At 29.2% G+C, this 144,179-nt stretch overlaps 10 protein-coding genes across 15 annotated transcripts; 4 read left to right on the forward strand and 6 right to left on the reverse strand.

Annotated features, from left to right (window-relative positions):
- Positions 1-1,387: 1,387 nt before the first annotated feature.
- On the reverse strand, positions 1,388-25,678 carry LOC128394937 (xaa-Pro aminopeptidase 1-like). The gene is made up of 8 exons (XM_053355319.1): positions 24,620-25,678; positions 8,777-9,521; positions 8,554-8,707; positions 8,318-8,449; positions 6,972-7,081; positions 6,359-6,893; positions 5,649-5,747; positions 1,388-2,801 (listed from the first exon to the last, which is right to left on the reverse strand). The coding sequence occupies exons 1-8, from the start codon at positions 25,482-25,484 to the stop codon at positions 2,682-2,684; spliced, it is 2,760 nt and encodes a 919-aa protein (XP_053211294.1). The 5' UTR covers positions 25,485-25,678; the 3' UTR covers positions 1,388-2,681.
- A 1,740-nt stretch (positions 25,679-27,418) lies between these two features.
- LOC128395175 (U2 small nuclear ribonucleoprotein A'-like) lies at positions 27,419-28,437 on the forward strand. Its single transcript, XM_053355583.1, has one exon. It carries the CDS (start codon positions 27,494-27,496, stop codon positions 28,322-28,324), a length of 831 nt encoding a protein of 276 aa, XP_053211558.1. The 5' UTR covers positions 27,419-27,493; the 3' UTR covers positions 28,325-28,437.
- A 186-nt stretch (positions 28,438-28,623) lies between these two features.
- Positions 28,624-31,871, reverse strand: LOC128394994 (F-box/LRR-repeat protein 7-like). Its single transcript, XM_053355381.1, has 7 exons — positions 31,238-31,871; positions 31,030-31,122; positions 30,519-30,629; positions 30,340-30,437; positions 29,884-30,054; positions 29,659-29,812; positions 28,624-29,575 (listed from the first exon to the last, which is right to left on the reverse strand). Exons 1-7 carry the CDS (start codon positions 31,869-31,871, stop codon positions 28,878-28,880), a joined length of 1,959 nt encoding a protein of 652 aa, XP_053211356.1. The 3' UTR covers positions 28,624-28,877.
- Positions 31,783-33,544, forward strand: LOC128395130 (uncharacterized). 2 transcript variants are annotated; one of them, XM_053355534.1, is made up of 2 exons: positions 31,783-31,920; positions 32,266-33,544. In XM_053355534.1, exon 2 carries the CDS (start codon positions 32,316-32,318, stop codon positions 33,351-33,353), a length of 1,038 nt encoding a protein of 345 aa, XP_053211509.1. In that variant the 5' UTR covers positions 31,783-31,920; positions 32,266-32,315; the 3' UTR covers positions 33,354-33,544. The 2 variants fall into 2 exon arrangements, with proteins under 2 accessions (XP_053211509.1, XP_053211516.1); XM_053355541.1 differs by having other exon boundaries at positions 31,795-31,920; positions 32,389-33,538.
- Positions 33,545-34,129: 585 nt separating this feature from the next.
- Positions 34,130-72,117, reverse strand: LOC128394863 (bromodomain-containing protein DDB_G0280777-like). The gene is made up of 5 exons (XM_053355236.1): positions 71,381-72,117; positions 70,204-70,687; positions 69,285-69,629; positions 68,691-69,140; positions 34,130-38,427 (listed from the first exon to the last, which is right to left on the reverse strand). Exons 1-5 carry the CDS (start codon positions 71,744-71,746, stop codon positions 34,397-34,399), a joined length of 5,676 nt encoding a protein of 1,891 aa, XP_053211211.1. The 5' UTR covers positions 71,747-72,117; the 3' UTR covers positions 34,130-34,396.
- A 14,791-nt stretch (positions 72,118-86,908) lies between these two features.
- Positions 86,909-89,729, reverse strand: LOC128395015 (protein Fe65 homolog). Of its 3 annotated transcripts, none has more exons than XM_053355421.1 (4): positions 89,513-89,729; positions 89,180-89,343; positions 88,695-89,057; positions 86,909-88,625 (listed from the first exon to the last, which is right to left on the reverse strand). In XM_053355421.1, the coding sequence occupies exons 3-4, from the start codon at positions 88,991-88,993 to the stop codon at positions 87,200-87,202; spliced, it is 1,725 nt and encodes a 574-aa protein (XP_053211396.1). In that variant the 5' UTR covers positions 88,994-89,057; positions 89,180-89,343; positions 89,513-89,729; the 3' UTR covers positions 86,909-87,199. The 3 variants fall into 3 exon arrangements, with proteins under 3 accessions (XP_053211396.1, XP_053211379.1, XP_053211387.1); XM_053355404.1 differs by having other exon boundaries at positions 88,695-89,099; XM_053355412.1 differs by having other exon boundaries at positions 88,695-89,343.
- Positions 89,730-91,083: 1,354 nt separating this feature from the next.
- Positions 91,084-128,429, forward strand: LOC128394927 (putative uncharacterized protein DDB_G0289263). Its single transcript, XM_053355308.1, has 8 exons — positions 91,084-91,622; positions 91,706-91,751; positions 121,362-121,592; positions 122,531-122,740; positions 123,552-123,671; positions 124,143-124,765; positions 124,843-124,929; positions 126,327-128,429. The coding sequence occupies exons 1-8, from the start codon at positions 91,569-91,571 to the stop codon at positions 128,151-128,153; spliced, it is 3,198 nt and encodes a 1,065-aa protein (XP_053211283.1). The 5' UTR covers positions 91,084-91,568; the 3' UTR covers positions 128,154-128,429.
- A 2,655-nt stretch (positions 128,430-131,084) lies between these two features.
- On the reverse strand, positions 131,085-137,281 carry LOC128394874 (nucleoprotein TPR-like). Of its 3 annotated transcripts, XM_053355264.1 has the most exons (5): positions 137,102-137,281; positions 136,590-136,900; positions 133,541-136,408; positions 132,419-133,399; positions 131,085-132,322 (listed from the first exon to the last, which is right to left on the reverse strand). In XM_053355264.1, exons 2-5 carry the CDS (start codon positions 136,888-136,890, stop codon positions 131,931-131,933), a joined length of 4,542 nt encoding a protein of 1,513 aa, XP_053211239.1. In that variant the 5' UTR covers positions 136,891-136,900; positions 137,102-137,281; the 3' UTR covers positions 131,085-131,930. The 3 variants fall into 3 exon arrangements, with proteins under 3 accessions (XP_053211239.1, XP_053211222.1, XP_053211231.1); XM_053355247.1 differs by having other exon boundaries at positions 132,419-136,408; XM_053355256.1 differs by having other exon boundaries at positions 132,419-136,408; positions 137,076-137,281.
- Positions 137,282-137,456: 175 nt separating this feature from the next.
- LOC128395316 (transcriptional adapter 2-beta-like) lies at positions 137,457-140,390 on the forward strand. Its single transcript, XM_053355731.1, has 3 exons — positions 137,457-137,820; positions 138,094-139,051; positions 139,186-140,390. Exons 1-3 carry the CDS (start codon positions 137,801-137,803, stop codon positions 139,729-139,731), a joined length of 1,524 nt encoding a protein of 507 aa, XP_053211706.1. The 5' UTR covers positions 137,457-137,800; the 3' UTR covers positions 139,732-140,390.
- A 237-nt stretch (positions 140,391-140,627) lies between these two features.
- LOC128395327 (FAS-associated factor 2-like) lies at positions 140,628-142,229 on the reverse strand. The gene is made up of 2 exons (XM_053355742.1): positions 142,039-142,229; positions 140,628-141,411 (listed from the first exon to the last, which is right to left on the reverse strand). Exons 1-2 carry the CDS (start codon positions 142,133-142,135, stop codon positions 140,783-140,785), a joined length of 726 nt encoding a protein of 241 aa, XP_053211717.1. The 5' UTR covers positions 142,136-142,229; the 3' UTR covers positions 140,628-140,782.
- Between the last annotated feature and the right edge of the window lie 1,950 nt (positions 142,230-144,179).

Here is a 144,179-nt window from a genome sequence, read left to right on the forward strand (position 1 = left end):
CAATCAAAGTAACAAGAATATCGAGAGTTAATTGTAACTTTGATTCATCGAAATTGTGGAAAATCATTATTAGAGCAACAAAAAGTTCCCTGTTAATCTCAAATCAACCGAATCTTCATCATGGGAATCAGAACTTTTTCCTCTCTCGTGGGCTGATCCGGAAATTTATCTTCCACCCTCTTTGTTTCAGTGTCTCTCTTTTCCTTGTGGGTGGATATTCACAATGGGTGACAAGTTCCTATCAGATTATTATTAGAACTTTTCTAAAAGTTAGAACTTTTTGGAAACAAACTCGACATTACGAGTGAAGAGAAAACAAACTTTCCTTTTTATCTTTTCTCAAATCTACTATCACATTTGTATCTCATTCTGCTACTGGTTAACTACAATTAGACTGTCAAAAAAGTTTTCGATTCTTCTTAAACAATTAACCAACAATCAAAGGTAATTTTCGTAAACAATTAACTAATATTAAAGTCTAATTGATTGTTGATGTTGTTTTCATCGCGATAAATACAAATATAAACAATATCATATGATTCCAATGGGAAGAAAGTGATTTGCTTGTTTGGTTTGATTACTTGATGACTTTTTTGATTACCGTTTTGATTGTTGATTATTTTACTCTGCCGGGTAGTTGATTTTAATTTCTTGGAAACTGATCAATAATATCAACTGTTATAACAATCAACAAACTGTAGCAATTAATTGTTCAACTTTAAAACAAACAGAAAACTTATTCAGTCTTTGGTGAAGGTGAAATGATTGTACTTTTTGTTTTCTTGGAATCGAGTCAGAATGTTAATCATCTCATGATGATCAACATGATAACTTTCATTCTTGTCTTTTACTACCACTGTCACTACCTAACCTACACTAGAACCAACACCACCACCATCACCACCACCTCCATCATCATGTTCATGATTCTTATGATGAAATTACCAGTCAAGAATTTAAAGATTGATTTAATTGGATCAACTTTTCAAGAATTAAAATAAATCCTAATAAGTTGAACACAGAAAATTATAAATAGTTGGGTAACAATTTGATTTTCATTTTCTTACCCAAAACTAATTACAATTAATCACTGTCACAATGAAAATACACACAAACATATAGTAGGAAACAGTTAGCTAATAGTAAATTGTTTATTGTTGTTAAATGAGAAAAAGTAATCAACAAGAAATCATTTGAAAATGATTAAGAAATTAAATAAACTATTAAAAAAAACCAGAAAATCTTATAATATTATATTATATGATAAGAGCAGAGGGAAAAGTTAATCAAACAACAACAATTAACGATTTAACTACAATCAGGGCTGCAATTAACAAGTTCTAATTGTAGAATCAATATGCTAATTAGATAGACAATTGATTAATAGTTAATTGTGACACTAAATTGAGAATAATTTAATCATAAATAGTGAAAATAATGAACCAGGTAAAAGTTGTTTTCTCATAGACAAGATAGTTAAGCCTTGCGGATGGCAAAGGGTTAATAGTCTGTGGGGTAAAAGTGGGAGTGCGATGATAAACAGAGACAGAGATGATGATGATGATGATGATAAAGAAGATGATGATGAGTAAACTGATTGCCCTTGATGATAGAGTTAATCACGAGACGAATCATCTCTACCTGAGATGATGATCCAGAGTCTCCAAAGGAAGAGAGATGAAATTAACAAGTTTCATCTTATTCCAAGGGCATCAGATGATAAAGATGAAGAAGATGATGAAGATGATGATGATGATCGTTAATCTTCCCTATAGGTTAGACATTGTCACCTGTAGGTATGAGTTGAAATGATATAAAAGCAACTGGTTACACGGGAATCCGCCTCAGGGCAAACTCTACGTTCCTATTTCAACTTAACCCTTTTTTATTATTATTATTTTTGCTTATTCACCACTGAGAAAACATTAGTCATTTTAATTTACCTTTGAAACTTAAATTGTTTTAATTAACTGAATAGTTTTAGATTAATTTCTGATTAGTTTAACCTGTTGTTTACCTTTGAAATTGCTCTTGAAACAATTTAAACATCACACTTGATTAGTTAATTGTTGTAATCAATTGTTGATTCATTTAGTTGATTGTACTTTTTAAATTGATTCAATTTTTCACATCAATTTGGTTAACAATTTGGTTGATTACAAGAGATTAAGGATTTACAATAAACAAAAAAGTTGAAAACAATTAAAACAAAATCAATACAATTAGTTGACTGATCAATATAATATGTAGACAATCAATTTTAATTGTTATCACTTGATTATTATTATAGTTGTAAGTTTAATTGTAATCAAATTTTACTGATGGGAAAAAGCCTTTGGGAAAAACTTTACAATTAAAGGTGATTAATTGTAAGGTGGAAAAGTTAATTGTAAAAATATTTTCTTGATTAAATAGTAGTTGATATGAAATTAAAGGCAAACAATACAAGAAAGTTTGATTACTAAAATTATCTGTAACAATTAACTAATTGTTTACAGGATAAAAAAAGCATTTACAAAAAAAAAGTTAATCATCTTAAGTGATAGTTTAGGCTTGACATTAATTAGTTAATTATATATTGGGAAGAAAAATGTTATTAATGATAACAAACTTTACATAGAAATGAAATATTTTCAATTAGTTAATTGTGCAGGGAAATTAAACTAATCAAACAATTTAAATTATCCCAAAGGTTGAGTTTCCTTCATTAGCCAACAATAGGCATTGGTTTTTCCTTGTTCCTTCAATGCTTTTCCAATCACATCTCGACATGTAGCATGGTAATTGTCCAACCATTCAATCTGAAACAATTAAGAACAACAATTAATCAATATATCAATGAATTAAAATCAATAATTAAGAATATAGATCAATTTAAATTTGATAAACAAGAATTGCCCTTTGAAATATTTAATACAAAAAGTGTATGATTATTAAATTGCTAATCGATATCAATAGTTAATCGGTTAATTGTGATCAATTAAATATTAGGTAACGAATTGAGATTAGCTGAATTTTGTTTTTCGCTATCATTAATTGTTAATCAATGTGTAAGAAAAAAAACAGTAGCTAAGTTAATTGTGAGAAATTAAGGAACAAGATTAAATCTCTATTATCAATACAATTTATCTTTCCATTGAGTTTGTTGCCAAAATATATTTAAAAAAAAGGTTGATGATGATGGTGGTGATCATCATCATCTTAATAACTAACAGTTAAATTAAAAAAGATACAGTTAAATAATCAGTTAATTGCCTTGTAGGCATTAAATGGCAACTCGATAGTCTAATCAACTCTTAAGGGTGAAAAAGTAAATTGTAATCACAAATATTAAATAGTATTCACATAATAAGTGCTCAAATTGAAGGGTGGAGATGATTCAGTTTTAAGTAATTGATCAAGATTCAATTGATTCAAATAACGGTTCACATCATGAGAGAGAGAGAGAGAGAGAGAGAGAGAGAGAGAGAGAGAGAGAGAGATAATTAGTGATGAACGAGATGAGGATGATAATAGCCAAATATCTATACCTTTGATTTCTTCATCTTCTTCCTTATTTGATTAGGTAAACTACATTATCTTCATTCTGAATAGATCCATGTCAACTTTTATCATCCTTATCATCATTTTGTTTCAAAGTGCCTGAGGCAAATTGCCCAATCGCCCTTAGGTTATGAGCTTCACAAAAGATTAGTTCAATTTGTTTTCATTTCTCTTCATCATCAATAAGTTTTTTTTATTTGATTTCTTTTTCTTCTTCATCTCCATCATTCTCATCCTCATCATCATCAATATCACCACACTATCATCATCAATGTATAAATAATATACCTTGAAGGAGAGCGAGAGAGAAAGAGTGAGAGAGAGATGCTGATAATCAGGTAAGAATCGGAAAAGTAATCAAAAAAATTGTTCGTATCAATAGTTAACACTATTTTTTTTGTTGCAATTATTTTAATAAATTATCATCAAGATAATATATCATTAAAAATTATTGGTGTAATATTATCATGAAAGCAACAAAGTTAACTGAGTTAATTTTGTTTAATTGAAAGTAATTTGATTAACCGGAAACATTAATTAAAACTTTTTACCAAATGATTATAATTGCAAAAAAAACAGAGACTTAATTAATTGCTTCAACTGTTGGAATTGTAAATGATTAACTGGTTGTGCTCAGTGTTGATTTTAATATATCAATCTAATAAGGACAATCAATATGATATACTTTCTTAATTGCAATTTAGCTCATTTAGTTAATCAATTAACCAAATCGCAAAATTTGCGGAAGTTTTTTTTCACAACAATTTTCAACTCATTAATTTAACTAAAACTTACATTAAAGTAAATCAAATTAAATTGCAACATTATCAATATTATTATCATCATCATCATAATCATCATTTCAACAATCAACATGAAATTGACACAATTGATGATAATCATGATTAATATCAAAACTCAATATTGCTAATTAATAATTAAACTTATCAACATGAATAAAATTATTCAAGTTTCAATCAATCAACAAATATAAAATAGGCATTAAATTGATGAGATTATATTTAAAATCAAGGTAATTAAATCAAGGTTAATTGTGTTAATCAACCCTCATCATGATGAAAACAAAATTTATATTATGAACAAAAAAAAACAGGTAAATAAAATTAAATGATTGATGATTGATTAAGTTGATTGTTATCATTGATTTACAATCAATTTAATATCAAAGATGAATTTTAAAAAAAAAAGTTAAATCAAATTGTCAGGGAGAGGATTTGATTTAGATTAACAAATTGTCTCTCCATGTAATATACACTTTTTCATGATCAAACTGAATTAAACATTTGAAAGGAGAGATATAATTAATTACAATATTAAATTAGATTAAAATTTAAAGTCTGACAAACAAAGTTGTGATACTAATCAATTGAGATCAATGATCTAACCAAATTAACTAAATTAATAATATTATCATTTACAAATAGGTATTCCAAAGAGGATCATTTTTAAATCATCAACCCTAATCAACTAATTATTATGATTAAATAATCTTGATTAAGATGATTAACTTTCCTATTAGATTCCTATTGACTTTACGATCTTTACTTTTGGAACCAGTTTTCATGATAAACTTTTCAACCCTTTTAAAGTTGATTATCATCACAACTTATTAAATTGTATTTTATAGCAATTAAATAGTTTGTGATTAAAGGGAGATGCTCTCTATTGCTTTAAGCATGTTAATCATCATAATTAACATCATCTAACAATTTAATTTCATCCGTTGATTTGTTTGATATGTTAACAAACATTGGTAGTAACCCTTTTCCCTAACAATTTAATTTTCATCATTATCACAATCATAATCATGATAAAGGTGATAAATGTATATAAATAGTAAATAGTAAACAATTAATAGTTTAATTAGTTTAATTAGTTTACCCTTTCAATTTTTAATTGTTGATATTTCAACAGTTTGAATAACATTATTGGAAAAGATTAGTTTTTTATCATCATTATCATTATTATTGTCATGATTAACTTAATCAAAGTTGATTCCTTTTTTTGGACAATTTAATTAGCAAATGTTAATTGTTGCCAATATTGAAATTTATATGATAATCAATTTAAATTGTCTCTCTTACCTCTTCAATTGATAATAATGATGGTTCCAATAGTTTAGTTTGTATTGGTACCAATGTTATCGTCTCGAAGCCAAGATAACCTGAATCCTTGAAATTGTGCTGATTGTTGATAACAATTAGAAAACATGAAAGAAAGTAAATTAAGTAATTAATTAATAATAGTTGATTAAATTGATTACACTTTGGCTGATTATTAAGGGTGAAAAAGGTAATATTTTTGCTTTGATTACTAAATTATAATAATAATAAAAAAGTTCAACTAATCATGAAAATGATATTAGTTAATTGAAGATTGATTTTGTTGTAAATTGAATAAATTGATTGAGTGAAGTTAAGACAAATTGTGTATTTTTCTCAATAAAGTAATTATGATTAACAATTTAATGAGACAATTAACGGAGGCAACGCTATTAAAAACGTTTAATTGGCAGTAATTATGTTTTCTCAAACAAACCAGAATCAATAATGTTAATGGTAACAACATAATACAAATTAGTTAATCATTATTGAAACTAAATTAGCTTCACAAATATTATTAATTACAACCCGTTAAATGTATTCAAAAGGTAAATAAAAAAAGTAAACGAAACGTTGAACCTGAACAGTAACAAAATCGAGCTACTGAAAACTTTGATAATCTGATCATGTGTTTGATTGGAACCGAGGAAATGGATTAAGGGATTAAAGGATTAAGAGAGATAAACACTTACCTCAAGATCAACTTTTTTAATCAACACTAGACTTTCAATTCTGATTCCAAATTTACCATCCTCATAGTAACCTGGTTCGTTGGATAATATCATTCCCTCCTTGAGACCGGGATCATTGGGATTAGGTCGGAATGAGATTCCACATGGACCTTCATGGACATTCAGATAAGACCCGACTCCATGACCAGTTCCATGGAGATAATCTAAGCCAACTTCCCATAGATGACGACGGGCAAAAGAGTCCAAACGATTACCCTTAATACCAACGGGAAAATGAGCCTTAGCAAGGTCAATGTGACCTTTTAAAACTCGAGTAAAACATTCCCGTTCGTGAGATGTTGGCTGTCCAAAGTGTAAAGTTCGAGTTACATCGGTGGTTCCATCACGAAATTGAGCACCAGAGTCACACAGGTACATCTCATTGACGGACAATGGGCGAGCGGTTTCCAGTTCCGGTTTGTAATGAATAATGGCAGCATTTGGTCCAGAAGCAGATATCGTTTCGAAAGATGGACCAATATAATCTTCTTGAGTTCTAACAAATGGACAAAAAACCAAAAGGAAACAATAAATTAATGAGTCAATTAATTGTCCATCAATCAAATTAATTTACCTTCTAAACGATTCCAATTTATTTGCCACTTTCACCTCATCCAGTTCACCTTTGACAATTTCATCCTCTAACCAGGCAAATAATTCACATAAAGCGACAGCATCTTTAACCTAAACAAGCCAACAATTAATCAAATTGATTGCGAAAAACAAAAATTACTAACAATTAAGCTAATTGTCCAGTAGAAACGTAAACAAAAATCGTTCAACAACCACAAATCATATGACAACTTGATGGTCAACTTGATACAAATTAACTTGGTTAGAAAACAACTAAATTTGATCAACATTAAATCAAAGTAGTGAGAATACTCAACCCGCAACTAAATGATTAAAAAAACAAAATTAATCACTAAATTAATCAGATTAATGGTTAATTTTTAAAGCCTACAGCTTAATAAATGTTAATCTTCATAATATAAAACAACATTTTCCTTCATAAATTAAATGAAGCAGAAAAAAAAAGATGATTTAACTTTTACCTTTTCTTTTTTTACAATTAAAAACTTTATCCAAACTAATTAACTAACTAACTGTTTTCCAATAGGACACAACAAAGTTTCAACGTTTTGTTGGTTTAATTATCAATTAAATACTATAATCATTAATAAAGGAAAATTATGATTTAACCTTGTATCAAAATCGTAATCAAGGGTAAACACAATTAACGAAAAGTTAATCAGGTTAACCAACAACAGTATCTTCACAATTAATATCCCAACTTAATTTTTGATCAAAATTATTTTTCAACAATTTAATAGCTTAAATTGATTTATGATCAGTGTTAATTAGTAGGATTATAATAGTTAAGGTGTTGGAAAAAAATCGAAATCGAAATCGAAAGTTTTTCTAACGAAATCGTTACGTTCAACAGCTAATCGTTAGTGTTAATTGTGGACATGATTGTAAGTTGACATTCGTCATGTTGATCATCATCATCTTGAATATTTAATTGGTTATCTTATTTGATTTAAGGTGATTAAGATACTATAAGGGTAATGCTGGAAAGTGCGTAGGAGAAATTAAATCAAATCAAATTAAGGACAATTTGTTGTTTGACTTATTGGTCGATCACTGAATTAGTTTGATTGTAGTTAATGATTAGATTAGTGTGTTGGTTAATTGTGACAAAAATGAAAAAGGTTTAATTGTTGCTTCTAGGCAGCTAAATCACGGAAAAGTCATTTAGATGTAAAAATATAGTTAATTGTTAAGGATTAAAGATTAAATTTTATGTCAACTTGTCATTGATGAATTGATAACAACAACATGATTTAGTTGATGGTTGATTGTGCTGGTTGAAAGTTGATTATGTTACGTTTACTCACAATTTAATTAATTACTTACATGTGCTCTCTTCATACATTCAATTTCAACCTTATTCTTAATTGCTTTGCTTAATACAACTGGATTAAGTGAATCAATTCGACGAGATTCGGGAATTGAACTGACTAGTGCGTAATTTGAACTGGAACTGATCTGTGGAATCGAAGACAAAGAAAAAAAAAATAATAACATTAATCGATATCGATAAACTTTTTGTTTCATTTCTAATTCTGTTTGAAACAATTAACGTTAATTACCCAAATTTTGGACGTTGTATCTTGGGTAACAAGCCATTTAAGGAAATCATTGATTAATTTGTATTCTCTTAATTCAATTTTAGGTTTGGTAGTAGCTTCGAGATTTAAATGTTTCCGACATTGAGAGTCCAATTTTGATTCGTCGACAAAAAAACTATAAGAAACACATACAAACGGATTAATTGATTAGTTCATTTATTAATTGTTTCTTAAGATTACTTACTGAATAGTGTCCATTGTAATTACAATGTAGGCGAAAAAAACTGGATTAAAAGTGATATCGGACCCACGAAGGTTAAGTAACCAGGCCACTTCATCTAGAGCCGTGATTACCAAGGCATTGGCGTCTTTTTTGATCATCTCTTTGCGAACCTCTTCAACCTTTTCTTGCCACGATTTACCCGCTAATGAGGTTGGATAAGGTTCAATTGGATTAGAGGGTGGACTTGGTCGATCTTCCCAGATTAGGTTAATTGGATTAGAGGTGACCGGGATTAAATGGTTATTCGATTGGGACAAAGTTTTTGCTAGATTATTCCATTCAGTGGAAGAAGCCAAAAAGGGATCACAACCAATTCTACTTCCGGTGATTAGAACTTTATTAATCCATTCACCTGGACTTGGTGTTCCAGGTAATCCGTCTTTCATTAGAACCCATCCAGGGAAAAGTTGCTTCTCGGCTTGTAGATAGTATCGTCCATCAGTCCAAAGAGCTGCATCATCGAGGGTTATCACGGTAGTTGACCAAGAACCCGTGAAACCGGAAATGAATGAGATACGATCATCACAATCAGCAATATATTCACTTCGATGGGCATCACCTGAAGATAAAATGAAAGCTGATAATGGCCCATCGGAGATACTTGAACTTTTCAGAAGACTTCGAACTCTTTTCAAAAGTTGACCAGAATTACGCATTGACATATTTAAAGGTTGATCTTCACTGGAATCGCTATAATAATTAGAAGCTGCAAAAAGAAAACAACAATTAGTGGAACAATCAGACAACAATTAAGGACAAGATAAAGGATTAGAAAAAAATGTTAATCTCATCAAAAGTTGCAATATTTTCGGCATCATTATGATTAGCCAAAAATTAGGGATTAACCCTTTATATTTGATAGGTTTTTGCACAATTAGCTGATTAACAATCAAGCTTTAATCAATGTATGTTTTAATTGGACGTTGATGATAAGTCAATCATCTTGATTATCTGTGTGGCCCAACAGGTAAATCAATTAATCAGGTGGAAAATTACTAACTAGTTAAAAAAGGGTTTTTGATGATAATGATAATGAGAATGATGATGGAGATGAAGATGAGGATGAGGATGAGGATGAGAAGATAAAAAAAAGATGAAGAAAATTAAGAAAAAATTAATTTTGCTCAGAATAAAAATTCCCTTCAGATGATATTCTTGATGATCAATGAATTAGTTAATTTAATCATAATGTGTGTGGTCAAATAGCCAAGTTAATGACTTTTAATTGTGCCCATTGATTATATGGGGAGACAATTAGATTATTATGATACTGATTGATCAATATTTGGAATCAATCAATCAGAAAAACAGTCAAATGCTTAATGAAAGTTCAATATTCATATTTGATTGCTAAGATAATAAGAAACACGAGACGAAATGATTAGCCTAATTGTTGAGAAAACTGATCAGTTGAGAGATTGAAAAACGTGTACAAAGTAAAGGCATTAAAAGAAACAAAAAACACTAAATGATTAATTGTTCACCAAGGTGATTGTTTATTTAATTACAATTAAACAACAATCAAGTAAATGAAGGAAATTGTTGTATCAAGAAAAAAAAGGTAAATTGACCAATTAGTTAATTAATCAGAAGTTGGTTTAATTACCATTAGGGAGGAGAGATGATTTTTAATCATGATAGAGGAACCAAAAACAATTCACTAATCACTATCATCATCATCTTCATGATCAGTAACAATTAAATTGAACAACAACAATTTAGTCAACGGTAAGAGAAACAAAAAAAGTTTCTAAACCAAACCTTCAGCCCAATGTTACACCTTAGATTCAGATACACTAAAGGTGTGTTAAAAGTCATTTTTCATCCTCATCCTCATCATCTTTATCTTCATTATCATCTTCATCCTGACCATCATCATCATCATCATCATCATCGTCGTATCATGATGAGGATCATAACTATCGTCATAATCATTGAGAGTTTCAAGATTTTTACTCCGAAATCATGAATAATCTGAATGAGATTTTTTCTTATTCTCAACTTAACATCTACTAAATCAACTAATCATTTTACAATCAATCGATCATCATTTTGATTAAATTACTACAATTACTAAATATTATCCAATCAACAGCTAATCCTCAACATAATCAATTGGCTAATAATTTAAGTTAATTTTATCAAGAAAACAAAACAAAAATATAATTACATTGAAGCAAATACACATAATTAAACATTCAATCACTCAGTTAGTTATGCGATATGATTATGACTTAATTTTTTTTGATACTACATTAACAATCAGACAGTTATTTAAAACAATTAAACGTAACTCTTGATTAACGGTAGATGACCCAATCTTTTAGATAATCAATTCAAACTGAATTGAGATTAAAGTTAATCACTTTTGTTAACAATTATCATCTTGAGGAAGGTAATAGAAAGGGAGGAAGAGGAAAGATGAAGAAGATGACAACTAAAGATGATGATGAAGATTAGTAAACGGTAGTAGTTGTAATAAATAGTTAATCAAAAAACGAACAGAAATTAAAGTAAATTTAATAAATTACTTTCAAGAGAGAAAAAATTTCGCATGTTAATTTCAATTGCTTATCAGTTAATCAACTTAATCCCATCAAGAAAAGATGAGAGAGAGAGAGAGAGAGAGAGAGAGAGAGAGAGAGAGAGAGAGAGATGATCAAGTATATTATCTAAATCTTATCATCACGATTGGGAAACAATTTAATCCAATCTTCGTACTGATTAATATACAAGTTGTTATTTTTACACAATCACCTAAACTAATATCATCTTGTTATCATTAAGACTGTTAAATTGTTTGATGAACAATTTAAAAGTTCAAATGGACAACAAATCAAATAGAAACAAATAAGGTTAACAATTAATTGTTATTAGAATCAGTTAATTATCAAAAGCCTTAAGGTTTAATTCAACAATTAATTTCATCAATAATCAAGGGATGGAAACAATTAAACAACTTAAATTGCAATCAAAGTGATTACTTAAAATATGAGCCTGATTTTCAGAGTGAAACTCATGATAATCCTTAATGAGAATTGGCATAAATCAGTTGAGCCCAAATGATTAAGAAAAAAAAATCAAAATCCAATCTCCATTAGATTAACCTATCAAATCCTTAGACTTAAATTGAATTTGATTATGAGGGATGAGAAAATGATAATCATGGTCATCTCTCTCTCTCACCAGGGATTCTTAACACGATTCTGAGGATTTCTGAGTAAAATGAACTGAAGATGAAGCCATCAACATACAAGACGAAAAAAACTCAAAAAAACAACAAAAAGTTTGACGAAAAATGAAAAAGTTTTTTATCTTCTTTTTTTACTTCGAACACAAATTTCAAGGTAAACCACTCAAAGATTGTTGATAACTTTCAGTGATTTAGTTTTAATCCATCATCAACATGAATGAGAAAAAAATATCAACAATCAACAACAAGAATCATCATCAACAGGTAAATGATTTAAATCAACAAGAAAGAAAAAATAACTTTCACTTTTAATCGTTAACTTTTATTACTGTTGGTTGTACGCAATTTAACTGTTTTAATTTGTTTCATTCTGCCAACAATTAACCACATATCACGATATTTAATAATTCTCATCACCAGCAAATTGATACATTGATTGAACAATTAAAATCATTGTTACAATTACAGTTACAATTTACTAAATAATCATCACTAATCATCATAAACTAATTGCTTATGAAATTTAAATATTGAAAAAAAAACAAAATTACTGTTTAATATTGTAAATACAATATTGTAAGTTAATTGCTGCTACTTAATTGTAATTTACAAATCAACAAATTAAGTTAATTTTATTCAATAAAATGAAACGATAAACAAAACAATTAGTAACAAAGTATCAACGGTAACATTGATAATTAATGATCATGATGAATGTGAAATTATTTAACAGAAAAACTAATCAAAGTTGATTATCGATTCAAATTGTTAGGAATTAAAAAGTTAATCATACATATAAATAAACACTACAAAACATTAGGTAACCCTAAAGCAATTTAATTATCATTTCTAATCATTAACCTGATCTATATGCAATTAACCAATTGTAAACAATTAACTGACCAGAAAAACAAATCTAAAACCATTGACCATCAACAAGAAAGCAACAACAAGATCACTAATCATGATTGCAATTTAAATTTATAGGTTTGCAATTAACCTTAACGGTAACAACAATCAGCCAACTAATTAACCATGTTTATCAACTGATTATCATGGAAAAATGATCAAAATTGATTAATTAACAATCAAACACACACACACACACACATACAAACATTAATTATTAATTGATCAACATTCATCTCGGGCAATGTTAACATCATGTTAATAACTCTGGTCAGTTAAAAAGTTAACGGTGAGAAAGAGGTCAATCAAATGAGGATAAAGATGAAAATGCTGATGAAATTGTCTAAAATGGCCTCTCATCATCATTCTCATCTTCATCTTCATCCTCAGAATCTGCGATTCAGTAGTAACAATTTAAATTTCGCAGCGAATATACTAAAAAAAAGGATAAAGATTAAGAGTGAGAACGAAGTTTTTTAAACTGAGACGTTGTTATGAATTGATTATTAACCAATTTACAATTAAACTGCTCACGGTTAAAATAGTTAGTTAACTGCTCGTTAACGCCCTCAGGCCAATTAAGTTGATATCGTGATAATAATCAAATAATTTTCCCTACAATCTGAATAAAAAAACGTTCAATATAATAATCAACCTCCAATTGAATAATATGTATAATATTTAATCATCATCAACAATTTACTGGTAACTTGCATTTTCATGATAATATTGAGATTCAGATGATTTTAATTCATAACAAAATTAAACAAATTGTCATGTGAGATTATAATTTTTGCATCAACAATCAACAAATCAACAGCAACAAATTGTTATAACCATTAAATTTACTCAATTTAAAAAGGATCATCCAATTTATCAGTTAATCAAAATGAGTTTTTTTGCTTTCATTTCAATTCTTGATTCTCTCACTTAATTGTTGATAATTGTATCTTTATCAACTAATCAGTGGTGATTATGATTATCATAATTATCAAATGGTGTTTGATTAAAGTGTTAATTTTAATCATAAGTATGATGGGAATCCGTTGATTGTACCGTTTTTTTTTGATACAATTAAAAGTTGATTGTTGATGGTTATCATTAACGATTAATTGATTAACCTTTTCTATCAAGCAATTAAGAAAAAAAAATATTAATCGTTGATTCATTTGTCCAGTTAAAAGTTTGTGATTAGGTTAATTTAGTTAACGATTTACAAGATTTTTTTCTTATCAAACTAATTGACAATCGCAACTGATTAACTTAATCATGATTAGTAATTAATTTGTGAAATTTTTTGATTAATCTCCTTGGGCCATTCAATTGTAATTGTGTCTTGATTTTTAAGTAAATCTAATAGCAATTAAAGTCAATCATTTATTGTTCATTTCTATAAACACTTAAATGTTCAGTAATTAATTAATTAGTGTAGTAGTTATATAATTGATTAGTTGAGATGAAAATTATATTCTTAATTACTAAGTTGAACAATTAAGGATATTGATTATCAAAAATTGTTTACACTCAAATTTGATCAACAAGCTTTGATATTAAACAATTAAATTGTTTGATATCAGGTTAATTTACAATTTAAATGTTAATCTTTTACAATCAGCTAACAATTTAGCCAACATCATCAATCAAATAGTAATAAACTCCAACAATTAACTAAATAATATTAATAAGATAACTTGAAGCAATAAATAGTTAATTGTTGATCAAGTTAAAAGCAAACTTGAAATAATTAACAATTAGGAAACAATTAAAGGTATAACAATATAACAAAATACTATCTGATAATCAGATTCAAACTTGAATCAAGATTAACAATAAATAACAATTAATAAATTGTAAACATGGGAAATCATTAATCACTAATGATTATCAAGGTAAATAAAAATCAAATCAAAATCAGAAACAAAGTGCTAACTATTAATCAATTGCAACTTTAATTCAAATGATGATGAATTAAATTGTGAGTGATGAAAGAGAGAGAGAGAGAGAGAGATCATCATCTTCATCCTCATCAATGTCATCATCAATGTTACCCGATTGTAATTGTGATATTTAAATGCTGTTAACAACATGATTTAACTGCTGAGTTTATATTACAATTAACATTCAGAATGATGATCAATTAGAGGGGGAGAGAGTTAAATTTACATGTTATAAAACCATCACCATAACTGTTAATGATGATTAAATTGCTATAACTGAATCAAATCTTATTATTCAGATTACACAGTTAACAGCAATTAAATTAAATTAGATTGCTCAAATATAAAACTGGGCGTTTATCAATCACAATTATAACTTAATTGTAACGGTATTAAAAATTAATCAAGTTCACCAATCAAACCTTTTTTTTCAACAACTTGACCATAACCAAAGTGACCACAATTAAGCCAACTTTATGGTTAACATGTAACTGATTCAAGGCTAATTATTGATTCTTTTCACGTTATAATTAACTCATTGCATGTTAACAATAATCATACATATGCAAAAAAGGGTTAATTAAAATATTATCAAGTCAAATTAGCTCATCGATTTTTTTTCTTTTCGAGTTTTAAAAAGTTCTAACTGAAATTTGAAAAGTTTTCCCTCCAATGATAAATGAATTTAACTCACGATCAGTAAATCATATCATCAATATTATTAACATACTCAAGTTAATTACAATACAAGAAAGGAGCAATTAGACAGATTAACAGAAAACAAAATAAAGAATCAAATTAATGGTTCTTGGTGTAAATTGATTTTGATTAATTAACTATAATTGTGAGTGGGTTGATTATTAGACAAACTGATTAATTCACCAGAACGAAATCAAAAAAATAAGTTAATATATAAATTGATTAATTAATTGTTAACGACAGACTAATAAAAGGTAAATAGCAAAAACAAAACAGTAGCAGAATCAAATGTTTTTTTAATCAACTAACAACAATTAACTTTACTTAATCAAGAAAACAACAACAACAACAACAACAACAATCAAGTTAATCATGATAATAGTGAAATATAATAACAAGTAAAAATGAACAGCATGAAACAATTAACAAGATTACAATCAATTGTTATATAATTTTAGATTAATTATAAATTATGTTAATCAACTAATTATTATTATAACAATTAAGGTGAATTATAGAGATAAACAAATTGAAATTAATCATTTAATGTAATATTTGAAAATCAAGTTAATCATAAATTGTTGAGCAAATGATAAACTAATGATAATAAAGGTTAAATGTTCTCGCGGGTAAATAGTTAATTTTAATTGATCAAAATCAATTTTTCTTCTTCTTCATGATTTAATACTGATTAATGTTAATCATTATCATCATCATTCTGAGGGCTAATCATCATTATTATCATCATGAAACAACATGATTATCAATTGAATATTGGACAAGAAATTTGAGAGAAGTAAAAAAATGGACTAATAATAATGTTAATTTGATTCTGATATAAAGATATAAATATAAATATAATTAAGTTGATCAAGATTGAAATTCAACTGATATCATATTGAGATGATGATAACGGGATGAGGATGAGGACATGAAGAGTGAGATTAATTGAAAGGAGTTAATTGTAAATTAGGTCAATCAACAACAAGTAATAGTTGTTGTCGTTAATAGTAAATAATAATAATAATAATGATACAACCTGATGGTCATAAAAGTTGATATATATATAAATATTATCGCAACAATTTAACTTGATTGTTACAGAAATAATCAACTCGCCCAAAGTTTTAAATCAAAGTAAATTCAACTGAATCAAACTTGTAGCATTTACTTTAGTTTTTCATGATTAGTTCTGGTCAGAAAATCAGTTGAAAAGCAAAGGAAAAGTCAACATGATAATAATTCTGAAACTGATCAAGATCATTTTTCATTTACTTTCTTATCGTTTAAAAAGACATTAAAAAAAAGAGATGATGATGAAAAAGAAAGAGGAAGATAATGTTTCCATCATCATCATCATCATCATCGCCATCAAATTCAAGTCAATTGTGGACTTAACTATAAGCAATTAGGTTTGCATGGGTATGAAACTATTGCTACTGTTGATTGTTGATTAATTTTCATTTTTGTTAATTTTGTTTTCCTTTCAGGATAAGAAATGGTAAAACAAATCAGTTACTACTCTCAGTTTAATTATCTTGATTGTGATTGTGATGAATTAATGGTGATCATCATCATGATAGTGATTAATGGTTAGTGATGAATTAATTGTGATCAAGAGTTGAAACGTTGCAAAGTTAATTGTAAAATCTAAAAGGGAATCAATTTAAACGAAGAAAAAAAAAGTTTATTTTCCTCTTTGATGATATATATAACCTGTTCACAGATTGTTTCTCTTGATTGTTGTTGATTAACATAATCAACTGATTGTTGTTTAGCTTGTTAACAAATTGTGTCTTTGATTGTGTTCACAATTCATTAACCATTGTTAACAATTTAACCAACCCTTTTTTTGTTGTTGTTGTATATTTGAGTGTACTCATAATCATTTGTCATTTACTATTGAGGCATTTGTTTTTTTTATTAATTAATCATTGATACAATTTAAAAGTTTCAACAATTAGCTGACCATTGATTATGATTACAATCAGGTAAAAGGTAAATAACATTTTCTTAAAAGGTTAATTGTTGAGTTAAGGTGTGAACCTAAATGTAAAACAATCAACAACAAAATATACATAAAGTTAGTAAAAAAAAATCAACACAATTAATCAGATTGATTAGATGATTAAACTTGATCATCAAGGTGACTCTCATCATAATCATCATCAACAATTAAGGCTAGTTTAACGTTATTGGTTCAACAATATTGATTGTTAAATGTTAATCAGTTGATTGAATTGATAATAATCATTGGAAAGGGTTAAATGATTAAATAATGGTGATTAATAAAGGCGTTGGTTAAAGGTTGATTGTATATATTGATTACAATTAACATTTAACAACTATTTAATAACTTCATTAAAACACCATTAACAACAATTAACAAATTTTTCATCAACAAAACTATTTTCAATTAAATTAAATATACTATTTGTGTCTCTCTATGAAACAATTAACCTCAACAATTAACAAAGTTTTGGGCTTGATTGGGTTGATTGAGTTCATCATCCTGATCCATTAATATTAAATGTGATTGATTGAAAATTAAACATCATCAACAATTAACTATTTATCTTTTTTTTTGCTTAGATTTTGATTGATTAGCAATCAATACCGTTTCATTATGATTAGTATAACATGTAACTACTTAATTGTAACTACTTGATACTTTGTTTATGAATTTTAAATTTAATTGTAAAATTAAATTACATCAATCAAACCCGGAACCCAAAAAAAAAATTAACTAAACACAAGAAAATGATTAACTTAATGATGATTAGTATCAACATTGATTTTACTTAATCACAATTATTATTTGTTGATTATTATTAATTTTCAATCCATCATAATGATCGTGATGAAAAGGTTAATCATCATCAACGTTTAATTTGATTGTTGGCTATCAACGTCTAAAACAATCAATCAATTGATGATTAAAATTGAAAGCGAATCAATTTTAATCCAATTTAACTTTTATCCAACAATAGGTAATAATTTAAATCAAGGTAGATCAACATTTTGAAATTTAAATTGTTGATTCAGGAAAATCACAATTTAATTGTAATCATAATTTTATGATATATACAATCAACCAATCAGAAAGTTGATCTCTTAATTATTAATTATTGTAATTGAGACAAAATATTATTATTCAATTAAGCCCAGAAAACATGATTAATTCTGATGGTTGTTGATTATTTATTGTTTTAATTTGATAATTTAATAAATGAATCAACAACAATTAACGTTTACTTTTTGACCCTTTCAATTTTGATATATTGTGATCACCTCTCACTTGATTATGAAACAAAAAATTTAGATATAATTAAGTTAATTGTTGGATAAAATAAATCAAAAAACAAAGGATTGTAACGATAATCATTGATCAAGAAGGTTAATTAAACATGGAGGGAAACAATTAGTTTGATTAATTGTTAATTATCTGTAAACTATTATTACTTAAGGTGTTAATAAGGAATCACAAGAAACAAACAAATTGTTCAAACAAGTCAACAATTAAGGAAAGAAAATTAAAGTTGATTAACTTAATCACATCAATGATTAGATTGAAAAAAAAGCAACAATCAAAATTTAAATAAAATAGCAATAAGTTTGTTCAGTAATAACTAATAACTACAAGAAGAAAACAAAAAATATTCAACAATTAAGCAGCAATTAACCTCAAGTGTTGGTGATTAATTTAATTTAATGTTGATTAAGGTTTGATCAACAATTTTCAATCAATAATTAAACTTGAGAGAGACATTAACTGATCATCAACAAAGATAATCAAAAATATTGATTAACCAATAAGGTTTGAAATTATTTTATTAATCAATTGATAAATTGTTACCATTAGATGTTCTCAATATTATCTATAAATTAGTTGATTAATTGATTAATTAAAGTGCAAAACGACTGACCAGTTAACACACAGTAACAATTAGTTTTGATTGCTGTTCAACTGGTTTAAGATCAAATTGTAAACTATCACAACAAGTAAATTTGGAGCAATTAAGTTAAACGCAGCTGAAAATAATCAACAATTTATGTTAATTATATTTAATCATGGACAGTTTTAAGCTGATTAATCAATTCATTCAAGATGTTTTAACTTTGATTAACTTAATTGTAGCTAGTAAATCAAATTAACCAATACAAGTTCATATAGACATCAAAATGAAAATTAAATATTAATTTTTTCAAGCAAAAGTGGCAACAATTAAAATAAATTGCCAATGGTGATTAAATTGTTGTTGTTGTTCAAATAAAAAGGATAACAACATCTCATAAATGATAATCATAGTTAACTAATTAGATTTGATTAGGAAATGTGATCAAGGAGTAATAATAATGAAACAAAAAGGTAAGAAAAAAAAGATGAAATCAACCCTGAGGGCAATTTAACAGCAATATCATGGTTATCATGAAAATTGTTTGAATTAAATTAATTGTTGAAACACAAAGTGAAAAGCATCATCACCATTATCATCATCATCATCATCATAATAATCATTACAACACAATTCATGATAATCATGTAAAGTAATTAGATTGTGAGATAATCATTTGGGCAAATTAAAACACAAAGATGATCAACAGTTAGCAATCAAATCATTAATTGTAATTGATGATCACAACAAACAAACAAAAAAAAGATCCAACAACAATTAAATCAACTAATTTTCAACCTCATGGTTACATACATTAGATATAAACTTTTTCATGATCACACTCACCAATATGAATAGAAAGGTATAAGAAATGATAATTATTGATGAAAAATAATACTGGAAACATTTAATTCATTAATTATATGAATTAACAATAATATTAATGATGATTACAGGTAATCAAAGGGATATGAAAAGGTAAGAAATTGAAATAGGATAAAAATAGTAAACAACAAGCATTGAGGCCCAAACATGATTTAAAGTAACATTTACTCAGATCATCATTGGGATGATGATCATGATGATGATCATCATATAGTTAGTAAGGGGGAGCTTAAAAGAAAGAGAAAGTGAGAGATGACAAGATGATGATGAAGGAAAGGGTTGAATGGACGATGGATGAGAAGATGAATTTATTTTCTGAGGCCAATTTTAAGGCTATAAATCAAGGTAAGAATCGTTTCTTTTTGCCTTCATGATTACACAAATATGAGTTTGTCTTTTTGGTTTTTTTTTTCTTCTTCGATGATGATAATTATTCATCCTTCATTCTGAGCATCCTCATCATCTTTCCACCATTTTAATTGGCTTCAAATCAAGTTGATTCTATGATTGTATTTGTGTCCTTTTCTAATCCAGATCAACATTTGCCTGTTGATCATGATGGTGATCAGTTGATTTCCTATGTTGATTGTTACCTTTTTTCAAAGTGATTTGATTTGTAAACTATTTCAATGATAAATTGTAAACAACTCAAGTCATAAGATTATCATGAGTTATAATTAAATCACAAGTAAATAAAAGTGACCATGAAAATCATTCACGATTAACGGTAATCAACAATATCATCATTATCGTCAAGATTATCCCCTTTTACACCTTAAATGATAAACTAGTTTTATTTCTGCAACAATTTACAAAACCATCACTAATTGTAAAATTATGAATATAAATCAACGAGCCAAGAATTAAATTAAACACGAAAATGATTAATCTATTTAATTGTTACCTATTGTTGCAAAGTTGAGGATGAAAAACAAATTGTTCAACTAAATCAATTAATCAAAATTGATCTGCATGATAATTGCAATTGAAACGCATCTAATTGTGAAGAGGAAAATTGAGAATTAAATTAATCATCATAATCTCAGTTGGAAACGTATTATTTTAAATTGTCCAAGACAAATCAATTTGACCTAAAATATAAACAAAACTGACCAAACAATCAACAACTAGAATATTGAAAACAATTAACTGGATAATAACTAAATCAGTTAATTGTTTTAAATATAGAAAATAAAACAACCGAAAAGTTAACCAAGTTAACCATTAAAATCGACTAATGATTAAGACTCAAAGGGATAAATGATGATATTTAATAGCTTCTGAATTTACAACAGATGATAATTAACATCAATGTTGATGATGATGATAAACAGCATCCTCATCATCATCATCATGTCTAAACATCAACAAATGTGACCAGAATACTTTATATACGAAATATATATGAAGATAAATGGCCAAGCCCAATAATTTATATTAAATGGATGAAAAAAAAAAGATAGATGATGAAGATTCTGATGAATATAATGATGATAATGATGATGAAAAAAAGATATTCACCTTTAGGCTATAATAACATATCGAAAAGGTGATTGTGAAGGTTAACCTTTTCTTTTTGTCTTCTTTTTTTCTTCATCCTCTGAATTTATTCAGTGTTCATGGAGGAGAAAAATAAACCTTTATAGTAGATTGTAATTCAAAGTTAATTGTTTACAATTTACGATTAAATAAAACAAACAAAGTTGATTAATGAGAGACAATTTAATCTCGATTATAAGTATGTATCTCAATCTACAACATAGACACAATTAAGACACTGATTAGTTACAATTTAGCTTGTAACTAAATTGAAATTTGGATTTATTGATTGTTAATTATTTCTCTCTCTCTTGCTTGATTAACTTTGTTATAACTAATATATTTAACTAAATCCAATCAGATAGTAATTAAAATGAGAAAAATTGATCGTAATTAAAGTTTGATAACTAATATTTTATATACAGAAAAACAAACTTTAATTGCGATAGTTAAATTAATTGATTAAACCGATAATCAAACAAGATAATGTAACAATTGTTTTTGGGTAAATAATAATTAAACGTTTAAACGTAAAAGTTAAATCACAATTAGCTAATTATTTAACTAATCCAAAAGTATGTTAAACAATTTAAAAAAAAAGTAAAAAACTTTTCATTTTCATTCATTTTAATTATAAGTTTTAGGAAAAATCAAAAATCGCAATGATTAGATGATGATGATAATGATTAAAATGATGATCAGAATCTTAATTGCCCAGAGGAAAAGATTATTAGATCTAAAGGGTTGATAATCATCATCATCATCATCATCATGGTAATCAACATGATAGAAAAAAAAACTCAAATTTCCCCAAAAATGATATAACTTTTTTGTTTCTTCAAAAACTGAGAATCAGATAAAGTTAAAGAATTGTGAAAAAGTTGACAGATAGAATTAAATTGATTAGTTAATCAACTTGTTTTTACTTTTGAAACACCAAAAATCAACTATCGATGATTAATATCCAATAAATAATAATAATCAACTTTTAATTGATTATTGTTGTTTAATCAGTTGATTGGTTTCAATTGGAAATGATGAAAAAAAAACAGAAGAAAAAAAATATTATTATTAAGAAACAAATAGTAACAGTAATACCTTGATCAGAGGTGATAAGTTCAAGGTAATCATGATGATAATTGATAATATCAAGATAATCATGATAATAGCTAATACTTAGTACTATTATTTTTCCATCCTCATCCTCATCCTCATCTTCGTCTTCATCATCTTTAAGAAGAAAAGATAATATTCATGTTAACTTTTTCTCTTCTTTTTTTCTTTTTCTTCTTCCTAACATTTTAAAGATGAATTCGTTGGAATCTAATTGGCAAGTCTAATGAATATAAAGCGTGAGAAAGTGCTAACGATTATCATCATCATCATCATCTTCTTCTTCTTCTTCTTCATCATCTTACTCTCCATCATCATCTCTACCTCAATGATAATAACCCTTTATTCAGGTAACAAGGTGGAGAAAAAAGTTCCTATAACTTTCAATGATTAGTTTTCTTGTTATTTTCACAGCAAAATGCAAAGAGACTGAATCACTTTTAATTAACTCACAATTAATCAATTAACCTGATATATATTATTGTTGATGTTTTAAAATTGATTAAGGTGAGAGCACAAGAATTAAACTGAAATTAACGTTCATTAACATGATTAAAAAGCTTTGATGATAAAAATAAAACTCCATGGAAACTAAAAATTATGGATAGGGAATAATCATTATCACAATTAAATTTAATCACAATAATATTAAACAATGTGGATGCAAAAAAATTATGTAGCCCCAGGTAACGGATATGACAAGAGAGACAGGTAATGATTAGTATTTTCATTTCACAATTAAAGCCAATGGATTTAATTACTTGAACCCTTTTTCTATATATTTAAAGTAAGAAAAAGTTGATCACAATTAACTTTATAAATATTATCAACATTTTCTAATCAAGTTCAAGGTGAGTTCTCAAAAGATAATATGATGAAAAATAAATTACAATTAATACCTTGCAATTCTGTTTAAATTGTCCATCAGCTGATCACAATTTAATCACAATTTAATCACAATTATTAGTTGATTTGTATGTGAATTTGTGTGTGAGTGTTTACATGTGAGCGGGTGTTATGATAAAATCAGTAGTTAATATGATTAGTTTTTGGTAGGAAGTTGATTAATTAAATTAGATTAATCCAGGTAGGAGAGTTTCAATGTTTTATGAGAAAATTGGATTAAGATAATCAACAATAAATTGAGAAAAAAAGTTGAGGTAAATTTCAGAATGATTTAGATTGTTAATTAGTTAGAGAAGAAGAAAAAAACTTTTTAAATCAAAACTTTTTTCTTGGTCAAGATGGTCAAAGATACTAAAGATTAGATAAACTAAATTATATAAAATGGATCAAATGAGTTAATTCAATTCAATTCAATTAGTTTAATCTGTAATCAAGACTAAAGAATAAAAAATTGAGCTAACAATTTATTAATCAAGTCACAGGAAAATAGAGAGAGAGAGAGCAGATTAAGCAAATTGTTATGAGATTAAAATGAAATAGTCAACATGGATTAAGTTAATAACCATTTGAATTTAAGATTGTCGAAAGGGATTAATTAATTATATGAGGATTAGATTGTTATCATTTATATATCAGTTTCCCTTGGAAAATAATTAGTTGATATTTAGATGAAATGACGAGAAAGAGAGAGAAAAGAAAACAAGAGCAAAACGAAAAGTATTCAAACCTTCATTGTTGAACATGTTACGACAAAGTGACCTCTCTAAATTTTCAATGGACGGACAAGCAAAATTATTGGCCATTGAGGCGGCAAATGAGGCGATTTGATGATTCCCGCTGGCAAAGGCAATGTATTTAAGTGTCTCTTGCATGAGAGTTGGAAATGAAACAGCGGCGGTTGCAGCTGCAGCGGTTTGAGCATTGAGAACCTCTTGGATGGTCAATCCAGTTGGTACTCTTGGGGCAATGATTGGTGACATTTCTGATAAAAGTGGACCGGTCAGTGTATTTGAAGATGGTGGTGATAATCCAGCTGATGAAGATGATCCTGAGGTGTGATGAGTTGAAAGTGATAAAGGTTGATCTTTACTATTACCAGAATGATTTAGATTAATTGAATTACTATTATTGTTATTTGATTGGTTTGAATTATTATTGTTATGATGGTGAAGATGATGATGACGATTGGTATTATGATGATGATGAGAATGATGTTGATTATGATGATGGTGATGATGATTATTGGTATTCTCTCTTTCCCTACTATTTGTCTCTCTTCCATGTGAATTGTACAAATTGATCGCCGATGATGAGGCTGTTGTTGTCCCTCCGGTTCCCGTTGATCCACCATTACGAAGTAAACCCGTTGAACCAGATAATCCACCGATTCCCGCTTCGGCTGGATGGTTGTGTTTATTGTTCGCTTTTTTAACACGATTGTTAACCGTTACAGCTCGACCTGGACACTGGCGATCACGGGAACATCGCCAGTAAACTGTACCATCTTTACCATCACGAACTTTATTATATCGATGGCCTTCAAAGACAAGAGCGATTCCACCTCGTTGAGTAGCAACATATTGACACTCCATTGTAATATTTATAGTAATAAGTTAATCTTTTTTTGCTTCTTCTTTGATTAATTAATTTGTTAATTGTTGTCAATTTTTAACGACAAAACAAATCAACACAAACACACACTAACGAAACAATTAAAACTCCCGTTTTGATAGAGTTTGATATTCAAACAATAATAATAACAAAACAATCTGATTCTGGGATTTAATTGATCCACAGAGTTAATTTAGAAGAAAACAAAAAGAAAAAAGTTTTCACCAAAAAAAAAACAATCAACAAATTAACTATAATTAAACAGTTAATTAGTTTTTAAACCATTAAAAGAAAAAAATAAAATCAATATTGCAAATTAATCAACAACAAGGTAACACAAAATCAAAGGTAAATCCAATAAACATGATGATTAGTTGAAATAAGTAAAAAAACAAAATCAAATGATTCTTACGAAAAACAAAATTAAACTGATTAATCAACTTTAAATTAAAGTTGAAATTTCACTTTTGTTTTTGATTCAATTCCTCAATCGTAATAATAATAATAATAATTTAACTATAATTAATATAATGAGAGATGAGGATGAAGATGAAGATGGTGATGAAGAACGTGTTATTGATGAGGATGATAATTGATTGTATCATTTAAATTTGCAAGGGGGAAGAGGATGAGGAAGATGATGTATAATTGATGAGAAAGGATTACACTTGAAATGATTGTAACAACAACAACAAACTGGACAATGGTCACTTTTTTTTCAACAAAAAAAGAGTAAATAAAAAACAAAAGGTAATGAAAAGAAAAATAAAATCACCAATATGATATTAGGGTTTTTCTTAAGGAGTTAAACACATAATTGGCTCGCTAAAGTGTATAAATGTGTATTTATCTGTATTATCATCAATGTTAGTAGAGTGAGAGAGAAGGAGAAGGAGAGAGAGAGAGAAGAGGATGAAGAAACGAGAGAGAAAAGGAGAGAGGGAGAGGGAGATGATTTTGTGCCTCCGGGTAAAATTAAAAAAACGAACCAGGCCCAATAAACAACCCTCTCTTTTTTACTGTCTCTCTTTTTTTCACCTTTCTTTTTAGTCTCTCTCTCATCATCATCATCCCATCTCTCTCACTCTACCTCTCTCTCTATATATATATCTATCTCTTTCTCTCCAAACTTATCATCTTCATTAACCAATAAAAAGCAAAAATTATCAACCGGACAATTTTTTTTTCAACTGAAAAAAAAGTCAAATATCAATCGCCCTCTTTTGATGAGTATGAGTAACACTTTTTGTCATTTAAATTACAATAAACAATTAAACATATTCACCTGAAACAATAAATTCAAATTGTATCCACAGATTAATCCAAATTAAGCCTTAGGCCAAAGAAAAAGAGATAGAAATCCAAACGAATCGTCAAGGGGAAAAAAAGGTAAACCAAATGTTGACCAAAAGAAAAAAGAAACGGTAAATATTACACAAGGTAAATGTTAATTATTCTTTTACAAGAGAACAATTAACAATAGTAATCAACTCGATTGATTTTCAATAAACACAATTAACGAAACAAAGTCAATTAATAATCAACAACAGATCAACTTACCAATAGATTTGTAATCAAAGTGAGAGAATTAAATGATCAACGGGAATTTCACCTATTCGGTTTCCGCTTTCGAGATTAGAAAATTCGGTAATCACCAAGTCTTCATCCGAATCCAATAATTTCCATAGAGTCTAGTGGATAGAAAATACCAGATAGAAAGATTCGAATATCGACTAGTCCCTAGCGCCATCTAACGTTTTAGAAGAAAACGATACATATGAACAATTTTCGATTAAGAGAAATTTTTTTTTCTCTTTTTTGAATTTTCCGCCTTTTTTTCTTCTCCCATTGGTCAACATGTGTTTCTTTTCATTATTTGTAACCGATTTTTTTTTGTTTCTTTCATCTTCTTCTATAAACAATTTGATCTGTCAAATTAAATTTACTTTTGTTTTCTAATTTTTGATTATATTTTATGTGACAAACAGAGATGAAGTTAACTGTAGATATTGTTGCCAATGCTCGTCAGTATATTAATCCAGCGACTAAGGATCGAGAATTGGATCTTCGTGATTATAAGATCAGTGTGATTGAAAATCTCGGCGCTTGTTTGGATCAATTTGATTGTATCGATTTCACTGATAATAACATAAGACGATTAGATGGTTTTCCCCTTTTATTACGATTGAAGAAAATTTTAATCAGCAACAATAGGATTAATCGTATCGCTAATGATTTGGATTCCTGTTTACCCAATCTTGAATGGTTAATATTAACCAATAATTCACTTGGTGAACTTGGTGATATTGATGGATTATCTTGTCTACCTAAATTAGAATGTCTTTGTTTACTTAATAATCCATTGACAACCAAAAAATATTATCGACAATATGTTATCCATAAGCTGCCCAAATTAAAGATACTCGATTTTTGTAAAATTAAACGAAAGGAACGTGAAGAATCAGCTAGTTTGTTTAAAGGTGGAAAAGGTAAACAATTGGCAAGAGAAATTGGAATCAAATCGAAAACATTTATCACTTCTAATTCAAATTCTACAACCTCATCAACCATCACCACCAACAATAATAACAACATTGAGACCAACAGATCGACGACAAATCAACATGGTAAACCGATTCATACTCCAGCCGATGTGGAAGCAATTAAAGCCGCGATTGCCAAAGCCAAGACACTGGAAGAAATTGAAAGACTTAATCAACTATTGAAAGCGGGTTATATTCCTGGTAGAGCTTTGACCTCTGGTGATGTTACTATGACCTCTGAATCTGAGAAAGATTCTGATGATCATGATGCTAATTGAATTTTTTGTTCTGAAAAAAATCAAACTTTTTCCAATTCCAATCAATCAACTTTTGTAATACTATTTAAAACTTCAAGATTGTGTAACAATACAAAACCCAATTACAAAGTTAATTGTCCTCTCTCTCTCTGTTTCTAGTCGTGATCGGTTGTTAATCATTTACAAGCTACAATTTAAAATGAACATTGATCATGGTAAAAGTTTGTATTGAAAAGAGACCAACTATTGATTCATTTTCAACAACAAAAAAAATCGATCAACAGATCAACTCTTTCAAACAAGATTATTGTGAATCACAATTAGCTAATAAAGGAGATAATTTTTATTTAAATTGTTATTTTTGAATAGAAAATTAGAAAGAGATCAATTGATTTAAATTGTTTACGAAAGTAGAAACAGAGATCATGATTTAGAGTTGATTGTGTTCGATGAGCTTAATTAATGTACAGAAGAAAAGTAAAAAACTATAAATTGTGATTTTCGATGACAATTAAAACTCTGAAATTGTGAAAACGAAATGGTGACGGTGAAAAAAAGTCGATTGTCAATTGATTTATGTGAGTTCTTCTTCCTCGAAATCGAGATCACCATCAGCGATAAAATCATCTTCGTCCGAGTAATTGTGATAATCAGCATAAGGAAAATCATGATCATAATCCTCGAGTTCATCAAATTCTGGTTCATAATCAGGATAATCAGCATATTCTTCATCGGAACCCCAAATGTCCTTTGATTCATATCGTCGAACATCATCTTTGTCCTTGAACTCGCTGATTCGGATTCGACAATTGTTATAGCAAATGATTAACTTTTTATTAACCAATCCTTGAGTAATTAATTCGTAAGCATTGGATAGTGTTTTCAAACTGATTCCAAGACAAGAATTGACTCCGAGTAATTCAAGATTAGGTGATTGTGATAATAGATGAGCAACACCTTCATCGGTAATTAAACTTCCCGAGACTGTTAATGATTCTAGATTTTTAAAAGCAACGAATGATTTAATTGTTGCATCGCCAAATTTAAAACCTTCAAGATTGATTAACTTTAAATTTGGACATTGTTCCGGTAGACTAGTAACGGAAGCATCGGTAACATTATCGTTACCAAACAAGGTCAATTCCCGTAAGAGAGGTAAATTTGAGAAGATGAATTGAAAATTTTCATCATTTAAATCGGAAAGTTCTGGACGGAAGATCAGTTTCTCGAGTTTGGTTAATTGGGCAAGATGATTACATCCAATTAGGAAGGCTGGTGAAGAGAAAGATAGCAAATCAGATTAATCAAACTATTCAACGTTCTTGAATCGAGTTTAAATTTATAGATCGACTTACGATCAAGAGCCGTTTGATCTACTTCGAGGCGCTCAAGATTACAAAAAATTCGGCAAATATCAGATAATCCATCGTTGGTCATCGGTGGTGCTAAAAGTACCTTCAATGTTTTAGCACAGTGTTGAGCTAATCTTGAGTAACTTGCATTTAGAACCTAAAATTGAGAAGACAATTAAAGTTAATCGAATATTAAACATTTTTGAAGAGTTAAATTGTTATACTTACTGGTGAACAATTAGTTACATCAAGATACGAAAGATTGTTTAATAAATAGAAACAACGACCAGTAACCAATTCACAATTAGATAAAATGATTTTCTCCAAATCAGGTCGTAAATGAAAAAGTCCCCAAAGTCCTTTTTCCGTAACATTTTCACATTTACCGAAATCGATAAACTAATAATCAGTATATTTAATGAGAACGGGATGAGAAAAGAAAATTAAATCAATTCTAGTACAACAAAGTGATTGAATTTGCAACCAGTAATTGAATCATTAACACAGTTAAATATTAGTATGATCATTGAGAGATTAAGTTAACCCAAAGGGTATGATAATACCCTCTTCTAACTTAAACGATGGTATCTCTTGGTGCTAAATGGTCCTCTGATTATCATTATCTGCGCGAATGATTTAATTAGGTGATTGCAAACTCGAAATCTTTGGCTGTATAATAATTACCTTTAAATTTGGACAGAATTTTCCAATTGTGGTGACACTGTATTTGTTTAGAGCGGTATCACGAATGACTAGCTTTTCGAGGAGAGGACAACATCTCCCTGGAATAAAAAAGTGATCACAAGTCGGAAGAATATTAGTTAATTGAAAGTGTCGGTTTGAGAGAGAGAAAAGTTAATTACCAATTATATCGCAAGTTTTATCATCGAAAGTGGTTGCCGTTTGATAGAAATCAAGAGTTTTAAGGCCTGGACATTTCTTGAGAACTTTGAATAAAATATTAGAATCAAGAGCTGCGATTAGGGAGAAAAAAAATATTGACAACAATTAGCAAAACAAATAGAGAGAAAAAGTAAATCAAGATTAAGTAATCTAGCTGTTAAAATTATCACTAATTATCTCCTTTGACCAATCAGTGAATATGGTCAAGCGTTTAGTCATCAGAAAAATGTAAACAAATGAGTCAATTAGATTGATCTTATTTTAAAACTAATCTGTTGATGACATTTTTCAACTCAACACAAATTTAAAAGCTTAATAACTGATGTTGATTTCTCAACAGTAAAAGTCGATGGTCAGTTAGCTTTATCAAGCATAATTAGATGACTGACCAAACGGATAACTAATTTAAAGGGTATTACACTGAACAGGATGTTAACATGGAAGCTCAGTTGAATATAATTCAATTCATACTTTGACCTTGCCAAAGACAAAACGATTCCCTGAAGCTTAACCTTGTTGTTCCAGCCCAAGTTGTTTCCATTAACCGAGCAAACCGAGAATTAACTGTAATGAGAGAAAATTAGAATTGGACAATTGAATTGGATTAGAGAGAGAGAGAGAGAGAGAGAGATAGTGATTAGATTTTCGCAAGGATATTATTGTGTTTAGTGCTAATTACCCATCGAGAAGAGGAACCTTTCTTTCACTGGAAAATGGTCGAAAATAACCAAAAGTGTCACATCATCTAAATCGTTAATTGTCAGTTTACTCAATTTCTCTTCTGGATTATTGGCGGGAGATTCACTTGGATTTTCAACTGGTTCTTTTGGTTCATCTTCCTCTTTCTTTGCTTCTTCATCTTCTGGTTCATCACATGTTTCCTTTAATGGGCTGGAGAGTAGCTCATCTTTCTGTTGTCTAACCGCCTCTCTTTCTATAGCTAATTCTTTCAATTCATTTTTAATCAATTCCATTGTCTTCTGGGTTGCTGGATAAACTACAACAGTCTTATTGACTCCAGTGACATATAACTCTTTTGGAGTGAGAGCAAGAACCCTCTCTGCATCTTCAAGTTTTTTAAAGGTCACAAAACCATAACCTTTGGCAGCATTTCGTATATGATCCCAGGCAACATCGAAAAATTCAACTGCTCCAAATTGATTGAAAAATTTGGTATAATATCTGATCAGAACTTCTTTACGTCTCTTATAACCAAGATTACGGACAAATAAACGTCTTGGATTCGGATGTAAAAGTGAAGGTGATGATGGTCCTGCTGATTGTGATGATTGTGAAGGTTTTGATTGGTCCATAATCTAAAATATAGCAAACGAAACAAACAAACAAACAAACAGACAAAAGGTTAGTCTAATTTGAAAACAAAAAGAATAGAAAAAAAAACAAATCTAAAAAGAGAACAAAATTGAGAAAAAGAAAATTCTACCCAATAGATTTTCAATCCAAAGGTAAATTCTTTTAAATAATCATTTAGATTGACAAACAATTCATAAAGAAGTTGATTCTTACCTTAATTAATCAAAAGGTTAAACAAAAGAAACAATTAAATCATCAGTCGACAATTAAACCGTTGAAATGAAAAAAATCAAATTGAGATTTTTACTCTTCGGGGTTTGTTCATAAATCTACATTTTGATTGTCTCAAACTCTTGAGAAAAAAAGTTAATCTTAATTTTTATCTTTTCTTAGGAGATTTAAGTTAATTTTTTAATCACGATAATTGTTGAAATTGTTTATCGATGATTACAAATAACTATTTCTTTCTTCTGATTGTTGTTAAACTTTTTATACGATTAACTGATTGTACTAAAGTCTCACCTTTGTTGGACCTTTGTGACGATGGTATGATCGATACGGCGGTTCGGACAATCGATGGGCGAATTTATATTTTCAAGGGAGAAAATTATTTCAATTGGTCATCTGATCTGTCGAAACCTTTACTGCCTGATAGACCGTTGGCTGATTGGAACAATTTAATCACTGGAATTCATGCAAGTTTAACGATTACCGATCAATCTAACCGATTATTTGGAAATACTTTTTTCTTCAAGGAAAACCGTTGGTTCCAATTTTCTAATCAACAATTTATTCGAACTAATTTAACCAGCTATTGGATTGTTGATCCAATTCATGCCAAGTATATTCTTCCAATGTACAATGAATCGATATTTGGATTTTTCTCCCTAATTTCTCCTCGACTTGTAGTTCGAACCATTTTCGAATGGTACAATTTTCATTCTCCATTTAATCCACGTTCCATTCCCTCAGGTTTCCTGGTTTCAGATTATTTTACCATCGATTTACTCTCAGTTCGAGCGATCGTCGATTTTCCCGATGATCGTTGGTTAGTCTTTTTCGACGATGAAACGAACGGGTACTTTTGTATTCTCAACTTTCCCGGTGATCTTTGTAACGAAATGTTCATCTGGAATACTGATATTTGTCCCGATCTGTTGAATCAATTCATCGAAGATTCAATTTTCCTTTTAGCAATTGAGAAAATACCCTTCGGGTTGGACAGATTTTTCCTCATTATCTCAGCAATTCTAATAACCGTTCTAATCATCCAGGTCATTCTAATCATTGGCCTGATCGCGATAATCGATGATTTCCTAGCGATTAAAAATCGAGTGAAAATTTTCCGCTTTCTTTTAGATCTACAAAAACAGCCCAATTTACCTTATATTTCCTTCGGTCGTTATTTACTTCGAACCGCTGAAATGACCTTTAGCCTAAACGAAAACGAAGAGAGAGAAAAACAGGCTCGATCAAATTAATTCAAATTTCGAAAAGTTTTTCAAATCACCCGCCGAACCTTCGTAGTCATGGTAACAACGATTCCAAATTCAATTCAACTTTTTTTTTAATTTTCTTTCGTTCTCATTTAATTGTAATCACAATTAAACTTTTCGTTCTTTATCATCATCATTATTATTACCAATTAAATGTTTCTTTTAAACTGATTAAGTGATTAAAGTTAATTGACTTTTCCCTTCCTGTTTATCAACAAAAATGAGAGAAAAAAAAATCCAACCGATTGATGAAATTAACAAACTTTCACAATTAATTAACTTTTCATTGGTTAAATCAACCTGATTCAAATGATTAAAGTTAATACTCATTAAAAATGGTTAAATGGTGTCAATGTCAAATTGTAATTAACATATAACAAAAAATATTACTAAACCAATTGATTAGTTGATTGATTGTTTAACCGAAACAAAAAAGTTTCTGTCATTGAGAAAAATGAAAATAATTACAATTAATTACCAACCTTGATTGTGAATTATTAACAAAAATTAAAACCATTAACTGTCAATATTAATCATACTAATCAAACTATGAGAAATTAAATAGATTACAATCTAATTGTAATGGTCAATTAAACAATTAAAAGTTAATATGTCAACTTAATAAGGAAAAATTTCCTCAATCACTAATTGTGACCATTAGAAGATAATTATTTTGATAACAATTAAGATAAACTGCCAATATATTATATTAACAATAGAACAATTAGTAAATTGTTTGAATTAGCAGAAAAACTTAACGATTAATTTTTTTTCTCAAAAAATTATCTTCTTTTTATTAAGTTTTTTTTTTCATCATTTGCTCGTAAAGGCAGCAATTAACAATACAGAACAATGAATTACAGTTATTACATTCACTATAATTATGATTAGTTAATTATTATTTTTTTTGCTTTTTCTTTAAATATAATTAAGATAATGTGGTGAAGATGATGAAGAATTAGAATGAGAAATGATGATGATTTTATAATGATGATGACTGATTTTTTCTTTAATTTTCTTGATTAGTATCATTCAAAGGTTCGCGATTCAAACCAGCCTCTCCATCGGGCATCATTTTCAGCGGCAGCGGCTGCAGCAGCAGCGGAGAACCTTTCATCTCCACCACCACCAGGATTACCTCCAAGTAGATCAAGGGGTAAGAACCCTTGACCAGCAAAAGCAGTAGGATTAAAAAAATGACCGGAAGCAAGAGCGGCAGCAGCAGCAGCAACAGCAGAGTTAACATTGTTTGCGGCGGCATTATTATTATTATTATTGTTATTGGGATTTGGCGTTGAAATTCCGGATGGATGGTGCATTGGCTGTGTACCACCTCCACCTCCAGTAGCTCCATGGGGTGAAAATGTATTTAAAAATGGCAGGAAAGAGGGTAAAGTTGGATTGTACTCTGAGATTGAAGGTGATGAGGATGGAACGGTTAACCGGTGGGCCGCCGACATGTTCATCATTGGATGGAAACCAGTTGGATAGCCAAGAACCGCTGCAGCAGCGGCGGCTGATGACATTTGGCTCATTTGTTTAGCGAAATTGGGATGAAGTCGTTCCATCTCACGTAGAGCAATTTCTTGAGCAATTGTTTGCTGAGCGAGAGCAAAATTTTCCGGTGTAACCATTGCACGTAATTGATTAAGAGTATTAGCTGATTGTAATTTTGATTGAATATCATGATTATCTGATGATAATAAAGGAATGCTTGTCATTTGATGAGGTAATTGTTGTTGCTGGTGGTTATGTTGTTGTTGTTGTTGATGATGGTGGGATGAGGGAGGTTGTTGTGATTGATGTTGACGGCGTTGGTGGTGTGAATGATGTTGTTGCTGTTGTTGTTGTTGTTGTTGCTGTTGATGGTGATGATGTAGTTGTTGTTGTTGTTGTTGGTTGGATAAACCATTAGCCAAATCATTAAGGTGTGTTTGCATTAATAATTGTTGCTGTTGATTGAGATCTTTAAGACCAAATCCAAGATGATTGACCGACGACAAATGATTTAATTTACTTTCTTTTACTTTCAAGGCATTTGGAGATGGACTTGGTTTGACCATTTGAGATCGATTTGATGAACAATTGGAAATATTTTGTTGATGTTGTTGTTTATTGGTTGAGATTGATGATGAAGAGGAATGAGGATGCTTAGTTATTGGTGCAACAGCGGCAGCGGCAACTGTGGGTACAGATAACGGTGTTGAGGAAGGTGGTAAGATACCAATTAAACCAGGGACAGGTATTGGTGATGAGACAGGTAATGGTGACTGATTAATATGATGACGTGAGGGTGGAGGAGGTTGTTGTTGATTTTGTTGATGATGATGATTTTGATTGTTACCAGATTTTGATGAATTGTTTTTAACTCTTTCATTAATATTTGCATTACTCTTTGGCACTTTTGTGATTGGAACTGAATCAACGTCAATTTGTTTAGGACGAGAAGATTGTTGGTTTGCTTGATTATGATGATGATGATTAGGTGATGGACGATGATTAGCATTATTATTATTATTATCAATTTTATTAGTTAATTGTGGTATCGAAGGTAAATTATTATTATTATTATTATTATTACCAGAGGAACAAGTTTTAGATAAAGTTGAACTTTCTTTGACTCGTATTTTTGAACTTAAATCAAGAATTGTCGACGGTGGGCAATTATCATCACCTTCATTTACTTTCACAAGAGCGGGTACTTTTCCCTTTGGTGTAATAACCTTTTTCTGTTCACAATTAAGCTCAATGAGAAGCTTTTTATAAGTTAAATCCAATGGAAGGGAATCAGGTGAGTCTTCATTCAAAGAGGGACCAAGTTTACGCTTCAAAGATGCTGATGATGGAGATGATGAGGATGAAAAATTACTGTTGTTTTTAGTAAAATTATTATTTTTACTATTAACTGGTAATGATGATGTTGATGGTGATGAACCAGTGGTGAATGGTTGTGAATACCATGTGGGTGAAAGTGTTAAAAAAGTTGCAGCGTGAGCCGTGGGGGGAAGTGATATCTTCTTAAGCAACGAGTTATCCTTTACTAATCCATCAATTGGATTATCCTTATAAGTGGGTACAACTTTGACACAAGGTTTTAAAGGTGTCTTCTGGATTACACTGGGTCGACCTGAGGATGGTAATAATGTTGATGAACCAGTTGATGAAGATGAAGATGAAGAAGATGATGATGATGATGATCGTGAGTTAATATTTTGAAAAATTGTTGCATTATTTTTAACATGATGAGATTTTTTAACTCCACCACCGCCACAATTTACACCTCCAGTTGTAACATTTGATTGAACAATGTTGACATTTGTTTCATCCATCAGCTGATTAACAGTTAATTGGTTATCAATGTTATTAATTGTTGGCTCAAGTTTCATCTCTCTGGATAAATGAACTTGCTGTTGTTGTTTAGCCACATCCATTGCCGATATTAATGTTGATATTGATGATAAAGGTGAGGCAACAATATTTTTATTATTGTTGTTAATTTGATTATCTCCATCATTTGGATTACCTTTAATTGTTGCTATTTTATCAGATTTAGATAAATTTGAGCTAATGTTATCACAATTTTTACTTGCAACCGTTAAATTGGCAATTTTATCATATTCATCACGTGTTGACATTATTTTCAACCAATCAATAGATTCATTTAAATCTTTACCATTGAAAGGTTTAATTTCATCTTTAAATGGTACAATTAATTTATCAACAGTTGACTGATCACTTTTATCATGTTTCACCAAGTTAATTAACGATTCTTTATCATTATCATCATCAGTTGACTTGACGATTGTCGATAAATCATCTTCCTTATTATTGATCATTTCTTTCATTGATAAATTAACATTTTCATCACTTTTTTCATCTTCTTTTTTATTATCATCTTCCATTTCCATGGATTCACTTTTTGGTAACAATATTGTGCTCGGTGAAGGCGATGGCGGTGATGTCGTTGTCGTTGTCGTTGTTGTTGTTGTGGTTGTTGATGATGAACCTTTGATGGTCACTCCTCCTTCGGACATGATTTCCTCTTCATTACGTATCTTTGGGTCACCGGTTGACAATCCATCAATTTTAACAACAAATTTACGCTCTGATTGTGACCTTTTAACATTCGATGAATTAAGATTATTCTCAACGCTTGGACTCCGTGATTTACATTTAGAATTTGAACTCTTTCCTTTTCTTCTCTTTCTTTTTCGTCTTCTTCCACCTTCTCCTCTATCATCTGCCTCATTATCACAAGCTTCATCTTCTTCTGTCATTGAATCACTTTGATTGTCTTTACTTTTATTTGTACCATCATTATCACCACCATCATCATCATCATTGTTTTCAGCACCATTATTATCATGACTCTTTGAAGATGATGAAGACAAAGAGTGACTCTCTTCATCTCCACCAGCACCAAGTTTACTTGAACGCTCCTTAACTGATGATCGACTATTATTAGTATTATTTTTAGTACTATTTTCAATATCACCTTCACCCTCTTCCTTAATTGTATCATCTTCTTGTGACATTGGTGAATAACATTCATCATCATCGGTAGCGGTTGATGAAGCATTAGAACCATAAGCTGACCCACCAGCGGTAACTGACGATGAATTATTATTACCAACACCACCACCAGTTGATGATGAAATTGAGGCGACACCTTTTAAACGTTTAGATTGTCGTACACCTTGACGGCGGTGAGAACCTCGATGAGATCGACGTTCGGTTGAGTTGACACTTCCAACCGATTGATAATCGTCATCACCTCCTCCTCCTCCTCCTTTGGTAGCTGGTGATCCACCAGGAAGTATTGGAGATATTGATCTACCTCGAGTTGATCTTCTGGTCACTACAAGTCCTCTTGCCTCAGCTAAATGATTCTCAAAGGGTAATAATAACCTTTCAAAATGTCGCCGTGTACAAGTTGCCGCACTGGTACTTCGAGGATCACCACCAAGTTCATCATAAACTTTTTTCCATTCCTTATTCTGAGTAATCTTCTCATAACCACCCAATTTCTGGGTAAAGGTAAAAAGGTAAAATAGGTCAACTGAGAAAGAGAAAGAAAAAAAAACAGAAAAAAAATTAATATAAACATAAAGAATAGGAAATAATAAACAACTTGATTATCTTGATTACGATTCTAATCAACAATAGTAATCGTATTTAATAAAGAAGAGAGAGAGAGAGAGAATGAGAAAAAGAAAACAAAAATAAACATATTCATCATTATCATCATCATGATCATGGTGATAATCAATTGAAACGTATTATGCAAATTAACCTTTCTCACAAGTGATAAAATCAACCGAGGAAAGGAAAAAGTTTCAACAATTATATTTATATATCGATAACTTGATCGTAACAAATAAATTCAATTGTATTGCAATTAACCTTTTTATCCACTTTATTTAATCATCTCTTTAATCACTTTATCATTCACCATCATCCTCATCATCATCATCAGTCAAAATGAAAAGTAAGTTTAATCTCAGGCTTCACCAACTATCATCATCTTTTTAAACATTGTTACTAAAAAAAATCAATGGAGAGTAGAAAAAGTTTCACAACAATCAACCATTGAATTAAATTCTGTAAATTATCTGATCCAATTCCAGGGGATCAATTGAAATGCTAATCAAGAGAAGATGAAGAAGAGGAAAAGGAGCAAAATTTACTAGACTTCAGATCAATAGACTTTTCTTTTGAGTATGAACAACAAAGCGAAAAAGGGAAATAACTATTTGGGTGAAGACAAAAAATCAATAACAATTTATCAAATTCATGTCTTGATATGTGATCATCATCATGAATGAAATGAATGAAATGAATTATAATTTTAAAATTTTTTCTTTCACAAATATACTAGCATATACACTTTAACATGATTCGCAATTCAGACCAGAGTTTTATTCATATTTGTTTTCTGGGTTAAATCATCTTCTTTTCCTTATTTATCTCTCAATGTTTATTGCTCAGTAACAATCTTCCAATTTTATCCTCAACTCACTGAGAAAACAGAGAGAGCGAGTGAGAGAGAGAGAGAGAGAGAGTCAATGTAATATATAACACATAAGGGAGAGATGATGAACATGATGATGATGATGATGATGATGATGATGATGATGATGATGAGAAATAAGAGACAAGTAAGATGATGATAGAGAAAAAAAGGAGAAAAATAAAGTTATATTTAAAGGCGTGTTATCTTCATGATGATCATGTTGTTGTTACTCTTGTTGATAGATGGATCGATATTTACTGAAAATTTATCTTCGGTGAAAAATTTTCTTCATTTACTTTCTTTTCTTCTCTTTCTCATCATCATCATCTTTATGTAACTTCTTATCATCTTAATACATTTGATGCCCTTGATAAGATATAAGAGATTGCCTTTATTATTATTATTCTGACTTCATGGTGATAACTGAACAAAATTCAATCTCTGACCTACAAAAACGAGGCGATCAACTTTATCTTCACCATAATATGTATCTTTAACTTACTAAAATCATCAATCCGAAGCTCATTCAATTTTCATCCTTTACACTATGTTTACCTTTAACTGCTCTCTCATCTTCATCCTCTCTCTCTCTCTCTCTCTCTCTCTCTCTTCCTTGTCTTCACGCAGCTCAAATTCATTTTCATCCTTTTTTCCTGCAAATTGACTTTGACAAGCAAAGGTATTGAAAGCAATCACAATTAAATTTTACAATAAACTTTGCCCTCAATTGACCAACATCATCCCCTCCCTTAAACTTATCTTCCTCCTTTCTTATTATAAAGTATCTTCATCAATTACCTTTTCTTTTCTTACTTTTTTTTGTTTTTCTTTTCTCTTCATTGAAATTTTCATCTACTCCCTTAGTCTCTCTCCTTCTTCTTCTTCTCTCTCATCCACACTTACATAAACACTTATTTGCTCCCTTAAGGCCCCAGAAATATATTATTATTGATAACTCAAAGGTTTTATCGATCATCATCATAAACTCAACATCATCATCACTATGTAATCATCTTCCTGATGAAAAACCATTTCCATCCATATTCAATACAACTAAATAATAACAAACTACCATGAAAATTATATCAGCCTCACATCATGAAAGGTGATTATGTAAAGGTAACAAACAAAAATATGATATCAACTTAATATCATCACCTAGTTGTTAAATTGACCATTATCACCATAATCACATAAATAAGATGATAATATCCTTAAATAATTGATAAAAAGAGTCAAACCTTTTAATGAATATCCCTGAACTTTTTTGTCTTCATGTCAATAAAATGTTATCAAAAAAAACCATGATAACGGATAATAACAACTCAAAATACTGGAATACGACAAAGTAAATATTGTAAATATCCTGCAACAATTAGTAAATTTGACTATCATCAAAAGTTAATTGTAATTAGTGAAACCAAAGAGAGAGAGAGAGAGAGAAATAAAGCAAGATAAAAGTGAGAAAGTGAGATTGTTTACTCTGAAAGGAAAATCATTCGCATCCTCATCCTCATGTAAAAGGAACCTGTGGAAATGAATTTGCTAATAAATTGAAACAAAAACTTTCCACAGGGAGAGAATGGAGAAAGAGAAAGAGTCACAAGAAGGAAACAGAAAAATTAGACAGAGGGAGAGAGAGAAAGTGAGATAATTATGAAGAGAAGACATGAGATGAAGATAGATAATGATGATGATGATTTAAAATGATGATAAAATAACAGTGATCTGGCAGTCCGTTGATGCAAAACGGAAGGAAGTTTAATTGCTAGTAACAAATACAATGAGATGCATGGATCAACATCTAACAAGATACTATATGTTCACTCAAGCCCGAGGCCCACATTATCATCCCTTTATCATCCCTCATCATCTTCCCATAGTCTTTCAATAATCTCCTCCTATTTTACCCCTAATAGAAAACCCCACATCATCTCTCTCTCTCTCACTCTTCATCTTCATCTGCTTCTATCCCACCCCACCCCACGCATTCTCTATCGCTCAATCTTCACCTTTCTTCATTTAATCTTTACACATTGTAATCCATGTCCTTAAATACGATTTACTCCTTATATTTGTTACACATTTTCATCATTTCCTTTTCCCCCCAGTTGAATATTGATTTGTTTCATAATCATCATCCTCATCCCACACATTCACAATTGCATTTTCTTTTTCCTCATTTTCAGACTGGAAAGATGATGATAGTGATCCCATGGTCAGTTTATTGATTGACCAGAAATAAATCAGCGAGATAAAAAAAAAGTGAACTACAAAATGTGATTAACCTCAAAACTACTTAATCCAACAGTTAACACACTTGATCAAATATTAGATCTCATTAATTTGACATCAACACAACAAAAACAACAAACCCTCCCAATTCATTAGCATTATCAATATCATTTCATTATTAAAATCAAGTTAATCCAATAAAAAATTATATCGAAAATATTATTAGATCAACAAGCAATCAACAGAGAGATTAATATAAAACGTAATTAAATCAGTAAACTTTAAAGAGATTTAATCAACAGTAACATGTGAAAATAGAAACATAATATTAACTTCAAGTCAATAGAGGAAAACGTCATTTAGAAACAAAACTCACTCACTTACTCTCTCTCTCACATCATCAAATCTTGTTCACACAATTGAAACAACTTCTTTATCTTCCACCTCTCATCATTATCTTCTTATACTCTTGCTCAGAGAGAGAGAGAGAGAGAGAGAGAGAGAGAGAGAGAGAGAGAGAATCAAATAATACACATCATGAATAAACAGAATGAACCATCATCCTTACCACCCAATTCCACCCACTACCCACCCAAGAAATCTCGGATTGCTCTTTTTTCGTAAGATTTTTCTCCCTCTAAATATAATTTTCCTCTTTTCCATCATCATCTTCATCCATTCTTATTCCTTATTATCATCATCATCATAACAAACCCCCTGATGTCTAAAATCAATTGAGATTCAGTTAGATTGAAGACTGAGAACTGATCCTTTACACGCAATCAAATATAATCATAATAATACAATACTAAAAACCAATATAATTGGTTGACAGTTATATCTACTATCGGTTATCATCATCATCATCATGATAAGTAATGAAATAATAAATGAATGAAAGTTTATTTTTTTTCCTGATCAATGTTCACTTTCACTTAAAGACACCATTTAAATCACGCAACCTGAAATTTAAGGTTAATCAAGAAATGATCATCAACAGAGTAGATATAAATTCATATGCAACACACACAATTTAAAGGAGAAAAGATTTAATCAATAACTAAATTAACCTGTTCTCTTTTTCAAGAACCTAATCAATGTATACAGATAATGATCCATAAAAATTACAGTTAATTATTATTAATTTTTTTTTATATTGTGGTAACATGTTAATCATAAAGATCATGATAGTTAACAAGTAATCAAAGTTTATCAAGATAATTTCCTGGTTGATAGATTAACAAAACAAAACAAAAAGCAAAACCAGAATTTACAATTATTATTATTAACCAAGTTAACCAATCAATCAATTTACCTTTCACATGATAATAATTGTATTTACATCAAATTGAATTACATGATGATGATGATAAACAAATTCAACTCAATCTCTTAATTTTAATGTTCAAAGGTAAATGTTAATCATCATTCATGTAGCTGATTAATCAATGTAAACATGATAATATTATCAAGTATCATAATAATAACGGTACATTGATCTGGTCAAAACATAAATGGGAAGAAGACAAATTATCATCATCATTATTATTAACTATCATCAAAAATCATAATATAATAATCTTAATTAGTGTAATCATCATCTTCAGGTATCATTATCGTGATAATTGATCAGGATGATGACAAAGTTGAAACAATAGGAAATTGCAACTGATTACATGGAAATTAGGACATAATCAAGGGTGGGAAGAAATTAGGGAGCAAATGATTATTGATTATAAATCAATAAATGTAATCATGATAATATATTTTTTTGTCTATCCGATTGTAGGAAAACAATTTAATAACTAAATTAACTTGTATCTAATTGCTAATAACAGTCAACGGTAAGTGTATTTAGTATAAAGAAATTCGGATAATTAACTTTCATATATGAGAGAGAGAGAGAGAGAGAGAGAAAATTATATACACAATCATTGATACTCACTAATCATCATAATGATGTTAATGATGAAGACAAAATTATTAATTACAAGGGATGAATATATAAAATATAAGCAGTTGCAATTTAATCACGAAGAAAATTAAAAGCAACAATCAAAAATCATTATCATAATCATCTGAAAACTACTTTCATTGCAAAAATAGTAATCAACAATCAGGTAAAGAGAGAGAGAGAGAGATGAAGATAAAAAGAGATGAGGACGGAGACGCAATAAGAAAACAGAGTAACTAAAGATAATATAACTTGGCCAAAGTATTTGAACATAATTCAGTTGATATTGTTGTTGATGATGAGGAAGATGATGGTATTGTATTTGCATCATTTAACCGTAAATTAAAGTTTAAATTGCATCATCCAGATCATCACCAGATGATGATGATGATGATGATGAGGAGGACTTGACTTGGTTAGGTAATAATAATCTGTGAGTGAGTGTAACATTGGTGAGGGATGGATTAAGTGGCAAAAATAGATGATGAGGATGAAAAGGGAGAGACAGAGGAGAAAAAGAAAGAGAAAGAGAAACAAAAAGTAAGGAAGATAAATAATAGAAAGTAAATTGAAGACAAGTGATTGCAATTGATTGTGTGTATGTTTCCAAGCAAATTGGTTGAAACAAGTAATCATGATAACAATTAGATGACTTATTGACTTTAATTTGAAAATGGGAGACACAATGGTTAAGATGATTATCATCATTATCCATAATTAACTGTTAATTAATCAAATATGATGATATAATTAATCAATAGGAAGGAAAAGAAAAATTTAAAGAAAACAATTGAAGGTGAAAAGTTGATAATCATAAGCAATTGTTGATTGATTGTTTCTAATCAATCAAATCAATACACAATAAATAACAATTATTTGCTCATTGATTAAATAAAAGATTAACTCAAGATGTTTAAGTTAATTCAGTTAATTAATCATTTTTCAATCAATTCGTTCATTCAAGGTTATTATAAAAATCTTATCAATTAATTTAACAATGAACCAAGTTATTAATAATTATTCAAACTTTCATAATTAATGTTGTAGAAAAACAATTTAATCAAATTGTTCAATACTCATAATAACAGCAAGATGATTAAGCTTATTACAATAATAAACTACCATCATCATCATCATCAGATTATCATGATTATTGAAAAGTTGATTATCATCAAACATAATCAACAATAGTTAATTGTTGTTTTTGTAGGTTAACAGTTACAATTTGTACCAATTTATTTTAACTATTTAACCAATTGCATGTTTTTCAATTTTACACAATCAAAAAGAGGTGACAATTAAGATATTATTAATTATATGCAATTAGCTAAATAGTTAAATATATAATTTCTAATGAGGATACAAGAGTCAAATGATTGGGGTAAAAATAGTTCATTGCCAAAATCAACTAGCAAATCACCAAGTCAACCAACCAACTAACAAATCATTATAAACAACATCATCATCATTATCATGATGATAATTAACAGTAAATAACAAAATAACAGTAATGCCATTGGAAACTCAATAATCATTGATCAAGAAGCAGAAGAAAAAAAATGAAAATTGTTTGAAAATCATCAAAACACATATAAGATTAACATAGGGAAAAACAAAATAAACACTCAAAGAGGAAAACAGAGGATGAAAAATGAAAGAGAGAGAGAGAGAGCTCATGGGGTGAGAAGATGAAGATGAACAGTGGATGATGATGATGATGAGGAGAAGGAGGAGGAGGAGGAGACGGAAACAAGATGAGAAAGGAAAAAAATCTAACTAAAAATGAAAAGTGAAAAGAAAACAAGAAAAAAGAATCAACAAAATATAAGGAAAAAACTAAAACAGGAAATGTTGATTATCATTAGAAACTTATTTAAATTATAGTAATTAATTGATTTGTCAGTGAATTTAGAGATTAAGGTTAATTAATTGTAAATGATTCAATAATTTACTAGGAAATTCATAGAAAGAGAGAGAGAGAGAGAGAGAGAGAGAAAATATTGAAATAATGAAGTATATTGACCATAATTCACTATTATTATTATGATTAAGTCCTGGAAAGTTGAGCCTCGTCATGGACGATGATGAAATTATAGATTAATAGTGAGTAACGAACTGAATTTATACAGAAATTATAAAGAAAATGAGGACAAATCGATCATGGTGATCAATGAGAATCGATTGGGAAAAAAGAAAGAGAAAAAAATAAGAGGAAAATTGGAAATGATGATAATGATGATGAGAAGGACGATAAAGCCTGGAGGACTCAAATTTCCATGATATCAAAAAGCGTTAGCAATCAATTTCAAGGTTCATCTAACTCACGCATTACAATTCACCAAACAATTCATTCAGGTATCTCTTTATCTCTTCTCACTCTTTCTTCAATTTCTCCCCTGTGTTTCAAAAATAATCATCATCGTCATCTTTATCATCAATTCATTGCCATTTTATTGTAACTCCGTTATATACATTGGCCATTTAAACAGAGTAGGCCATTTAATATAACAATAACAATAACATCAGCAAGTGAAAAAAATAATAACAATAATGAAATATATCAAAAGGTAGAAAGAGGAAAAGAAAGAGGATAAAGGGAGGGAAGAGTGAGAAATTAGTAAACCTGAAAATCATCATCATCATCATCATCAACATCATGATAATCAGACAACAATTTCAATTGAATAATATTTTTTTCATCTTCCTTTACGATTCTGGTGAAAATTTTTCCAACCTCATCAAATGAACAAAATGAAAGAGGAGAAAAGATGAAAATTAAGTGATGATGATAAGAAAGAGACTGGGATGATAATGATGATGATAATGAGGGGGGAAAAGAAATGATTATTAAAAAAACTATGATTAAGTAGCAAATACTATTAATACATATTATCTGAATTAACGATGAATATGTTACACACTTAAAACCATTATCACTGAATTTGTGTTGAAATTATAATCATTTTTTGTTTCATCTTCATAAACATCATGAAGAAAAAATTTTTTTATTTCACCATGAAAATGAAGTGATGAGAAACAGAAAAACAATATAATCAACCAACAATAAATGATAATCACTGAGTATGAACAATTTAAATGGTTTTCCATCAACAAATTAATAATAAATAATCAACATCCTAAATGATTATCATTAATATATTTATATTTATAACAATTGACACAATCTCATTAGCTTTTTATATTATTGTTTATCAAACTGAATCAATTGTTGTTGTTGTTTTTTTTTATAATCATCAACATTATTATTAATTATAATCAATGATTAACCATAAAAATACAAAATAATTATATTCAAAAACAATCAATTTAATAGCGTAAAGATTAAATTACTTGTTATAATCATATTGGGTTGTGTATATATAAAGGTAATCATATTAAAGTTAAAAACTTTTGCAACCTAATCATTAACAACAATTACAATTGCAATGCAATCATAATCGACTATAATTGATGACAATCAAGAAATAATAATAATAAAAGACTAAATTACAATCAAACAATCAACAATATGAAGGTTATAATTTAAATTGTTCATTATTTTAATCAATAACAAAACAAATGTCAATGATAAACATTTCAAATTTACTTAATAACAACAACACCAATTGAATTAATGATAAACTATTAAAAATTATTAATGATAATAAGGAAATGTAACAATTAAAGTGAAAATCAGGAAGAGTTAATAATGAAGCTTATGATCACAATCAGTGATAATTAGCAAGTGATTAGTGGATTAGTTAATCACTAAATCAAGATAATCAAGTACTGGTAATTGAAGATTAAATCGTTAAAAAAGTGATGAAAACCTAAATTCAACCCAAAAGTTGATCATCTTTTTCCGGTTCCTTTACACTTGAAAGAAATAGTAACCATTGAGAGAGAGAGAAAGGAATGAAAAAATGATTACATTGAAAAGATTACCTTTCATGAGATGAATTGAATATTATCATCATGGTGTTTTTTTTCTCGAAAATAAACATGAGAAAAAAAAGAAAGAAACAAAGAAAGAGGAAGAAAAGTTATCATTATCATGAGCATGATTGGTGAATCTTTTTCCTCTCTCTTTACCTTCACACACACTCGAGCTCATGGAGACATTATCATTCTCACTGAGTATCATCAAAAGTTCAGTCTTATTATCAAGGTTATTTTATTACATTATCATCTTCATCATCCACTCAATAACAATAATACAATTTACTTATTAAATGTAATCATTATCATCATTTTTGGGAGGAGCAGGAGGAATATCATCAAATTTTCAGTCCGAAAATTTCTGTGAATTTATTTCACAACAACAGTTAATACATAAGTTGATGAATTACAGTCAACAAGGAAATAATGATCAGGATGATGATGATGATGAGAGAGAATGACAAGCGCATCCATCAAGATTTAATTTAAATCAGAATCTAAATTATCATTAGATTCAACATGATATTCACAATACTTTCAAGCTTTATAAGGATTCATGGGTTTTAATTGAATCTCCGAGTTAATCTGAACTTTTTTTTCTCAACTGAAAATCACATTAACAAAATGGATTAAATTTGATATAAAAAATGATAATAATAAAACCATTTAAACCATAGCGGAGAGTCAAGGAGGATGATGATGATGATGATGAGAAGGAGGATAAGAGAAAGTGCAAGAGTGAGATACACATAATGAGAGAGAAAGAGAGTGGATAGTGTAAGGGGATAATGATGATAAAAAGGGATAATCGGTAAAGGCCAAAATCAACTGAATGTAAGAAGAATAAGAAAAAAAAAATCAACTATTCACCACCATCAGTGACATGGTTTGTTTGCATCTCTCCTCATCCTCATCCTCATCCACAGCATTTATCAACTCTCATCATCTTGCTCTTCCTTTTCATCTTCATCCTTATCCTGGCTACACTCTTAGCCATTTCCACTTTTTCTCTAGAGGTTTTTTTCTTCATCTTCTTTGAACAAGAATATATAACAGAGCGATTATACTGAAGGATGAAAAGGAAGATAAAGATGATAATAATAACGAGAGATGAATACATCTTCGATGATGCTCTCGCTCACTCCAATACATGGAGAAAGAGTTCGAGGGAGGGCAGGAGAGAGAGAGAGAGAGAGAGAGAGAGAGAGAGAAAAGTGGGAGGAAGATTGAGAGACAACAACAACATCATGTAACACTGGGTGTAAATGATGATGGATGAGGAGGACGTAATAATGGCCTTAAAATCTGCGGAAATGTTCAGCAAAATCAAACTCATTTTGCAATAAATTCCTGAGAGAAGATGATAAGCAAGATAAAGATGATGAGAAGATGAAAAAAGTAAGAAGATGATGAGCTTAACATATATAATCAAAAAATAAAGAGAGAGGGTGAGGGAGAAACAAAATAAAACCTCTTCCCTAAAAATGATCATCTCATCAAAATGATAATATAATAATAAAATAACTTTTTGATGATGATATAAATACACATATCATCATATTATAATAATCATCATGGTTTGTGATTTTTCATCATTCATATCATCATCATCCTATTATAATAAACCACCACCAAAGATTGTAAAATGCAAATAAACTTAATCTACTAATACTGATCATATCAAATTATCAAACAGAAAATTATCAATAACAATTAATTTTTCTCAATGATAATTGATCATCTTCATATTCATCACAATAATCAATTGAAAAAAAGAGATGACCAAACAAAGTGACCCCATTAATGTTTAACTCTCATTATCATCATCATCATCATCCCATCAGTTGATGATGATAATGAAGGCATAACAACAAAATCCACAAAATCTTAAGCCATTAATGACCAACCAACCAACAATTTCTCTCTCTTTATTAATCAACATCATCTTCTAATCATTATTATCATCATCTTGTTATAACATCATCAGAAGCAAGTGAAACATTAAAAAAAAGTAAAGTTATAAGATGATGAGAGTGAGCAAGGAAAAAGAATCAAGTTTGAGGTTAAATTTACTCTAGTTAATCTTGTTTAATTTCGAGTCAATTACTCACATTCTTAACAACCTAATATACTTAAATGGTTCTAATGATAATATATATAAAATAAATAATCATCATGATATTATATATCATGAGAGAGAGAGAGACTGGATATATTTTAGTGAGTACCTTAGGTGGATGTTGTTTCAAGCATCAACATGATAATATTAACATCAATAGTAATAGTAACACATATGATACAGTCAAGTAAATTTCACCATATTCCTGTTGTTGTTGATGTTTCATTTTTCATTCCCCATTAAACTCAGCAAGGAAGCTTATATAATTTGCTTTAAATGTAAAAAAAACTCATTGAATATTGTGAGATTGTATTTACTTGTGATGATGATGATGAAGAAAAGATTTACAAACCAAACTGAATAATAGATTGAGAGACAAAAAAAGTATACACAAAACCATTGGAAACCGGTTGGATAGTGAGTAAGAAATTGATGAATATCATCCAACTTAACACAGTTTGACCAATTCAACCTTTTTAAATGTCCAATCATCATAATCATCATGGTCAATATTGCCATCTCTCTCTCTCTCTCTCCCTTCTCCCTCTCTGTCTTCATTTCTCTCTTTCTTTTTATCTCCTTTGCATGTTTTTATCATCATAGTGAAACCTTATAACAAAAATGGTGAAAAAGTAACACAAGATGATGAAGAAAATAATATTACATTGGCGGATAAAATGGACAGCTAGAGAGAGAAAGAGGATAAAGGTCAGTTATATAGACGAACTCCTTGACCATTGGGATGCGTGTAAAGATTAAAATTATACTCGAGGCCAAAATTGGGCGAGCAAAAAAAAAGGCTAAGCAAGAATGTTGCTAACTAATAGTTAAAGAGCTCTCATTGTCCAGTTTAAGCCAAAATAACAGGACTTTGTTTGATAATTGATAGTAAATGGATTAGGGATAAGGATTTTTACCTCAGAAAAGTAATAAACAACACCAACCGAGAAGACGAGTATAGATTAAGACTGAGAACTTTTTTTTTCTTTAGTTGGATTTAACTGATTGTAATCAGGTTTTACTTATAATCAAGATGATAATCATCATGATATGTTATCAAAGTGATTATATTGAAAGAAAAGTTGATTATCACAATTTACAATCAACTCCTTTATTCAGTTACCAGTAAAAAAAAAGTCACTATGATTATCAAGGGTTACATGTAATGATAATTAAGCTTGAAATAAGTTGAATACAGAAAAATGATTAGTAATATTAATAGCTGTTACTTAGATAAAAACAGTGATATTAATCATCATCATCCTCATCACCCTGATTCTCATCATGAATAAACTCATCATCATGAAATTAAAAGCAAAAATATGAAAACCTCATAAATAATAAATAAATAATATCAAAGATAATATCAATGAGAATGTAAATATTGAGCATGTAATCAGTCAATTGTGAATTACAAGTTGAAAAAAAACAACTAGAGGGAGTAACAATTTCATTCAGTCAAGATTATCATCATCATGGTGATGATCATGATGAAAAAAAAATGCAATGATGATAAAAGATTCATAGATGACATTATATGAGTAACATTAATTGACGTGTTTTAATTTGATGATAATTTTAAATGTTAATGACAATCATCATGATAATAATATCATTAGTATTGGTTGTATATATTTACTTTGAGAGAAGGAAAAAAAAAGTAAAAATTGAGAAACTATTTCTTAAATTTTCTGGTGATGGTTTCATGGTCCATCCCTTGAAATCCCGTCACCATTATATCATCCCCATGATTATCATCATTATCATTATCAACAAAAAACAACAAGCAAACCAAGATTGTTATGTCTGTAGACAACAAACATTTTAACCCGGATGTACAATAATTATCATCAAGAGTGAGTATATTTGAGAGAGAGAGAGAGAGAGAGAGAGAGAGAGGGTAAGAGATGATAATAAATGAATTAAAGTGAGAAAGATGATCTTTTGATTGAAACCAGAAGCGTTTAGTGATTCAGCATTAGTTTTTAACATCATCAACTGTTCACAAGATTATTTTTTCTCAACCGTAGCTAAATAATCAAGCAACCAACAAGTAAATAAGCAACAATTAACCCACTCTTCCCAACACATATACACACACTCACACACACCTTTCTCAGTATCTCAATCACCATGTGATTCCAACATCGATCTCATCGCGAAAATGTCAACATTTAAAAGACAATAGGATGAAAAGAAATCAATTTCATGAGCAAGCTAACAATCATGCTCATTAGTAGCAATTAATTATTAATGCAAATCAAATTGTAATCAACCCCAACACATACATAACAAAAGGTAAATCACACAATTAAGTAACAACAAAAGTAATGAATGATAATTTATATGGCAAAAGAGAGAGAGAGAGAGACAAAGAAAAACATATTTGCATAATCAAGTCAATCCAACAATTGATTATGATGGCGAAGAAAAAAAAATTAAATCTGAAATTCAATCAAATAATCAACTAATAACATGAAACGATAAAATTATTGATAAAGAAAAAATTGAATGAAAAAGACGAAAAAAAAGACGAAAAAAAAGAGTAAAAGAAAGAGGAAGACAAACTTAATGATTCTTATTACTATTTCTACACAGAATTTGTAGTATTAGTATCACAACAAGAAAATAAGTAAGTATATACACCCGGAGGGTAAATATATGGTGAAGAAAAATACTGACGACATTAAGGTTTAAATTTGGAAGAGGAAAAAAAAGGGAGAAAGCAAATTGATAACATTGGGTAAAAGAATTGAAATCCTGTTCAAGTTAATCATCATCATCATCATCTCCATCATTGTAATGATATTAATTAAGGAGAAAGAAATTAAATTTCTAATTGTTTGTAACACCCACAGTAAAGTGTGAATAGATGTGTTTACTCAGAGAATCGATAGAAATAAAAAATTCACCATTTGTTTACATATACAATCAATAGATACATTTGAATAATGTGCTGGATAAGTGATCATGTTAATACACAGATATTGTTGCAATAAAAATGCGATAAAACAAAAATTGTTTATCCTCATCAAATAAATTGTGTAAAAAAAATCATTCATATAAATTGAAGGATAATTTGACTGGACACGCCTTGGTAAAGATGAAATTGCAAAAGCAAAGGGAGAGAGAGAGAGAGAGAGAGAGAGAGAGAGAGAGAGAGAGAGAGATTGGGAAAAAAAGCTCAGGAAAAGTCAATGACAGTAGCCACAATATCAACAACAACACCACCACCACCATCATCATCATCAACATCATTATAATCATCACCAAGAAACAGCAGCAACAAAGGGAGCAATTGAGAGAGAGACAGAGACTATTATCAACAAAAAAACGCCGTTGACAGCTTGCTTTAATTGCTGATTACTTGGCTGCTAATTATGGTTTACTTTTTACTCACAATGTAATCTTTTCCTATTGTTAGAGTGGAAAAGGTAAGAAGATGAGTGAGAGTGAGAGTGGAAGAGAGAAAAGGAAATGATCAGAAGTGAGCAAAGGAGGAGAGAGAGAGAGAGAGGGGTGGATAAAGAGGATGCAAAGAGGCCACAGTAATTGCGACAACTTGACCATCACCACCATAACTATCATCATCAGTAAATTGTTATTAGTTTATTATTATAATTAAAGTTTTTTTTTCTATCATCATCATTATCAGTAATATTCATATGATCCAATTAAATGAACCTTGAGGCTAACAGTCATTTACACGTTCACATTTTGTGTTAATCTTAAACAATTAAGAGCAATATATTATTTAATTAATAAGTACTATCTCATTATTATATTACTGTGAGAGTAGATTAATCAACTAATCAAATTTTCAACAGAAATCATATGTCAAAATTAATTGAATAATAATAATAATAATAATACAAAATAACCAATATATTGACATGATGATAATTAGTGATTATTAATATTAGTTATTAAAATGCAACCATGTTGATTAACAATGAAGACAAGAAGCTTAACTAATCTGTTGCTAAATTAGTTGCTATTTTTTCAATCAATAGGAAGTATTGTCAAAATGAACATCCTTTTATCTTTCTCATCATTCATCTTCTTTCTCTCATCTTATCCAGCATCATCATCATCATCATCATCTTTCCTCGTCCTCTTTATCCTCCCATTTCAACTGTTCCATCTCAAGTCAATGTGAAATTGTTTCTTAGTAACACAGTAAACAAATTGTAAACAATTCCCAAGGAAGAAAATGAGAGAAAACTGAAACTGAGGATGAGGATGAAAACGATGATGATAAAAGAGAGAGAGAGAGAGAGAATAAGAAAGATGAAGATGAGGAAAGAGTAAAAGTATATTTACCCAATAATGTTAATAAAGTCTCTCATAGACACAGAGATAAATCGGATTGCAATTGAGATTAGGTTTGATTTTTTTGGGTAAAAACCAAGGAAACATGTAAACAAACAATCAGGGAGCAAAGGAAAAGCATAGCAACAATTATCATCATCTTCATCATGTTTATATTATCTTTCTATTAATAATAATTTAATGAGAACGATAATCATCATCATTTCATACAATTGATGAATAGAAAATAAAAATTAAATGATGAACTAAACTGAAATGGTAACCTATCAATCTAACAAATTTATAAACAAAAACCCCTCAGGATAAAAAAAATATCAAGTTGAAATAATGATAATATCATTGGCGATAAGTTGATTGAATCATATTGTTTTCATTGATAAAATAATGATGAATATGAATCATGTACACAAGTTCAACCAGAATTTATTTAGAGTTTAACTTTTTCATGTTCATGATTACACTTTCAGCCAATTTAAACAATAATAATAATAATAATATTAAACTCAACAACCAGAATACCAGAAAAAAAGATAACTTTTCTTGGAATCATTTTATATTAACTATCATCATCTATTATTTTGTAAAAAAAATAAAAGAGTTGATTGGATGATGAAAAAATCGAAATATTTTCCTCTCTCTCTCTCTCATTATCGTTATTAATATATTAATAATATTTCAACATCTTTTAATGATAATTTAACGATAATGTGTTCAGAAGAGTTTGAAACTTTGAAACTTAAGTATATCAGATCATGTTACGTGCTAATGTTACTTTGAATCAGATACATTTCAGAATTGATGATAATGATGATGATGATTAAGACCAAATTATTGATAATAGTTATCAAGATAGATAAATTGAAAAGTTTAACAAAAAGAGAGGGTAAATGTAATAGTCACGGATGATATTAGTGATTAGATCCTGAGAGAGAGAGAGAGAGATAATTTCATCATGCTGATCATCATCATCATCATGATAATCATTATCTTTATGAAAATTATAATATAATTTTCAAGTGATGAAATGTCCGAAAGGATTTACTAGTATAAAGTTACAAAATGATCATGATGGTTATGGAAAAGTATCATCAATATATTATCACCACAGTAAAACTAATATGTAAATAAATTGTCCACTTGGTTAAATACAATCAATTGGTGAGAGAGTGAGTGAGAGAGAGATACAAATAATAAGTTATAATTAGAAAGTAACAAAGAGACAACTTGATGACATTATTATTATTATCATCATTATCATCATCATTGTCATTGTTAATAAAATAATATTATTATTAGTCATATTGTTCATCAACATCATCATCTTATTATCTTGATAAGTATTACGTTATTTTATTGTTACTTTATGCTCATCATCATCATTATAATTATTACATTTGCAAAGCTTGAAAAAAAAGCGAGTGGATTGGAAAAGGTTGTTAAGAGAGAGAGAGAGAGAGAGAGAGAAAAGAAAGAGGATGATGATAAGGATGATATAAGGTGGAAGGATGAACAAAGTATTATAAGAAAACGAGTAAAGTATTAATGCCAAGGTAAACATGAGAAAGGAAATGGGATAAGATGAGATTGAAAAAAAGCAAAGTAACTGAGAAAGTTAACTAATGATAACTTAATACAAAGAGTAAGAAAACATTATCAATGTTTAAGTGATTAACAAATTGTAATGGTAAACAAGTTTTATTTTAACTTGTAAATTAACTAATTGTTAATGAGTGAGATATTTAGAAAGTGAGAGTAACAATTGTTTGAAAAGTTAATGTAAACAATTTTTTTGAGGTTAATAGTTAATGAGCCGAGTTTTAAAATAAAAGCTAAGCTTCAATGTAAACGTAATTGAAATGTAATCAAAATCTATGGGAAAATTGATTGATAACAATAAACAAATTAATTGAGTGACAAACAAGTGATGATATTTACAGTTAACTAAATTGTTGAAAAAGTCATATAATAAGGAAAAACAATTTACAAGCTATTGGTGATATTTATTGATGACAATTAATAATCACATGAGAGAGAGAAAGAGATAATTATCATCATCAATGATAATATTAACAGTAATAATATGATTGTTTCCCAATGAATTGTAATTAACCTTAAACAATGAAGTAAATTAAAAACTGAATGTAACTAAATAGCAAATTGAAATGATGATAATTCAGGTTGATGAACATTATCATCATGATGAAGACAGAAAGAAGAAGAAGAAAAAAGTTCAGGAGGAAAAAAATCATGAAAAGCAAAATCAAGTATAACGACAATAACAATGAAATACAAGAATATAAAAAAAGCAAGGAAATGTTGATGTAATCATCATCATCATCATCATCCACCATCATCATCACCATTAACATGATGATAATAATGAGAAGGTAATAATGATGATAATGAAAATTGAACAAAGTGAAATCGATGAAGATAAAAATGAAATTCAATGAGAAATTGATAGAAACAAGTTGAGAATAAAAAAAAATGAATTCAGGTAGAAGAGGAAAAATATATCATGGAAACTGAATTATTGCCAGAATCAGATAAGTTGTCATGCACTCAACCACAGAGGAACAGATATAAATACAGAAGAGTCAAAGTAACCAGATAAAAAGAAATAAATTCATCAGAAAGAGGGAGAGAGGAGAGAGAGAGAGTAAGAGATTTTTATTCATTTCTACGTCAATTCATATAACCCACCCCACCCCGGTGTCTCTCCTTGACCCAACCCTTAACCCACTCTCCTTATTCATCATACCGATGATTAACTAATTAAATTGACAGGTATTCTCAATAGTAATGATAATACACCAAAATCAATTAGTTCAAAAGTTCACAATCAAATATTCACAATTCAACCTTTACAAATGAAAATTTTCAAACTGAGACTTGAAATTAATTATTAATTAATTTCAATATCATTCTCACTGATTAATAAATTGATATTAACAATTTCTGGCTAATACAATATATATATAAATAGCAATGGGGAAAAAACTGATTCAACTCAACATATTATCATGAATTGTTATTGTAATAACAGGAAACATTCAATAAAACGTAATTGATAGGAAACCTTGGAAACGAATGAAATTTTTTTTCTATTTGTTTGAGAAGAGCAAGAAAATTGATATTCATCATTATTATCAATAAATTTATCATTATCATCTTATCAATTGCTTGAGGCAATATTAAGCAAATTGAGAGACAGATGAACATGAAAATTTGTTGATTGCTATGATATTCATGATGATCAAAACCATCATGATAATTTGCATGGCGATTACCCTTAAAATCATCATAATCATTCATTAATTTAATTTAATCATTTCATTCTGGTTGTGATATTAATGATTAGAATCAACGTAATAAAATTAATTTCAAGTAAAAGTTACAAAAACAAAGAGGGAGAGGAAAATGAACAAGTCAATTTGTAGTTGAAATAATTACCGAGCAAGATGATGATGATGATGATGATGATGTTAATTATGATGATAATCATCAACAACCTGATGATGTTTGCCTCTCTTTTAAACTGATTTCAATCATAATCAGGATAAAAGTTGATTCAGTAAACAACTTTTTATTCATTTCAGGTTAGAGTTAAATCAAAGGGATCAATTGAAATTACATATCAAGTTAATCATAAATTATGATCATATCAACAATTATCATCATCATAATCATCATCATAATATTGTGTCAATATATATATACAAAAGTTTGGTGATAATCATCATGATATTGAAAGGATGAGGTTGACGGAGGGGAGAGAGGAGCAATAAATGAAAAACCCCTCAGGGTAAGTACGTGGTAAATGATTTCTTTAAACCAATTATCATTTATTAATAGTTGATAAATTAATAGCTATGTGGTAGATGATGTTGTTAATCAATAAATTAAATCATTCAATCAAATGATGGCGAAAAAAAACCAACAAGAAAAAGAAAAAAAGTATCAACAATTAATTGGATTTTGATGATAATAATCAAGTTGAGAGTGATGATGATGATGATGATAATAATAAGATATTGAGAGAAAAGCAAAATTAATCGGAGCACACATTTAGTGATGGAAGCAATTAAATTTGATGGAAATTAATTTGATAACAATCGAATTAAATAGAGAGAGATATATATATAAATTAATATATCGACATCGAAATAACATAAATATCAAAACAATCAACAAGAGTAACACGTAATTGAGAGCACGCGTTGAAACCTAAATCAAGATAATCCCAATAATCAACCAACAATTGAGAATAGCAAAAAAAGGCTTTTGTTATGATTAAAACAACAATTAATATTAATCTTCAAGATTATTGATAATAAATTGTTGTTCATTGTGAAACAATTCAGTGTGATGGAAATCAGAGATAGAGAGAGAAAGTTATTAATACAATTAACCTCCTACCATTAACCACATTAATTAGGTCTAATATATAAGAGTAATGATAATAAACAATATTTAAAATACACAAAAATATTAATAAAAGGAGAGCAAGAGGAGTGAATGAGTGAGTGTTTATGAGAGAGAGAGAGAGAGAGAGAGAGTAATAAGGTAGATGAAGAGGAGGAGGTCATGATTAAGATAATTAAGTGATGCTATTTAGTAGCATTAACTTTAATTATTTTTGCTGTTGAATGTTGTGTTACGGTCAAAGGTCATTAAATTTCAAAGCCATCAAAATATATATACTCATGATCATCAAGATAATTTAGCTTTTAACAAACCATCAATTGCTAATCTATCAATATGATGTTGATTGGGATTCTCAGGTCAATAACAACAACAATAACACATCAATTGTTTAAAATGGTAAATAGTTTATTTGGTTAACAAAATTTAACCAATTGTCGGTTGTTTTGATTGTTGATTGATCAACATGATAAAAGGTAATACACTTTAGCAGTTTGCTGGACTCGAAAGTCCAAAAATTAATCGTTAATCAATGCCAATCACAATAATCATTGTTAATCATTATCATTATCATTCAACCATTTGCCCGAATCCGTTAGCACCTAAAAAAAATGTTTCTCTTGAGAATCTGAATTTGTTAATCATCATCATTATCATCAACATTAAATTGAAACAAACTTGACAAGGTTGATACAATTAACAAATCAATCATGAGTAACGACAACAACTTACACAATCAAAATTTAAAAGACAAAGAAAGTCAATGTTGATGACAAATATAAGCAAAACTAAAAAAAAATGATGAAATCATTGTCATTCATTGAATTGACAACATAAATCTGCAGATAAATATTAACACAATGTTTATCATGACATACACACACATTCAATGAAAAATGAGAGAGAGAGAGAGAGAATCTGAATCTTCATGCTTATTATTAACATGAAAGTAAACATGAAATACTATTACCAGATTATCTGAATCATTGAAAAAAAACCAGAATTTCCCAATACAATAATCATATAAACGATATAACAAAAAGCAGATAAACATGATTAACAACATAAGTAGCACACACAGTGAATGAAAATAAATAGGTAACAATCAATTGTATTGAGCATAAATAACAACAACAACCATTATAACCATTACAATATTAATGCAATTATCAATATTGTTCAGACTGATTATCATTACAAAGTTAAATGTAAACGGGTAAGAGGCGCAAAAGAATCAGCAACAATAATGATAATCTTGTGATTATCAAATTGATTGGCTACAATTAAACTAATACTATTTACACACTCAAAAAAAGTTTTTCTACCTGATCAATTAACTATGATCATTAAAACAAAAAGTTATCTCCTTTTAAATTGAACAACAATAACTAATCATCATCATATTTAATAGTTAATGATAATAATTACCAATCAACAGCAAAAGAGTTAATCATTTAAAAACTGATCAAGTGAATTGTGTAAAAACAAAAAGTTATAGATGATTTAAAAATCATTTAAACAATTGCAAATATATCAGAAAAGATTAAGTGTTATCGTTGATTATGATTATCACAATTGATAATACGCAAAGATTAAAGGAAGAGAAAGAGATAATGATAATTGCAATAATCGATGATTTAATCAACAGAAAAGTTTTTAATCGATTAATATTTCTGATTTCTAATGTAAAGAATAAGAGGAAAAAAAGTGAGAGTCAATTAAGAAAAGATGATAAATAATAAATTGCGTTGTAAGAGAGGAAAAGTAGGAGGAAGAAGAAGAAGAAGATGATGATGATGATGAATAAGAAGAGAGGATGAGAAGATTCTGGTTGCCTCTTTTTTGCAACAAGAACCTTCAGTTCTGTCCAAGGTTCTTGCTAAATTATCAACAAACCAACAAGAGAAATCAACAAGAAAAAAATTGCATTTAAAACCAAGAACAAGAGTGAGAGAGAGAGAGAGTTTCAAGTAAATATTATCATATGTTTTAGTCTTTGAAAGGTAAACAACAATATTATTGATACGAAATTTATATAACAGAAATCAGGTAAATGGATCATGATTATGGTTCGAGATTATGTAATATCAATAATAAAATATGAATGAAATTGACTATCAAATGAGATTGGGCAGAGAAAGTAACTTGAAGGGAAACCATTTGAAATGGTGAATTGATGATGATGATGAAAATAAACAAGGCAATGGTAGTGTGGTGGGGTGGGAGTAGATATGTGAGGTGGTAATGATTTCCACTATCTGGAAAATCTGAGGAAAAGGGTGGGGAGGATGTAAAAAAGATATTGACTTTTGTGTGATAATAATTGATTAAAAGATGATGATAGAAGGTATAATGTGTATGTTATATCCGTAGCAAGAAAAAAAAGGAAGATGATGATGATGAAGAGGAAACTCAAGAGACAAAGATCAATTGGCAAGTAAAGTAAGAAAATTGTAAGATAAAGTTCAATGTAACAGAAGATCATTAGCTTGGAATAAGGATGAACAACATGGAGAGAGAGAGAGAGAGAGAAATAGAGATGATGAGGATGGAAAGCATAAGAAATCAGAAGAGAAACAAATAGGAGGATAAAGCGAAAGTGAGATATGATTGTTTAGAGAGAGAGAGACAATGATGAAAAAACGAGAGAGCAGGAAGATAAAAAAGGCAAAGAATGCAAGGTAAGAATCCATTATAAATGGATTATTGTAATGGGAAAATTAACAGGGAATCAAATGAAGACTTTGATAAGTTTACATGGTAATAAGTAATAATAGACAAGATAAACAGGATTTATCACTCACAAGTTATCAAATTTTATCCTCCCCTGGTAATGATTTTTTAATTAATTGTGTCAATTGTTTGGGGTAACAATTAATCAAAGTAACAAAACGAAAACAATTACATGTAAAATGATCAATGATCTGATTGTAAGGAAAGAAAAATCTCTGAATTCATTTACATTCAATTCATTTGTAAATCAATAAGCACAGTACTGTTTCTAATATTCTAACTAATATTATCAATTAATTTCATTCCTATGAACGATGAAAACAATCAATGGGATAAATAAAAAGGTAGAAAAATATAAATAATAAAAAAAATGAGAATCATAATATGAATACAAAATGTTCAACAAATTTATGTTAATATGATATTTGTATTATATTCACATCTTGATGTTTAATATTATAATATTATCGCTGCCATGTAGACACTTTAACCATAATATCACAGAGAGAGAGAGAGAGAGAAATTATGATGTTAGAACCTATCATCCCAATTGAGGATGATGAAAAAACTGATCTTCTTATGATTTCATCATCTCCGTTAAGTGTCTTTGTCCCAATGATCACACTTAAAATTACCTATGTGATTGTTTGATTAACTATTTACTCAATTTTCTGGATCATCATTATCCTTCATCTTCATGCCTTAAGGTCACCAGAACTATTATTACATTGATTTGTTTGTAGATGGCGTCATTAGCATATCAGAACAGAGAAAGAGAGTCAAGAGTTTCTTGATTGGGTGCAATATATAAATATTATATTGTATTTCTCATCTTCATCATCTCTATCATCATAATCATAATCATCACCATTACAGTCATAAACCTAAATTTTGTCTTCCTTCACTCTCTATACGATTTACTCTTGCAATAACAACAACAACAAAAAGAGATTTATATTTTCATCTTCATCTCTTTAACCTCTATCTTCCCTCCCCTTTCCCTTTCTCTCTGTATCAAGGGCTAGCATATATTCAGAACAAACCTATTTCCGGTTGACATTTAACTAAACTTTGTATCTCTTTCTTTTTCTCTTTCTTTTCTCTTCATCATCTTTTTAAACACAAACACACGCAGAGGCACACACAAAGATTAACTTATTACACATAGATATTTTCTCTTTCTTTTCTTCTTTCTTCAATTCCCCAGCCCCTCTCATCATCTTCGGACCTTTTTCCCAAAGGTTCTCTGACCTTAAGGTATATAGTTATTGGCAACAAAAAAAACACCAAGAGAGAGAGAGAGAGAGAGAGAGAGAGAGAGAGAGAGAGAGAGAGAGAGAGAGAGAGAGAGAGAGAGAGACTAGGGGTAGAGGGGTAAAAAGATGATGATGATGATGATAATGATGAAAATAAAGGTAAAGGTAGGCTGATCAACGCTCATCTCTTTCTCCAGGATAAAATTACCAATCAAAGTTTATGTTTATAGAAATAGTTAGATGATGATGATGATGATGATCGCTGAAGAAAAAACCAGACAACTAAATTAATTGGTATCACTTATAAATCCAAAACCATCAGCATCAGGATTATCAACAAGAAATTGCAAAACAATAAACAGAAAATAATACTTAGCATGATAATAATAATCAACTTTATCCACCTCCTCTTCATCATCATCATCAGGGTATAATAATAATAATAAGAGGTAGGATTGAAAATACGAGATGAAATTAACCTTAATAATAATGATGATAAGTGAAACAAAAAGAAAACGGAAAATGAGATTATCTCTCATGAAATTGATTTGATTTGTAAAAAGGAGTAACATTATCTTTATATTGATTATCATCGTCATGATAATACCAATTATCATCGCAACCTCAAACCTCAATAATAATATTGTTTATAAAAATACAATCACCATCATGACCATCAGAATAATAATAATCATCATCAGTAAATTAGTATTTTCTATCATTTTTACAAAGTTAATTAATTATCACGTTTTTTTCTGAGTTAATTTTCATCATACAAATAATTAAATTAATCACAGTAAACAAAGTAGATTCGAGATCAAGTGTAATAAACAATAAATATTATATAAGATGAAACAGTTTGTGAATGAGTGAGAAAGTGAGTAATTTTCAAGGCAGAGAGATTCAGGATGATATTGATGAAGACAAGTTGACAAATATAAAGAGTGAGAAATTCAAAAAAAAGGAGAGTGAGAGAGAGAGAGAGAATCTCGAGTATGAACCTGAAGCCCTTTATAATATATAAGAGGTGAGTAAAAATGATGAAGATGATGAATAGTATTGTTAATATGGGAATAGGAATTAACAACAAAGTTACATCATCATCATGTTTAAATTGTAATCAATGGTTTGTGATCCTTGACACAAGTAGATTAATTTACTTCCAATGAAACAATTCAATAAATTAATACACATCATCTCTCACTAATGATATCATGATCTCTCTTACTGATTTTTTCCATCATCATCAGAAACGTCATGAATATTAAATAGTAAAATTCAGGTAAATGGTGAGAAATATTCAAAATAAATAAATACAAACAAATATATAAATGAATGGAAACCACACCCATACGAATGAAAAAAAAGGAAAGTTCTGATAATGATTATTGAATTGTTTCATGATTGTGATGATGATTAGTTAATAGTTTAACATGAGTAGATACCAGGAAAGACTGAGATGAAAGGAAAACGGATGAAGACAAACATAAACTCACAATAAATCAACACATATATTTGATAGAAAACAAAGAGGATGAAGTGAGAGAGAGAGAAAATAATAAATCTGAACCCTGATAACTTTTATCATGAGAAAGGGAGATAGAGATAAATTCAATGGAAAATGATCAATCTACTGAAAAATCATGATAACATAGGATTGATGTTGGGTTAAAATGGTGATAACTTGTCAGGTAGAGTATAAAATTGATTCTAATCAAATTTAATCAATAATAACCTCCACCCGATATTATAGTTTATCTCATGTTATTGAAAAATCATTTTACATTCAAACTGAATAAGAATTCATTATTATTACCATGGAATAGAGATGTTGTCCAGATAACTGTGAATAAGATAGAGAGCGGAAAAAAAGAAAGAGAAAAGAAAATTCTGCAATCGTGATTGTAGTTCAACTCATGAATTGCAGCTGAATTATCATGAAAAGTATAAAAAAAAAGAAATATAAACAGGAAATACAGTCAACTTCTCCATGGAGATATATCTTCAAGTTTCAATTTCCGATTTCATTGTAAAAAAAAAGAGGTTACAGAATATTTTAAATGAATGACATGAGAGATAAATGTTATCACCATCATCATCATTTACAGTCAACATTGAAACAAGATGGCGATAGGAATAAAATTAAAGATAACAAATGAGAAATAAAATGAAATTGGAAGATAAAATTTCTCATAATGAAGAAAAAATTATAAATACATTAATATCTGGTGTTGATTTTATATTCGAGTGAGAGAGGGAGAGAAGTATCATCAGAATTTGAGCAAATTTGAGAGAGAGAGAGAAGGAAAAATGAAGCAGAAAAAAAAACTGAAACTTCATACACCAAATTCATCCTTGAGCTAGATTATCGTGACAATGTAAGGAGACCTGTCAATCTTTTCTGATGAAAATTTTGCAAACTTTTTTTCTCCCAAATAAAAAAAAAGGTGATCACTTTTACACTAGTGTTGTAATAACATACACACATTCAATTTCTGCTAATATCCAACAATTTACAACTGTAATGATTATTGTTATGATATTGACAGGTAAATATGTTGCAAGAATAATAAAAAAAACATCAAGATTAATATTGTAAGGAAGTGGAAACATAATTTTCTGGATCAAGATAAAGATTAAGATTGAATGTAAAGCTTGAAACTTGAAATAATTAATACATTTTCACCATGTATGCATGGGAGAATCATGTTCAACACACTCAAGATCAGACACACTGTAGATTGTTATTATTGTATTATAACCGCTTAGAGAATTGAGATTGACCTCGATTTAGTCAATTGCATTTGGACTTTAAATTAACTTGCAATCGGATACAATCAGATAGGATTAAGCTTTTGCCTTTCTCTTCATGCTTATCATTTCTCTCTCTCTCTTTTTTTCTTTGTCTTCTTGAAGCGATTTTTCTTTCTTTTCGTCTTTCTTTCTACATGCACTTTATCTTCCTCTTTCTTTTCATCTTCTCTTTGAAAAAGAGAAAGAAATAAACTAAATTGTGAAGGAAGCAGGTTTTACCTTTTTTTTCCTTTAAAATGATTATTGAACGACGACAAATAAACAACAATAAACAACACATGAGATGCAGAGACACACATGGTAAATAAGATGCTGATAATATGAGAAACAAAAGTGAAGATGAGATGTGAAATATGGAAAAAATTCAATGAGAAAAATATATTATTTCTTTTTCAAGATTCCAAGTCAGTGGTTTGAGTGAAAATTTACCTTTTTCTTTTCTCTCTCTATCCTCAGAAATGAACCATATTACTGCAAAAAAAGTTCACTCATCATTCACAACTTATCTGAGTCTTTATCCTTTTATTTGCAGATAGAATATGAAATATCATCATCACATCGACCTTTAATCAGATGAATTTACGTTTTAATTTCACGAGCCCAATTCATTCAACTCTTTATTCATCATCACAGGACAAGAAAGAGAGGGAGAGAGACAGAAACTAGAAAACTGAGGAAAGATGATAAAAAGAGAAATAGAGAGAAGAAGAAGAAGAAGAAAGAAGATAAAGTTATAACATGGAAAATCATCTCTCTCTTTTCCTCTGTGTGTCTTTTTCTCTTTCTTTTCTCTTCCTATTCAAAATATCGATTCCCTTGATTCTCAACTGTCATCAACATTCTTTTCTATTAAAAGTAAGTTTTCAGGCAAAATATCAACTCCTTTCTCTTCCTTATCATCCTCTCTCTCTCTCCCTCTCTTCCACCCACCCTCTCACTCTCTCAATAATATTTCCTCTACTATTCTGTACTCTTCAATTGTCAACAAATATACATACAAAATGGACCAAGACTCACATAAAATTTGGAAAACAAGTTTATCATTTTTGCTCTCTTTTTTCATCATCATCTTCCATCATCAACATACTCTTCACTCCCATTTTGATATTTTCTTCATCTTCTATCATCTTCCCGATGATGATTTAAACATTTTTTCAAATTATCTACTTCTTCTTTCAGGGTTTAACTCTCAAAATCGCCTAAAGGTTATTTATGGTTTTAACTTTATCATATATGTTTTTAATACATTACATACTTTATATTATTGTTCCGGTCACTCAACAACAAATCATATCATCCCAACATTATCATCGGAAAAATAAATAGATCATTAGTCTCATCATTATAATAATCAAAAATAATGTGAACAATAAAAAAAAGAATCCACAATTTAATCAGATGGATAGAAAAAGGATGAGAAAAAATTTCATGATGAAATCAAGAAGTAGGAAGCATATTCATCTCATTATCAGGTAAGAAACGAGTGGACTTAAAATCGTGACTACCTTTTTTTACCTTGACCACATCAATAGAAGTGATTTTTCATCTGATTGTTTGTTATTGTTATTATTTTTTTCTTGCTTGATGATCAAAGAATCATTTATCTCTCTCTCTCTCTAGCATCTTTTAATAATAATGAACAGGTAAAAGGACTTGATTTCCAGGTCAATGGAAATGAAATTCACCAATGAAATGCAGATAAAAAAACATCATCACCTTTTTTTCATGAGCAAAGGTAAAAAATCAACATGAAAAAACCAATTACATTAAACCTTTTATTATCATCATTATTTTTGACTTGTCATCCTCTTTCTTTATCATCTTTCATTGTCAGGATAGTCTTGAATATGATGATTATCATTATGATGAGGATGATAATCTCTCTCTCTCTCTCTCTCTCTCTCTATTTTTTTCTCTTCTTCTTCTTCTTCATCTCTTAGAGTCTTCTGCTTTTACATATCATCATTATCATGGCTTCAATAATTTTCCTATGATGATCAACTTGTTCACAAATATTTCATCTTCATTAACATCATCATATTTAAGCGCATCATCATCAACATAATCATTATGATGATTATCATTATAATCACAAAAATCAAAGTCATCACAAGAGATAAATGAAAATTTTTCAACATTCAATTCTCACTTCAGTTAACATGAAATTAACAAAGATTCTAAAGCTTTTAAAAAATCATGTATAAATATATACACAATTCAATTCATTGATAGTGATTGTTGTATAAGAAAGTGAAAACATGATAACATTTCCCATGGAGAAAGAGGCAAGAGGAAAGGAGAGAAGGAGAGAAAAGTTCTTGGAAATTGTAAATATACAAAGAATCAGAAATCAAGCAGAGAGAGAGAGAGAGAGAGAGAAACAAATACACAGAGAGTCATCTTCACCTCTCCCAACATCATGATAGATAAAAAAAACTCATTACATAGATATCACCCCCAAAGTCCTGACAATGGTGATAAATCAATAAACAAAAAGAAAGGCATAAATCAAAGTAAGTGAGAGAGTCAACCAGGCAGCAAAATAATATTGCAAACATGGTAAATACACCAAGAGAGAGAAAAAGAGAGAAAGATAAAGTTGATATCATCTGAAATAATCTGAATTATTTGAATAAATAAAAAAACAGAGGCAGAGTGATAGTTATATACAAAGAAACATTAATGATAAATATCAATTGAAGATTAAAAATATATTAATAGATCACAATGGTAACTACACTTTTCTTGATTGTAAGCATAAAGTAAAAGCCATAGGCATGAAAATATGCATTCATTTAAACTTGACTGTTCTCTCAATTATCATCTTCATCTTCATCTTCATCTCTCTCTTTCTTTCCTTTCTTTTTGCTAACCTCTTCCCTTCACCACTGCCTACAGGGGTGTGACCTCTACCATTTTTCATGCTTTCATGCGCTTAACTTTCTCTCTCTCTCCATCACCCTCACTCTTTTTTCAATCTTCATATTTTCTTACGTGATTTAAACCAATCTTTTTGATTAATTCCCCCAATTCCATTTCCCTATCATCTTCTCATCTTCCTTATCATCCTTATCCCTATTTTCCCCTCTTAAATGGCTTCAAACACTTCAGAAATCTTACAAGCCTTACTAATGAGATGTGTCTCAAATTGCATGCTAAACATATGAATAAGAAAAAAAAATCTCTTCTCTCGTATCAATTTTTTATTCTTCATCACTTTTTTCCTTTTTCATCTTCCACTCTCTCTCAGTCTCAGTCTCGCTCTCTCTCCAAGTGTAAGTACGATTATTTGCTCTTTCTCTCACTCTCTTTCTAGATGATAATATCATCATTATTTTTTCTTCTTCATCTGATCAACGCGAATATTTATAAGAAAAGGAGTCTACAAGAAAAGCATCAGTTAGAAAATGTTATCAAAATGGTAGAGAATATTTTCTTCTGCTTCTTCTTTTTTTTATACTTCAAACGTATACAAGGAAGATGAAAAGAAAATCTCTCTTACTTTTCTTAAATCCAAGATGTGGTATCCTTGTTATGGGTGTGTTCCTTTCTTTCATAAATTTATTCAATTGTTTCATAAATTCTGATTCATTTTTGAGACATTTTTCCGCCAATTTAAGTGACATTGCTGGTGGTTTTGACTTGTGTTTATTGGTTGTTGTGGTTGTATTCCCTTGGAAGGCACAATCAACTTCAACAGATGATGATGATGATTTAACCTTGGTGTTTGCACTTGATTTACGTGGTAAACGAACTCTCGATGAATCTTGTTTACTATTTTCCTCAGAGGTGTCAGAGTCCTGAGCTGATGAGCTTGAATGGTTACTTGTTGTAGTTGTAGTTGTAGTGTTAGTAGTAGTCTTATTGTTGGCAGCAGAAGAAGAGCCATTTGAATGATTATTATTATGATGATTTGAACCACGTTTTCTAGGACGGCCTTTTAATTTGGGAGCTAATTAAACAATAAGAGTAAAAGTAATTAGCGTAAAGAAATTAAAGATTAAAGATAAAACAATCTGGAGAAAAAGAAATCATGCTTTTCTACTTGTTGTTGTTGTTGTTGTTGTTTTTGCATAATTTGCATATTTGTATTTACCTAAGTGTTCACAGTTAAGATCATGATGTAAAAGTCCTTCATGTTCAAATGTTTCTCGACAAAAAAGGATCCGGATACAGGGTTTTAATATTGGTGTCACTGTAGATGATACACTTTTTGTCTCCTTAATATCAACATTTGATTCACTTGATGATGGTGATTCTTTGGTATCATTAACATTGTGATTTATACTATTATTATTACTATTAATGTGTAAATTTGATTGACAATTTACTGATGTTGAAATATTTTCTTTCTCTTTAATATTTTCTTCCATTTTCTTGAGAACAGCTCGATATCGACAATATTGTGGATATGAAAGGACAACGATGACTGATTGATTCCCTGTTGAGATGAGTGAGATAAATAATCATCATGGTCATTGAATAAGAGAGAGAGAGAGTGAGTGAGAAGGTAATATGAATAAAATCAGGTAAATGAAACAAAAGGAAAAAAATAAACAAATGAATATAAATATAAAAATTAGACTATTCGATTAATACAAAGTATTAGAAGGAGAAAACAATCAGAAAGGAAGATGATGACAATTAAGTACATTGAGAGTACATTGTAAATTGAGAGAGAAATTTGGAAACTTTTCTCATCTTCGAGTGAGACTCATTGTCGGTTCTAATGGTGTGAAAAGAAAACTTTAGCTGATTGGTGAGCATCATCATCATTATTATTTTCTTCAAGTATCAAATAACCAGTTGGTAGAGAATCATAACCAAAGAGGGTGTGTGAGTCAAAAAGATGAGAGAGAGAGAATAAAAATGTAAAGAGAATAAAAAAAGTCTCTTTTCTAAATTAACATTACTTTTCTTATGCTTCTACTTTTCCTAATGTTAATCGTCTGATTGTATTAATATGTTTCAATTAATATTAAAGAGAGAGAGAGAGAGAGAAATGAAAAGCTTACCTATTCGGGAATCAATAACCCCTATTAAATCATTTTTGTTGTTATTTGGTTGTGATGACGATGAAGATGATGAAGATGGTGATGATGAGGTTAAAGTTGCTGCTGATGATGATGAACAAGTTGATTGCTGTTGATCCCCTGGTAATTGTTTGTTAACCTTATCTTCAACATTAATTGTATCAATATTTTTGCTGTTAATTTCAATATTATGTTCATTTGATTTCTCATTTGATTGTTGTTGGTGGTTTTTTGGGTGTTGTTGTTGTTGTTGTTGCTGAGGGTTACTGTTATCATGCCCTAAGGGTATTTGCTTATTAGCATCATTAATTAAATTAAGAAAGGGTAATGTAAAGGCAGGGGGATCAATATGAATTGCATGATAAGGCACTTCAAGACCGGTAACCCAATCAACCTCTTCGGTCATCCATGAGACCAGGTCATTTAATCGTAGGATCACAGGTTCCGATGCTGCAAGAACCTCGTGCTGATTATATTTGTAATTTGAATTAAATTATTTGAGTTAATTGTTTAAAAAAAACGGTAACGTTTTTCAATTAATTGTTATATTATCCCCACAAGTGAAAAACATACACACACATATACACAATAAGTTTCATTTGGTTGTTTGGTTGATGATTGATTGTCAATTAATTATATTTGATATTTGTTTTAAACACAATCAATTATTATAACAATTGCATAATGAACAATATAAATGAGTAACAATTCCAATATGTGAAGAAGAGAAGAGAAAAAGTGTCAATTGATTTAATTCCAATCACATAGAAAATCAATCAGCAGAAATGAGAGATGATGAGAATATATGGAAAATTCACCGAGCACAATATTCACAGAGAAAGAAAGAGAAGAGAGAAAGAGACACGTTTATATCAGAAATTATGTTGAAATTGAAGATAAAATGAAGAGGAGAGAGAGAGAGAAAGAGAAAGAGAAGATAAGATTAGAAAAAGAGAGAAGATAAAAATGAAACAATCAAAAAGAAAGAGAACAGAAAAGAAAAAGAAAGAGAAATGGAAAAAAAAGAATAGAATAAAATTGGTGTAAAAGAGAATAGAACTTTTTGTTTTATTCTATTCTCTTTTTCTCTGTTGTTGCTAATTTATTCCTCTAAGTGAGAGAGAGAGAGAGAGAGAGAGAGAGAGAGAGAGACACATACCTGACCATGATTAGATTGTCTTCCATCGGGTGTTTGCTCAGGTAGGAAATATAATCGAACCGAAGCTAACATGGTATCTCTGTATTTATCTTTCCAAATGGACACAAGTTCACCAATACAAGGATCATCATGGCGACTAATCCGTACAAAGAAAAATTGATTCACTTTAATCCGTTTGGTCACATTAATATGATTACTATTAACATTATTATTATTTGTTGTTGTTGTTGATGATGATGATGATGATGGTGAAGTTACTGTTTTAGAGGAACCATATTTAAATCCAGAATAGAAAATGTAACCACCCTTTTCAAGGGTCGGACCATCATCAAGACAGTCAATCATAATTCCCTTAATGGCAACCATATCCTTTGAAATTTTTAACTCTAATCCCTTTAATCTTAATCCACTAGCAGGGGGTAAGAAAATATAGTTCACACAAACACACACAAGAGTTAAGAGAGAGAGAGAGAGAGAGAGAGAGAAACGTCAATCACAATAAGTGTAAGTTAAAAACAATGCGAATCACAAGAAAAAAGAAAATTAATTAATATAACATTAAATCTATTATTACATACGAGATAAAAGTTAAATCACTAAAAGTTACAATTAGTTGAGAGAAAGAGAGAGAAAAAAAAGAAAGAAGAGAAAGAGAAAATGTTAAAAAGTTTCTCTTTTTATTTTCTTCCTTTTCAATATTAAACACATTGAATGTTAACTGATCAAGAGACGAAACTGAAATGAGAGAAAAGAGAATAGAAAAAATGAAAGAGAAGAAAAAGAGACTCATAGATGGCGACACGTTCGTTTTCCCCTAAAATTCGATTTTTTCCCCAATTTTTTTTCTCTTCTCTTTCTTTTCGTCCATTTTTTTTCTCTCTCTCTCTCATCATCTTCGTTAACTGTCACAATTTAGGTTATGTTGGTAGTTTATGATTCTTTACTCTTGATTAACTGGTTAATTGTTAAAAAAATTGTTCACATTATTGGTTAACTTTCAATCGTTTTCAGGTTATTGACTTAATTTAGTTCCGATCATGATTAGTAATCAAATTAACCACAATTAGTAAATGATTAACTTTTTCTCGACAATATTAACTAATTATTCACAGTGAAATGATTAAGGTAACAATTTAATTGGCTTGCCCACCCAATTCCCCTACATAAACTAATTACTCCCCTAATCATGATGATGATGATCACAATTGATTATAATTGTTTGTTTATTTTTCCCATTGATCAGTTGATTGTTTCATTGATTAGACTGGGAAAAAGTTGTTTACTTTATCATTATATTGATTAAAAATTGATTGTTATTATTGTATTATAACAATTTTCATCGTTCTCATCTCAACAATTAACTTTAATTGTCAATTTAATTGAGAAACTTTTATAACTCGTCTTGTTGTTCAATATCATAAATGTTTAATGGATTGAAAATCGTATCAACAATTAACTAATTGTTGATATTTTGTATTAGAAAACTAAATTTCTTATCAATTTGCTTAAATAATCAGATTGATTAACTTAAATTGTTATTACTCAAGATTATTATTTACTTAACTTTATTAACGTTTATGATTATTAATCACTTGGTAATTAACAATCAACACTAATCACTGATTAAGATTTGATATTATCAACAATTTACCATTTCAATTAAATGTACGTTGCAATTTAGTAATTTTCATTTAATTAGTAACAATTTATATTAATTATATTTTTTTCATTCTTCTCACTGATCTTCAATTACCTTTTTTTAATCATGTTAATCAGGACAATTTAGGTCATCATTATATTTAAATTCAATTCCTTAATCACTCACATCAACATCCACACACAATTACAATTAAAACTTGATTGAATTAACAATTTACTAAATGATAATCAAAATTATTTTAACCATTTAGACAATTATAAATTGAAACAATTAATATACAAAATTCAGATTCAATCAGTAATTAAATCAGTGATTTATTTATATTTAAGTTGATTACTAATTAATCTCAACAATTTGATTCATCAATTTAAATTGTTCAATCAATTAAGTGAATTAAATTGTTGGAGCAAAAAAAAGTTTCACCCAAAAAATTTAAATTGTAAACTTGATAACCTTGGACTCTTAAATTAAACGTAATTACAATTTAATTGTTACGTTGATTATTATCAATTAAATATAAAATTCATTGTTTTCCTATTGAAGGTTAATTGTTAATTCCTTAATTTTTTTACCAGTTGAGGTAGTTAATTGTTGGAAAACTTATATAGTTAATCATTTGATTTGAAATTTGCTTCTTACAATCAACAATTAGCCAACACATTTGATTAGTTGATCTAATCAATGGTGATACTTTATTGTAACAATTAACCTTCATACACTAATCATCATCTTATATTAGCCAAGTTTTGTTGTTATATTGATTTAATTTAATTAGATTAACCCAATGATGATCTTGATCAACCGGAACTGATTTAGTTTTTAAAATCGTTCATTTAATTCAGTTCATCCTGTTTCAATTGTAACTGATTGTAATCACAATCACAAGATTGTTTGTATTACAACAATAAATTGTTACAATTAACGATTTAACTTTAATTTTTTATTTCTCTCTCTCTCTCTCTCTCTATTGGTTAATTGGTTTCTTCCGGAGGAATTAGTGTAAAATTAAATCAACAATCAACACTAATCACAATTAAATTTTGGCCGACACTAAATCTAAATGATAATAATAAATAATTTCAATAATAATGATCAACAATTAATGATAACAGTTAATAAGTTTGATGATTTAAACACCAGTAGGTCAATTAATCAATGACATCATTTTATTGGTAAACTAAATTAACCAACAATCAACAATTAACATAATCATTATATTATTTTGTATTCATATCAAGTTTAAATTGTTACCTTGAGTGAGAAATCAAATTTTTAAACCAAACATGATTAGCTGAATATATAAAAAAAAATCAGTTAATTGTAAACAACAACAATTTAACTTTTGATAACAATATATATGAAACTAATGATAAGTTAATTGTGTTACTAAATCACAATTTAATAATAATCATTAACTGAGAAAAGTTTTAACCTTAAATGTGAACACAATTTAATGACAATTAACTTAATTATTTTGTTCATTTTTTGATTTTAACACAAAAATTGTAAAACCCTTTTGTTTAATTCTTACCTTAACAATTAACTTAATCACAATCTATTAATAGTATTAGTAGCCACAACAATTAACTTTTAATTTGAACATTTTCCTATTGCTAATCAAGTATAATAACAATTCAATTGAATTAATTTAATATTTTCATATAAATAAGTTAGTTGATTTTTTCATTGGCTTGTTGATTTGATTTGATTGTTAATAGTTAGTTAATTGTTTCCTTGTCATCATCATCATAATTATTGTTGAGTAAAAACAATTTAACCTAAATTGTTGATATCAAAAAACATTAATTTGATTTGTTAAAAAAAATACAATTTCCAACCCAATCTGTTTCAACTAAATTACTGAATCATGATTGGAAAGCAACAACAATCAATTGATTGTTATTGTAACAATTAACTGACTGTTAGTTGATTGCCAATTCAATTGTTATTATTATATTATGAGTGATGTGTTTTAAATTGTGACAAAAAAAGTAACAACAAATTAAGATACATGATACTAATGATAATTAACTTTAATATCAGTTAATTGTTAATCAACACAATTAGGAAAACTTTTTTTCAAACTTACCATTCATCAAGTTAATTGTATTTATATATATAAATTGTTGTAATGATTAAACACAATTAACAAACCAACCTCTTGATTTAATATATAAATAATGAAACAAAGTGTTAATCTGATTGATCAGCAATTTAGTTATGATGATTTAATGATGATTTTAATTACAATTAAACCAATTGAGTGAGACAAAAAAAATTACCAATCGTTGAGCTTTTTTGATACAACAACTTTAACAGCTCAAGTTTTGATCAACAATTAATCAATTACAATTAATTGTCAGGGTAATGAAATAAAAAGGCAAATATTATTATTACAATTAAATTGTTATTTGATATTTGATTCACAACAATTAAATATATTTTGTGTGTGAGTGTGTTTATATTACAATTAACTTTGTTTTGATTAAAGGTTAAGTTTTTAATTTGTTAATTGTTTAAAAGTTTTGTTGGCTTAGTTTCAATTTACCAAAAATTAAACAATCCTAATCATTTGATTATCCTGATTGATGGTTAGTTGATTGTTTGTTAATTAGTTAACCTTTTTTCATTAACCCGAAAGACAAATTGTTTGAGCTTTGATTGTAATTAATTGATAAGATAATTAAAAAGTTAATTCTGTTAATAATGATAATCATAACAACCTATTGATAAGATTAATTGTTGAAGTCAATTTTTATCTGGTTAATTGTATTGTATTAATTTGATTAATAATCTAACTTTGATTAACTAAATATTAGTATTGTGATATTCAAGTAAATGTATTGATTGTAACAATCAATTTCCAATCAATCAATTAATTTCATTCATTTTTATACCTAATATTCAATGATTAACTAATTAGACTAAGCAAATATTAATAATGACTAAATTAATTACAAGAGATGAACAACAATTAGCAAACAATTTAGAAACAATAACTAAATCAATCAATCAAATCATTTTTTTTTAATTGTAATAAAAAAAACAAACAATCAAAATGAAATTAAATGAAATACTGATTGACAAGCTTTGATTAACCTTGATTGTAAAACTAATAATAATCATGATCAACAATCAAATTAAATTGTTGAAGAAGCAGAAAAAAAAATCAAACAAAGTAAATAAATCAATTAAAATTAAATTCATTTCCGTTTACCAATAAAATGATTAACTAATTACCAGCTAATTGCAATTCAGTTTCATTTCACTGATTAATGGTTGTTACTAATTAACTGATTGTAATCACTGTTAACACAATTGATAATCAACAATATTACCTTGTGATTAACTAATTGCAATTAGTAACAACAATGATGATGATTTATACACATACATACAGTCAAATATAAATCAATTAATCAATTCTAATTGTTGATCATCATCATCATCATCATATAATCACAACTATTATTGATTTAAATTGTTAATAGAAAAGGTAATCATTAAGTTCATTAACCAATCGGCAGGTTATCAGGAAACGGAAACAGATTTAGAAAGAGAAAAAGAAAGAGGAAGATAATATTTACTCTCTCACTGATGATGATGATGATGATGATGATTAGTTTACCTGTTTAAAAACCTGAAAATATTGATGATTTTGATAATATCTGATTACCAGTTAATTGTAATTAGAGTCAATTTGATTCCTCTCATTGATTAACCTTCAATATTTTTATATCCAAATGATTAAATCAAATTGTTGATTAGTTTTTAATTACTTACTATTTATTGATAAAGATAATTACAATTAGTCTAAATTGTGATTTACGTATTTAAGTATATTTAAACAATTAGTTATTGCTAATTAATTAGTTAACAACTTACCCAATCAATATCTTAATTGTTAGGGTTACTGTCTGAGTTTAAACAAGATTAAATTGTTGATTAAAAACGGAAGGTTAAGTTAATTAAATTAACACTTAATAACCTTGAAATTAGATTGTACTGAAAGATAGTTAAGTTAATTGTGTCATCCGTTAATTATTATTACTGTAATATTAATAATTCAGTTAAGTTAATCAGTTGATTATTACTTTGCAATTAATATTAATCTGGTTTACTGGTTTTCAATTAACAGACGTCAATCAAATTTATGTAATTTACTTGATTATTGTTTTAATCATCATCACCATGATACTTTAATCAACTTGATAAAATACACACACACATATATATACACAATTAATAACAATTAACGGTTGAGATTTGATAACTAAAACAACTTTGTATTAGTTTAATTGTTGTTTAAATTATACAAATCAAATAATCTAATATTAAGTAAGTGTATTAAAAGATAAACAATCAACTAATCATCACAATCAGCGTTTCAATTGAACGAGATAACCTTTTACCCTAATAATCCAGTTAATTAGTGAGAGAGAGAGAGAGAGAGATTAACAATTAACGAAAATAAAAAAATTGGAATGAGAAAATTTTCTTAATCAATTAATTAATTAACCAATCGATCAAATCTATAAGATATTGAAATTGTTAATATCCAAACAATGATGATGATAATCAACTCAATGATTACTTTGGGTGTAAGAGGAGGAGAAAAGTTCATTCTCAGAATTGAGAAAATGATATAATCATGATAAGAATTCAGAATAATCATGTGACTTGTTTGCAATTGTTTTCCAGAATAAATTGTTCCCGTTTCCATGGTAACGAATTCTCTGAATCAAACCTTACCTTTTTTTTTATATGTGTATATACATCTGAATATATGGATTATATAAAGTTAACCTTATCCACCCACCCAAACATTATCATCATCATGATAAATATTCAATGTTTACCAGCATTAATAATACTCAAAGTGATATTAGTGATTTTCAATGGTGAGAAATTAAATCAACAATTAACGAAAGGAGCAAAAAAAAATACAACAGTTTAATCATTAAATCAGATTCCGGTTTTTATTGTTATCAATTGGGGAGGATGATAAAGTAGAAATTATCATCCTCATCATCATTATCACCTAACAACCTGATAAGATAACAATGAAGATAAGATTGTCTATCATCATTATTATTAAATCAACTTAAAGATTCAAGGTAACAATGAAAGAGAGAGAGAGAGAGAGAGATTATGATTTCATCCCCTCCTTTCATCCTTTTACCCCCAAGTCTCATCTCTTCTCTTTCTTATCATCTTCATCATCCTGTTTCTCTTTCTCATTCACTTTCTTTCTTTCCAATCATCCTTTTTATCATCTCTCTCTCTCTCTCTCTCTCTTTGTGTCCACAGTGGTCACTTTTTTGTTGGCCATTTAAGCAAAAACAAAATGGCGACCATTGAAAACTTGGCACGTTTTTAATGTCCATTCAAAAAAAAAGATGAGCACGCATGATGATTTCTCATCGTTATCATCATCATCTTCACTTCAACAACTATTGACCAGAAGAAGCAAAAAAAACTGGGCTTGGTCAATGAATTATTATTATCCATCCATTATCATCATCATTGGGATTGAAATACTCAACCAACAGGAAGCTTAATTTAATGAATACTAATCACAATATACACTAATCCTAATCGTCTCATTAATCATATGATTATGATAAACAATAAGCTTTGATCAACATCATCATTATCATCCTTTATCATCAACATGATGATGATGGAAAGGGAAACAAAATTGAACCAGAAAAAAAATCATATTCATTTGACTTCCTTTTTCATATCAACAACATTAAATTAACCAGATTAATGTTAATTCATTATGATGATTAACCCGGAATTAGGTCAATCCAAGTCCATTATCATTAATCGTTATGATTAGTTGATAGATTTGATTGCGAACCAGTTTGTTATCATTAATTGTTTAAATTGGTTAAACGTTTAAATTATCCGGTGGATTAGAAAACAGTGTTGATTAATTAATTTGATTAATTGTTGTTGATTAGTTTTCACTGATCAACAAATTTCTGTGTAGTTTTTTGGTTGTTTGTTTGATTCAAATCAATTCAATTTCAATCAGAATCTTAATCATGATTAACTGATTGTTGACTTATAAGAAAAAAGTTTCTTGATTAAATTGTAATTTATCAAATGAAGAAACTGGTTTTATAAAATTTATTATTAACAATAAAAGTTGATCATGTTTTCAATTGAATCGTGTTGATCAAGTTAATTGTTGTGATTTATAAATTATATTAACAATTGAATTAAATTTAATTTGTTTTTTGTCTGTTGCTTTGTTTAGTTTGAGAAACTTTTAAATTGTCATTAAATTGTTAACAGATAATCAAGGGTTAACTGTAACGTTACAGAAATTAAATTTGGTAAATCATTAGCGTGATGAAATTTTAATTGTAAATCAACACAATTTAAGTTGTTAATCATTTAAAAGTTAATTGTTGTTGCCAATTTTTTGTTTGCTGGTTTTTATATATTGTGACAAGGAAGTTTTCAAATTGATGACAAACAAATTAAAATAATTTACTAATACAAATTGCCAATAATTAAAGTAATGATAATGATAACTGGTTTTAATTATGATTGAAATTTGTGACAATTAAAGTTAATTGTTGATCAAGTAATCATGTTTAGTGTGCGGTTGTGTTAAATTGTTACCACTTAATTGTAGCCAATGTCAACGGAAAGTCATTATTTAATTAACACTTTCAATTTTAATTTATTAACCATTATTATGGTACAAGTAATCAACTAAATTAACTGATTCTTGGTTTTGACATTGACAATTAATTAATTGCATCGCATCATCAATCAATCAATTAATTGTGATTAGAAAAAACCATTCAAATAGTAATAAAATTAATTGCAATTTATTTGATTTGATTTGATTTTTCTTTTGCCAATTAAATTGATCAAGTTTTTCATTTACAAATAATTAATAAGAAAATTTTTAATTGTTTCTGTAAATAAGAGGAAACAATTAACTAATTATTCAAAAATTAATCTCTCATTAAGATGAGATTAATTTGCTTTGAAAGGACAGACAAGAAAAATTAATCTCCAATAGTTATTGAAATGAACAATTTAGATGATTAGTTAATCATTTGCCGTTAGAAATTAGATTAACATGTTAATTGTCAACAATTAACTTTTAAATTGTTTTGATAATCAATTGATTGATTTGAATGAGAGTTTTTTTTTCTGGTTCGATAAAAACAAAATAAGAATCTGGTTTTTTTTTCCTCATTTTCATTCATTGGAAACCAGATTCAGTGACTGAACTTATTTCATGATGATATTATCATGATGATGATGATGATGAACAAAGTCACACTTTTTTTTTATCATCATCTTCATGTTGATGCTGATAAACATGATGATGAACACTTGATATTTAAGTGATGCTTGAAATGACAACAATGAATTCATGTTGTTGATCAACAATAATTGTTTATTGTTTTAATAGAATAGGAAACAAAAGGAAAGAAAATGTTTTTTCTCATCTTAATGATGATTAAAAACTTTGATTCTTTAATCAGATGTTGATTGTTGAACGATTCTATTACCATTTGATATTTGGAAATTAGTGATTACAATCAATTCATGAAAAGCAATTAACTTATTTTCTCAATAATCAAACATCATTCATTTTAATGTAATACAACAATTTTGTCGTTTTGTTTTTCTGGTCTCATAATTTTTTGCTTCTAATTGTATTTTGATCATTGTAACTTTGTATTGATCTGATGAAGATGATGAAGGAGGAAAAGGAAATGATGAGAAAATTACTACAAAAATGATAAAGATGATGATGATGATGAAATCTGATGAAAGAAATTGAATTATATGATAACATGAATGATTTTTGTTTCTTTATCTTATCGATCCTTTGACCTAATTTTATCAGATCAAGTTGAAGATTTAGGTAACAGATCCTGAGATCACAGTTATTATTTATTATCAATTGTCACTTGAATTTCCAATGTGAATTTCATGATTCAGGGAAGTGAATGAAGAGAGAGAATTGATCGAGAAAAAAACTTCCATATAAATGATTGTGACGATTCAGTTGGTGGGGTGGACATGATTACCATGATCTTTTATTTAACCAAATTTTCATGGGTCAATGATGATAACACTATTATCGTATTCAATTTACATATTTTCCACCCTCTCTAGCATTTTCCAGCTCTCTCTCTCTCTCTCTCTTCCTCTCCCTGTCTCTCTCACCTTAATCTCCAAAGTTTGATTGTTAATCAGATTTCAATAGTTATCATGATATATTAGAACCTTTTGTTTTCTTGCTTTTCTTTTTTCTTTTTCGCTGAATCTTGTTATCACGATAATTCTGATTCAATGAATTGTAGATGAATTTCTAGAAATCATATTACCCACTCTGTAGACTAAACTTTCCAACCTTTTCCATTCAATCTGCTCATGTAATATTACCATGGGTTCATCACCTGAGAAAAGAAGTCGAACAAGATGAGAAATTTTTTTTCTTCTCTCATCTTCGTCAATCGATTTCAACTAATAGAACTTTTTCTCTCTCTCTCACTCCCTTTTCCCCCATCCCCTCATCTTCCACCCTAAATCTTCAGGTGAATTCATTTCAAATCAATCATGGAAATTTGTTCATTCTCCTGAATTGAGATGATAAAATTCATGACATTTAAACTTTATCATCATCATCATCTACAATAAGTTGATATTGAAAAAGTGTTAAGGTGACATTCAATATTTCAAGTCAACAATCAACATTATTCACAACAATTAACTACCATTGGTCACCAATAGATTAACAATAATCTTGATCCAACCAGAATAATATGAAAATGAAACGATTAACTTGAAATTATCGTTATTAAATTTGATCATTTTAAATTAGTTGATTAAACTAGTCAAGTAAATAAGATAATTTGATTTCTAACCTTGATGATTAAACCTTTTTTTTCACAAAACTTGATTGTTGTGTGATATTTACATTCAATTGTTATAATCAATTGACTATGATGATGATTAATCAATGATAATAACAAAATGAACGTTGAAATAAAAAAAAATTGATTGTTGAAGTTGGAAAGGAAAAACAAAATCCTTGAAATAATTTAATTTGATTGTGAATTGTTTTCTCATCCAATTGTCAACAATTAACTGCCTATTCTCACATTGTAACAGTTACAATCAACATTGAAATTAAATCAACTAATTGTTGGGAAAACAAAAAATTGATCATGATGATTAGTTAAAGTGGAGAAATAAAAATTTACCTGAACCGATAAAAATCAAAAAATTAATCACCAATTGTTACAATTAATCTTAACTCTAATTAATTGTCCTACTGATTAACAATTATTAGTTTTACTCTTAACAATCAAATCAACACCCAATGAACATCAGCAATTTAATCAGAAACACCAATTTAACATTGATTGTAATTGAACAACAGTCAGTTGAAATTCAATAACAAAAAATTCATTTTGATTCTGAAAACTGATTTGATTGTTATTAGTTAATCAACTGCAACCTGAAAAAAAAGTTTATTTTTTTTATTTCAATTGTAAGAAATGAAAACAAAATTAACTTGATTTGATTACAATTTGATTGTAGTCACGTTTACAGATCAAATTAAATACATATGAAAATCAATTGATTGTGAATTGTTGGCTTGATTAACTTGTCATTAAAATGTTTCTCATCAAATCAACTATTATATTATTATTTTTTTCATCATCATAATCATCAATTCAATATCATCATCATGTTAATCAACTGATTAAATGATGAAATCATTTATAAATATAATGTATCCTATGAATCATGAGTCAAATATCCGATACACTGAATTCAGAATTGAAATTGAGAGTAACAAGAAAAAAAAATCATAAGCAACAGAGTTTAAAGGTTGTCTTGATATTGATTTTTATCATGATGATAATCAGGGTGATAATGATGATGAACTTTTTCCTTGTTTATATTTAGTTTGGAATAATTTTTCTTACTTTTTTTCTTCTTCACAACATACTGAGCATTCTTAGAATTAATAATATATCACCATGAATCTGAACATGAGCTTTTCATCTTTCAGAAAGTTCATAGAACAGAACAACTTTTTTTCATGGTTCGAATGTACGAAAAAGAGAAAAACAAATTCAAATCGTGAGAGATCCTTTTTTTTTGCTCTTTTTATCATGAAACTCAATCGATTGACCGATTCAACATGAAAGGTTCATCACCACCATGAACCCATCATGATTACTGATTAATTGTAATTCCAAATGAGTGATTATCATATTGATTTGAAAGATACACATAAATGAACTTATTTAAATCTCAGACCAATGAACTAATATCATGATGATTTCCAAACAATTTCAAGTCCAGAACTTTTCGATTCTGTACAAAACTACATGATATTTTTTCTCGTCATCATTTCTCTCTCTCTCTCTCTCTTTACCTTCCTCCCCTCTCTTTGTTTTCATCCTTATCATCATTCCAGCCAAAGTTACATATGATTCCCTGAATGTGTTCAATGTTTATATTCAATAAATCAATAATATATATCGCTCAACTTTATATTCAGAATCCATGATTTCTCTGATTCCCTGAGATATATATTCATGATGATAAATTTAATCATCATCATAGTGATGATAATTTTTTTGTTTCCTCTATCAAGATGAATATATATATCTCTATCTATACTCTCATACATATGTATTTAAATATCATGATATTTATGAGTATTCCTGATGATTCTGACTCTTTATCATCATTTTCATTCAATAAATTAAAGGCAAATGTAAACATGTTAAACATTGTTATTGTTATCATGATAACCTATTATCATCAGAATCAGGAATCACCATGAAAAGAATCAACAGAAATTACATTGTAAATAGATGAATAAAAAAAATAATTTTTCTTCCTCTTCATGATAATGATTATCATGAAAAATGAATATATATATGAATTATATGAACCCTGAAAGATAATCAATTCTGTGTGTCTCTCAACTTAAACAATCAGTAAATACAATCAACACACCTACATAATCATATTGATAATCAGTTTTGATTACAATTAACTTTCAAGTGGGATTTCATTTTGTTCATTAATCCTCCCTCGTGAGATTGACAATTAGTTAATTTACTTTTACAATCTAAGTCTTCAATAATAATCATGAATATCATCAAGATGATAACAATGTTGTCAAAAATTACACTTTACCCTAAGGGTCAGTTTGGTAGCTGGATGAATAATGATAACATTCAATTGGTCAGTTTGATATATTTAAATTTTGATACAATCAAAATGAAACTGACCTAATGAAACAGATTCACTGGTCATCATCATCTCCAACTGTCCATTCATTTCATATCATTTTAAGGTCAATTTATCGGCGATGAATCAATGTTGATGATGACGATGACCTTTCGATCTCTCTCTCTCAATCTATTTATTTATCTCTTTAATCCCTAATCCAGAAATAAAAGGATTTAACAAGAGAGGAAGTGAAAAAATAAGATTAGGATAAAGTATCAATGGTCTGAATGAAATGAAATTGAAGGTGATCATGATGATCACGTTCACTACCACCACAGAAAACCAAGCCCACCCTGAGAAATGATGAAATTTTTTTCTACTTTCTCTATCCATGGTAAGGTTACACTCTAAATTTGATGTGACAAGAATTTAATCAGAATCATGATGATTATTATGATGATGATGATGATTAATAAACTGTAAATGTGTATATACATTTACTGTATGTGAGAGACTTGTATGAGCAAAGTGACCAATGGTCAGATGTCATTTTATTTCATTCCATCGCCATCTATGAATCTTGTGATAATATCAAATTCAATTGTTTAGTTGCTGTTGAATCTCAATATCCAATGTCTTAGATTATTATTAAATTACTAATAGTAAACTGATCACCGTCTTAATCTTGATGATAATTAACTAATCATTAACTAATGAATGTTAATCAATCTCATTTGTTCAATTGTTTTCCAACTGAATCAACCAAGAGTAACAACAATAAACGAAATTCACAGAGTGAGAGTGAGAGAGAGAGAGAGAGAGCAAATAACGTAAAGAAATTGATTCGAGAGGGAAACAAAAATTATCGATTATTTTTCCAGAACTTTTTTTCAGCTTCTCTCCACTTCTCATGCTATTACTAAACATTTTATCTGGTTAACTCAGAGGAAAAAAAATCTGATTCACTGAACTTACCATGAAATATCATGATAATAATGTTATATAGCCTCTTTTTTCAAGTTTCATCTTGATGAAAAAAACATTTTCAACGTTTAAAGGTGAGTAATAATAATGAAGATAAGGAAGATGATAAAAATATCAAGTTCAGATTCTGGTGATAACCTTGAGCATTTCAATTCAATAATCTTGATAAAAATAAATCTTGAATCAGAATTTGTAATCCATGAGAAAAAATAAGTTAAAATCTCTCTCTCTCTCTTTCTTAATCCCATTCTAATTCTGTTGATCTGCTAATCCACAATTAACACATTAATTATCAAACCTTAATCTTAATTAACGAACCTAATTATTGATTGTAATCAGGGATAGAGATGATTATTGATTAACCTCAATTGTTGTTTTGATCACGTCGACCAAATGAAAATTTCAACTGATCATTTTTACAACTTTTCATTGAGATGATCAATTAAATTGTTACTAAATTGTTGTTAATAGTAGTTAATTTTACTTTCAATTGTAACCTTGATATTGATTAGTTAATTTTGATGATTAACTTGATTGTAAACAACTTTGTCTCTTTTTTTTAACATTCATCATTTTAATTTAACCTTTTCTTTTTAAATACTTTCTAATTGCAAATTGATTGTTATTATTGATTTAATTGTTGATATTATTTAATTATTATCGTTAAACAATATCAACCTAATCATTGATGATTATTAAATATGTTTAATTGAATTTAGGTCAATCTATTGATTGAATGATCTCAATTAAAATCTATCATATATGTTGATTGTTTACCATCTAAATTGATTGTTAAATGAAAAAAAAAGGTTAATCAGATTTGGGATAATTTTTTTTCACTTCACCTCGTTGATTGTTGTTGATAAAAGTTAATTGTTAAAAGTATCAATCAAATAGTCACCAATCAATAGAATTGATTAGTTAATTGTGTTTGTAATGTTTTCTGTTTGTTTGCATTTTTATTTACGCGATTTGCTTACGTTGAAAGTGAAATGATTAGTTAGCAATTAACTTGATTGTTGAAGATTAATTTAAATTTTTCTTCAAGTTTTGATTATTTTTTCTGAAGGCGTTTAATTTATTGGTTAATTTGGTTAATTTTAATTATAATTAATGATGTAATCAATAATTAGGATAGTTATTTGATCATCTATTTGCTATCACAATTAAACAATCAACGTTATTAACTTTTAATTGTAACCTTCAATTTGTTCAAAGTTTAATTTAATTTGGTTAAAATTTTTTGTCTCTTTTAAAAATTTGAAACAATTAAAATAATCAACACAATTAGTTGATTGATCAATGTAATAAGACAATAAATTTTAATTGTTATCACTTTATGATTATATTAGTTGCAAGTTTAATTTTAATCAATAAGAATTGATTAATTGTAAAGTGGAAAAGTTAATTGTAAAGATAATATAATGATCTTGATCAAATATTAGTTGATATGAAATAAAAATCAAACAATTTAAGTTTGATTACTCAAATTATCTCTAACAATTAAACTAATTGTTTACAAGATAAAAAAGTTATCATGGAAATAAAATATTCCCAACTAATCATCCGCTTAATTTAGTTGGTTAATTATTCTCGTTTGATTGAAACAGTTAATTGTTGTTACGCAATTGAAAAACTATTAATCATCATCAAGATTTAACAGTAATTAAATTTACAATAACAATGTAAATTTTGTTATTTTAATTGTGGTGAAAAGTGAATTAAGATCGAGGCCAATTGATTAGCAAATGATAAACACACTTTGATCTAATTAATTGATCATAAAAGGGCAAAGAGAGATCAAAACATTGGTGGGATTGATTAAGATCGAGAAGAAAATAATCAAAAACAATATTGATTAAATGTAATTGTTGACAAAAGAATCGATGATATTAATTGTTGATCATTATTTAAGTGGTTTTCTTGTTTCATCTTTTGTATAACAATTTGGAGAAGGTGTTAATTAATGTGTTTTTAATGGCACCCATTGATTGAGATGGTTTCAATGTCGATGATGAATTACCGTTTGGTGATTGTGATTTAGATTGTTGATTAACATTGTTGTAAATTGAATTGTTACATCGCTGTTTATGAGCATCTAAACACTTTTGGAATCTAAGTTTACATGCTGCTTCAATTGTCTTACAAAGAGCACCCGATGAGGGTTCGCATTCAAAACAATGAGCCTCAAATAGATTCTCATCAACTTGTAGGATGAAACCACAATTTTCAACGGTGTTTTTAGATATTCCAAGAAATGATAAATAGCGAACTCGACATTCGACTAATATTTTCCGATCGATTGTCGATTCAACGGTTATTGTGGAGGGAGAAATGTGAACAAGAGAAACAATTCCTCTTCCGGATTTCTCAACGCTATCTGATTCATCAGTGGCCTTTGGTTGTGGAGGATAAGCTCGATCAAGGTCGAAAATGATTCTTTCAATTGCTTCGTTCAGAATATCAACACCCATCGGCTTTGGAACTGGTGTTTTTCCTAAATATCGGGCAACAATTGTCTTCTTTGGCTCCTCGATTGGCGTTGGAAACTCTAAATATGGTGAATCCATTGGTGAACCAGTGTATTCATCGATTGATAAATGTGATGGTCGAATCGCTGCTTCTGAAGGTTCATCGTCCGTTTCTCCTTTCCTTTCAGTTGTTGTTGTTGTTGTCGATGATGATAATGATTGATGTGATTTAATCCTGATCATTTCCTCTTTTAAAAGATTAGCAATCTTTTGAGCTGAGTTTTCACCTTCGATCAAACTTTCACAATGGAAAACGTGACATTTTAATATCGGTGTTGTTGAAACGGGAGTTGGAGAACTGACCGGAGAGAGTGTCTCATTATACTCTTCTCGACCACCATAACAACCACTTTCTCCTTTTCCACCTCTTGCTCCATATCCTTCCGGATCTCTGGCAACATAGGCAAAATCATCGACATCATTTACACCCCAAACTCTTATATTTGCAATCGGTTGAATTGTTAACACTTTCGAGCTTGATGGATCAAGTAACTGTAAACAACTATTTGCTATTTTAAGGGTTAATTGTTTGGTATCCTCTTTACCCCAACATTTAACAGCATTTTCGGTTTGGGTTGAAAGTTCAAGGATACATCGTTTAATTGCTTTCGAACTGAGTTCAGGAGTTAAACAAGATTCATCAAATTCCATCCAACCTAATGAATGAACAGTAAAAACATCACCATCTCCTGGAAATTTATCATCTAATATTTTTCCATTTGAAATTTGTTCCCGTAACTGATCCAGTCCATCATCATCAAAGTAAAACAATGAGTCTCGTTTGGATAAACTGGTTGTAGGCACTTGCCTTTGAATGGTACCACTGTTGACAATTAGGAAGATCTAATTAGTTCAATTTCTAAGTAATTACATGTAAACTCCAATTTCTTACCTTGGTATATGCCAATAATATGGACCATTGTCATCTTCATGTTTCTCCCAACCTTCGGGTAGTTTAATCTGTTCATTACAATCATCAGTTAATTTGGTTGTCTCATCGATACCATCATCATCCTCAAGATCATCAGAATCAGTTTTAGGTTCAATTTTAGATGATTTAACTTTAGATCCCATCATGGCAGTAACAGAAAGGGAGGCATATAATTTACGGTAATTTGGATTCTCGTAATCACTAAAAGGAGCACTAGTTTCATCCTCTTCGGAATCACTTCTAGAAGATGATTCCATCATTCTTGTTTGGTAAATAAAAGGTCAACTTCAAATGGAACAATAGAGATGAAAGAGAACAAATTTTCTAAAAGAATATCAAGAAAGAGAGAGAAAGAGAAAGGAAAAACTGAGAGAGAAAAGTGTAAACACAAAGAAGGCCAATTAAGACAAAGGAAAATCGAAATTCACTTAGAATATATTACTAACAATAAATATTATTATCACGTAATCTTTTACAATTATTTCTTTGATTTAAATTGTTTCAATTGAGTTGAGAAACACTGTTTTAGTTGATTAAATTGGTTCGAACAATCATTTCTCTTGATATCTGTCAATTCTTGGCTTGATATGCATTGACCATAGGCGGTTACCTGGTGGAAGACACAAAAGAAGAACAAAGAAAACAAATGAAATGAATGAAAATAAACGATAAAACTGAGTGAGAATAAGACAACGACAATTATTTTTTAAATGTTTCGGTTAATTAAAACAAATTATCCGGAACAAAAAGTGATTACAATTAATTAAACACCAACTTACTTGTGGTAGACAGTTGAAAAAGCTCATTGGGTAACCTTGTCTCAATAATCTTCTTGCCTGATTTACAGAAACCTGAGCTTTACTTTCCATGGATTAGATCAATAGATTATCAATATAAAATTTCTTTAATTAATCAAACTACAATTAAATCACAAAATTAACTTGTATCATTAGACCAAAATAATAACAATTGAAATTCAAGAATTGAATCAATCTATTCATCGGTCACTTTTGGTGAGAATAGATTTTCATTTTTTAAGAACAACAGATGGCGCTGATGATCATCTCAATTTCGGTTAATTTTTTTTTTGATTTAATTGTTAATAGATTTTTGTTAAACTAATTGACTATCTGATTATGTTATCAAACTTGTGACTGCTTGAGGGAAGGTTGGATGTGATGAGCTTTCGAAATTTGTTATTGGGAATGAAATTTTGGAGGAAAAATACATTAGAAAAGTTTTGTTTCGAGTTGAAAGTTTCGACTTTTGTATGGACCGGAAATCCAGTCCATTTGGTTTTCCATTAAAATTCATGGGAAAAGATGAAAATAATTCATGAATTCGTGAATAAAATGAGAGATTCGTTCAATTGTCTTGTAGATTCATTGATTAGGAGCCGAAATTTTTGATCAAATGAACGATCAGACTTGTCAAAATCGATAATTAGTTCATTGAGTGTTTCTAATTGTCTCAATATCGCTAATTTAACAGCTTCAAATGTGTTAATTGATTCATTTATTTGTCGATTCAATCTTATCGGTGATAATCAACTTGATTTACGTTCATTTCCATGTGAAATTTATTGTTTTGAATGTTTTTTTCGTCAATGAGAACATAAACAAATGAGAACATAAACAAATGATTGACCTAATTTCCTGGAATCTGCTAATTAATAGGATTAAAAGATTATCTTAATCATCATTATTATCCACTTTTAAATCAATTTTCACGGTTACGCTTATATAATTTTTAATTAAGTGATTAATTTAATTTCTCAAACAATCAAGGTAACCAGTGAGAGGGAAAATTTCCAGTCAAAAGATTAAATTTAATTGTTGCAATTAGGTTAATTTTTGTTTTGTTGAATAACAGGAACAATTTAATTAAATGAACAAAAATTAAGAAAAATTATCTGCCATCTAGATTTAATTGTAACAATTAAATAAAAGTCAATTCGATGATCATAGATGACGACACTTTGATCTTTAATCAACAACAATCAATAACAAATTGTTTTAATTGTAATTAATACCAGTGAGAAAAAGAGATGAACTAACAACAATTAACTAATTTGACAACTGAAAAGTTTGAATCATCAAATTGTTTCGATCATCACAAAATCAATCAAATGGATTAGGGAGCAAAAAAAAAAGTTCTAATCGGTTCTAAACAACCAAGATGAAGAAAACAAAAGTTTAACAATCACGAATCAATTAGTTGGCCAGTTTCCCGTTCCAATGGTTGAGAGTAACTTTAATTGTTGAGTTTTCTCCTTCACAATTAAATCAATTCTAATTTCGGTTCTCAAAAAATTAACATTACAATAAGAATAACGGTTAACAGCGCCATCTGATTTTCTCTGTTAATTTTTATTTCTTGTCGATTTTATTTTCCTTCAGTGTAACTTTAACCTTCACAAGGAGCACATTGTGGATCAAGTAATTCCCTTCAATGTGAATTAATTGTCACAATTAAACCAATTTTCCTAATCTGACTTGATATTTGCCTAATTAGTTTGCTCAAAGGATTAAAATCAACATTGACAGTAATCAAATTTTAATTGTGTCCATGTGATTTTATATAAATACTATTTGTATTAACCATTTGGGATTTAAATTGTATCTTCAACAAGCAACTGACCTAAGGTCAATTAATTTGACAAAAAAACTAATACATAACCATCATCATAATGTTTACTCATCATTAACTGTTAATTATCAACAATTAGCTGAAAAATTAAAGTGTTTATTGATAATCTTGTGTGTGTGTGTGTGTATTTATTAATTGTTGTTAATTTTTAATTGTTACAATCAATTATATCACTGAAAAAAAATTATGGATCCAAAGATTGTCATTGAAGGTGATCTTAAATTTAGAGGAACTCGTAAGGTAATTAATCAAAAGAAGCTTTTAATTGTTGAATCAAATTAATTAATTTTCCCTTCTCTCCTTAATTGTTATAATACAAACAGTGGAGACCTCGATGGGCAATTGTAACCAGATTATCACCAGTTGCAGGTAAGTTGATTTGATTACAATTAAAATCCTCTGATTACCTTGACACACGCAATCAAATGAGAAAACTGATTAATTGTTACATGAACAACAATCAACTAACCAGTTTCAACAAACAATCAACAGTTAAACAACAACAACAACAATCAAACCAAATCGCAATCAATTGTCTTCAAATTGTAGCAACCAAATTAAATCAATGAACCATAAATTTGCAAATCTCATTTGTTTCATTTCATCAACAAAAAAAGGATCAAAATAAATTGATGATGAGGATCAAATTGAAGATGCTCATCCTCCTCATCCTCATCCTCATCCTCATCTTTTGTTTATCTTTCAACAAGCCTGATAAACTAACATGAAGAGGATGAAGATGATGAAGACTAACCTTTTATCTGGTTAATAAAGTAACATAACTCAACTGGATTACCTTTTTTTTGATAATCCTGATTGATATTAAACTCGTGATTAAATTGATTACATCCTCATCCTAATGATCAGTTATTAATAATTGTTAATCAATCTCTCTCCTTTTTAATAATAATAAACTTCAACCAAAATCCTGATCAACCTTTAATCTGTTGATTACAGTAACAAGAAAACTAACAATTAACTCATCCAATCAACTAAAATTTTGATTGTTTATGATTAACTATTCATGTACATAATATGCATTTTATTATCAATACAATTTATTTGATCTTGAGCTACAATTTAAATGTCACATTATTTGATAACTAAAATGTCATTTAAATTGATTATCAATTATTATCAGAATCATTTGATTGTGATAATCCCACAGAGTGATAATATAATTATCCCGTCAAATTAAATTCCCAATTGATTGAAATTTTTCATCCTCATCGACAATTATGATTATGTATCAAAATTTATTTGATTACAACAGATTAACATTCAGTTGGTACAATTGTTCATCTGTCAATTCAATCAAACAATTGAATCAATGTAAATATCTTACATGATGATGGTTCTTATGGTTGACAGAATTTTAAATTATATTATCAATTTTTTTCTCTTCTCCTTTACTGTTACATTGTTATTCAATTGACAAGTTACATAGACACACGTACAAAAAGCATCCTCATCTTTATCTCCATCAGAACAATCAAATTTAACGATCGATACGAATTATTACTTTTCTCTTGTTTTTTCATTTTGATGACTTTTCTTTTTGGCGCCTTTTTCATTTCAAACCTTTTCCATTCTCACATATGCATTTATCTTCCATTGTAATGTCTATCATCATTATCTTCTCTCTCTCTCTTTGTTATACTTTCTATCCAATAGCTTTTTCCTTGTTCCTTCAAGGCATCTTCATATTTTCTCATCTTAATTTTTTATTCGATGATTTTTTACCATTTCCATCATCATCTTCATCTCTCTCTCTCTCTCTTTACATTATCATCTATCGATTAATATTCGCCTCATCTTCCAATATGATTTCCAACTCTTGTTTCCCACTGACCTTGTTCATTCTACCACCAAGAGCATCCTCATCACCGATGAACAACATTTCACTTTTCTTGTCATTTCTCTCTCTCTTTTAGCTTATCATCTTCAGCATCTTCTTTTTTCTCATCACTTATTGTACTTTCCAATGTTTCCATTACATTCTGAGTTATCTTTTCATCTCTCAGATTCACTCAGAACTTGTATTCAGATTAAAAGTTTTTTCCCTTTCCTTTTAACACAAAATGATCTTCACACTTTTAACATACATATATAAATGTGTTCATCTTTAACATCTCAGAATCATCAAGATGATAATCTCACTCCCATGTGATCAATCTGATGAATTCCTAAACAAAATCTTACATAAAAAATTAGACAAAAAGATGAAAATTTCAAATTCTCAGTCGAAAATTTACCTCTTACCCAGCAAACAGAGAGACAGAGATGATGAAGATAATAATGACGATGATAAATGTAAATAATCGATACACAGACATCATCCTCATTCTCATCCTTATCCCCATCTTATTCATGATATTATCACTTTTATTTATCTATGCAAAGAAGTGGAAGAGAGAGAGAGGAAAAAATGTTCCAATGATAAACAAACCTATGGAAAAACATATCCATTTATATTGACTATCTAATAATACCATGGGAATCAATCCAGTCGCTTGTAATATATTTTCATCATGTTAATGTTTGTATCATTTACTATTAGTACATATATAATATTTTACCTCTGGAAGTAAAAAAAATCTCTCTCTCTCCTCACAATCAAAATCAGAATCTAGATTAGTTTTGTATATTAGACAATCAAATGTGTGTGTCTACATGTAATATTTGATTTCTATCTTAACCATTGATCAAAATCCCATAGAAATCATGAAGTAATCACTGTTTAAATACTGATCAACAATGCGATCAACTTGATTACAGTTTAATATTTGATCATTTCCTTATCCACCTCACCCTCCACCCGCTCTTGAACCCCACTCCCCACCTTCATCATCTTTATATCCCTGGAGTACATTTGATTAGCATGATAATTTGTGTATCCAAATGAAATTGATAATATCCTTATTATTATTAATCTTGATAGTAGTAAATTAAGTTCAATTAAAAATCCATCAATTATAATTTGTTATCAAATTTTAATGGTTACATATTTGTAATACTAATAATAACCTCTCCCTCCCTCTGACTCTCTCTCTCTCTCTCATTTACTTTAAATTGTTACAGTTAATCATTGATTACAATCAGTTTAGATTACAATTGATGTTGAGATGGTAAATTATTAACCTTTGATTTGTTTCTCACCTTTTTTTGCCTCCTCTCACCATGACTTTAACCTCTAATTACTCCCTAAAGGTCAATTGCCGTTTCTCATGAAATGGGTCACTTGAGGCCGTTGAGTTCATCATGATGGTTAAAATGATCCTCATCTTTTTTTAGTCTCAATTTGTTTACATGGGAAATTAGATTATCTTTACCTGGTCCATTTGTCGATCAGCTTTTTGACAAAAAACATATTTTTCCATCATCATCATTAAATTGTTAATCCAAATGCATTAGCACTGAATTAACGGTTAAACTGTTGATTTATCTTTGTCTTTGATTGTTAATGGTCAGTCTTACATTTTGCTAGTCTCCATTTGATTGTCCATGTTGATGGATTGATATTGAATCATCATGAAAACTGAACCTTTTTATTTTTTTCTTACTCTTTCTCATGTAAAGGTGAATTCATTGTGTCCACTTTTTTTCTTGATTCTTGAGGATAGTAAAAGGATGAGGATGAAATTGATAGAAAAGTTTTATTTGGAACTCTCTCTCTCTCTCTCTCGAATTTTTTTATTTGTATTCTAAAGCTTTTATTTCATCGAGTTATTTTATATTCCACCTTGAAACTCCCTGAATCTCATGATTGAACTGAATAGTAAACAAATAAAGTAATAAAAAGATACACATTGAAAGATCTCTCTCTCTCTCTCTCTCTCTCTCTCTCTCTCTCTCTTACCTTCTTACCTTTTTGGATCTCAAAGCTTTTTATATTCTGATCCAGATTAAGGATTCTTATCGTTCAGTAATCTTGTCCACTTGTGAATAGAAATCCCTTCTGAGGATAAAATGAAAGGTGATGGGAGAGAGAGAGAGGAATCGGGATGATAATAAAAGTGAAAAAAAAGTCTTTCTTTTTTATCATCATCTTTTCATCTTCATCCTTTATTTTTTTATGTATGTGTTTGTGTATGTAGCCTTTTGTATTCAGTTGAATGAGTATATGAGCTTAAATTGTTGGCTTGTTGAAGGATGATGAAGATGAAGATGATGAATATAATGATAACAAGAAGGTATTTTCAAGATGATGATGAAAAGATAAATATCATCTTTCCAGTGTGATCATGGAAAAATATTGAAAAGATTATGAAAAGATGATGATGAAGATAATCATCAAGATTAACTTGTGATAATTAAGTTGGATTCTATTGGCTAGTTTGTGGTCATCATCATGAATGATTACCACTCCCATGGAATCATTTTGATTAAGAGAGAGAGGAGAAATTTCAAAACTTTTCATCACTTATTTAAATTTATCTCCATCAATTTAAATTACAATTAATGTTGACAATTATCATGATCATAGTCACTGAATATTGTTTATCATTCATTGTCATCATGAAATCAGTGTCACAGTAAATTTCAAGTTTTCATGTAACTTAAATCTCAATTAAAGGTTGATTATTATATTCATGAATTAATGAGAATCAAACTTTTGACAATAATAATATTAAACTTGATGGTAATGATATTATCCAGTTAAAATGGACAAAAGTTTCACATTGATTCTGAATTATGAAATCACTATTTTATCATGATGATTATTATTTTCTCCCATGACTTGAATACAAATGATACTCATGATAATATTGATAACATGATGATAACCTTATTTTTAGCTACAATTTGTATCCACCATTCATCCCACTCTCAGTTTTGCTCCAATGGCAGAGAGAGAGAGAGAGAGAGAGAGAGAGAGAAAAGTTCAGTTCTGTCCAGTGATCAACATGATGATCCCTGGACCTGACCAACTCCCATAGGTCAATGATTCGTGTCATGTTTTTACATTTTTTTTCACTCCCACTCTTTGATTTTTATCTTATCATAATCATCATGATAATTATGATTAAATCCATGAAAACATATCTTCAGAATTGGAATGAAATTGAAATTATTTCAATCTTTGGATTAAAAATTTTTCTTTTATCTCCATTGAAACTGATTAATTCATCTGAACATTTTGAACTTAGAGAGGGAAAAAGTTTTCTCATTTTCACTTCTCAGGTTGATGATAATGATTTTTTAAATTCTGTGAAAACCCACCGGTGGGAGAAAAAATTTCATAATATTATTAATGATTTTGATAATAAATTGTAAGGTGGAAACTTTTACCGCCGCCCTTACAACAAAAGCCATTGACTTCATACACTTTTCCCCATCTCTACCACTCTCTCAATGTTATTATCATGATGGTGGAAATGAAATTTCATGAAAATTGTTCACCAATAAGCAACTAAATTAATATTATCAGAATCAGACAAATATAATAATAATAATTCATGATGAAAATAAATATTATTTATCTTCTTCTTCTTCTTCCTCCTTTATCATCCTCATCCATTCAATTCTGATTCTGATATTATTCAATCTTAATCTTCATGAAATTCATCCCCTTTTTTCATCATTCTTCATCTTTTTCCCTGTTCTCCCACCCTGACAGTTTATCCACCTCACTTTCTAACGGTAAATTTTACTTTTCGATTCTTTTTATTTTGCTAATTCAAATTTCATATGAATTACATAAACATTATTCTTATCATTTGGTTCTGACTTGGAGTATTATTATGATTACCATGTAATATGGTGATAACATTGAATAACTAACAATTTACATGAAGAAGAGGAAGAAATTTAATCTAAATCGGATTAACTCATGTTCAATGATTAAAGTGGTTGGAAACTTTTTGTTAGGATTAAGTTTTCTCTTCCTGTTGTAATATAACAATCAGATGGAAATATTTATCAATCAATAAGATGAATTAATTGTTAACTGTTTGATTGTTTTTTGTTCCAGTGGATGATATTAATTTCAATTACTTTGTGATCCAAATTTGCTTGAGGCTCGATTTCATTTCCAATTGTGTAACAATTAACTGTCAACATGATGATCGTTGATAAATTTATATACTTAACCAATTGGTGTATCTTTAAGTAAACAGATGATTTGTTTTGATAGTTATTATTACAATTGAATTGAATTGAGTGTATGTGTATCTTGATTGAAACGATTGCATGATTTTTCATCCCATTTCCGGATATAACTGTAAATTCATTGTTATTGTCAGTTAATTTAAAATTCAATCTAAGTTATTTACTGTTAACTTTTAAGCTATTTTTGCTCTCTCTCTCTCTCACTTACTCACTCTATCTATTTGTATTTGCAATCATGCGATTGCATTTTACCATAAATAGCAAAAGCTTATGATGAACATTAATCTATTGCATTTTCAGTTTCATGATGAAAAACTTATATAATATGCAAAAGTAGGAGGAGATTTTCCTGTAATTGTAAAGCTGAACTTTTTTTCATTGCAATAACAATAACAACAATACTGATGATGATGATGATGATAATGATGATAACAATAAATCTATCAACAGCATTCATTTTAATTTATCATGCAAAGAAGATGAAAAAAACCTGGTTGGCTTTGAGTCTTCAAAGTGTAAACCAAAACAAACTGTTCCAACATCATCTAAGCATCCTCATCCTTTTTTTGTGTATCCTGTAAGTGAGTTCATAGTTTTCATCTCTCTCTCTCTCTCTCTCTCTCTCTCTCTCTCTCTCTCTCTCTGCCCTTTCTTTTTGTGTTATTGCAAGTGTAGTGAGATGATAAGATGAGGATGATTATTGTCTTCGAGATTTTTTTTATTCTTGTTCTTATGCTACTCTGTTAACTGAATTTGAGGTTTCAGTTAATTTAATCAAAGTGACATGAAGATTCTGGGACAGAGTGAGAAGAGAAAGATTCTGAATTGAATAATAATATACCCAAGAATCAGAATTTTATCTTCTTTTCTCCTTGATGAAGAAAAAGGGAGAAAGAAAAAATCTTATTATCAACCAAACGTTTCTCATTAAAAGTGAATCTAATCTTTTCAAGCGAAACTTTTAGATACAAAGTTTATCATCTTCTAGTAACTTTTTGTGTCTGTCTTCAGATTTTTTTTCACTCTTCCTTTTCCTCTTCCTCATCATGATCCTTTCCATGATTCAGTCAATTTGTTATAACAAGTGAGTGAGATTGGGATGATGATGATAAGTGTTCAAGAAATGATAACGTTTTTTAAGCTACATTGAAAAAAAAAGTTATCCTTTTGTGTTGGTATACAAAAGATTTACACTTTTTCTTATAGCAAAAGTTGGATGATAAGTTGATGATGATGATGATGATGATTAACACAAGAGATGTGAGATATTGTGACTAAGGGTAAGGGGATGAAGATGATGCTAAGAGGATTTTTCATCCAGTTATTATGTGCGTGGTGCAGGATGATGAGGATGATGATGATGTGAGGGATGAAGATGCTGGTCGACATCTTTTTTTTTGGGTTTTTAATAACATTGTATTTGTGTCTATTGATGCGATATCTTTTTCTTGCTCAACAAAATGCTTGTGATTAACAAAACCATCAACATTATATGATTACAAAAGGAAAGATAATCATCATCATCCTCATCCTAATCAATGGTGATGATGATGATGATCTGAGTGCACGCGATGTTAGTACATTTCATCATCATAATCATCACCAATGGGTCAATAATATACAACTTACATGCATGTGTATGTTTTGAGTTAATCTGAAGACAAAGTGTAAATGTTAATTTGATTGTAATCATTAAATTAAAAGGTTATCTCATCATATGAATTGGTTAATTTTTTGTTATTCAAATTACTAAGAAATGAATCATATTGCATGACATATATATCGATGATGATATTGCAAATTTTGTCTTAAATTGCATTAGAAAATAACTGTATCATCTTAATCATCATCATGTTGATTAAGCTAATTTTTTTTCTAGGTTAATTTAAGTGATATTTTTAATAATAACAGAATCAGTGATACACCAAATGATTATGATGAAGATGATACAAAGCCCTTGACTGTCACTCTCAGGGCTTTTTCTTGAGGCTCTTGGGGAGGGAAAAATATGAAAGAGAGAGAGAGAGAGAGTAATATTATCTCGGCCAGGTACTAAAACTGGTTTAGTACCTGGCCAGATCACCTTGTCTTCCCCAACAATGTTTTCCCTTTCTCTCTCTTCATCTTTTCTCTCCGCCATTTTGACGGCACTTGAGTTGGCACCTTTAAGGTGCTCAATTCATACAAATTCTGTTAATTGTATTTCATTTAATTGGTGATTGTGGTTACTATTAAACTGATTAATTATAAATAATCATAAAAATGTTAATCACTTATACTGTTTGATTGTAGTGAGTTTAGTTTTGTGAAACAATATTGGTTATTTATACTTTAATGCTCGGTGTTGGATCAACAGTGGAAAGTTGTATTACATGGTGACCCGGACGTGATATTGATTTCTTTTACCTTTGTTTTGCTAGTTTTCTCGTTTAATTTGTACAATACACTTATTGAACAATCAATAATTTTTCAGTGATTATTTAGATACGACTTTCGACTTAGTTTTTTCTCCCTCACTCGTTAGAATTAGTCTTTCAGTTTATTTTCTATCACCTTACAATTGTTTTATTACAAATTAAAACTTTTTCATTTAGATTCATCGGTTTATAAAAAAAGTCCTTATATATATTTTTTTCAATTTGAATAACCTATTAAGCGGAAAAATTCAAACAATAAATTCTATTAAACTCAGACGATTTTAAAAAACGGTTCTTTGTTTGTTAAAATCGATTCTAGCAAACAGTATAACCAGTAAAACAAGTTTGAACTAAAAGTTTTCCGAGTTCAAAGTAAGTGAGTATGTATTAATTTTCTGATAAAAATTTACTTGATGAAAGAAAATAGCTATTAGGTTTAGCTGTATGAACTCCATCTTCTTGTTAAACCAGTTTCGTTTTAGCACAATTTTTGGTTAGCAACAATTATCCCTGATTATTTGCCTTTTCAATTTGTGGCAAAAGAAAACTTATTTTTTCATCGAAACGATTGTGCTTTGTTTGTCTCATTGATGTTTAATTTTATCGAACCGATTGAGTAACTTGGTTATTAGTTACAATTGTGTTTCATTGGTCTTCGTGGTGATTAATTTGTCGAAACAATTTAGTAACTTAGTTATTAGTTACTATTGTTCTTGATTTGTCTTCTTGGTGATAATGTTATCGAAACGATTGAGTAACTTAGTTATTAGTTACTATTGTGCTTCGTTTGGCTCAACATTTGGTTAATTTCGAGTGCTAATTTATTTATAAATTATCATCTTCGTCATTTGGTGAATTTCGTCTAAAATCTGGTTTAAATTCGATTGATAATTTAGTTATTAATTATCATCTTCGTTAATTGATAATTTACGTTCAACATTTGGTTAAAAGTTGATCTGGTAGACTAGTTATTGTTTATCATTTCGTTCAACATTTTGTTAACTCTTTGGATAATTTAGTTATGAACTATCACCTTCGTCATTCGGTCAACTTTGTTTGAAATTTGATTGGTAAATAGTTATTGTTTATCACTTTCGTCATTTGGTCAATTCGTTTAAAATTTGATTGGTAAACTAGTTATTATCCTTTCGTCATTTAGTCAACTTCGTTTTAAAATTTGATTGGTAAACTAGTTATTGTTTATCTTTCGTCATTTAGGTCAACTTCATTTAAATTCGTTTGATAAATTAGTTATTATTTATCATTGTTTTTCTACATTGATTCGATTGTCCTTGTCCCAGAATCTGTAGAAACTTTAATTCTTTTAGTTAATTGGGTTAACCGTTCGTTTCAAGATTTGTTGGTTCATTTGGTTTTGGATTTAATAGTCAATTTTGTTTGAAAAATTTATTTATAGCATAAAATTTGTATTTGATCCTTTAGGTAATCTAGTTATTGATTATCATTTAGTTATTTATTATTTTATAATTTGTTGTTCAATTCTTTGATTCGATTGTCCGTTGTTCCAGAATCTTTGAAACTTTTGTCTTTTTGGTTAATTGAGTTAGCCGTTCGTTTCAAGATTGCTGGTTCGTTTGTTTTGGATTCAATAGTCAGTATACTTAGAACAGAAGATTCATAATTATGACGAGCCGATATCTCGATGATACTTTGTTAAACAATATTAAAAACTTTGATGGAAATAATGCTGATGTCTATGATTGGCTTGACGATTTTGAACAAATAACTGAAGCTGCTGGTTTAAACAATATTGATAAATTAAGACGATTACCTGTTTATTTAGTTGGTCCTGCTAAAGATTGGTATGCTGGTAGTATAAGAAGTAAACCTGTTGATCAACGACCAGCTACTTTCAATGATTTGAAAGCTAAATTACTCGCCGCTTTCAAACAACCTTCGTTACACCAAGACGAATTACGCTCGAAAATTGAAAATAAAAAGCAACAAGAAGGTCAAGATGTTATATCTTATTTCTTTGAAATGGTTGGCCTGTGTGCTAAACTTGATCCAAATATGGATCTCGATGATAAAATAAGATATATTAAAAATGGATTCCTCCCTGGTATTTTAAATTATATCGCTTTGGTAAAGGTTAATTCAATGGACGAATTCAAGGATTATGCCGTGGAAGCTGAATATTATTATCTTGAAAACAAATTTAATCAATAATTAATCAACTCGGTGATTGGGTTTGGTGTTGGGTAATTTCATTTATTAACCTTTTGAATTTATTATTATACTGGAATTGAACAATCTAACTGCAACCTTCGATATGGAAATTCTACTGAGTCATTAGAATAATTGTATAAAAAAGGACTTTACGAGGATGGCGTCAGGATGATGTAATAACAACTGACCGGTACTAAAACTGGTTTAGTACCTATTGAATCCTATCTTCAACAATGTTTTCCCTTTCTCTCTTCATCTTTCTCTCCGCCATTTTGACAGCATTGAGTTTGGCACCTTTAAGGTGCTCAATTCATCTAAATTCTATTAATGTATTTCATTTAATTGGTGATTGTGGTTACTATTAAACTGATTAATTATAAATAATCATAAAATGTTAATCACTTATACTGTTTGATTGTAGTGAGTTTAGTTTTGTGAAACAATATTGGTTATTTATACTTTAATGCTCGGTGTTGGATCAACAGTGGAAAGTTGTATTACAAGGAGAGAGAGAGAGTAGATGAAGGGAAGACTAAATTCAGGGAGTGGATATTTTATTCAAGGAAATCAATGGACCCAAAATCATGAATGTACATTAACCATGTAACCAAATTAACCGTTACCATAGAAATTGAAATGATATTGGAAATTAGGTATCGTCCCATTATCATCTTTGTATCTTCCTCCTCTCTCTCTCTCTCAATGTCCTCTTCCTCCTCCTCTCCCTAAGCTTTAAATCATCATCATTATCATCATTATGATGATTACTGTTATTGTTGTATCAGCATGGGTCCAATTTGATGATCAAGTTACTCATATTAATGATAATGATAATTTAACATTGGTACAAGTTTATCATTGGCCATTATTTCAAAGTGTATGACCTTCAATCCTCATGTTAATTTAGTAACCATGATGATGATTATCATCACCATCATCATAATTGTCATCTTCATCTAATGCCCTTACGGCTTGAAATACTTAACCTTAAGGCCATTTTTCCCTCTCTGTCCCTCTCCCGAAACTCATATTTCAATTCATATGTAAAAATTTTCCTCTCTATTTGTGAATTTAGTTTGATCTACTTTTTTTTCATCCCTACAACTCATTATTACATTGGATTAACAATTAGATTTGATTGCTGATTCTTTTTGCTTATGGTTCATCTTGAATTTCACTGGAAACAATCAGTTAATTGTTGTTACTTGAAATGATTAACGTTGTGATCAAATTTCATAGTGAAAATTTCAACATGATCACTCATATGATAACTGAACCATGGTAATCTCATGAAGGGAATTCAAATTTAAAATGAAATATTCACAGAATGAAATTCATATCATGAGTTTTGTATCAGATTATCATGAGATTTTTTCATCGCCCTCCATGAAAAGTTTCAATATCAAAATGATTAACTTAAATTGTATTATATCAATCGAGTCAAATTTGTGCTCAATGATAATCAATTTTCATGATTAAATGTGACTTCATAAGATAATTAGTTTTCACTTGTAAACATGAACTTTCATAATCAACTTTCACCATGATAATCATTCAGATTCATTATGATTTTGTATAAGAATTTTTTCCTCTCTCATTTGTAAAGAAGAAGATGAAAAAAAATGTAATATAACATAAATAATATGAAACTTATGATGAGAGATTACATTTCATGAAGAATCAATTGAGAATCATGAAATCCAACATCATCATCATCACCACCTCATCATCTTCATCATGCTCATTCTGATAATGAAAAAAACCCTAACGTAACAATTAAGCTTTACGATAACAAGATTATTATTAAGAAGAGGAAATTTAGTAAAGTAAGTAAAGTTATTAGATGATGATGATGATGATGCTTATGATGATAATCATGATGAAAGTTTTACTCCATGAAGGAAAACACCCTCTTGTTCAGGAATCAATATGAATTTAATCATAACCAGAATTTTCTGTGTTCATTTTTTTCCCTTCATCCAGAGAAAGAAATACTTTGAGTTAGGTTAAGATAAACATCCACCATGAGATGAAAGTTCATCCGAGTTTCAATATTTCATTTCAATTGGAACTCTTGATTTTTTCATCTTTCTCATCATCCACTTCTCACCATCATCTTCACCTAATCTTTCATCATGTTTACTTTTTCATTTGATTGATCATATGAACTAAATGTAATGCAAATTACATGATATTCATGATAAACTCTCTGAAATCTGAACAAGAAATTTTGTATTTTTTTCCACTTTCATTGTAATATTATTTTTCTCCCTCATCACTTTCTCATCCCTCTGAATCCATCATCATCATCATCATCATCACCATCTCCATGAATTGTTTCACCATAAAGATGTTCCAATAACCTCTTTCAATGAATTTTCTCCCTGAAAAAAGTTCTGAGAGTTAAGTATCCATGAAACTTTGATAAAATAGGAAAACGAAAAAATTGAAATATTATCAATTGTTTATCGCTATTTAAATTACTTATGATTTAACGATCGTTGAGTTAATTGTTGCTCATCATGATTACAATCACAACTTAACACCATGATTAACATTGCTGATTAATATTCATTTGTTAATTTATATTCAAACTCTATTTTTATATTTATCGTTAATCTAATCAACTGTTAACCTAATTAACAGTAGCAGTTAATTGATTCTCATATTAGATTAACTAGATTAATTGCTCTACAATTACAATATTGTATTCAATTAATTCATTCATTTTCTCTGAACTCAAACTTCATGATTATGGATGAAAAAAAAATGAATACAAATATGAATCGAAATCTCGTCTTTTTTTGAATCAAAATTGTTCCATTATCATGAAAACTTTCCGATGAATCTTTCTCATGATAATATCATCATGTATTCATATTTATTCAAACATTTTGTCAACTTTTTTTTGTCATTTGCAAAAAAGGAAAAGTTAAATTTAATATATCACATTGTTGGAAAATTGCAACAATGTTGATGATAAACATTTGATAGTATTCATTATAACGGTAAATGTGGCTGAGTTTCGGTGGGAGAAAGTGATGAGGATGGAGAAGGTAAAATTTGATTCTAACAAAAATATTTTTTATCCTTTTGGTGGTTCTGTTGATTTGGAGAAATGTTAATTCTAGTTGAAAATCATTTCTATCTCTTGGTGAGATTATTTCAATTACCTTTCAGGGAAAATGAATGGAAAAAGTAATATTATTAATCGTTATCCAGAATTCTGATGAATTAATTTGACGATTATTTATCAGTCAGGGTGGAAATCAAGTCGGAACAGGAAGAGATGATTTCTCTTCTTCCTAATGGAAACTATCAATGAGTTATTATCTCATGATGATTATTTGGATAACCATTAGGAATTTAGATGAACTTTTCGAGTTGGAATCAGAATTTCTCTCTCTCTCTCTCTCTCTTTCTATCCAATGGTTGAATCTTATCCTCTTAATCTGTTCCAGTTCTTGATGATAATAATAATCTTTGTTTCTCCGTTTTATCTTCATTTGATCATCTTAATCCTTTTTGTACCTTAAACATCATGTTAATCTTATTCCGGTTTTCATGATGTCTCACTATTGAAAAGGCTTCTTGAACCCCCTGAAGCTTTAATCATGCTGATCATGTATTCAATTAGCTAATCATTTACGGGAATGATTATGATTAAAACTCATGTAAATGATTAAGTTGAAATAATAATAATAATAATAATGATACTGATGATCAATCATTTTGATGATGATAATGATGAAAAGTTTGTATATTCATGATAATTGGGATTCTGATGTGTAATCATTACCGTTTTCATGGGATTTTGCATGATAAGTAACATGAAATTTCAGAAAAATAAAGAAGAAGAAAAAAACTCTCAACTTTAACAACACCTTTGGGTTTTTAGTTATCATCTTATTTTTCATCATCATCATGACTCTGATGATCGTCTCTCATGAAGATCGTTCATAAAGTTCATGAATGAAATGTAACCTGTTATATGACCTAAGTGATGGATGAGGTTGATTTTTTGTTCTTTGTGAAAGCAAAAAAAAAGTTCAGAAGCTCAGAAGAGTTGATAATAATAGTAACAAGTAACATGGTGATGAAATCATCATGAAAATTGAGCCTAATAACATAATCGTCACAAATGAACATGTAATTTCAATTCGAGGGATTCAATTGCAATGAACACTGATGATTATTATTAATATACCATCATGATGATATTCAGGGAATTCACAGTATATAAATTACTGTGAATATCTGAATGTTCAGTATTGTTATGATTCTTTGAACACTTTACATTATATTGTCTGAATTTTTTTGCTGAAATTTGGAAATTGTTCAACTCATGGTGATAATGATGATACAATTGAATGAATGAGTAACAACAAAACAAAAAGCTCTGAACTAAATTGAACTTTTACCGTGATAAATATTAACATGAAAACGTGTGTATCATGTAACCTATTAACCCTGATAAGTTATTTTACATTCTGAAACTTATCATGCTCATTATCATCTACTTTTAGCTCGTTTGTGTTCACTAATCTACTAAATGAACCATAAGCTACATGATAATCGTTGGAATGAATCAATCTGAACTTGACTCTCTCTCTCTCTCTCTCTCTTTCTCCCTTTTGGCGTATAAATGTTGAAATTTTTTTTATATTCAGGTTAAAACTCATGGGGGTTAATGCTGAGTGGAAGGTGAAAGAAGAGGGTGGGAGTTTGTCCTTTCAACTGGAACAATGAATGTTACATGATAATTTTTTCGGGATCTGAATCAGAAATCAGAATGTTGAATATGAAGAGCGAAAGAAAAAGTGAAAGTTCTGATTCCCTTTCCATGAACTTTTTTCTCATCTTCTTTTCGGAATTTATCATTTTCCATTTCTTTATTGATAGAAGTCTAAGAGAGAGAGAGAGAGAGAGAGAGAGAGAGAGAGAGACGTTTGATCGAGAAAAAATATGTTCTATTCCCTGAGAGACATGATGATGATTCGCTGATTCTTGATTATTAAAAGTTCTGAACTTTTCGATAATTCTGTGAATTCTCTGGTTAAGTGATTCAGTTCTTAAGAGATACAAGAAGAAACTTGATAATAACAAGGATCAACTCTTTCCAATTTATTTCCTTACTCTATGAATACATCATGTATGTTGGTGGAATGAAGCTGAGTCGACAGAATAAAAATTCTGATAAATAATCATCTCGATTCATTGGTTATCATAATAACGATAACATGAAATATTAAACAAACAATTGATCAGAAAACTTTAACATAGACTTTAAATATTAAACAATCGTCATGAGTTATCATGAATTTGTTTTTCTCTCCTCAATCAATTCAGAACTTTTATTTTCGAATCTATTATTATTATTATTATTATCTTATTCGATGTATATTTTAATCTACTAGAAAAAAAGAAGAGAAAAAAACATAAACTATCAAATTTCGATCGAAAAAGAAAGAAGATAAATTTTATCGAACTTGAACTTGAGATCATTTAGAACTTTTCTTCCTCCCGATATTCTGAAAGTTCAATTAAGTTTTTTTTTCTTCTCTACTTTTCGCTTGATGATCATTCTCATTTCTCATTATCATCTTCATTTGTTATCATCTAACTGAACTGAGAACAGAACTTTTTTTCCTCCAAACCCTCAACACTTAATGATCCTCATGTATTAAGATGATGATGAAAAGATTGTCTAACTAATTATTATCTTCATCATTTATTATGATGAAAAGTAATAAAATCTTATCATCATTACCATTGATTATCATTGGATTGAAAATAATATTGGAAACCAAGATAATCATGAAATGATTACAAATTTTTGCAGCTCGGAAAATATTAACAATCAACTTTTATTACCAGTGGATTCCCATGAATCTCAAATTGAAATACCAAAATTTCATGATTCTCATGATTAACTCTGAATCTGGAGAAAGTAATTTATTGATTGATTTGATGCTCTCAGATTATCCTGATTGCAATGGTTACTCTCTGATTACTTATCCTGATGATGATGATGATGATAATTGTTATTATTTTTTCATTCGTTGTTATCATGTTTTCGTGTATGAACAAAAAAATCCGTTACTCTGATTAACGATTCGTAGTGTAGCCTAAAAAAATCACTAACGAGTAGGAAATAAAAGGTTCATCTTGAAATTACATTCACCACCCACTTTCACCCTCTCCTCTCATGGTTTCAGCCTCATCATCATCATTATCATCATCTTCTCATCCTCCTTACATCATTATCAGTACTTACACAATATACTACAACATATCAACTATTATGTATAAGAAAAGGATGAGAAAAAAAAGTTTCTACTCTTTTTCATTGCTCCTCATCAGATAATTGATTCTTGTGTTCAAGTAAAGATTTTACAATCTTCCACCATGATGTTGTTCATTTTGCACCATTGCCACTCTCATGATTCCCTCTGAATCATTGGCATCCTCAGAATTTTTCATCAACTATCTTAACTCTCTCTCTCTCTCACTTACTTCCTTTTCCTTCTCCATGAACTTGATCAGCGACTGATAACTTTTCCAGATCACGTGGTTGAAGATGAGATTATCATCTTCATGATGATGAAAGGAAAAAGATAACAACTGAATCTTTGAGTATCTTGAAAATTCACTAAACTAATAATAATAATCTTCTCAAAGTAACCAAAGTTACTTTTTTATTCAGAGTAAAAAAGTTCTGATGACAATGAACATTTTTTTTTTCAATTGTTTGCAATTTAATCGGTTGACAATCAAATCCCATTGTGATCACACATTATTATTATGTGAACATGGAAATGATTTTCCTTTGATTGTCAACTAATTTAAAATCCTAATTTAACTTGCAAATCAATTAACTAACCAATTGAGAGTCAAAAAGTGTTGATTGGAAAATGTTTCATTGTAACACAATAAAAATTAACAATACATTTATCATCACCATCCTCATCTTTATCTTCATCATTAACATATCTCCATCTCTAATTTGAACAACAATGATTAATCTGAGAATCTAAATACTGATCAACATTTTGAGGATTATATTGAGATGAAAGTGTTAAATAGATGAGGATAAAAAGAGTAGCATTTACAATTGGAAAATCATTCAACCATCATCATCACTTTAGCATCCTCATCTTCATCCAGCTCATTGTTTCACTTTCTCAACATAATCAGAGAGAGAGAGAGAGAGAGAGAGAGAGAGACTGAAAGATGAACATGAAACTGAGAGGAAGAGGAAATGAAAACATTTTGAATGTTATCATGAAGAAACAAAAAAGATTATGGAATAAGTTTTTTTCCTTATCCATTTTCTTGGTGATATGATAATCACCATGATCATGATGCATGATGATTTTAATTCAATTGTGATAAAGGTGTTAGTACAAAATTATCGTTCTATTAATGTTTAATATGTGTGCTCATCTCTCCGGATGATTAAATGATAGTGATAAAAGTGATTTAATTAAATGGAGGAAAAAAAACTTGCTCACAATTTGATGACATTGTTACATCTTCATCTTTAACAATATACATTTTTAACTGTACTTACTGTCAACGGGTAACCAAAAAATTGTTTTGCAAATGATATGGTTCAGGAATTCATGGAATGAGCAGTTTCCAGTATATTGCATGATGATGATGGTGATGGTGATGATGAGGATGAACATCCAACTATCTCTCTCTCTCTCTCTGGTGAAAGCTCCTGATGATTGAATATTTGCACGCGTTGTTAACTCACCATGATCAATAGATTTATCTTCATCTCTCATCCTTTTGCATCTTCTTTTTTTGTCTTCTCCTCATCATCTACATCTTTATCATCATTCTCTTTCATTTTCATCCTTTTTTCTTTACATTTGACCTCATTATACATTTTCCTCTTTTCCTTTTCCTCCTCCGCCTCATCATCATCATCTTCAGACTATTATTTGTCCCTTTTACTACAATACAAAGTAATTGTTACATCTAAATAATATTAAGCTTTGCTTTTTGTGCACCAATGGTCATTAACAATAATCAATTTAAATTTATCAATTTTGTTAATCATCATGTTAATAGTATTCTGAGTAAAATTATTATCATCATGAATATATTTTGTGTTTATGAAATAGGAAGATAAATACTAACTAGATAAAGGATTTATAGTAGTTTGTATATTTAAATTATCTATTTGTTGTTACAATCCTAATTATCTTATATAATAATAATAATTAGTTTAACCGGAAAAGGAAATGATGAAAAAATTCAACCTTCTTTTCCTAAAATTTTACAATAACTTCACCTCCTCCTCACAGCACAATTCATTAATGATACAAGTAACATTTTCACAACAATAATAGACAATATCAGTTGCCATGCATGACAATACATTGATGATGATGATGATGATATTAATACTCAGTAAAAGGTTTACCCTGACTTATATTACACAATAATTCAAACTGTCATATGCAGATATTATTACAGAGGCTGAGACATTTTTTTCTGATTGTTACAAAACTCTGATATTAAAGTTTCAGCTAAAAGGAAAAGGATGAGAGAGAGAGAGAGAGAGAGAGAGAGAGAGAGAGAGAGAATGGAAAGTTTTATGTAAGAATTCAAGTTGGAATTGAAAGTTTCTCTTTCTTTCAATTGTAAAAGTTCTAACATCTCTACTGAGCTTTTATCATCCTCATCTTGATCATTATTTTGATATTTGAATAGTTTTTATCTTCTCTGTCTATTTTTCTTTCTTTTCTTTCATTTTCTGTAACTTGTTTATGATGTTTTCTTATCATGTCTTCATCAGATTATTATTTGATTGATGTGGTTCAGGTTTAACCAAGCAAACCACAAGAATTATCGTTTAAGTGTACAGTCCAAGACCTATTGATAGTCCATCCTTACAGTCACTCACTTCGTAACTCTTACAATAGGAAATGAGTGAGGGAGAGAGAGACCAATAGATTTATGTATCCATTGGTCAATTCTAAGGATAAGGAAAAATGACCATAGGAAAAAAACCTTTTCTTTTCCGGATTTCAACTTTTATCTTATGAAGATGATGGTTATTTTTGTCTATTATGTGTTTATGTTTATATGATAATGTTTAGTTGATGATGATGATGATGATGGGAGGGTGATGTTATCATCATGAAGAAAAGTGTGTGTGTGAGAAAGAGGAAAAAAATCTGACAGAATGATAACTTTTTCTTTACCATTGGTCATCAAAGGTAATGTATCATGATGATGGTGATGATAACTTTCTCACTCTTCTTCCTCTCTTTTGTCATCATTATCTTACTTCCTCATCCTTTTTTCAGCTCATCATCCAACCTCTTTCAATTCACCTGCTTATCATCCATATCATCATCATCATTTACTAAGTAAAGGTGATTCCCATGTAATGTCAATAGCTAATGGAAAGACAATGTTACCCTGACAAGAATCAGAATATGAAAAAGAAACTTGAAAAATCAGAATCATGAACAGGGAGGAAAAAAAATATTCCCAATGAAAATCCAATGATAACAATCAATGCTCAGTGAAATTTTCAATCTCCTGAAAATTAAACTCATATTAACAAACCTACAATCTAATTTGATTGTAAACAATTACGAAAATGCTAAACTTAAGGTAATTAATTAACCAAATAGCAAATTAACAAAAAAAAAGAGTCAATATATTTTTCAGTACATAAATCATTATGATTGCTATTATTACAACAATTTACCGTTAACTTTGATCATATTTTATTTTTCACTCTGTTAATGATTACCCATAATTATTATCATATGATAATACTGATGATAAACTGAATTAATTATCAACAATAAGCAAGACAAAAAACCGATTACCTGAAAAGTTTGAAAGGATAATAATAAGTTGAGTTAATTAGACTCACAAAGGGATTGATTAGTAAAGTTCACTGATGAAATTAATTTACTCTCATCTCCCCTGGGGTAAAACAAACTCCCTCAGGACATTTAAGAACAACAAAGTTTTCTTTTTGTTATATTAATTCATTTTCTCATGTAGCAAAAACCCACTCCACCAATTTCCCACTCTGATCAACATGAGACCTGGAAAATTTCAAAAAAAAGTTCTAATCTCAAGATAACCTATTGAGGGTGGAAATTGAACAAAAACTTCAAAAAAAAACAAACTTTCACTCAGTGGGAGTATAAGTTCAACGATGAACTGAACTTTATCCTCATCATCATCATGAATTAATGAGTTAAAAGTTAATTTTCATGTTAATGTTTATCCTTTTAAACTTGTTTACCTTTGGCTTGAAAATTGATTTAAATTACCTAATAGGATGATGATGATGATTAAACAAGCTAAAAATAAGATGATGAATTAATCTTCTCCCCTCTCTCTCTGAATCTTAATTAAGACATGATAATATATTTAATGAGGAAAAACTGGCAATTTATCATGAAGCAAAAAGAAAACACAAATTCTGAAATCTGTTGATGATATTAAACTGAAGGGAAAAAAGTTCATTATTACTCAGCATCATTGCTCCCATTGCAACAATTATCATCATTATTATTATCAGCAATCAAATTAATTAGCCTTTTCTTAAGCAACAAAAAAGTAACATGATTATTATCATGATGATGATGATATAATAATATCATCTCAGGTATTGTTATCATGGTAATTAGGCTTGAAACTTTTACCATTTTGTATTATCATGATAACGGTAAAAATTGATGTCATTTTCTGACTCATTTCTGCAACTTATCATCATCATTATATTATTATTGTTGTTATTTTTGTGTGAACTTGGAGTAAAAAAAAACACATTATGATAATTTTGTTTTTGCGACTGTAAAAAATTGTCAAAATAATATCAAAAGAAAATAATATTATCATTGGTTACCATGGTAACGTTCCCAGTTGATTATAAGGTTGAACTTTTCCTTTATTGATAACAGGTTAACATATGATAATAATGATGATGATGATGACCATTATTCAAGTGAATCAGATGATGATATTTCATGATGCTCAGTTTTTTTGTTGTTCAGTGACTGAGAATGATGATAATGTTCATGATGATGATGATGATGATGAACAGGATTCTGATTCTGGGAGGAAATTTTTTCTTTTCTTTGAAAATTGATCCAATTGATGAATGTTGAAAGTTTTTTCTCAATTCAATTTTGATGATTTCTCTCTGAAGAATTATCTTCAAAATAATGCTTCTGATAAATGATAAATTCACTAATTATCATAATAAGATCATCACAAATTGTTGACCATTAAAGTTTTCACTGGACACATGAAGTGAAAGCTTATAGAGAGAGAGGGGAAATTTTTTGTCAACTATGATTCTGATTTGAGTTACCATGAAAATAATGACCAATTCAATCAAGTATCATGTTAACATAACCATGAAATTTGATTAGATTGTAACAATTAATTAGTAGCAATTAACTTTCTCCCTCCAATTGATTAATAAAATCAAATGCTTGGTTCAAATAAAACTCAATCATATCAACCGTTGATAAGTAATAATAATAAACTAATAACTAGAAAATTCAATTACATGATTCATAATATCATGAAATATGATATCGTGATTAAAGTTAGATAATTTAACAGTAATTTAAAAATAAATACTCATTTTGTAATTGATTAAAACAACAACAATTAACATGATGTAACTTTGTTTTGTTTTATCAACTGTTAACTGTTGATAAGTTTTCGTGATCAGTTAAACAAATGATTGAAGATATGAAACTTTTTCAAGTTGAAATGATTAACTGGAATTGAAACTCAACTCATGATAATGATGATAAATGTAACCAAGAGATAATGTTATCACCAGATAACTGAACTGAATTTATCATGGAGAGAGAAAAACTTCTGTTCTAAATCGAGTATGAAAAAAGTTCACCTTTGTTATGAAAAACTTTTTCTATTTCTTGTTTTTTTCTTTCAAAAAGTTCTGAATCTCTTTCAGGGTGGATCTTGGGTGTATGTCTGTTGTTAATGTAACCATCATGATCGTTAGCTACATCCTCAAGCATATTATCAAACCAGAATTATTTTCTCCATGATGATGATTATCATCTGTAACATCATGAAGGAGGCAATTTAAATCTCCTCCATCATTTCACTCCACCTCCCACTCTCCTCCTTAACTCATGGATTTATGAGTTATCTTACTGAATAATAAGTATCCTGAAATTTTCCCTCAAATGATGAAACTTTGATTCTTCCATTTTGATTTTCTACCTTTTCCAATGGTAACATTTATCTTTTCCTTATTCTCAATTGTTCTGATTCAGAATTCTGATAATGATTATGATGAAAGGTTGGTGAGTTAACATGATATTATTGTTTTATTTATTGAGTTTCCCTTTTGAAATAATGATAACTTTCCTCTTGGTTTTTTTTATTTATCTACTTGTTTTATTTTATCACAATGATTTCATGAGATAATGTTCAGAATCACCATGAAGAGTTGCCTACGTCAAACTAGATTTAGGATTCTTTAGATTCTGGATAAACTCTGTTCATGGGTCATTGTTAAAGTTGAGTGACAATCATGTTCATGATGATGATGATGATGAACATGATAAGTATATGGTGGGGATTCTGAACTTATCACCCTGAGCAGAGAGAGAGAGAGAGAGAGAGAGAGAGAGATGAGGAAAAAAAAGTTCCAAGAAAATAATGAATCCTTTTCAAGTCTTTACTCAATTTCATCCTTAAGATGAGGATGATAATGTTAATGATGATTCCTCTCAACTACTATAACAATCATCCTGCTCATCATCATTATCATCATCATGATAAGATGAGAAAAAAAAACTTCTCCTTCATTACACATCATGTTATTATCTTTTCCAACCTTAAACACAATATCAATATAATATCAGGAAAAGAGAAATGAAATTGAATCAACATGGAGGTAGAAAAAAAATCTCAACTTTTATCATGCAGAGAAATAATTTCCTGAAATAAAATGAACTCAAACTGAATTTTGAAACACTTGAAATGAAATATTGAGGTAACAATGTATATATAATATAATAATACTAAATATTGAACTGTAATAACAATCATATTAATAATCATGATGATAATTTGAATGAGTAAGAAAAAAAAAGTTCTGAAATTTTGAGAAATCAGAACTCATAAGGCTCGTAACAATGTCAATGTATCATTTGAAACTCAGATCCTTTTATTGAAAATTGTTGATAATATATGATAACCTTTTTGTGCTGAAAAACGATAAACATATTTGTTGAATTCTTGAATATTAGTTACTCAATTTCATGATGAAATTGAATCATCGATGATTCAATTGGATAAATATATTAGTAACAGTATCAGAATGCTTCAGATTTGATCAGTAATTCAAATGTAACAAATGACCTACAAGATATTATCACTATTTTTTGACCTCTAATTTGACCTTTTAATTTTATTTTCTTTCAATGGATAAGATTTTCATGATGTATACTATTTCAACTCTGAATTTTGATCCATGAAAATCAGTTTTGAGTTGATAAGTCTTCCAAAGGACAATCAACTCATCCATTGTTTTTATATTTTCAGCATCAATATTTCTGACTGATCATAATATCTAGATAATATTATCATACCACTAACATGGTGAATGTTGTTCATATAATATTATCATCATATGGAAATGTGTATACATGTTGCTGAGATTGGAATTAAATGAAACAAGAAAAATAATATCACATTGTTATCATTGTGAATACGAATCATATATTATTATTTTCATGATGATGATGAATCAGGGAGTTAGGAAAATAACATTAGAATAAGAGAGAGAGAGAAAACTAATAAGAATAAGTTAGAACTCTGAATAATAATAAATGCATTCGAGGAACTTTCTTATTCTTATTAGCATTCTAATCAGAAGTATTGATCTGATATCATAAAGGTAAAAAATGAGCTCTAAACATGTAATTTCAATGTCATCATAAACATAACTGAATATTATTCAGCTATCATGTGTAAAGTTTATCTTGAAATTCAGGGAGTGAGAATTGTTTCAATTCAGTTTCTTTTTTTTTGTTGAACTTTATCCTCACATGATCGACAGGTTGAAATAAAAAGTGAGCTTTTCATCATTCCAACTGAATGATAATAATAGCTCTTGGATATTGAAAACAACATGAAAATCATCATGAAAAAAATTGAACGATTCCTTATGCTCAAAGTTTATCTATTACTTTGTCAGAACTTCAAGTTTCCCATGATAATATTTTCTTTTTATTTTATTCTTACTCAATATTCAGCATCAAATCTATCAATCAAATGAGTTTTATCATATCTGGTGAATTATGTTCATTGAAAATTATTCAGAATTCACATGGAATCCGGAAATTGGAAACGGACATCCGGATCTTAACCCATTCCTTTTTTTTCTTGAACTTTATTTCTCCTTCTGATAAAATAATAGATGAGATTGAATTAGATTATCATTCAAGGTTCCAATTTGTTTAGATTGATTCAGTGACTGAACTGATTCATGAGCAATTATATTATCATGAACTTTGTATAACTTAATGAATAACCAAAGGAAAAATTTCATTCTGATTTCAGTGTCAAAATAAAGTGAAAATAATAAAATGCTTGTCACTTACCAGTTAGCCAGAGTTTCAGTAAAATATTTTATCATGAAAATACATATAATTCAATTGTAGATTGATTATCTTCCCATGATAATCATAAAGTAAATCTGTTGATTTTGTTGAATATCATCACGATGCCTCATGAGAATCACATTGACTCATGAAATAATATCTCTGAACACATTGAATCAATTCCAAGTAAGTTGAACATTGATTCAGTTTCAAATCAGACTCAAACTAAGATAAATGATGAACCTTTGAATCTTATAAATCAATAAGCTGTAAAGAAAATCAATATTCACCAATGAAAATTAAAAGGAATATAATTTAATTCTGATTCAATTGATTTGCTAATTGTCTTAATGAATGAAAAAAAACTAATCTAATCAACATTGTAATTGAGTATTCATTTTGTATTATGTTAACCTTACAAACTTATCAAGTTATATGAACATTATCATGATAATATAACATGAATCTAATGGTCATCATTCAATAAAAATTATTGAGTTTCATTCAACTGAACATAATGGATTTCATCATGACGAAGGGAAAAAAGTTCATGACAATGATAATGGATGATAATCACATTCCAACATACTAATAATAACATGGAAACCATGATAATATTTCATGAAAAAAAAGTGGAAAAACGATTTTTTCACTTTGATTCAGTTTTCGCCACAAAATTACCTCGGGCATTGAAAATTTTTCATATAAAAATGAAAGTGTCAATGACTAACATATTTTGCGAAAAAAAGTTCATGAGAAACCAGAACTTATCATTTAAAGGGTATGATTCATGAAGAAAAGTTCATTCTACTTTTCTATCAGTTGATTATTCAGCTGATGATTTGTTGTTAAAGGAAAAGTTAATTGTTTCCAATATCAATTGTATGGATATTTACTCATTCTAATCATTTATCTCTCTCCTTTGTGTAAATATCTTGATGAGATAATCATTCAGAATTACTCTGAATTACAATGAACTTTTGCTTCCCCAAAAGAAAACAAATTAACATTTGAAATTGAAAATAAACTCAATCAATTTCAATTGATAATATTTACCTTTAACTAAATCAACTCATCATGAGCTTTGATTGATTTCAAAGTGAAATGTTCAAAGTTAATCAGTTAATCATTTAATTTGCTTAGAAATCTCAAAATTATCATGAAACTTTCCGAAACTGATATTATTATCATGTCTCTCCATGTAAATATCATTAATGTTAATTGAGAAACAAAAGTTGATTCTGATAATATTACTCAGGTATTTACTATTGACACAGGTAATAATAATGTCGATTATGATGATAACTAATATTAGACAAATAATAGAAACTTTTTTTTTACTTTTTCTTGTTCATGAGAATTTTTTCTCCGATTTTTTCTTTATAAACATGAACCTTGAGGCACATCAAGTATTCATGGTTCATGAGTATTATCATGAGCCAAGTAAACAGAAAATCCCTTGAAGCTATTGGAACCATCTATCTACATATTGTTAGAGTTGATTGAGATTCAATTTTTACCATGAAAAATGTTGATATCACTTTTTATATTCATCTTATTATATAATCATATCCACGGAAAAATCAGTCTAATGAACATTTCAAAGGATCATCATGATAACTTTCATCATCCACACCCAATATTAGTCATCTATTAATAAAAACAATCACATGAAACTGGACACACCTATTTAACCAAAGTAAATCAATGTAGTATCATTTACTACTAGCAATCAATTGAGTTACAATGAATTTACCTGAATATAAATTGATTGTCACTCAATTTGAATTGGTAATCATCATGATTGAAATGATTTCTCAATCAAATTGATTATAAACATGATTGTATTACATGTTATCTTTACAGAAAAAGGTTTAATTAGTTACACTTAACAATTACATCAGTTAACTCGTAAAAACTTTTTAATCAATCACCAGTTAATTGTAAACCTGACTAACTGATTTACTCAATGATCGCCAAGACTTAATTTCTGTTGATTAAGTAAAACTATTCAGAGATTCTTGTTGATAAGTTTTCTTCACAAATATTATATAATCATCTCTCTCTCTCTCTCTCTTGATTATTGATGGTTTCCAATTTCTAAATTGTTGTCAATCAATTGAGTTGTGTGATAATGATTAGATAGCAAAGTGATTTCGTTTTTTTTTTCTCTGTCTGATTGTCAAGACAAATCATTTCTCTTCCCATGGAGAAGAGACCTAATTTCATGGTAACTCTATTGTCCCTTTTTCCATATAATATCATGGTCATCCTTCTTGACCATTATCTCCAATCCTTATCATCCTTATTTTCTTGTTCCTCATCTTTTTCTTATGGTCAACATTTCGTTCCAAGGGATTGCCTCTTAATTGCTTCAAATGATCCGTATCCCTTGATCATAAGATCATCCAGACTCTTTTATTTTCCTTTAATCATTTTCTTTTATCATCCTTATCATCTTCATCCTTATCGTCTTTAAATTACACCATATAAATCTAACAATTACCTTTATCAATATAATGCAGATAAATCTTTCCAAAGTTACTTCCAATTTTTCAGGTAAAAAAGTTATTCTTATGTCTCCAATTGTAATGTTATTTTCTTACGATTCTGTTTCTTTTTATATGATTATGATGATGAAAATCGTCATGAAGATGATTATCTTCATCTTTTGTCTTCTTTGACTTGTTTTAATCTTTTCTTGTTAAAGATGAGCTTCTCATCTTGGAAGATTACTGCTCATTGATGTGGAATGTGTCAACTACTTTAGTTTATTTTCAGTCGAGATGAGGATGTTCAAAGAAGACAAGAATCATCTCTCTCTCTCTCTCTCTCTCTCTCTCTCTCTCTCTCTTCCTGGTTAATCCTCTGTAAATTGCGATAGCCTTTTAATGGTCTTTTGAGGTAAAAGGCTAGAGGTAAGAATAGAAAGAAAAATTTTCTTTGATGATCAACCTGAGGATGAAGATGATAATTCATTAAGATTGTGAAATTGTTCATTTCATGGTGAAATCACTCATTTCTTAAACAATTGATCATCTTCAAACTTGATATAATGGAAACAGTTTGATTCCAGTCGTTAAATCAAGTGTTATAATTATTTACAAACTTGACTGATCATTGACTTATTAATATTAAACTTTTGACATTTTTACCAACAATCAGCTGATTTGTTGAGGATATTAATATGGTCTTCTAATATTAATAGAGATCAATGGCGGTAAATGAATGGCGGTAAACAATTGATTACAATTAAATTGTTTAACTGAATGAGCAACCAAACTACAAGATAATCATGATTAAGTCAAATAATTGAACAGTCAAGTCTATTGTCATTTACAAAGTATGTTGATCAACAATAATGTATTCAATATATTCACCAAGATTCAGTTGATTGGATCATCCTTTTCATCATCCTAATCATTTCCATTGAAACTCGATGTCTTCTATTATCATAAACAGATGATGACGATGCTTTTGTCCATGATAAAAAAAAAGAGATGAATATGAGAGAGAAAAAGAGAGATAATTATCATCCATTGAGCTTCCCTACTAATCATCGATATCTTGAGAATCATCATCATTATCATTAGCTCTCAGTTCATCTTCCTTTCATCATCTTCCCTCCAATATATGAGTATGTCAACAATTGCTGATGATGATGATAATGATTAGTGGAGTTACAATAAGTGAAAAAGTTCAATACATGAGGAAGATGAAAGAAGATGAGAAAAAAAGATTCTTTTCAATAGAAAGTCGGAGAGAGAGAGAGAGAGAGAGAGAGAGAGAGAGATATGAAGATAAATGCAATTGGTATCGAAACTATTTGGCTTAAGTTATCATCCTTATCTTCATCATCATGATTTACAAATGATACTGATGATTATTGGTAAATAATATTCCTTTGGGTCTTCACATCACATTATTATTTTTTTGCCTTTTTCATGATAACCTGATTAATATTATTGAACTGAGCATTCCAATGATGAAGACGAAGATGATTTTATCCTCATCATTACCATTGACAACCCACAGCATCCTCATCACTTATGGATATTATTATTTTCATGAGAACGTTTCTCTCTCACATGTTGAAAATTGTTTCCTTCTAATTAATTGTCGTTGGTTATAATTAGAAACAATATTGACCCTTAATAATAAAGGTCTTTTCTTTTCCTTAATCATTAATCATCATCACTAATTGTTTGTTGTTAACTTTACACAACAATCAATAAAGATATTTGATTATTTTTTCATTTTATTACAAGAAAAATAAATTTATCAAAGGACGAGAAACTTTTTCTTAATTAAAACCTGATCAATGTAATAATAATAATAATAATATAATACAATTAATAGTAATATACAATCAGTTGTATTTACTAATATAATGATTTAAATTGCAAATTGTTTAATCGTTGAACGTTAATGATTGTGTCGGGTCAATAAATTGGATAAATTGATTCGTATTGACAATTGTTGTCACTCTGATTGTTGTTGATTGTTATCGATAATATTGATTAACAATTAACTCGTGAAATTATTGTTATTCCCGTTTAATGAATAATTTGATTAACCTATTTTTTGTACTTCTTCAACAATCTAATCAATTCTAGATTGTCTTCATTTACAATTATATCGTGATCAAAAGGAAAGGATTAAAAGTGGATTAACTAAATCTTCATTGTCTCTGGAAAAGTTTATCGGATTAGAAACTGGATTTACTTTAGATAAAGAAAGCAATACATTGGCATTAATCTGTCAGGATATGGTCTTATTATTGGCCTTAAATTCAAGGGAAACACTTTTACATTGGCAGACAACAATTCGTAATCATCTTCCTCAAGGTAAGAAGTTGATTGGAAAAAATCAATTCTAAATTGTGTGAACAATCAAACTTATTTGTTATTAAGTAATTCTAATTGTATTGTCATTTGGATTGAAATTGATTCGGTTGATAAAGTTAATTTTTATGCTCTAAGGTAAAATCTTAATCCAATCAAGGATTTTGTCTCAATTGAACTTTTGTGTTTACATTGGAAAAACTTATCCACTGGTCAGTTTGTTTTTGGTGTTTGTCCAGAAAGTCATATTATTAAGATGACAGAAAAGTAAACAATTCAAATCTGATATCATATTTTTCATGGGTAACTTATCATTTTATTTTTCATGTTAACATGAATCATATGTTTTCATATATATTACATGGTGATTATCATGATATAAACATAAGTTTATGAACCATGAACCCATTGAGGGTAATAAGTTATAACCAGAGAGAGAGAGAGAGAGAGAGTAGGTGGATAATATGAATTTAAAGGCCTTACAGTTGTAGTTATTATCGAGAGGGTGAGTTGACATGGGAACTGAATGAAACTTGGATAGTAACATGAACTTTATTCCAGGGTAAGGAAACATGGATGAAATGAATTTGACAACGAAACAAATAGTTGTTACTCTTGAGCAGAAATCTTTTTTTTTCTTTCTCTTCTTTGTGAAGATGTAACTCTTTGTCTTGACAAAATCCACTTTGACTTTCGTTTCATGTGGTCATCACACTGGTCAGTTTTCATGTGGAACTACAATTAATATATAAGAAAGAAAAAAAAAATTGTTGATGAATATGTTGAAAGATTTTGTTGTTGACTGGAAAAAAAGGGAAAATCAAAGTTATCCATCAAATTATGTTGCTCTATTTATCTCTCAACCTTAATCTGCTTATTTCTCTATTTTTATCTCCATCACCTTCTCATCATCATCATCATCATCATCTTCCCTTGACCAGAACATCAATATCCTGTTGAAATTATTCAATTTCCAGCGAAAAGTAAACTGACCATTGGACCTTCACGGTTACACATTCGAGATGGTCTTTTCGCTCTTGTCTCTAGTAATCCACCTCGACTTTCTGGACTTTGGCATTTACCTGATCTGAGACGTTACGGTGTACTTAACGGTAAATTTTGCTTCGAGGGAGGGTCATCTTGTGGTAAAGGTAAGAATGGCACTCAGGTTGACAAGTTCGAATCATTATCGACTCATCAATCATTTTCTGAGCCACAAAAGGCAAAAACACCATGATAACCTCATCTCCTCTCATGAATCTCATGAATGAATATTTACCTTTTCTATTTCATTTTTCTCAGTTTTTTCCTCTCGATTCTGATTCATAATAACATGTTGACATTTCATGATAAATATCATGACTTTTTTTACACTTGTTCCTGATAATGTTTAGTATTAATATTGATTCAGCTTTTTTTTTATATAACAATTGTTGACAATCAACAACAATCAATAACAATGTATCTCATTAGTAGTATTACAAAAATATCACCAAATTCAATCAATAAATCACTAAGTTTATTTATACTTATGTCAGATTGTTAATTATTATATAAATTGCCATTAAATTGAATATCGTATCATAGCAATTTAATTGATGAGTATTAATCACAATTTAACTTTCATCTATCAGTAATATGTATGTTACCCTTTTACATTATTGTTGATACAATTACTTGATTGTTGTAGTATTTATTGTGATAGATTAACTTTGAAAATCAGTTCATTTTGACTTGGATTAATTTAGTAGATTGTTAATTTAATTAGATATAAAAATTGAATAAATTTCTTGCCCTAATAGAATCAAATTAATGATAAAATTAGAAATAGAAAAACATTCAATCAGATGAACTAAATAAAGTAATATTAATCAGTTAATTGTTGACAATTGATTTACTTGGTTTGTTTTTCTCGGTTTTTTTTTCTTAATTTAATTGTTCACTTTGATTCTTAATTGTTAGGTGAAGGTCTCCATGTATTACAAACCTTACAAACTGGTGAATTAATGAAAGCATTTCAATTGGCATCCATTGGTAATCTTCAACCTAAACGGAAATTGTCAACAATTAAACGAGACAAATGTAAGTTTATATTGAAACCTTTAATCACTTTAATCACTCTAATCTAGTTAACTGATTGTTTTACCAATCTCATTGTATTTATCAAGATTGAGGAACCTTAACCATTCCCATTCATTTATCCCTCTCATCCTCATCTTCATCCACCACCAAGAGTTAACATTGTAATAACAATACAATAATAACCTTCTAATGATATTACATCCTCATCCTAAATCAAACAATCAATTTAATTATGATTATCATGACTATTTGATATAATGATCATGAATCAATTCCCAAGATAATCAATGAATATGAAACAAAAGTAATCCCTTTACCACCTTATGAATAGTCAATCATGAACATGATATAATATTTGCCTCGTGAACTTTTTTTTTCATATTATTTTCCAACTCAATTAACTTATTGAAGTTTTTTTTTTATTCTAATTTTATCATGATTATATCTTTGTCTTCCCTGATGATTTTACAGGTAACAATAACAATAACCTTTCCGATAGAATCTCATTTTGCTCATCGAGCTCACATTCATCAGGAACAAGTTCAATCTCAAGTGGTAATGGAAGTTATCAAAGTTCCCTTGAGTATTCAACACCTCGTCCATCAATATCAGGTCATCATCACCATGGTCACCATCATGGTCATTCTCATGGAGGTGGAAATGGTAGTGGTCTTGGTGAATGTTCAAATTGTTCTGGTGGTTCATCGGTTGAAATTTGGTATGATAGACTTAAAATGTTACGTTCAGCTAATTCTGGTCTCATGTTATTCAATGGATGTGGTGGTGGTGGTGGGGGAAGTTCATCATTATGTTCATGCCTTTCAGAATCAAATTTAACAACAACCACACTTGATGCAACAATTGATTCAAATGGTTCAGAAAATAATGACCATCGGATTCGTAATCATCATCATCATGATACATTTGATTGTCAATCAACTGCAAGTTCAACTAATACACTTAAACGGACAACATATAATTCAAGCCATGGTTCAGAATCAGGGTCAACAAATGGAATCACCGTTGACCCAAGGGTCCTTCATAAATTGATCACTGGTCATTATCAGATACCCAAAAGTTTCCTCTGTAATCAGGTAAGTCAGCAAATTGACCACAGAAACTTGACCACAACAGTTAATTGGGATTTTCTGTTATTTTTTTTATCTTTCAGGGTAAAAACTTAATCGATTCCGAGGAAGATAAAATTAATCTGATTAATAATCTTGAAATGTATGATGTGCCCAGGAAATTTCAACAAGTAAGTTAATCATCCACTCCCTTATTCTGATTGTTACTAGTATTATCATTAAATGGTTTCCATATTGTTTGATTGATTGATTAATTGATCGTTAATTTAGTTAATCTCTCGTATCATTAATCAAATGGATGTTTGAGAAAAAGTAAAACTGTTTACATTCATTGAAATGTATTAGAATTTTTTTATTTTATTATTAGACTTTTTTTTCCAATTTTCATTGATCATGATGGTAATTTACTAGGAATTAAATTCTCGTCTATTCAGGAAGTTCAAGGACAGAAAAATAATTTACTCCAATTTCCGGTTTCAATATATTGAATAAAATTGGAGAAACTCATCATCCTAATCATCATCATCACTTTTATTACCACAGTATTTGTAGTATTGTTATTACTTTATTATTTATAATACAATGGACATGAATTGTTGAAATTGAATGTCAGGGTGATGAGGATGAAGAAATTTTTTTTTCATAAAATTGAGAAAGAGAGAGAGAGATGATATTGAAATGTTCAGTAGAAGGAGATGATAATGATGATTGGAAGAGGAAGATGAAGATGAAAGTGGAAAACAAAGAGAAAATTGAAGATGACATTGAAATTGAACAAAAGATGAGGATGAAAAAGGAAAAAAAGAGGAAGAGGAAACAAAGATAAGAATTGTTGGTGATGATAAAAAGCATCTTCATCTCTTGTAAATTGAAAGAGAGAGGGAGAAAGAGAGAGAGAGAGAGCTGGATGAAAACTTTTGGTGTTAAATTTTGTATTTGATAGACAAAGATGAGGCAAAGTTGATGAGATTCATTGTCAGGGTTAGCATTTTCATCCTTCATCCTTACATGAGGATGAAGATGAAGATGAGGATGATAAAAAGCAAAATCTTTCAGGAAAGTGAAAAAAAGTACAGTAAGTAACTATAAAAGCGATGAAAGCAAATCCATTGCATTAAATGATGATGATGATACAAAGATCATGATGATGACGAGGATGCATTTAAAAAGGATGAAAATGAATCTTCCCTCCTTAAAGATGATGAGGATGATAATAACATAGTAAAAGGTTGTCAAGTAAGTCATTAGGAAAAGATGAGGATGATGAAAGTGATGATGATGTTAATGATGACAATTGGAAAGCCTTTTGCCTTTAGGGTTGCAAGTGATGATGATGATACCTAATGAGGATTGTGATTATCATGGTTATAATAATGATGTTAATATGAATTTCAATTTGAAACAAATTAACTTTGACTACTCAGTTAATTGTGCTAATCATCATTGAATCACTATTGAAATTCAGGTTGCAATTGTTATATGAATTTTTTTTTTCTAATCAACTGATTGTCATGTTTGAATTTTGTGGTTGATTTAATTATTTTTTACGATTTCCTTTTACTTTTAGATTCATCTTAATAGTTCAACTGATTTAAAGCAATCAGTTGATTGTCAACAAGAAACAGTTAATGGTGTTAATAATAAAACTAGTGGCCTGGATAATATTACCAAACAATCAACTGTAATTAACACTGGATTAACCTCTAATTCAGTTAATTGTGAAGTGGTTGATGATAAAACCTCAAAAGTTGATTGTCCTGATGATGAGATGATCATTATAGTTAACGGTAAATCATTTGAATCGACAACAATTAAGTCACAAACAGCTGATGATAAGATTAATCTTGATCAGAAATCTGATAAATTGTTGGTTAATTGTGATGAAAATCATTCCATGGGGCAATCTAAATCAAAAGAGACAAACTTAATCAACAATTCCCAAGGATTACCAGCAATTAATTTAAATCTCAAACCAAATGGATTAAAAGTTTCCACGAATACTAATCATAAGGCTAATTGTTGTCTAATCAATCCAACAATTAACAATAATTATGCCAACATTGATTTTGTCCGATCATTACAATATTATCAAAATGTTGGATTGTTAAAGAAACAATTAAATACAACAATCAATTCAACAACAACAATTAAACCAGCAGCTAACTTACCAGAATCCTCTAGTAAACAGCAATCAACAACAGTTAATGATGTTAATCAAGTTAATTGTGATTATCTCAATCAAAAACAGGATAAACAAGATGATATTAAAGTTAATTACAACCTGATGGTTAATAAATCAACTGATTGTAACAGTAAGAATGATGATTATCTTGAAATGATACCGTTATTAATTAGTGATGATTGTAGATCTGAAAGTGATTTAAGTGATCACAATCAAACAATTTATCAATATTATCTTAATCAATATCATCATCACCTTAATCAACTTGAAAATAGTAATCGAGATGAAAATTGTTCAAATATATTTTTAATCATGAAAAAGGATCAAAGTAACAATCAACAATTTAACACTAGTGCCTCATCATCATCAACAATTAATCATAATGATAATCAAGTTGTCGGAAATTTAATTAATCCATTATCAAGATCATTAAGTGATTTAAGAAGGAAACTTTGGTCGAGAGTTAAATCAATTGATGGTCAACAATTGAGACGAGAAAATCAATTAAATCATCTATCATCTTCATCTTCATCTTGTCCATCATCACCTAGAAAATTATCATCACAATCAACTAATTATCTTAATCATGAATCAATTTCATTATCAACTTATGATGACGATGAACATTTAATTTTATCATTACCAATTCCACCTCCACCTCCACCGCCACCACTTTCGTACCTATTTGCTTGTCGTTTAAATAAGTCAATAGAATCATTATTAACCCTTAATGATGAACAATTAACTAATTGTCAGCCTAATTATCAACCTGCAAGTTTTAATTGTCACAATCATGAGCATTTAACCTCATCCGATGAGGATATTTATCATGCAAGTCAAATAAGAGTGACCTCTTCAAGTCCATTTGATTGCCGACCCATGAGTCCATCGGAAATTAAAAGGTCAATTAGTTTACCTAATGATCAACAATCGTCAACAATTAAGGATAAATTTAATCTCCATCCAATCAACATGGTTAATAATGATCAGCAATTAACAGCAACAACTAATACAATGATTAATTCACATTGTAAATCAAATGAAAAGTGTAATAATAACAATCAAATTGATGACAATTTAATCAATAACAATTTAACCCTTAATGATTTGAATAAATCGACAATTAATAATTGTTACAATCAAAATGGTAAATCATCAAATGCAATCTTAATTAAATCACAATTAACCAATGATGTTAAAGGGAAAAGTTGATCACGATAATCAAAAGTAATTAGATTAAATCATCAACTCTTTTTTTTTTAAACTACAATTAAACTTTTCAATGCCAAACCTCAAGCAATTAACTTAATTGTTAATTGGCTCAACTGATTATTTGATCAATTAAAATTTAAATGCACAATTTGTTTACTGTATTGATTAACTTAAATCAACTTTTTCTTTGTAAATTTTGACAATTGGATTTAAAATCTGTTTTTAATTGTAATTAAACTTTTGTTTCTTTAAATTAATTACAATTAGACTGACTAATTATTTATATAATATAATCAAATATCATTATAATCAAGTTTTTGTTTCATTTGCAAACAATTAAACAATCATTGTAACAATTTAAAGGTTAATTATAACGATCACATATCGTAGGTAATTGTAAATATTAAATCAACAATTAACTAATTATTTGTATCAAATTTGTAAATTGAAAGTGAAAAATTGAAATAAACTATTGAAAAGTTACACTTTCATGAACAATTTAGTTAATTATGGTGACAATTAGGATTAAAGCCAATTGAGAAATGTAATTGGAGGAAAAATAAATTGTTAGCAATTTAATAATTGCTGTTAACAAGGAGCTAATGGTCATCTCATTTAATTGGAAATCTTTTCCTTATACTTTTGGACATTGTTAAGGAGGAAGATGAAGTTGAGGGTGGAGTAGATGATGAGGAAGATGAAAGATGAGGAAGAGAAAAAGTAATTGAAAGGAGGAGGAAGATGAGGATGAAGAAGATGCTATTTAATTGAAAAGATGAGAAAATTTTTGTTCTTTTTCACATTGATTAACAATCGTGTGTGTGAATCTCCCAACTAATCACATCCGATCAGTTGATTAACCCTCAAGTAAACATGATAATTATATTTGATTACTGGGTGAGTTAATTAATCCAAGTGATTAATTTTAATGATGGAAAGAAAAATTGTTATTCAATTTTCTTTGGAACTCTTATTTTTTATCAAAAGTTCAGAACATTTTATCAAATAGTTTCCAATTTTAAATCAGAATTGAATTCATTTCCACCCTCTCAGTGTTTCGGTGAATTATAACACCCGCAGACACTTATTGCACCATGATGATGATAAAGATGATGATAAGTATGAACAAATAATATCACCTTTGAGAAGAGCAGAAAAAATAATCACAGGGTAACAATTTTTTTCTTTTTCCTCCCACCCCACTCTCTCTCTCTCTCTCTCTCTCTCGAGATAATATCTTGAGATATATTTGAACTTCTTCTTGCTTGTTGAAAGAACATCAATTTGATTTCATCTTCCTCATCATCATCGTTTAAATGCTTTCAACTGGAAGATTTATCGAAGTAAAAAAGACAGAGAGAGAGAGAGAGAGAGAGAGAGAGAGAGAGAGTAGGATGATAAAGTAGAAGATGAGAAACCAATGATAAAATGAATTCGTTGTTCATCTGATGAAGATAATGATGACCATAGGAATAGTTGTTGGCAATGGTCAAAGAAGTAGAAACAAAAATAGTTTCATTGGTCAGCATTTTATTCAATTGAAGAAAAGAGAAGAGAACAAAAATCTCTCTCTCTCTCTCTCTCTCTCTCTCTCTTACTTTTCCATCCTCATCTTTTTATCTTCATTCTGATTTCATGATACCCAATGAGAATCATCATGTTTACCTTGACAAATGTTACAATTTAAAAGTAAAGGTAAATAATGACAACTGAATTAATTTGAATCTTTTTTCATTCTTGTTTACATTTTCCTCTCTCTCTCAATCAATTTAAAAAGATCAATTCATCAAGATTGATTAACTCACCATTTTCTGTTATATTTAATTGATTTAAATCAATTGGTTGTACGATAAAGTATCACATAGATGAATCAAAATCAAAGTTAATTGTTTTGGACAACTACAAGTGCTAAAGATAAACAATTGAATTAAATACGATCCAATTTAAAGCCATTAGGACAAGTTCATCTCTGATTTACCAGTTAATTCAATTGTTTGGATTGATAATCAATCTGATAATCTATTGGTCAAATAAATACAAGAAGATTAACTAATCTGTGTATTCAACACACAGAAAATTGATCTTTCTATTTATCATCCTTATCTACATGTTAATCATGATGATAATAATAATTTTCTTCTAATTCTAAATCATTGATTGAGAACTTTCAATTCTTACATTCTCAAAAATTGATGTTATTTTTTCATCGAAATCATAACTTTTGTATCATCATGAGTTTCCTGAGGAAAGGAAAAAAATGTTCAGAACTTTTTTCGATTACAGAACTTTTTCCACTTTTCGAACATTATTTTTCCCTTCTTCTCACCTTTTCCCTGGAAAAAGAAAATCAAAAATTAGATGAAACATTTATCAAGGTAACTGTTTCCATCTTATTGACATATGAAATAATATGTTACCAGTTTACCGAATTAAATTAATCAATTTAATCACAATTTCATATTATTTATTTATTGATTTTCATCAATTTGATTTAGTTTTTTTTTGTTTCATTTTTCTTCATCTTTTTTCATGGAATATAAATTGTTCATGTTGATGGTGATTTCGTTTGATAATCATAACTGAATGAAAAGATTCTTGATTGTTAATATTATGATTTAGATTCAAGTGAATTAAGGATTGAGATTGGGAAGAAACTAATTGGTAGGATAATTTAATTCTAGGATAAAAGATTCATGATGATGATGACCAGAGATCTGGATGATTTGGATGATAAGATGGGCGAAGGTCAAGGAGATTGGATGATGAGGATGACAAGTTTTTAGTAAATTATTGAACAATCAAGAGACAACTGATTAGCTTAATTCTCTATTAATCAACTAACTATTATTGATCATCTTCAGTGACCGTAATCATGATCAAAGGTTCACTTACCATGAATACAATCATTACTATTCACATGAGAATTGGGAGTTTTCATTTTCATTAATAATTTATGGTTAATATTTTAATCATCTTATGATGATTAATATGATTATCGATTGGGAAAATAAATTGGATTAACAATTTGGTTTATTTTTGCTAATCCAATGGATCAACGTTTGTTTTGTTTCTCTCTTTTTTTTTGTTTCTTTTCAAAATATCAATTCATAGATTAGAATTTATTTTTCTAATTGTTTCCATTTTTATAATTCAATGTTGGTTTAAGTAAATTAGAATCAACAATTAGCGCAAGAAAATTTTAAGAAATTGGTAACTTATTAGACACTTGAAAACACGCACACACACACATACAAAAAACAAACCTAAATAAACAATTAGGATGCAATTAAGATTAAATTGCTATTTTTGTGCTTGTGTTTTTTTAAACTTCATCTCTGGGCTGGATGATTATGATGATGATAATGATGATAATTTTCCAGTTTTTGCTTTTACATTATGAAAATTATCAGCATTTCAATTGGAACGGATTTTGTCAGAGGTAGAAATTCAATTTTCAATGTTAATTAACATGTTTGATTAAGATGATTAATTGTTGACTAATATTTTTGTTTTCCTTCATCAGGTAAATTGAATTCACTGTTTAGTGGCTCAGTCAGAGAGATTGGAGATGTTGATGAAAATTTTTTTCTCTAATCAATTGATTGTGATGAAAATGATTTTCAATCGGATTCCATGAAAGATTACATTCAATCATTTGGAACTTTAAATTGATTGATTTATTATTTGGATGATTTCGATTGGATTTCTTTCTGTGTATAAAGATTGAATTCGATTGATTTGGTTTGTCTGAAGATGCAAGTCTGGTAATTTGATTGTTTATGGTTGTATTATGGTGACATCATCTTCATCATCATCATCATCTTGCTCTTCTTCTTCTTCTTCCTCCTCTTCCTCTTCTTCTTCGTCCTCTTCATCTTCTTCGTCCTCGTCTTCTTCTTCTTCATCATCTTCGTCAGCTTCTTCTTCGGCGACTTCTTCATCAACCTCTGCTTCGGCTTCGGCTTCGGCTTCCACTTCAGCTTCTTCATCTTCTTCGTCTTGTTCACGTTCGCGTTCGCGTTCATGTTCACGGTCTTGACTTTCTTCGTTCTCTTCATTTTCCATTTCAACTTCGGCTTCCTCTTCTTCTTCTTCCACCACATCGTGATCTGATTCATCTTCACTTTCATCTTCTTCACATGAATCAGCTGAGATATGTAGATCATGTTCTAGAGTTAGAAGAAAATAAAATAAAGAAAACGGAATAATTAATTTAAAACAAATAAATGGAATCAATTTGTACGAAATTTGTAAATTTTACTTACGAATATACTCCTCTTGTTGATATTCATTTTCTTGTTGAACTTCTTGTGAAGCAACGACCGGTAATTGATCTGGACTTGATTCATTAACTTCACTTTCTTTTGATTCATCAACAAAATCATCTTGTTCATGAGTTAAAATATCTTGCTGAGTATCATACATGATCTCTTGATCAACGATATTACCTTCCTCTAGTCTAACTTTCTTACTACCATCATCTTCTTGTAATTGAGGTCTAGATGTTGAAGGTGAGGGCGATTCACGTTGTCGTTTTAACCCTTGTCGTGATGTTTCACCAGATTCATCACTCGTTGTTACAGAGGGTTCTTGGTTTAAAGTGTTATTACTGTTACTATTTCCTTGGCTTGAAGTGATTCGTAATTCAGAGCTTTGGTTGTCACGAGTTGAAGGTACAACTTCAGCTGGACGACTGAGACGTTCAAGTTGTGGGGTTGCCTCACTTGAACTGATTGGAGGTTGATTGTTATTTGAAGAGTTTACTGGTGTTGATGCTGCTGGTGAAGGTGATGGTGTTGATGATGACATAGCAGTTGATGATAAAGGTATTGATGATGTTGATGTAGAGGTTGATGAAGACATTATTGGCTCGGAAGAAGAGGCAGCAGCAGCCGCAGCCGTAGGTGTTGGTGCCGCAACAACGGTTGGAGCAACTGTTGCCTGTGGAACAAGTTGAGCACTTTCTTCAGTGTTTGGCTGAACAGCGACAACAGCAACATGACCAGGAGTTGATGTGGTTGATCTAGAAATTGGTGGAAGCCTAGAGACTGATAATGGTCTAATACTCGCTCTAGGTGTTGGCTTTGGTGCGGGTGGTACTTGTTTCTGAGGTAAAACTGGATGTCTTACTAATCCAGTTGAACTTGAGGTTGATGAAGATGAAGATGAAGATGAAGGTGTTGGCACATTAGCTGATGATGTTCCAACAAATCCAGAGGTTGACGCTGCCGATGATCCGGTGGGAACTGTAGAGGAAGAAGTGGAACTTTGAGAATGTTGTGTAGATGATAATTGAGCTTGAAATTTTTCGAATTGTTCTTGCTGAGCCAGCATTCGAGCTTGACTTTCTTCCAGTGCTTTCAATCTATTCAATTTAATGGCACTACCTGATGAGAGAGTTTTAAATCGTAGAGAATTTTTCTTTGCATTTTCTTCAAGTGTATCAACTTTTTCCCGTAATTCGGCATTCATTCTGTTTAGATTGTCGTTTTCAATTTTAAACGTTTTCGCTTGACTTGAAGCACTTCGAGCTAATTTTTCCGTTTCTTCAAGTCTCTTCGTTAACAATTTATTCTGATTTGTTTGTGACTCAGCTTGTGAAACCAGTGTTTCTAATTCAGTGATTCGCTTGAGGAAAGCTTCCTTTTCCGCTTCCAGTGCTTTCTTTTGTTGAGTTAAGGCAGCAATTCTAGAACGAGCTTGTAAGGCCAATTTTTTAGTTTTTTCTTCCTTCTCATTAACTTTGTTTTTTAATTGTTCATTTTCTTCCCTTAATTCTTTAACCATGGCTTCCGCTTTACTCCATTTATCCTCCATTTCACGAATCTTTTTCAATTGTTCAGGATTATCTCGAAGTTCATCCTTTGATCGAGCTCGATCTTGTTCAAAGTTACTTTTAATTACTTTAAGTTCACTTTCAACGACGTGTAATCGACTCTCGGTTAATACAATTGCTTCTCGTAATTCGGCATTTTTCTTCAATTCATAGTCAATCTTTTGATGGAGATCAGCGATTTGTTTCGAATGAGCTTGGACCAGGTTTTTCGCCTTTTGCTCTTCTTCGACAAGTTTACCCTTGAAATAAGTGGCCTCTTTCTCAAGTTTCTCTAATTGTAAATATACTCCCTTCGATGATTCACTTTCCAATCGAGCAAAATTATCCTGAATTTTTTGTAACGTTGAGATTAGTTTACTCTTTTCCTGGTAATCCTTGTTAAGATTATCTCTTTCTTGGGTTAAAAGTTTTTCATTGTTACGAAGTAAATCACGTTCAGATTGAAGAGCAAGAATATTGGCCTCAAGTTTATCACGGGTTCCTTTGATTTCGGAAATTTCCTTCCTAAGAACAGCAAGATTACCTTCACTTTTAGCAAGCTTACGGCTAAGTTTACTATTTGATTCGACTAATTTGCAATTTTCTTTCTTTGTAAGCTCGAAATTTGCTTGAAGAAGTTTCATCTTCTCTTGAATGTATTCACTTTCACTTTCAGTTTTAGCCTTTTCAGTTTGTACCAACGCCAATTCTTGACGATAGTGGCTAATATCTTCATTTAGCTCCTTCATTTTCTGCTCATAGTCAGCCTTGTTAGCAGTGGCTTCAGCTTGAATTCGGCGGAGAGACTCTTTCATTTCAACAAGTGTTTCATTCATGGTCATCCTACTAGAATCTGAATTAAAACCAGGTGATCGTCTATTTGATTCATCAGATTTTGCCATTGACTTAAGGGTACTCTTTGCTTCCATTAATTCTGATAACATTTCAGCTTGTCTTCTTCTCTCCTCGGTTAGTTTACTAATCTCTTCAAACGCTTTACTCATTTCTTGCTGGGAAAATTGTTCTTTCTCCTTTAATTGGTCAACTAGCCTTTCATTTTCAGCGGCAAGATCACGAATAGAAAATATCAATCGTTGATTGTTCACTTGAAGAGATGTAATATCATCAAATGTCACAAGATGTTGGGTGATTATACGATTAGCAGCACTTTCCTCGGTTTCTCTTTCAGGAACATTTTCTTGTCTAGCAAGTTCATAACCTTTAGCCTCATGAACTGTTGCAATGAGAGATCGTACTTGTAAAGCCAAATCGTGTGAGGTTTGCTCAAGCCGAGCGATCTCTCTGTTGAGATAATTGGTCATCTGAATGAGATTCTCTTTCTCCTCTATTAGGGAATCCTTTTCATTGGTAACTTTGGCCAATTGAATTTGAAGATCTCTAATTGTTTGTAATGATTTTCTCGATTCTTGAACTTTCTGGTGGATAAAGGGAGTCTTCTGTTCAGCTTCCTCAATTAATTGATTCAATTGTTCCTTAAGACGATTATTTTCAATCTGAGAGGCATCCAGTTTATCTTGTAAAACAATATACTCATTGTAAATTTGAGATAAAGACATGTTACTTTTGAACACTTTATGGGTCGCCGATGCTGTTGGAAAATAATGATCAACCTCTTCCTCCAGATCTTCTTGAATTTTGGCCACTGCTTGAGCTTTTAATCGGGTTATTTCATCGTCCAATTTTTTGATAACCTCATCCTTGAATTTAATCACTTTCTGAGATTCCATTGTTGCTCGAGTAAGAGTTTCTTCCAAATCTTGTTGGGCCTGTTGACCATCTAGAAGAAGCTTTTGCATCTCCTCGATTGTATCCAAAAGCTGTTGATTTGTTTTCTTCTCCTTCTCATAAGCACTGGAATGATGTGAAGCTAAACTTTTCATCTCTTCAATTTCGGCTTGATATTGTACTTCAAATTGAACACTGGCATCATTGATTTCCTTAATTCGTTTGGCCAATGAATCAATGTGTTCATCTTTCTTATCTGTTAACTCTTTTAATGTTGATAATTCTTCTTGTAATTTGTTGATAATATCATCTTTTTCATCTATAGTTGATTGCATTTCAACAAATTGGGCAGCTTTTTCTTTACGAATGTTGGACAATTCACTTGATTGATTATTTAATTCAAGCGTAAGAGAATCAACTTGATTTTGATAAAATTCTCTCTCATTGGCTATTCTGGTCATTTGGTGTTTAAGTGACATCTCTTGTAATTCAACCTTTTCAGCTTGAAGAGATGATTCTTTCTTATCTTCGGTGACGGCTTCCAATTTTTTACCAAGCTCTTCAATTTCGGTTTGCAAAGCATTAATTGTTGTTGATTTACTTTGCATTAAAAATTCATTATTCTTCTGCTCCTCTTGAAGTCTTCTCACATTTTGCTTAGATATTTCCAATTCATGGAGGAGACTTTCTTTTTCTATGGGAAATAATATTTATAGACAGAGAGAGATAGAGATGAAAAAAAAGAGAGAAAATAAACAAAATAAAAAGCGATTAAAATTAGCGTTTACAAAAGAGAAAAACATGTTTAAACATGTATAGAGAAACAGATACCAAGAATGAAGAATAAAATTAGAACATGGTTACAATTAACTAACCTATTACAACATCATAATATTCTCGGCGAGATTTTTGTAGTGTATCTTCAACACTTCTAAGCTGTTCTCTCATTTTAAGAGAAAATTCTTCAGCCATTTGGTGTTTAACACGATAACCATTGATTTCCCTTTGCCGATCTCTCAGATCAGCTTGTAATTGTTCACATTTCTCCGTAGTGGAAGAAATTTGATAATCTTTCATCCTAAGGAGTCCATTTAGATTCTCCCTTAAATGAACCGGCAGTGAGTCAATATCATTTTGAGGAATAAGGTTGACCAACGGATCGGAAACAGAGACCATTTCAAATCAACTAAAGAAAACAACATATATAAATCAAAATAGAACATAATAAACAAATTAGAATCACAAATAAAAAGAGAGCAAATTAATAAAAATTGAAATAAATTCTCAACACACAATGAAAGAAACGAGCGGTTACTTTGGAGAAGAAAAAAAAAGATAGAAAAAAATAGAAAAATACTAACGGACAAGAGAGAGAGAAAAGGTTTACCTGTGAGTTAAATCGAGATCAACGTAGTCCAAATTAAAAGCAATTAAAAATTGGACAAAAAGATAATTTCCAAATAATAGAAAAAAAAACAAATGTATCACAAAAATCAACTAATTAAACATTAGAAAAATTAATTAACCAGACAAATAAAAAGACAACATTTTCTAAACGCTTCTAATCCCAAATGGAAAAGACAAATGTGATAAATAAGAAAACTTGCTTTGCTAATTAGTGCAAATTCCACGGAAATATTGACCAATCAGAGAAAAGAATTTTTTTCTATTCTTTTACTTTCGCCATCTGGTTTTTCTTTTCAAAACTAAACCATTTTCTCTTCTCTGTCAATTGAAATTGTTTGTTTCCTTTTCTCTCACCATTTAAATTGTATATTTAATTTGTAATTTAACTTGTAATTAATTTACTTTAAGAAATTATTGTTCATCATTAACTAATTTAATTTTAAAATTGTTATTCTAACTATGGGTAATATTAAGAAATTGGATGGACATTTTATTTATTACAATTAGATACCTGGTGATGGCTGTTTAAATTTCTCTTCTCTTTTTTTTCTCTTTCTTTTTCTTTTCTTTTTCCTTCTCTTTCTCTCTATTTTCTCTATCTCTTTTTCTTTATTTCTGCCTTTCTTTTTCTCTTTCATCATCCCCCTCATCTCTCTTTCTCTCTCTATGTGGTGAAAACATGGATTCAACTTATTGCTGGTGAGTTGCTTTTCTTTTTTTTTTGTTTTGCTTTACTTCTTTTGATATATGATAAATCTATTGTCTGTCTGGTTCTTTTACTTGTACTCTCTCTCTCTCTCTCTCTCTCTCATCGCTCCTCTTACCTTCTCATTCTATCTGTACATTTTTACGTGTTATCTTTATGTTATTGTTTTAATTTTGCTTCTCTCTGTGTCTTTTTTTCTTCGTCTCTTTCATTGTTTTGTTTTTTTTCTTTCTCTTCTCTCTATTTATGTTGTGTTTAAACTACAGCGACTCTCGAGACTTGGAAAACCTTTCATTTCCTTTATTTGATCCTGAATGGAAGGCAAGTGAAGAGGTTGCATTACTTGAAGCTGTTGAATTGTATAGCTTTGGAAATTGGGGAGACATTTCTCTCTATATACCTGATAAATCAACCGAAGAGATTAAAAAACATTTCATAGACTGTTATATTAAAGGAAATCTTGGTAAACTAACATGGGACTCGGTTAAGTCTAAAGTTCATACTGTGGTTGATCATACGTCCAATGGAACCATTGAAGGTCCTTTATCCAACATATTGGTTCAACCTTTACCACCAATTAATCAATTAACTCCGGCTCAACAGCAACAACTGGGATATATGGCAAATCGTGATGATTTTGAAAGAGAATATGATAATGAAGTTGAATCATTGGTAGCAGCATTAACCATGAACATAAAAGATGAAGATGATCTTGATAGAGATATGAATCTTGCATATATTGACATCTATAATCGTCGATTAGCCGAAAGATTAAGGAGAAAATATATTGTTCGCCAATACGGATTAGTTAATTTATTTTTCAAACATTTGGAAGAAGAGAATGAAAAATTAGGCCGAGAAGTGTCCAATGAGGAGAGCATAATTAAATCACGGGAAGTCAAATCAATTGTTAAAGAAGAACCTCCATCAAGTCCACAAAACGCTAAAACATTACTTCAGCGAAATAACAAAAAAGTGCAATCCACCGGAGTTACAATGAAAGAAAAGAAACTTCGTGAAGGTTTAAAACCATTTTACCAATTTTTAAATCGTGAACAATTAGATGAATTAGTAAATAATCTTATTAAACAACGAGAACTCATTATACGAGCTAAAGATCTAAATAGATTAAGGCGAAGTCGACGAATGAGCTTCTCAAAAGCACTGCCAGCTCTCTCTAGTAAAATAAAGAAAGAGGAAAGAAAAGATGGTATTAATTACGAGGTAAGATATTATCCATTTAACTGGAAATAAATTCTCTCCCTCCTTCAATCTTTCCCATTGTTTTCTATCCTGTTTGTTATTCTCCTTTCCTTTTAAATTTAAATTGAGAAAATTAAATGTTGTTCAGTTTTCAGGTTTCCGGAAAAACTACTGGCTTCGCTCGCAAGGCAACCTCCCTAGGAACAAAATTAAACGAAATGACCCCAACAGGAGAAGCGAAAAGTTTAATCATCAAAACGGAGCCAAAGATGTCAACAACAACCACAACAAAACAACAAGGAATCACATCAAAAGGTTTAAAAGTTTACAGCTTGGACCATTCAGGTCGAAAAGAAAGAAAAGAAAGTCACCGTCATAGTAATAGCCATCATGTTAAAATGCGATCATCAATTAGTTCATCAACAGCATCACCGGAAAGTGATAAAGCTCTTCTAGAGAAAACAAGTATTACCCTTCGTTCAGGTTGTGAGTTAATCTCTGAGAAAGAGCGTAAACTCTGTTCAGTTTTACGTCTCTCACCCCATCAATATATTAACCTGAAAACATTAATAATCAAGGAACATCTTAGAGAACGAGAGAAAGGTAAATACCGATCAACATTGGAAAATATTGATGAAAATATTCTCCGTAAATTAACATCATTCTTCTATAAAAATGGTTGGCTTCGATATGGTCCATGATGTAAAATAAATTATTATTATTATTTAGCCAAAAAGAAAAGGAAAAATCATAAACAATTACAATTACCATCATCATCATCATCATCACCATTACCACAACAACTTCATTATCATTATCACTCCATCATCAACACCTCTACTCAAATTTGTATTTTCCAACAATCTCGGTGTTCAACAAATTCCCTCTCACCTATTTACCCTTTCACCTTCAACCTTTAGAAAAGAAACTTTTCTTTCGCGTTTAAATCCTACCCTTAAGATCACTTTTGTGATTAACTCTAATCCCCACTTTCCATGGAAAACAAAAACCCACCAAAATCTTTACTCTTTTTTTTATACTTTCGAAGGAGCAAAAAAAAACCTTCTCTCTCTCTCTCTCTCTCTCTCTTGTCCTAATCTTTTTGTCTCCTTCTCATCAAAACTGCCTCGTAAATTACAACAAAAAAATATTGTATCAAGTATAATAATCAATTTGTATAAATCAAAATTAGGGTGAGTTTTTATTAGCTTTAAAATGAAATCGATAACAAATTTAAGACCAATATTTATGTATCAGAAATGACAAAAAAAAATTTCTCTTCAATCTCACTCTCTCCCTCTCTCTCACTTGTAAAAACAATTTTAATACTAAATAAACATAAAATGATCCAATAAGTTAATTATCACCACTAATCACCGATCAATTATCATTTAAACTGTGTGAAGTATCTGAAGATAATTAGTTACGTCACAATGATTAACCCAGCGAAAGAAAAGAAACTTAAAATATTTCTAAATTATTCTTACAATTGATTTTCTCTCACTCTTTTTGGATTAAAGTAATTAACAATTAATAGCTAATTTAGAATCTAAATTTTTTTAGATTAACAAAAAAATAAAAAATAACAATCAATAGATAAATAAACAAAACGATTATTGTTAATGAACTTTAAAAGAAAATCAATCTTGATGTTTTTGTTGTTGTGATTACAATTTGTGTTGTTAATCTTGTAATGGTGGTAAATTAATTATTGTTTGCAATTGTGTTGTTAATTGTTGTTGTTGTTTGGTTTTAAGCTTCCAAATCGTGGACAAATAAAACTTCAGATTTTCCCAGTCCAATGGATTCAAATGTTAATGGACCGTCATTGTTACTAATATTACAAAAGTCACCATTGGTTTCATTGCACTCAGTGTTTTCTAGGGTTGGTGGACTTCCGGGTAAATTTTTCCTAGGAAAATTTGTCGTTATCTGAAAATGTACGGGAGCTTGTTCATGACAGAATACAAAATAATATAAATATTTAAGATGATCGGTTTTATGGTAACGTCTCTTTAAACGTGTTCCATTTGGTAGCTTGATTACAACTCGTATGGCATCAGGATCGGATGATGAGGGTTCAGGGGGAATTTTATCAGCCAGAGTTACTTTAAGCTCTAATAAACGCTCTCGTTGTTTAGCTTCTTCCATTTCTTTCTGTTTACGTTGTCGTTCCTCGGTTTCTTTTTTTAATTTCTCTTCTTGCTTTTTACGATCTTTCTCTTGGTCGGCTCGTAATGATTCCATGTAGGCCTCATCTTGTTCTTGTCGTATTCTCCTATTCATTATACGCTCTTGAAGCTCCAAACTAGCAGCTGATAAAGTATCTTCGTTTTCCTCGATTCGCGGTTGAGTATTACTATTGGTTTCGACGATGTTAACTAGATAACATAAAAACAAATAACAAGAAAAGGAAAATAAAACAAGAAAAAGTGAAACAGAGTCAGAGAAAGAGTAATAGAGAAAGAGAAAGACAAGAGAGAGTAAAAAAGATACGAAAAATTTTAAATATAACAACATAATAAAGAGGTTGTTAACAGGAGAAGAAAGGAAAATAGAAAGTAAAGTGAGAGAGAGAGAGAGTTTAACTCAAAGAGTTAGAATGAGAGACCAGTTAAATATTTCGACCAGGGGTCGCTTTCGCTTCAACGCTCACAACAATCGCCGATTCGGCCTAAGATTAGAATTAAGATATTTAAATATTTTCCTGATGGATTTTTAATCTCCAATTAATGGGACCAGATTATTTCTTTCTGCTAAATGAATCTAAGACTTGGGGGTAAATCGCTAAGACTGGGAAAATAGTCCAACTCTTTTTCTGACCCAACTACTTGTCATATCAAAGTTGTTCTTAATTTCTATCGATAGCTAATTGTCCTTTCTGTTAATCAAAATAGAGAGAAAGAGAAAAAAGAAACGAAAGAGAGAGAGAAAGAGAAAGAGTTTAGAAAAGATGAAAAGAGAGGGAAGTAAACAGAAGTGAGAGAAAAAAAAGAGAATAAACTTACTTCTACGGATAAAATTCCAAACCAATTTGAGTGCACCGAATGTATCGTAAATTAATTGCAAGGGAAATGTGATGAATCTAGCGACAGTACCCATCATTAATAACGAAGACAAAACAAAAAATTCAAAACATTGAAATAATTTTCTGGTTTTCAAAACAAAAACACAAAAAAAAAGCCTAAAGATCAAAACAAATCACAAATTTCTAATTTCTACTGCGCATGCGCAAACACATGCGCACCGAAGTTCGACAATTAAATCTTGAGATGAGCGATCATTTCAAATAATTTTCCAATCAATAAATCTCATTAAATTTATCAATTACTTAGTTCGAAAATCAATTGAAAAGTTGACCTTTGCCATTTAATATTTTCCATTGCATTTATCCTTCAATAGAATTTTAATTAATTATCTTGTTTAAAACTCTTTCCTTCGTTTGAAATGTGTCACTTATCGATTAGTTTCTATTCTTTCTCATAGATGGCAGGAAATTCGGGTTGTCACAAATTCTAATTTCATTTTAATTGTTACTCTTAATTGTGATCAGTTGAACTCAATCTAATTGTTGAAACTTTTTGTTATTCTTTCAATTGAAATTTGGCCAATTCGCTTGTTTGATAAATATCTTCATCTTTGATTTAATTTGATTTGTGAGGTGATGGATATGAGAAAAGAGTGACAATCTTTTAATTATTACTAATTAGTGATTAATTTTGTTAATCTGATGATCAAGATAATCAGAACAATGATCCGAATTGATAATCAATGGTATCAGTATCTATTTTTATTCATCATCATCTTGACAATTTAGTACAATGTTTACAATCAGCTAATAAACACTGAGGGTCACAATTAACAATCAATTGTAATTGTTGCAGTTTCTAATCACAATTAAGGTTAACCCAATGATTTTCACAATTGAATGAGTAAAACAAACAAATATCTTAATCCAATTGAATTAAATTAAATTGGTCAAGGGTAGATATCAATCGTAATGATGGTTAATTGTTGGTAATAACAATTAAGATTGATCAACTTGTATCTTGATCAAAATTGAAAAGTAAAACTCATATTTTTTTTATTATTATAATTATTATGATTATAATGATAAAATGAAAACCTAATTAAGTCTAATTGTAATTAGCTCAACCAATTGATGTTCAATCATGAAACAATCATTGTGACACCATCAATCATAAACAATTAATAATAATTAACAAGATGATCAAGTCTAAACAAGTAGTTAACAAGCTTGTTTTTCAGTGTGATTAATAAACTAATTAGTCCAAGGATGATTAAATCTTGATTAAATTGTAATCAACAACGTTGTTCAAATCCTAATGGTAAATATTACTTGAATTGTTGTAAAACCAACAATTAACCAAAAATTTCAATCAAAACCGTATCTTAATTGTAAGTTTAATTAAAGTCAAAGAAAAATGTTTTCAATGTTGATTGTGATTCCAAGATTTTTAATTGTTGATAATTTGATCAGTAATTTTGTTTATTATTATCATTTATTGATAAAAATGAAAGAATAGAAAAACTAATTGTTGATTAATTGTTAATTGCTTGAAGGTAAGCCAGATGATTAAGTTATGATGATTATAATAATTTAAAAATCATCAAGTCTTTGTGATTAAAACAGGTTTTAATTGTTAATCAGTTAATCACCTTGTAAGATTTACCTTTTAATTTGATAGTTTAATCATTATCATTGTGAATCAAGTTAATTATAAATTGCTAGTTAGCTAAATTACCATTTAAATTAGGTCATTCCCGTAAATTAAACATACTAACAATCAAGAACAATTGAAATCAAAGTGAAAGTAATTTAATGAAAATTCAAACAAAAAGTTAAATCAAAACCGGAAGGTAACAATTTAATTCACTTCAAGGTAACAGCAATTAAATCAAGTACAAATTAACAATTAATACTCAATCCGATTGGTTTTTATTTTAAACATCATCAATTGTTGACAATAATTTTCAGATCAACAACAACAATTAAGGGTAAACAAGTTTAAAACAATTAAACTAATTGTCGAAACTTTTTTTTTGCAAAAAGTTTCTGAGCTACAATCAAATGATAAATGATTAGTTTACCTTAAATTGTGATGGGATGATGGCAAATATAAACAAT

The sequence above is a fragment of the Panonychus citri genome, unplaced genomic scaffold (genome assembly GCF_014898815.1).
Source record: "Panonychus citri isolate SS breed McGregor unplaced genomic scaffold, ASM1489881v1 Contig00023, whole genome shotgun sequence".
In the NCBI taxonomy this organism is placed as follows: Eukaryota; Metazoa; Arthropoda; class Arachnida; order Trombidiformes; family Tetranychidae; genus Panonychus; species Panonychus citri.

What these genes read in the sequence shown, in the direction of transcription:
- LOC128394937 (XM_053355319.1), bottom strand. Translation starts at nt 25,484, where the DNA reads ATGGAGTGTCAATATGTTGCTACTCAACGAGGTGGAATCGCTCTTGTC. An exon ending in ATTACAATGGACACTATTCA is followed by an intron (nt 8,708 to 8,776) that starts GTAAGTAATCTT and finishes TGTTTCTTATAG; the next exon opens with TTTTTTTGTCGACGAATCAA. An exon ending in AATGTATGAAGAGAGCACAT is followed by an intron (nt 7,082 to 8,317) that starts GTAAGTAATTAA and finishes TGGCTTGTTTAG; the next exon opens with GTTAAAGATGCTGTCGCTTT.
- LOC128395175 (XM_053355583.1), top strand. Translation starts at nt 27,494, where the DNA reads ATGAAGTTAACTGTAGATATTGTTGCCAATGCTCGTCAGTATATTAAT.
- LOC128394994 (XM_053355381.1), bottom strand. Translation starts at nt 31,871, where the DNA reads ATGGACCAATCAAAACCTTCACAATCATCACAATCAGCAGGACCATCA. An exon ending in TTGTCTTTGGCAAGGTCAAA is followed by an intron (nt 30,630 to 31,029) that starts GTATGAATTGAA and finishes CCCTAATCGCAG; the next exon opens with CTCTTGATTCTAATATTTTA. An exon ending in TAAAACTTGCGATATAATTG is followed by an intron (nt 30,438 to 30,518) that starts GTAATTAACTTT and finishes TTTTTATTCCAG; the next exon opens with GGAGATGTTGTCCTCTCCTC.
- LOC128395130 (XM_053355534.1), top strand. Translation starts at nt 32,316, where the DNA reads ATGATTACAAATAACTATTTCTTTCTTCTGATTGTTGTTAAACTTTTT.
- LOC128394863 (XM_053355236.1), bottom strand. Translation starts at nt 71,746, where the DNA reads ATGGTTGCCATTAAGGGAATTATGATTGACTGTCTTGATGATGGTCCG. An exon ending in GGTTATTGATTCCCGAATAG is followed by an intron (nt 69,630 to 70,203) that starts GTAAGCTTTTCA and finishes TCATCTCAACAG; the next exon opens with GGAATCAATCAGTCATCGTT. An exon ending in ACATCTTGGATTTAAGAAAA is followed by an intron (nt 38,428 to 68,690) that starts GTAAGAGAGATT and finishes TCTCTTTCTCAG; the next exon opens with TTGACCTATTTTACCTTTTT.
- LOC128395015 (XM_053355421.1), bottom strand. Translation starts at nt 88,993, where the DNA reads ATGATGGAATCATCTTCTAGAAGTGATTCCGAAGAGGATGAAACTAGT. An exon ending in TATTATTGGCATATACCAAG is followed by an intron (nt 88,626 to 88,694) that starts GTAAGAAATTGG and finishes AATTGTCAACAG; the next exon opens with TGGTACCATTCAAAGGCAAG.
- LOC128394927 (XM_053355308.1), top strand. Translation starts at nt 91,569, where the DNA reads ATGGATCCAAAGATTGTCATTGAAGGTGATCTTAAATTTAGAGGAACT. An exon ending in CAGATTATCACCAGTTGCAG is followed by an intron (nt 91,752 to 121,361) that starts GTAAGTTGATTT and finishes AATCAATTCTAG; the next exon opens with ATTGTCTTCATTTACAATTA. An exon ending in AGGGTCATCTTGTGGTAAAG is followed by an intron (nt 122,741 to 123,551) that starts GTAAGAATGGCA and finishes CTTAATTGTTAG; the next exon opens with GTGAAGGTCTCCATGTATTA.
- LOC128394874 (XM_053355247.1), bottom strand. Translation starts at nt 136,890, where the DNA reads ATGGTCTCTGTTTCCGATCCGTTGGTCAACCTTATTCCTCAAAATGAT. An exon ending in ATATTATGATGTTGTAATAG is followed by an intron (nt 136,409 to 136,589) that starts GTTAGTTAATTG and finishes TATTTCCCATAG; the next exon opens with AAAAAGAAAGTCTCCTCCAT. An exon ending in TCAACAAGAGGAGTATATTC is followed by an intron (nt 132,323 to 132,418) that starts GTAAGTAAAATT and finishes TTCTAACTCTAG; the next exon opens with AACATGATCTACATATCTCA.
- LOC128395316 (XM_053355731.1), top strand. Translation starts at nt 137,801, where the DNA reads ATGGATTCAACTTATTGCTG. An exon ending in ATGGATTCAACTTATTGCTG is followed by an intron (nt 137,821 to 138,093) that starts GTGAGTTGCTTT and finishes TTTAAACTACAG; the next exon opens with CGACTCTCGAGACTTGGAAA. An exon ending in AAGATGGTATTAATTACGAG is followed by an intron (nt 139,052 to 139,185) that starts GTAAGATATTAT and finishes TTCAGTTTTCAG; the next exon opens with GTTTCCGGAAAAACTACTGG.
- LOC128395327 (XM_053355742.1), bottom strand. Translation starts at nt 142,135, where the DNA reads ATGATGGGTACTGTCGCTAGATTCATCACATTTCCCTTGCAATTAATT. An exon ending in TTGGAATTTTATCCGTAGAA is followed by an intron (nt 141,412 to 142,038) that starts GTAAGTTTATTC and finishes TATGTTATCTAG; the next exon opens with TTAACATCGTCGAAACCAAT.